Consider the following 144179-nt stretch of genomic DNA (forward strand, 5'->3'; position numbering starts at 1 on the left):
TCAACCGGCGTCGACTCGGATCCAGGCCTGGATCCTTGGGGGCCCTGCAGCCAAAGCAGACAGCGATGCCGGAGCTGGAGCTGCCGACAGTAAAGGGCGAGGACCCCCAGTCAGGCCTACAGGGCCCGACGGCCCAAAGAGGTGGGCTATGGCTGCCAGAAATTCCTGCAGCTGGGCCGGTGTCGCCGACGGACCCGGGAAGGGCGGGTAGGCCGACAGCGACACTGTAGGTTCTGCCGAATCCGTGGGGGAGGCACCACCCGCACCCTCAACCGCGAGGGGAAGTCAGTGAGCGATGATGCTTTTTTGACTTCTTGTGATGCTTTGTCCTACCTGACCCAGAGTGCGAAGACTTCGATCCCGACGAACGATGGTGATGGCTTCGCAACCGGTCCCTCGACATCCCACGGGACCGGGACATTGAACATCGGGACACGGCTTGGGGTCGTGGTCGGGCCCTAGGCAGTAGAGACACACACGCTGCGGGTCTGTCACTGACATCATACAGTGACAGTCCCCGCAAGACTTGAAGCCGGGCATCCCTACAGCACTAGGAATCGATCGACTCGAAAAGAAGAGACAAAAAGGCCTAAAAAAACTCAGTCAAAAAGTGACTGGAGGTACCGCCCTCTCCGGATCTGCGCTTGCTGGTACGGAAAAAGAATTGATGTCAGCGCGCGAGGGCAGAGTCTAAATAGCTTCCACAACGTCATCTCGGTGACCACAACGCCAATGACTAACGCAGAGCCACAAAACGCCACCTTCCATCCAGTTTGATGCCTGGGGGTAATTCTAAGGTAAGGAATCTATCACTACGTGTTTCTTTCAAATATGGCAAAACATTCCAAAACACAAAGGCATTTGGTTTGGGAAAAATAGGTCACTAAACGGAAATAAAATTCTGCCCAAAGTTAAAGACTTACAGACACATTGACTTTGAAAATTTATTTTTTGGTTGGGTAGTGTGGAAACCATTAAAATTATTTTTACTCCCCTGCATACTGTAATGAACTCACCCAGAAATAGTGTTTGGGATGGTGACAGACTTAGCGTGTGTGAGTGTGTTGTAGACGAGGTTCCTCAATTGAAAAAACGCGGTGCTTGGTAAAATGTTAAAAATGTGATAGTCAATAATGTGTACACGGGTGATAGTCTTTCCTCTTTAGTCTTTCTTTTATAGCCATTAGCAAAGCCCGCGCACGCTTCACTATTTACTTCCGGGTCACACCAGAAACAGTTCAGATTCTAATGAACACTGAACGCGAAGGAGTTACGTCCGTATGGCGGGTCTAAGCAGGTATTCTTTTCAATTTGACCGATACCACTGAGGCTATCAACTTTGCACTGATTTAAGGCATGAGCGATTGACGAGTAATTTTAAACACGCGTTTATCACATTTTACCAAGCACCGCGTCTTTTCCACTAAGGCACCTCGTCTATAAAACACACGCTAAGTCTGTCACCATCCCAAACACTATTTCTGGGTGAGTTAAGCACAACGTTACATTTTTAACATTTTACCAAGCACCGCGTTTTTTCAATTGAGGAACCTCGTCTACAACACACTCACACACGCTAAGTCTGTCACCATCCCAAACACTATTTCTGGGTGAGTTAATTACAACGTCATTTCATGAACCCCGCACAGTCATTATTTCACTCGTTGCATGGCGCAATTTATGTTTTTACAGTTTCCTTTTGTTTCGGTAATCTCGTTTACATTCTGGCGTAGAAATACTAAAGAGAACACATTTTTGTTCATAGGGAGTATCCCCTGAGGAAGGGTGGACCCCGAAATGCATTGGGATTGAAAACCCTGTGACCCGAATACCTAGGATTTACATTTGTAACCCGAGCAGCTATGGTTTCAATATGGAACAGTATTCACTGTACAAAACGACAATGAAACGTTGAATTAACATTTTGATCAGCCTACTGTGAAAATAAAACAGTTATGATTGCAGAGATACACTTGATTACGTATTATTAAAGAGTGGAATTTAACAGGAGTGCATATTGGGATAAACCTTCCATTGGAGAGGGAACTTTATTTTGTATTTTTGCCACATCCCTTCGGACAGGGGATAAGATCCCACAGCACCCAAAGCGAGTTAAAAGGATTACTATCTGATTCACAAGATAAATTCAGGAGTGCGACCGACACCTTCACCTCAACTTTGGAGAATCAACTGCTCAGGTCCATCACCCACTTGTATGAATTCGATCCAAAAGGTCCACATAGTGATAACTTACCTCTAGCGTGTCGGAAGCTCAGCTCCCAGGTTCATAAGTATTCCTGGCTATGCCAGCAGTTTGCCGTTATTTGGACTAGAATGTGTGTTAAACTCTAAAGCAGCGGATGCTGGACCTCCATGGACAAGGTGCATGGTTTGTTAAGCACAAGTCAGACAGTTTGTTTACTTGCACTCGAGTGGCAGACGGTCAGCTACCAGAACCACATGTTCAAAGATGCCCAACACACTGTTTCTATACATGGCAGCCATGGTGGAACTTTAAAATGATTCACTATGCACAATCCTATTTCAAGACGGCCACCTATTGCAGGAAGTAGTTTGAGTACACTCCCTTGTTCCTTTCTCTGCATGGCACTGGTTCTATGGCCTCCTTTTGGAGTAGTTGTTGCGCCTCTTCCCTGAGTTGAGCAAGCTCTTGACCAGAGCGTTGTCTTCTCTTTGGTTTCCTGTTTGGAGGCCTTTTCTCCAACTCTATGCAGTATCAGTGCTGTATGACCGAGTATCCATTTGTCTGAGGTTATTTTTTGCCATTGTTGAAGGTAAAGCCCCAGTCTTCCGCCTACCGGTGTTGTATGCTCGTAGGCGCTTGATTTGTGTACCCCCCTCACTGTGCTTATTTTGCGCTTCACCCCTTGGGGTATGCTGGGGTTGAGCGTCTCCTTGCGTGCAAAGTCACTTAGATGAGGGTTGGTCACCCCCTCTTCTTCTTTGGCCACGTCCGTTTCCCCTCCCGCGAAAGGACTGGCCTTGAGGCTGGTACTGCCAGTTCCGCTTCTGCTGTCCTTGTTGGCTGTGACTGTCACCCTGCTGTCCTTGCTGGAATGCTTGGTGTGACGTACCCTGCTGGTTACCTCCCCTTCCGTAGGGTCTCCGAGCTGGGGTGCCTCTTCTCATCCCTCTGAATTGCAGGGCCCCCATGTACCTTGCCGTCTCATTTTCCTTCTTCAGTTGGGAGAGCTTCTCGTCCACCGGTGCCCCGAACAACGTTTCGCCGTTGAAAGGGGTGTTTAGTATGTTGTTCTGGACCTCTTGTTTGAATCCAGAAATGCTGAGCCAGGCCTGCCTCCTTTCAGTGATCCCTATGGCCATTAGTCTGCTCGAAGTCTCAGCCCCGTCCAATGCAGTCTTAATGCATGAGTTGGCGATATTCTTCCCCTCCTCCACTAGATGGGAAGCCCTTTGTCGGTACTCTTCTGGGAGATGCTGGTACTGGTGCCTGTTCAGTAGCGCATTAGAGTTTGCCATGCGCCAGTGCATTGCGGTGTTTCTTTCAACCTTCCTTCCAGTGAGGTCCATCCTTCTGCTTTCCTTATCAGGAGGTGGTCCCGAGGTCGCGGGCACATTGGCTCTTCTCCTGGCCGTGGAGGCAATGATGGAGTCGGCAGTGACTGATCCCTTGATGTAAGGAGGATCCTGCGAGGAGTGCTTGTACTTCTTTTCCGTTGTGGGCGTGATGGACCGGCATGTTGCTGGGTCCTTAAACGCCTCCTTCCCCTGGTTCATCACGCTTTGGAGCATGGGGAGGAACTGGCTCCTAGTCTGGATGGGGAGCAGAGTCTTGAGTAAGAAATCCGCTTTCGGCTTCTCCTCGTCCAATTTCACCCCAAAAGCTGCTGCTGCGCTCTTGACGACCATGTTGTATGCCCCGATGTCGTCTGGCGGCGAAGGCCTCGAAGGATAAGTCTCCAAGGGATTTTCGGTGTCGATGTCCTGCCATTCCAGCTCCTGAGTCGTCGACGGCGCCGAGCCGTAAAACGACTGCTGATCCTCTTCTTCATCTTCTCCCTCATAGTAGGGGCCTTCTTCCTCCTCTTCCGGATCCTTCGACAGCTCTTCGGCGTCGAATTCTTCCTGTTCCTCGACGACCTCCGTCGACGGGATCGCTGGGATTTTGAATTTCTTCATTTTTTCGTCGAACTCCTTCTTCCTCTGAAGGATGCTCTCCATCTCGGCCTCGAGCCTTCTCTTTTTCTTCTCCATTTCGGAGACGTATTCGGCGTCGACCGCAGGTCTCTTCGGCGGAGCTTGCGTCGACGTGGCCTTGTCTTTCGTCGCCGAGCGCCTCACCTCGTGGGCCTGCTTCGACGAACTCTGTCTTTCTGCGGCCTTCGGCACCTGGGAGTCCTTCTCGAAGGATCCGCTGGGCCTTCTGTCCTTGGATCCACTCGCGGTCGTCGAACTTTTCGGCGCCCGTGTTCCCTTTGAGGACTTTGACTATGGTTTTCGAGAGTCACTTTCAGATTTTCGGGGCCCTTTCGGGGGTTTCGTACTCGACGTGTCTCTTACCTCGTCAGGCGTTTTCTTATCGGTCTCTGCGACCGTGAAGACATCAGGTCCTTCGGCGATGTTGTCCTCATCGTCTGTGGAGAGGCCCAGATCGTACAGCGACGGGGCCTTACCCTTGCCTTCCATGTTGAAGTTGGCTCTCCTCTGTCTTTCTCTCACCCGGAGTGTCTTCGGCGTGAATGCGGAACAGGCGTTGCAGTCCTTGCTCTCGTGGTCGATCGGCAGACAAAGGTTGCAGACCGGATGTTGGTCCTTCTGCGCGTACTTGTGGTGGCAGTTAGGGCAGAATTTAAATGGTGTCTTGTCCATTGCGCTCAGAGTTCCTGAATGCGCATTTTCCTATGGGCGTCGAAGAATTTCCAGGATCCCCTCCTTCTTCTGCATCCTGGCTGTAATTCCTTCCTCTCTGTAGTCTTCTGTAAATTCTCTTTCGATGAAACTCGCGTATTTTCCTTAGTTTAAAACTCTGGAGCTTCTCGATGACGATCCAGACTCAACGGCGGAAAAAAGAATCTGAAGATGGCGCCCCAAGGTGGGACTTCCGCAGGAAGCACGCCGACGTCACGAGGTACACCAAATGGTGGGACGTCGACGCCCACCTGGGCTACAAAAAAAAAAAAAACTACGAATCCGGACCCAACCACCAGATCGCGGAATAATGCACAGCATAGTGAATCCAGAAAGATTCACGCTGAAAAACTTTAATTTATCTTGCATATGCTTGGTGAGTTTGTGTCTCTGCATTCAGGTTTTGGCTCAAGGAGTAAACATGTACTACCAGACTTCCCAGGAAAGCGTGAGAAGATAAATAGATGGTCACCCGCATCAGGTATCAGTCTGAACCAATGAACACAAAATGGGTTTTACCAGGAAGCTGTAACAGGATCCAAGACAGCATCCCTATATGGAAGCAAGGGCTCTGCCACTTATGATGGTACCAAGATGTCAGCCAAAATGTAGAGGTCAAGGTCCGTGCCAAGGTTTCAGCTCTTTTCATACCACAGTAGTAAATGCCGAAACAGCCTCAGACACAGGACCAGGCGTAAGGGATATCCTCTTTTGGGGAAATGTTCAGGCCTCTCACATTGTTTAGGTCCAGATACAAGCCACAGTTATAGTGGTGAAGAAGGCTATCAGCCTCCGAATTATCATCTTTTAGATGGCTTAGTCCTTACAAGCCATTTGAGTCGTAGCTGAACAACTCCAATCATGGCGAATCTCGGCACCCCAGGAAGATACTTTGGCAAGAAAACACTGTAGAAGTTTGCCTTAACGTTCTCTCTTGCCATCCAGTTTCTTCGGATATCAATGGCTTTGGGAGCAGCTCTGTGGTCAGGACTTCGCTTTCCCATGGTGTGCTTTGTGGGAAGATCTGTCTGCAGGGCCTTACTTCACTGCTAATTGGGATTCCAACCACTGTGTAGATGACAAACCAGTTATTGGTCCTGACGAATTGCTGTTTGATAACTTTGTATGACAGATGAGACAAGAAGCAGGTTGACCTTTTCTTAGAGCAACCTGAGAACATTATCTCAGAGGTTCGCCATTTTTATTTTAATCTAGACAAGCAGACTTATTTATTAAAGTTGACTCGAGAGTACTCAAGTCTATTTTACTATACTACCCAACCCACTTTTGCACTTTCAACCAACATTCCTCTATACTTTATAGCCCTACACCCCCACTTCATATTACGGCTTGGGAACAAAAGATCTCCGAGAAAGAGCCCCTGTACGGCTGCCTGTCAGATACTGCAGCACTGGCCAGACGAGGGGCAAGCCCAATGATGAAGCACGACACCCAACTGGGTGTGTGAGGCCCCAGTTCCAAAACGAGTAAACCATCGTCGTACCCTGTGGACACTGGACCCACCAGCCATATATTCTCTCGGTTTACCTCCATTTGAAGGGACTGCAGAGCTTTTTGACACAACTGATATTTATGAGGGGCTCTTATGAGGGACCTACAATCGCCCTTTGTCCCTCCTCCTTTGATGGCACAATTATCACAAACACATCCAAATGTGTGGGTATAACAAGGACATCTTCTTAAGGCACAGGCGACAGGGACTAAAACCTGATACTTTTAGGGGAGATATTTTCCAAATTTGCTGTTAAAATGCTGGGGAATTTTGTGAGATACCACGAGCAAGCTCAACTGCGTTGAGGTGTTGAAAAGCAGGAATGTACATCAGTGCGCTGGTTAGTATCAAATACACTCCAGAGTCAACATGTCTAGAGGTGGAGTCGCGGCCAGGTGCCACCTTGTGGTGCAGGAAAAAGATTGCCGGGGAAAGGAATATGCTACTTACCAGTATGCATCTGTTCTTGGCATGTAGAGCTGCAGAGTTGTACACTTAGCATAGGTCGCCATCTGGTGTTGGGCCCGGATGTTTGCAGTTTGTTTTTCTTCTTGGACCGTCTTTGGAAGTCACGAGTTTGGTGACTCCTCCTTCGGTCCGTACTGCGCATGGGCTTCGGCTCCATCCTCAGATTGTTTTTCGCCAACAGGGAAATGATGGAGCGTAGTAATAACAGTGAGAAACCCATGTGTGTTGTATCTAAATAAGATGGACTGGAACGGATACAGGTAGCCGGGGAGGCGGGTGGGCGTGTACAACTCTGCAGCTCTACATGCCAAGAACAGATGCATACTGGTAAGTAGCATATTCCGTTCGAGGCATATGAGCTGCAGATTGTACACTTAGCATAGATTATATAGCAGTACCCAACCTTAGCGGCGACCACCGGTATCCGTTGCAGCTGTTTGAAAGAGTGTTTTTAGTACAGCCTGGCCCACCCTAGCTTGCTGCTGGGAGTGCACATCTACACAGTAGTGTTTTGTGAATGTGTGCGGTGTAGACCATGTGGCTGCCTTGCATATGTCATCTAAGGGTATATTCCCTAGAAAAGCCATAGAAGCCCCTAACTTTCTTGTAGAGTGGGCTTTAGGGGGAACAGATAATGTTCTCTTTGCCTTCTGATAGCAAATTTGTATGCATTTTACAATCCACCTAGCTATCCCTGATTTTGAGATGGGGTTGCCTTTATGTGGTGGAGAAAAGGAGACGAACAACTGTTTGGTCTTCCTGAAGGGTTGCGTTCTTTGTATGTAATAAAGCAACGCTCTTTTCACATCTAGTGTGTGTAAGGCCCTTTCCGCAACAGATTGGGGTTGCGAAAAGAAGACAGGTAATTCCACTGATTGATTGAGGTGGAAGGGGGTAATGACTTTGGGCAGGAACTTCGGATTAGTTCGAAGTATGACCTTGCTGTGATGCATTTGTATGTAAGGTTCCTGTATGGTGAACGCTTGTATTTCACCAACCCTTCTAAGGGAAGTGATAGCTACAAGGAAAGCTGTTTTCCAGGTGAGAAATTGTAGCTCACATTTGTGCATTGGTTCGAAGGGCGGACCCATTAGTCGTGTAAGGACCAAATTTAGATTCCATACAGGGGAGGGTGGTGCCCTGGGAGGAATTACTCGTTTAAGGCCTTCCATGAAGGCTTTAATAGCGGGCACTCTGAAGAGTGACAAATGCTGTCTGTTTTGTAGATAGGCAGCGATCGCTGCTAGGTGTAGGCGTATGGATGAATACGCCAGGTTACACCTGTGAAGATGGAGCAGATAGCATATGATGTGTTGTATGGATGCATCTAGAGGGTTGATTGTATTGTTACGGCAGTACATTACAAATCTTTTCCACTTTGCGGCATAGCATGCTCTAGTGGTAGGACGTCTGGCTTCCATGATGATGTTCATGCAATCAGGGGGAAGGTTAAGGTACCCGAATTCTAAGATTTCAGGAGCCAGATCGCCAGGTTGAGCTGAGCTGGGTCCGGGTGCCTGATTTCTCCATGGTTCTGGGTTAGGAGGCATGGGGAAAGGTGCAGTTTTTGATGTGGTACCACTGATAGTTGTAGTAGCGTGGTGTACCACGGCTGTCTGGCCCACGTCGGAGCTACCAGAATGAGTGTGAGGGAGTGCTGTTGTAGTTTCCTGACCACTAATGGAATTAGTGGGAGAGGTGGAAAGGCGTATGCAAATCTGCCTGACCAGTTCATCCATATCGCATTGCCCTTGGACAATGGGTGTGGGTATCTGGCGGCGAAGCTTGGGCATTTTTTGTTTTCGTGGGTGGCGAAGAGGTCTATTTGAGGATGCCCCCACTGTTGGAAGAATGGGTGAAGAACTTGTGGATGCAGTTCCCATTCGTGTAGTTGTTGAGTCTGTCTGCTGAGCAGATCTGCTATGGTGTTTTGTACGCCTGGAACATGTTGTGCCAGGAGAAAAATGTTTTGGGGAATTGCCCATCTCCATATGCTCTGGGCTAAGCGGGAGAGCTGGGGAGAGTGTGTCCCCCCCTGTTTCTGTATATAATACATCGCAGTCATGTTGTCTGTGCGAATGAGGACTGCTTTGCCTGAAATCTGCTTTTGGAAAGATTTTAGGGCTAGAAAGATCGCCAAAAGCTCCAGATGGTTGATGTGGAGCGTTTTTTGCTGTGGCGTCCATAGACCTTGCATTGTGAGGTGTAAGAGGTGCGCTCCCCAGCCGGAGAGCGATGCGTCCGCTGTTAGAGTCACTTGGGGAACCGGGTCCAGGAACGGCCGTCCCTTGGAAAGGTTTGTGGTGTTCCACCACTGCAGAGAGTGATGTGTGCGGCCGTCCACCAACACCAGATCCGTCAGCTGACCCTGGGCCTGGTTCCACTGTTGTGCTAGGCACTCCTGAAGTGGACGCATGTGGAGTCTTGCATGGGGCACTATGAAGATGCAAGACGCCATCATCCCTATGAGCTTCATAAACACTCTTGCTGGTAGAGAGTGTTGAGGAAGGAATATTTTGCGTAAGGCTAGAATGCTTGTGATTCTGGCTGAGTTTGGATAGGCAATACCTTTTGAGGTGTCTATGGTGGCCCCGAGATATTGCTTTGTGTGAGATGGTATGAGGTGGGACTTTTGGTAGTTCACCGTGAAGCCTAGCTGATGAAGCAGTTGGATGGTGCTGTTTGTATGTTGCACGCATTGGTGGTAGGACGCGGCTTTTATGAGCCAGTCGTCTAAGTAAGGGAAGACGTGAACATGTTGACGTCTGAGGTGTGCTGCTACTACTGCTAGGCATTTGGTAAACACCCGTGGTGCAGTGGTGACCCCGAAGGGGAGAACCTTGAATTGGTAATGTTGCCCGTCCACCACGAACCTGAGGTATTTTCTGTGAGAGGGGTGTATTGGAATGTGAAAGTACGCGTCTTTCAGATCCAGTGTTGTGAGAAAGTCTCCCTGGCAGAGGAGTGGGAGGACTTGTTGTAAGGTGACCATGTGAAAGTGGTCTGAATGTATGTAGGCATTTAGAGGCCGGAGATCCAGAATGGGTCTGAGGGTCTCGTCTTTCTTTGGGATTAAGAAATATAGGGAGTAGACCCCTAGATTTCGTTGATTGTCGGGTACCTGCTCTATAGCGTGTTTCTGGAGGAGCGAGAGTACCTCTTGTTTGAGCAGTGTGGAATGCTCTTGGGACATTGGACGGTGCCTTGGTGGGATATTGGGTGGGGTAGATGTTAGCTCGAGGCAGTACCCTGACCGAATGATTTGGGTCACCCATTTGTCCGATGTTATGGACTCCCATACGTGGATAAAATCTTGTAGTCTGCCCCCGACCGGAGTGGAATGGTCTGGGGGGAGCGAAGGGGAGTCATTGTGCGGGTGGGGTGGCAGAACGGGTATTGTTGGTTTTGCCCCTGCCCTTATTGTTGTTGCCTCTGTAACCACCTCTTTGGTTGCCCTTTGAAAAGGTATTTTGAGGAGGGGATTTGTAGGAGGTAGAGGCATTATCGGTGGAGGAGCCTCTACCTGTGCCACGAAAGGACGAGCGTCGAAAGGAACGCTTAGAGGCTTGGGTCTGGAGCGCTCCCATAGACTTCGCTGTGTCTGTATCTTTCTTCATTTTTTCGAGCGCTTCGTCTACCTTTGGGCCAAAGAGTGTTTGCTGGTCAAAGGTGTGATTAAGTATTGATGTCTGGACCTCAGGCTTGAACCCTGATATCCTGAGCCAGGCATGGCGGCGAAGCAGGACACTGGTGTTTATGGCTCTAGAAGCAGTGTCTGCTGCATCGAGGGCACACTTAATGGAGGTGTTTGTGATTAGTTTGCCCTCCTGTATCAGGTCATGAGCTTGGCGTTTGTATTTCTCTGGAAGGTGCTGCATAAGAGCCTCTAATTCATCATAGTGTGCTCTATCATATCGCGCAAGCAGTGCTTGTGTATTTGCAATGCGCCACATGTTTGCAGCCTGGTAGGCGGTGCGTTTACCAGACGCGTCCAGAAGTTTAGATTCCTTGTCTGGTGGTGGGGCATCTCCTGAGGATTGGGAGTTAGCCCGTTTTCTAGCTGTGGAGACAACTAGGGAATCTAGAGGAGCAGGGCCCTTGATGTATGCAGGGTCTGTGGGTGCCGCCTTGTACTTCTTCTCTATTCTAGGGTTTAGTACTCTGGCTCTGACAGGGTCTTTGAATACCTCTGTAGCGTGCTTGGTGACACCCTTAAGCATGGGTAAAATAGCAGTGGAACGATCTTGTAAATCAAATGTATCCAGTAGGAAGTCTTCTTCCACTGGTTCAGTGTGCATGTCCACCCCATGGTAGTGTGCTGCTCTCTGCACTAAATGGTGAAACCCTAAGGAGTCCTCTGGAGGAGACGGCCTTGATGGGTATAGGTCGTCTTGAGGTACATTGGGTACATCAGGGTTATTATAATCCTCCCATGGATCTGGGGTCCCTGGTGGAGTGGAATCCATTGGGGCGTCCCCTGGGTCATTGTCCGGGTCCCTGTCATCCGGATCTGGGGATGGGGCCGGATCGTAGTGAGGTAAAGGTGGAGGGGGTGGTGGTGGGAGGGGGGGTGGCAGTGGGGAGGGTACTCTAAGGGGAGAAGTAGCTGAGTCCCTCTTTTTGGGTGGAGGAGGAGGAGCCGGAGCCTCAAGGCGACGCTTCTTAGTAATCACAGTCAAAAGGCCAGTCTTTGGATCTCTGGACAAAGTCTTTTGTAAAGGGTCTGGTGTAAACAGAGCCAATGGCGCCGAGTCGTCTGTCGGCACCGGCGATTTCGGAACCGGAGGTTTCGATGTTCTGTGTACGCCATGCTTTTTGGAGGTCTCCGTGTGTTTCGGCGTCGAATGCTGTTTCGGCGCCGGAGCGTCGGTGCCGACCGATTTCTGTTTGTGTTTGGTCGGCGCCGAGTGTCCAGGCTTCGGCACCGGTGGTTTCGGAGTCGAGCTGGATTTTGCAGGCTTCGGTGCTGAGTGGTGTTTATCGGCACCGGGCGTCGGCTGGCTCGATCCCGAGCTGCCGTGAGACTTTGAGTGCTTCGACACCGGGCCCGAAGGTGGGGTGATCGAGGCTTTGGTTTTGGTTTTGCCCAGGCCGGCAGGCGAGGGAGTAACCGGAGTCTCTTTGGTTTTCGGTGCGGGGCTGGGAGGGGGTATTGTACTCACGGCCCGCTGTCCTGGTGTTACGTCCTCCCGGTCGGAGTCGTCGGCCTCGGAAGCGCTGACGATGTCTTCTCCCAGTTCGGTGTGTGTCTGCCCCGAAGCTTCGGCGTCGTCTCCGAAGATGTCCGGTGGAGCTGTCGAGGATGAGTGCGCCATGGTGCGTCGAGCCCTTCGATCTCGGATCGTTTTCTTCGATCGAAAAGACTTGCAGGCGGGGCAGTCTCGAGCCTCGTGTTCTGGAGAGAGGCAAAGGTTACACACCTGATGGAGGTCGGTGTGGGGAAATTTAGACCCACATTTTGGGCACTTTTTAAACGGAGTCCTTTCCATCGGCCGGGACCGGAGTCGCGGAGGGCCCGAAGGCCGGTGTCGATGTACGGGATGGAAAAAGTGCCGCTTCGAGAGATGAAGATGATGAGGAACTCGAAGAATCGAGGATTTTCCGTCGAGGCTGGAACCGTAGAAGTTCGAAGCCGGAGCACGAAGTATCACATCCGAGCCCGATGGCGGAAAAAAACAATCTGAGGATGGAGCCGAAGCCCATGCGCAGTACGGACCGAAGGAGGAGTCACCAAACTCGTGACTTCCAAAGACGGTCCAAGAAGAAAAACAAACTGCAAACATCCGGGCCCAACACCAGATGGCGACCTATGCTAAGTGTACAATCTGCAGCTCATATGCCTCGAACACATTGTTCTGAACCAATCTAAAGCTTGTCAAGCTTGGAAGAATAACTCATGGTGAGTAACCTGCAGGAAGAGGCAGCCATAAAAACTACTGGCATTGCTACTACAGTTTTGGGGCTGAATCTTGGCATGCAGTGAAGCAAAAAGGAAAGCCAGACGGGGCAGAAACATTTCAATCAACAGTGTTTGGATGGACAGAAATGTGTGGATTCAGCACAGCTTTTATGGGCAGAGTTCTGGCGTCATGATTGTGTGACAGAGGCTCTTGTGTGAGGCCAGTGTGGCAGAGGCTCTTGTGTGTGGCGACTGAATGTGGATATTCAAGTATCCTTGCACTACAGCCGAGGCTGTGCATACAGTGATGCATGATGTTATTCTTGCCATGCTTAGGGTGACTATCTAATTTGGGCTAGTTCAGCCCTCCCTGGTAACGACACATGGTTCTGCCTGCTTCCCTGGGGCTGTCTAGGGAATAGGGACATTTCACTGCCTTGCTGCACTGCAGGTGGTCTTGGAGGTTTCTTGTGTTTGCTGGGAGAAAAGTAGAAAGTTTTACAGCTTCGAAGGCAGCTCCACTGATAAAGGACTTCTTGAAAGATGCAACTGCCATATGAGGGGTCAGTCTGAATCAGAGGGTTCTCTTCCGAAAACAACTTTATTTTGATAAAATACTGATCAATTAGGCTGCCCAGTACCTCAGAGTAAAGTCAGATGAAGCAGAATGTGCGCCCCTGTATCCTCGACATTCACCATGGCAAGGGAAATCTACATTCATTACAAAACACAAAGAAAGAGGCTACAAATACAGAAGAATCAAACCAGATCGTAAGGTTTACTTCATCTCTCTAGGAAAGAAGAAAGCACTAGAAAAATATAAATTACATCATGAACAGAGAACACAAAATCCAAGTGGGAACTGTAGTATGATCAACCTCCACTCCCTACAAAGACGGTGGGCTGATGCCCTCCCCCCACACTGCAGTCCCTACACACTTCAATAAGCAAAGAAATGCATTTACAACTTATCAGCCTCCTTCTCAGGAGGAAACATTTTTTTTCTTGTTTCTTTTCCCATTTGGGTTTAGTTTATAAAAACAAAAATCACAGTTTAAAAAAAAAAAAAAAAACACAACCGCATCCTTTTCCCTGCTTAAAAAAAATAAGTTTATATTTATAGATATTCCTTCAGTGCTCTTTCATATACCACCCCCCCCCCCCCACCCACTAAAAAAATAAAACAAAGGAGAGAAATGTTAACAGTCCTGTTTGTACAAATGCAAAAAGTGTGTCCAAAACCTCTGGAGGAGCAGTTAATCACTATAAAACATCATGGGTCTCCCACAGCTGGCGCTTGTGGCTGGGGAGAGAGAGTTACACACCACACAGGCAGTGAAAAATCGAAGACATAAATCTACTCTGAAGAAGAAAAAAAACCTTAACGGAAAGGAAAATGACTCCTAAAAACAGTCCGCATCGAGGATCGATGAGATGCTGGTCATAAGATGCCCTCGGTGGGGACGATCCAGAAGCGAGAGAACACATTGCTCATAATGGCCTTCGAAGTGTGAGGTCTGAATGCTTCCATCATCACTGCTATCCTAATCTTTCTATGCCAAGACACTGGTATCTTGGTCTTCACTGGGGGGCGAGGCTTGGTTGCGCTTTGTCCCAAGATGTTCATGTCCAACAAGTACAATATACTGGCCACTTAAATGAAGAGTTCTTACGGACGGTAGGTATTGGGCAGTCATTCGGTACTACGGCGGACAGTCATGGGTTCCACCAATTCCGACGGAGCTGGATGGGGTACAGCCCAGTTGGTTCACAGATATAATTGCGTAGCACCCAAGATTGTTTCTATGCCGCCACAGACTTGCTTGCTTTGCACCACATCATACGCTTTGCCTCGAGTCACACAGCCCTTGCCAGGCTGCCATTGCAGGCCTAATACACATCACCACAGGAGTTGCTCTAAATGGTTGCAGGCATTGTCCTGGATCAAAAGCAGGCCTTCAGAAAAGAAATGCTCGTGTAAACCCTAGTCTTACTGGGCTCCTCACATCTGCCACCCAGGTTACACCTTGTAGGCAACCACACAAGGACATCCAGAAGCTCCATGAGCTCCTTGCTACAGTTCCTGCTACAGCCCAAGAGTGCCCACTCACTGTCAGAGACCACGTATGAAACGACATGTATTAAATGCTCTGTCAGGGTCTGAAAGGCCTATAGTGGCACCAAGAAGCATAACTTGATGTGAGGCGTGCTTCAAGTAGGCAACGTCTATACACGTGACTCCGTTGGGAAATAAACGCGCTTGTTCATAATCCTACAAGAGCAACACTACGGGTAATGAAGAAATAACATGATGCGTTGGATGACCCAAACATTTCACTGTGACATTACCAATTCTCTGTAGGTTGGTTAGGCTTAGCACAGTAAGCAAGTAAGGATTCTAGAAATTCTAGTGAAACACAATAAAAACTTGCAAAGATCCACAAAGACAAAATTCAAAAAGCAAAATGCCAAGGTGGTGAGCCTAGCTGACGTCATCAGTGGTTCATTCAGCAACCAATACCTTGGAGGCACACAAACAATCATGAAACCTCTGCTACTGTATAGGATACAGCCAAGCCCCTGGATGGACAGAAACAAAAACAAGTCACCTGGAAGTGCTCAAAACAATACCAAACACTTGGAAGTGCAACATGCCACCAACAAACTCCCAGAAGTATTGACACTACCATCAAACTCCTGGAAGTGCACATGCTCCCAATGTACAGATGGAAGAGCACAAGCCACCACCAAACTCCTGGAGGTGCATACACTGCAAGCAAGCTCCTTTTCTACAATATCCCTGTAGGGGTCTTGCATGGAGATCCATTGACCACCACCAAATCCCTGGAGGTGCACAAACCTCTATAATAAAGTCCAGGAGGTGTGCAACCAAAGGAGGAGAACAAGCCTCTATGAGGTGCACACGCAACCTCTAAATCCGGAGTTAAACCACAGCCAGACCGCTGAAAGTGATTAGCGATCATCAAACAAATCCTTAGCGTTGCACTAAATACCACTAAACCCCTGGAGATGGAGGAACCACAACCAAGCATATGGAAGTTCACAAACGTCAATCAACCCTCTAAAAGTTCATATCCCACAATCAAAACCCTGGAGGTGAAGAACCTCCACCCAATTTACAAGGTGTACCATTCTGTGCACGGTTGGATATGACGTAAGCTGTGTGCGCACACATGGCCATGAACCTGTTCTGGCATTCAAACTACAAAGCGGTCTCATGCCCCACATGAAGTATGCACAGAAGCAGAACAAAACCTCTCAACTTTTTTTTTCTTCCATCTCTGGGGGACATACAAGAGCAGAAAAAAAACACCATCTCTCATGCCTAGCTTATTTTCCTTCTGTGTAGGTGAATGGCTTTTAAAACTACACCCACCTACTGATCACTACACACTGGCCCTTTGGAGACCAGCCAATCACAGTATGCAGCACTATGTTCCCTGTTGTGCCAGCCTGCTCCAAGGTGCAACAGCTGGAAAATAATTAATGCCTGTATAGAAGGCCCCCCCCCCCCCCCATCCCATCCCATCTAACCGGAGGAGATGAACCTATGCTTACAAGAAGCAGGATAACCTAAACAAGATGGGGAAAGCATGGCTTCCCTTTGGACGGATATCTCACCCGCAGGAACGCCGAGAAAGGGCCACTGCCATGTTCATTCTTTGGAAAGAGAGACATGCGCTCCTCATAGTAAGGATAACTGCGAAACCTGGCCCACCAGCATCAAACCCCAATATGACATTTGTTTCTTTGTTCCAAGTGTTTTCCAAAATGAGTTTTAGTATTTTCAGAACTGTCAGGCACTCTGCTCTTTGCATCGCATCCCTTGGATAGCCGCCATGCAATCATGGTTTCAGCCCTTCAGGCAAAGCCCCAGCCGTTAATACGTTGAGCCCCAAGCCAATTTGTTGCCTGATTTGCCACCATTTCTTTTCCTCCAAGAAAGACCACTAAACCCCACACAGGTCGCACTAAAAATCCCACTCTGAATCCACCTTTTATAATCCGGGTAAGGTTTCCAGCTCATACCCTAGCCCCGGGCTGTCCCTCACATCCTGTTCACAGGCTCTTCCACATTCCAGCTGGGGCTGCTTCTCCAACCCAAGGACATGCTTTGGTGCTCTTTCCAAGCTGGCTGAGGATTTGTTTCAAGGCTGTGGGGGCTTCTCCCACAGATTGCTGATACCTCACCTTTTTGGTCTACTCTGTGTTCAGTTTTATTTCCACCTACACCAGACTACTCCTTTCCATGCTCCAAAGACAGCAAGTGAAGGCTTACTCGCAGCTACTGCCATGTGCGGATTACATCCCAAGCAGGGATACTCCAAAGAGATCGTCTCCCGCTCTATCACCACACCTTTCCACCGATGCAGAGTAACCCAGGATTTCCATTCAACCCTAATCTAAAAGAACCCCTTATTTGGACATGGCTGATCGCTCCCTCCACTCAAACTACTGTCTGGCGTCAGTGTCCAGTGACAAAGGGCATCCATCCCAACCCCAGCGACCCTTCCTGCAGCGGACCAGATGCCCCTGTAACTAAAAGGGGACATCGGTCATGCCACAGCAGGGCAATTGGGAGCCTCGAGCTATTACATGTGAATAATTACCTTGGTTCGGTCGGTCCTAATTCAGGACCAACATATGAAATCCACCCACCCCAATCAAGCCCTGCAATCCGGTGGGTGGGCAGGGAGAGGGTAAAGACTCCAAAGATGACGACGCAGTAAGGGTCAGAACAGGATGAAAACAGCAGTGTAGAAAGGTTTTGAGTCCCAAAGCAAACTGCATCCTCGGATATCCAGATTCCGGTGATGAGCAGACCTGGCTGCAATGCACAGATAGACTCAGCATCCGCCTTGACGGTACTGTGGCGAAGGGAACCGCTAGGGTCCGACTCAAGAGTTTAACACTGTAAGTTGCTCTGTGTTTCTGTAGAAAACAACCAAGTCCTTTGTGCGAAGTGGCCAGATGAATGTTCAAACTTGAAGCTAGAGAAACCAGAGGCAATAAGTGCGGAGTCCTAAGCCCCTCACAGGGATCATGAAAGGTCAACCCTTCTTGTATGGGAGGAAGCAGCAAGAAGAACGGACATGCTGGTCTATGCTTCACATCAGCAGCTTCCCGTTTCTGTGGATTTTCAGGATCTTCCCAAGACGCTGCTTTGCGGTGGCCAAACCTTTCTTGGGTCGTTTTCCTGTTAAAGACAGGCAACAAGGTTAGAAAACAGCAACAACTCAAACAAACTGCATAGGTTAGAGTCAAGTAGCCTGCTGCATTGGACCATGTTAAGGCAGAAGATGTATTGTATGCCTTTTATAAGTAGCACTGTGACCCTTGCCCCACTGCTCCAACTACCACTAGATCCACGGTCCTTCCCTGTATACCTTTGATAAGGTCGACAGCAGCAGACTCTTGAAAAGCAGGTCACGCTTGCAACAGACCGGACAAGAGGTCTCCTACTTCACCTCCCAGGTTAACATGTTTCCCTCTACCAATAGGGGTACTCAAGGTACTGCCTTCAGCTCGCTGCCCCTTTTTTACCCCCCTCACCAAGCTACCTACATTGTCGTTCGTGTCATTGGCATCTCAAACCCACAGTTTGTCAAGAACTAAATCCATCTCCTGTTCATATTTCAGTGCCTCACTTGAAGTTTCATTTACGGATGGCCTGCATGCCATTCAACAATGGACATCCAACTGAGGCGGAGCTCAACCAAGGCGGAGATCATCTACTTGCCCTGGGCAAAGACTCCCAAATCCACCAAATATCACTTCTCTTTCCCACAAAAACATTTCCCTTTCCACTGCGCCTTTTCAGTTTTGGACTCTGTAAATAGAGAGCTGTTTTGGAAGCGAGTTGTTTCTCTTTTTCCTGCACTTCAACCCCTCATTGGCTCCAGACATCGCCATGGCAATCCCAGTGGGCTACAAGATTGGCCGACAGGACTGCCTTCACAAGCCAGAAGGAGGACTAGCTATCATTTACGAAGCATCCGTCAAATTCACAACATGCACAGAGAACGCCACACCATTCATGGAACACCTGCACTTGAAACTTCAAGTCTCAGAAAACATCAAAATGAACGGAACCCTCACCTACAGACAACAAGCCACTTTTACAAACCTCATCATCAACTTCGTCGCTCCACTCATCATTGACACCAGAGCCTACATTCTCCTCGGTGACTTCAACTTCCACCTGGAATGACCACTATTCCACAGCACTCCTTGAAAGCTCGAGCAACATCGAACCCACCCAGCCCCAGAACCAACTAACACCACAGGATACATACTGCATCACACAGCTCATATAGACCGACCATTCCAGCATCCACTTCGAAATTAACACATCTTAAGTCAACACCCATACCAGGTTCAGCTTTCTAAGCTGTAGCTGGGTCAAAATCACAGAACCAGACTGGCTCAGCGCCCCGAGCACAGATCAACCTAGCCCCACAGACAACCTCGAAAAGAACAACTGGATCAAGACCTGCGTGAACTCGCTCGCAGCCAACAAGCATAGTAGATCATACAAGCTGGAATCTCGGATGTCTGGTGTACCAGCTGGCCTAACGAGACTGTAAAAAGCTAGAAAGGACATGGAGAGCAGCCCCCAAACCACCAAAAGAACTACCTACAAGGCTGCACTCAGATGCTATAAACAGCAAATACAAAACAACAAGAAAATACCACTAGTGCACTGCATCGAAAAAAGCTCCAACCCAAGGGTCAGTATGGCACCTGCACAGCTCTTCAAAAGTCAGTACTGAACCCGGGCAATCCTACCCAAGGGTCAGTATGGAACCTGCACAGCTCTTCAAAAGTCAGTACTGAACCCGGGCAATCCTACCCAAGGGTCAGTACTGAACCTGGGTATTCCTACCCAAGGGTCAGTACTGAACCCGGGTATTCCTACCCAAGGGTCAGTACTGAACCCGGGTATGCCTACCCAAGGGTCAGTACTGAACCCGGGTATTCCTACCCAAGGGTCAGTACTGAACCCGGGTATTCCTACCCAAGGGTCAGTACTGAACCCGGGTATTCCTACCCAAGGGTCAGTACTGAACCCGGGTATGCCTACCCAAGGGTCAGTACTGAACCCGGGTATTCATACCCAAGGGTCAGTACTGAACCCGGGTATTCCTACCCAAGGGTCAGTACTGAACCCGGGTATTCCTACCCAAGGGTCAGTACTGAACCCGGGTATTCCTACCCAAGGGTCAGTACTGAACCCGGGCGATCCTACCCAAGGGTCAGTACTGAACCCGGGCGATCCTACCCAAGGGTCAGTATGGCACCTGCACAGCTCTTCAAAAGTCAGTACTAAAGCCGGGCAGTCATACTCAAAGGTCAGTACTGAACATGGGCAATTCTACCCAAGGGTAGGTACTGAATCTGGGCAGTTGTGCCCAAGGATTAACATTGAACCCAGGCAGCCCTACCTAAGCATAAGTATTGAAACCTGGCATGTCATGCCTTAGGGCGAGTAATGAATCTCGCTAGTAAAGCTCAACGGTGACCTTGCAGTGGTGCATAAGGAGGAGTACTAAACTTGCACAGTGATGCTTACTGGTGACTGATAACGGGGTACAGGGTGAGATCAGTTCAGCTTGGCATTCGCCAGCCATTGCCATACTCACCCAGTGACAACTGGCTAATTTGGGAGGATGACGATGGCCGCCGATGAGTCAAAAACACACCCGGGGCCATGGGTGTTGTGCCACGGTTCACTTGTGCCATTCCAAAAATGTTCGGTCCAGCAGTGTACTCGTGATCAGCCAAACTGCCAGCAAACACCTCCTGTGGAGACTCTGGCACCACTGCTGGCAAAGGCGCGGTCTGCTCCTCTTCCTCCACCTCCTCATCCTCTTCCTCAAGCACTGTTTCAACCTCTTCCTCCACCTCCAGAAGCTTTTCAGTTTCCACGATAGCTGGCTTCTTCTGGACAAGTTTCCGCTGCTCTGATCTTTGCAGCTCCTGCGATGAAAAGCAGAGACAACAGGCACATTACACAAAGAAAGAGACACATATAAGCAGAGTATCAGCAAGTGTCACCTTCACTAGCACAATCAACCTTCAGGGCAGGATTCAAAAGCCAAAGATCCCCACTCTTCAAGTTCCCCACTGAAAGCTCAGAAAGTAGCATGAGAAGACGTGTGCTGGGTGCAACTGAATCGTTACATGAACAAACTAGGACCAGAGCTTAGGGGACAGCATCACACAGTGTTGTGTTTTACCCCTTCCCCTAAAATGAGACCAATTTCCCTTGTGGTGTCACAACAGAAGTACCTGTTGTGAAAGCTTAGCAGCTGCTGCTGCTAACCCGGTCTCCACCGAGGCCACGCGGGTCCCCTCCCGCACTGGACGTTCCTGCTTCGGAAGCGTTGGAGTCACACGGGCTTGAAACAAAAAAAAGGTCAAAAGGTTAGCAATGAGAGGCTCTGCCTACCTGGCTCTTTTAGCTACAGGAGGGGGAACCTTGCAGGCTCCACACATCAACTAGCAGGTTTGAGGCAGTGGCACGCCGTCAGGGGCAATGGCTGGCACGCCGTCAGGGGCAATGGCTGGCACGCCGTCAGGGGCAATGGCTGGCACGCCGTCAGGGGCAATGGCTGGCACGCCGTCAGGGGCAATGGCACTCACGCCGTCAGGGGCAATGGCACTCACGCCGTCAGGGGCAATGGCACTCACGCCGTCAGGGGCAATGGCACTCACGCCGTCAGGGGCAATGGCACTCACGCCGTCAGGGGCAATGGCACTCACGCCGTGAGAGGTTTCTGAGAGATGGGTAAGGGAAAAGCCCTTACCTTTAGGATTCCATGGAGCATCGTCAGTTGCCTTCTTTTTCTTTGGTCGAGATCTGAGGGCTGGGTCGTCCTCGTCTGATTCCAGGGAGGGGTAAACTGCAAAGGATTTAAAACAAGCAATTACAAGAGCCATCCACCTTCTGTGAGAGAAAGGATATCCTTAAGTACCTATATCCTGCTCACATTGTTTAGGAGGGAGGAGAGTGAGGTTTCTGCAAAACGATGGCATTTAAGACACAGTGAGGCAGATATGATAGGCAACACTGAGGCTCACTACTCACCATATTCTGCATCTCTGAAACAGGTTCCGAGAGTCTCATGCTCATCTATACTGCCTTCATCTTCATCGCTATCCATGCTGTGGTGGGCTGGCCGCTTCACCGGCCTCTTTCCAGGCCTCTCTATTACCTTCCTGCCACCAGATTTACTCTTCGTTGGTGTGCTAAGGGAGCCACTGCCACCAGCATTGCCAACCCCACTGCGTTCTTGCCCGGCGGCCCACCAGGCCTGGAGGCTCGAGGCTGCGGGAGAGGATGACGAGGACTGGAGGTTGGCCATGCACAGCATCCCCTGAATGGCCTCTTGTGTGCTGGGGGAGGCAGGAGCTTCACTAGGGGGAAAAAAGTGAAAGAGTAGTCAACTGCAGATTGGCTAGCAAACACCTGACAAATTGTAGGTATTCATAAAAAAATTCCCAAATACTCATGGGTGACACAAAGACAGTTTTGCACATCAGGTTCCAAAATCATAAAGCCCAGTTCTAGCAAATGTACGCTTGCTTGTGAACCATACAACAGTCCAAAACACCCAATTCAAGTCAGTTTCATCATCCATTTGTATAATGTGCGAAGGTCGTCAAAAGGAGGAACAAACAGCACACCCTCCACAATATCTCATGTGTTTGGTCACTTTCCAAAACCTCAGAAGAATGTTACATCACAAAGTACACGTGATATATTACACTTCCGTCTGTTAAATATTATTCTGGTTGTGGGCCAATACGCATTGTGAAATTTAGAGCCAGGCGTTAACACCCATCACAAAACCGATCGTTTGTGGGCAAAACATTGCTGGTGAGACAATGTGGGTTTGATGGATCGGTCATGAGATGGGCAGTGTCTGGTGAACACATCGTCACGGGGCTGACTGCATTCACACATGGTCGAGCAGCCTCACTAAATGCCACAGAAAGAAAGAGGTCCTACTGGTATTTCTCTCAAGAGTAACCTTCTTTTATATAATTTACGCAGACTAGAGGGATGATTGAAAAGGCGCTGTGTAGGGACTGCTGCAGCACACGGATTCTCAGTTGTTTAAAACGGACTGGGCTATTGTTGTGCAGCATCTAGGCAGAGAAGATGCATGCATCAGCCACAATTCGGTGTGGCCTTAACCAGACTTATTTGTCCAAATATAACCAGACCAACAGGGGAACAAGGAAACAAGCTGGGTTGAACATTTAGTAGTCCAACTGCCATAGCACAAACTGTAAAATACTGTAACATTACAGACACTCATTCCCATAGTGCTCCATTTCCAGCATATATGAAGGATGTACAATATCATATGGCTGTACTGGAGATGTGCGCTGTACAAGAAAGAAAGGGGGACTAGGAGGGCCCACCACCCACGTTGAGGCCCCGCCCCATCACCCACACTGAGGCCCGCCCCATCACCCACACACAGGCCCCGCCCCATCACCCACACACAGGCCCCGCCCCATCACCCACACACAGGCCCCGCCCCATCACCCACACTGAGGCCCCGCCCCATCACCCACACTGAGGCCCCGCCCCATCACCCACACTGAGGCCCCGCACCAAGTGCCCCACCCCACCACCAAGTGCCCCACCCCACCACCGAGGGCCCCGCCCCACCACTGAGGCCCCGCCCCACCACCCGCACCGAGGCCCCGCCCCACCACCCGCACTGAGGGCCCTGCCCCACCAACCGCACCGAGGTCCCTCCCCACCACCCACACCGAGGACCCACCCCATCACCCACACAGAGGACCCACCCCACCATACTCATCTAAGTCCCAATTACAAGCTGAACAAACTGGCATACTCTGCAGAGTGGGCTTTAAACACTAAATGCGCTAAACATTTTCCCAAGCAAAGATATTCAAGGATGGGTTCAGTGTTTTGGTTCAGAGTTTTTCACATGAGCAAAATAGTATTAAAAAGTCAGTTTAAAGTTTTTTGTTTTTTTTATCATCATCCATACGGATCGAAGAGCAACCAGAGGAAGCATCAAGAATCCCTGGACTTTCCAGCTCCTTGCCCTACAAGAGCTCGGAGGCCCTTCGGGGTGAGAGGCGCAGATGCTTTGGTTTATAATGCTCAGACTACACACCTGTCTAGATGAAGGTTGGTGTGAGAAAGTGCCTCTTTTGCATGGTTAGCCCCCAATTAGTGCCTGGTTTTGATGTGGTTTCAAATTTAGTGCACCGGGTTCCTGTCAACCAGGTGCCCTGTGCCAGTGCTCCTTCCCTAAAAACAAACTCCCAATTGGTACTTCTGCCCCCTGCAAGTCCCTAGTAAATGGTACCCCGGGTACCTAGGGTCTGGGAACTAAGGAGGGTCCCCTGAGACCCCATTCACTGGGCCCATGCCACTGCTTTGCAAGCCCCTATGAGTGAGAAAACGATAAAGCCGACGTGGCACACTGTCTGGGGGCCATGGCAACCAGCACTGCCTGTGGGCACAGGTAAGTTTACCCTCTGGCAGGCCTCACAGCCCTATGGAAGGGTGCACTATACCACAGGTGAGGGCCTATCTGCATGAGTAGATACGCCCCTACAATATTGGGGTACATTTTCCTAAAGTGCCAGGAAAGCCATAGAGAGTACATAGGCTGGGAACTCGACAGAGTTTCACAGCACCACAATGGCTTAACTAAATCCAGGAGTGTTTGGTACCAAACTACTCCTTACAATAAATCCCCATTGATACCAGTGTCGGATTTACTGTACCATGTACTCAGAATGCCACTCAGAGATGCCCCCTGAACACCTATCAACCCTGATGAGGTCTCTGACTGACTGTAGGCAGCCTGCCACCACCAGACATGTTTCTGGACCTCTGGATAGAGAGTCCCTGCTCTCTGAGACCAGAAACAATGCACATCCTGGGCAGGTGTCATGCCTCCACACCCAGGATGGGCCAGTGCTCGAAGAGGAAAGCTTCAAAGCCCTGCTGTCTTTGTAAGGCAACCATCAGCCTCTGCTGCTAGCAGCAGATGTCAGCCCCTGGCTTACACCGCCACTTAGGGCAGGAAAAACAGCAGGATAGATTCAAATTAATAGAAGGTGGGCCCACCTCTGCCTAACCCCACCCCTCAGGTGGGGAACGAGAGGTGAAGCACAACTTTCAGTACCGCAATTTTGAAGATGCAGAGATCCCTCCAATCCAGGCTAGGTCTAAATTTAGTATTTAGGTGTCCTCCCAGACCTAGGAATCAGATCTGTGACAAACAAGGACAAAGACCACAATCCTGCAGAGAAGCCTGAAGACAATGACTGCCTTGGCCCCAACCCTACCGGCCTGGCCCCAACCTGCAACCAGTCTTGCAGCCTGCTACCTATGAAATTCCTGGGAGGACTGCTGCCTTCCAAAAAGACTCCAATCTCCCGTGGACAGCGGACCTGTCCTGAAGAAACCTACTCCAAGGACTCTGGATGCCGGTGCAGGCACATTTCCTGCCCACTCTGCACCTGACACCCAAGGACCGAGTCAGAGTGGCTCACCTGTTCAGTGAAGTTTCCCGGGCTACCCGGACCTTATGTCCAGTGTTATTTGACATCTCCTACCCTCCACGACGGCACCTGCAGTGTAAATACAGAGGCTCCCCCTGACCACGACCGACACCAGTAAGAAGAATCCGACTTTGAAAGGCTCTCTTGCATCCGAGCCCCCGGGCCTCGGTGAGCTGAACCGATGGTGTCCCTACGACCTCATGCATCCCAACCTACCCCTGCTGTCGTTAGTCTTCCTCCTGCAACCTCTGGTGCCACGCCTGCAGCTTCTTTGCTGAAAGAAGAATCTCTATTGAAAAGCATTGGGCACCCGATGTCGAATTTGCACACTGCACTTGGCCGCCGCTGGCCCACCCCTGTGTCGCTGGTGGTGTATGTTTGGTGCTGCTCTGTGGCCCCCCTGTGCTTGACCTAACCCTCGATAAGCGTGAGTGTTTTACTTTTGAAGACACCTTGTGACCGCCTATGTACCCCTACCCAGAGCCACGATCCGGGCGGGCTCTCATGTAAACTACACCTTAATTTTGCAGGTGCAGTTTCTCCGCTCTCTATATTCCGGAGCCTGCATGCCCGATCTTCTCATGCTCCAGCCCTCGCTGCAGGGCTTTTTACGGTAATTTTGAGGACCATTGGGCTCGATAATCTGTTTTATGGTCCCCCTTAAGACACTTTACTTTAATATCGTTTCACTTGCATCGTAGGTGCCCTTCCCCTTCACAGTCCTGAGGAAGACCCCTTTGTAAGGTGGCCAATGACCTACAAGTCCCTGGGGTCGAAACGTCGACACTTCTTTTCAAGCCAGCTTGTAAACAGAGATTTTTGACTGCGTCTGAACTTGGAGCTTGGCTATCTTTGATTATGTGGACTTGTGTGTAGCAGTGGCAAAATAATATGCCCGATTTTGTCGTCTAATGCGAACCTGTTTATTTCACCAATTCCTTTGCCTGTCCATAACACCTTATCCTCGCAAAAATTCACCCATTCTTTCCAATACCCCCTTTCTTTTCCTCTGGGCACAATGTGTAGATATTCTAGATTTCTTATGCATACGTTTGTAATTGTGACGGTGTGATTAAACAACACTGTCCAGTCCCTTGATTGTTTACCTTATTTTTTCTTACGCACTACAAATATCTGTATTATATTTCCTTGCTGAAATTATGTTTACTGGGACCATTCCTTATTGTACTACATATTACCCAGGTCCCAATACCATTGGGTCTACCCTTTATGTAACATGACCTAACCCCCAAAGCTTAGCCCCTGCAACCGATCTACTAACCGGCAGGCAATGTTGCTCGAGGCACCCCGCGTCTCTATTGGAAAGCACAAGGTCGAACTCTGATTTTGACCTTTGCACTCAGCCTCCCCTGTGGTGCAGTTTTGGCACTTACCTGACCCCTAGTCCTTGCTGACTTTTGGCTCCAAAGACTGGGAGTGCAAGTTTAATACTTACCTGTTTCACCACAATATTATTTACCCCACAGGATAACATTGGATTGTTTTGAAAAGTTTTTAAGTGTTGATTTTTGAAAGTGAAAAGTATTTTTAATTAAAAACGTACTTACTTGGTTAAGAGGACCTTAGTCTTAAAATGAAACACAAAGTATATTTTTCTAAAATTGGTCTGGATCTCCGTCTCTAGTTGGGTGTCCTTTATTGATCACTGTTGTGCAATAAATGTCTTACACTCCCCTGTGTTAGTCCTAAGCCTGCTCACCCACACTGCCACTAATAAAGCACATTAGGTTTTGCATTGAACCCTGTACACTTTTGGGGAACCCCTGGACTCTGCACGGTATTACCTCCTAGTGGCATACCATATACAGAGCCAGCTACCTACAGTTCGGTAGCTGAACTGTAGGAGCTCAGGTCCCCTCTCCTCAGGGATAAGATCTGTCATCCCCGGAGGGAACTGAGCCCTAGGAACTTGGGCCTTACCTGGCAGAGCTCCTTGGTTCAGTTTGACCCTCTAGGAAAGAGCTGTGCCAAGGACAGAGGACATCCCCTACTCTTTAAAGTCTGAGACAGCTAGCTACTGATCAGGAGAAGTCAGTGCCCCCACAGCACCTACTGGGAGGAGGAGCTCCTGTATACTGAGGCCAGAGACCCCCAACCTGGTGCCACTATGAGAGGGGATAGTGCCTCAGCAATACAGAGTTCTTACTCTTATTGGCCCATGGCATCCGCCTAGCTGGGCACCTTGGGCAAAGAAAGTGTGGAGTAGGCTAGTCACCCACTTCTACTGGCCAAACATGTCCCAGAAGGTAAAGGAGTTTTGTAACTCCTGTGTTACCTGTCAAGACAGTGGCAAGGCAGGTAGCAAGCTAAAGGGCCCCTTAATTCCACTTTGTGGTTGTGGTTCACTTTGATAGGGTAGGGATCAACATTGTTGGTGCCCTTGACCCTCCAACTGCCTCAAGAAACGGATTCCTGCCATCAGGTATCCTGAAGCTATACCACTTAAAACTGTCATTGCTTCCGCAGTGGATAAGGCATTCATCAGTATCTTTACTAGAGTGGGCTTTGCTAAGGAGGTGGTGTCATACCGAGGAACCTACTTCATGTCTGGCTACCTAAAAGCCTTGTACACTGAGTGTGGGGTGACCTAAAAGTTTACCATATCACCCACGAACTAACTGTTTAGTTGAGAGATTCAACAAAACCATGAAGGGTATGGTCATGGAACTAACCTGAAAAACTCAGAAGGAGATGGGATGTCCTTTTGCCACACCTACTTTTCGCTTACAGAGAGGTAGGGGTCAGTCCTTTTGAACTTCCGTTTGGTCATCCTGTGAGGGGACCACTGCGTCTAGTTATGGAAGGCTGGGAAAGACCACTCAAAGAGATGTTGTGGACTATATACTCGGCCTAGTTTCCAGGATGGCTTAGTACATGGGTAAAGCACCCAAAAACCTTGAGGCCAGCCAAGAGCTCCAGAAGCTTTGGTCTGTAATCTAAAAGTATTCCAAAAGTAATTCCTGTTTAATTTAAACTGCTTTTGAACCAATACCAACCTGTAACGATTGCAAATTCAGCCACAACTGCCTATCCTTGTAAAGTATTGCATTTGAGAGTACATTTTACTTACCTGTGCCAAGTCCTGCTTGGTTATTGTTGGACTTTGCTCTTTTTGCAGGGTCAACCCAGAACTTTTATCCTTCCTCCTATATTTTTTCTGACCTGTTGTTTTGGTTTTTTAGGACTCTTGGCACTTTATCACTACTGATCAGTACTTCCGTGCATGTGTTCTCTATGGTAAACTTGGTAAGATTTGTCTACACCTGCTTGGCATACTTAATTTACCCATCAATCTCTTGTACAGTGGTATCTTATATACCCAGGGCCAGTAAATTAAATGCTACTGGTGGGCTCGCAGCGCTGCTTGCGCCGCCCACCAAAGTAGCCTTTCAAACCAGTCTCCGGCCTCAGCCACTGCAGGGCCTGAGGGCGCAGTTTACTGCCACTGTGACGAGGCACATAAAATGGTTGCCACGTCTGCGACTCCCCTTTTACTACATACCAGTCACCCCTAAGGTAGGCCCTTGCTAGCGCTACAGGCAGGGTGCGGTGTAGGTAAAAGTTAGGACATGTGCCTTAACTGTGTGGCATTTCCTTGTAGTGACAAACAGCCTATTTGGTTTCTCAATGCTGTGAGGCTGCCTTCTCATACGGATCCATTGGGGATTCCTCGATATGTGCTTCAGTGGTAATTCCTGATCGGAGGGGTAGCGTGATCAAGTTTGGTATGTTTAGAATAGTAGTGATAAATCCTGCTTATTGGTGAAAGCGGATTTAATATTACTATTTTAGAAATGCCACTTTTAAAAGTAGTCCTTTCTGTGTGCTATGTGTCTTTGGTCCTCTGCTAGGATGTGTATTGACTGTTTGGCCGTGGAGTGATAGGGGCTGGACATGTGCAGTGGCTCCAGATAGTCTGGATGAGTCAGTGCTAAGCTGAATAGGCCAGGTCTGCATTTGGAGTGGTGGTAGAAGTAGCACCTGGACCTGAATAGCACTGTGTCTACCTACCACAATGATGGCTCTGCCCCCTTGTGGTGTGTCTGGAGCCAGTGCTCATACTGACATTGGAGGTTGTTGTGCACTTGCAAAGTGCCCCCTAGAACTGGTTTGGATTGGGCTCAGAGGGAGCCTTGTGCCAGGGGAGAACAAAGACACTTACTAGTATAAGTATTGGGGCTGTGACCCCAGGTCTGTTGAACCTTTAGAACTTATGGGACTGAAACACTGCGTGGACTGCAGTGCCCCAGGAGGAACCGCCATTGGACTTTACTGCTGAGTGAAGGACTAACTTCTACCACAAAAGCCTTTGTGCTGGCCTGCCTGTGCCCAGCTCTACCCCTGGCAGTTCTTGGAGAGAGCGCTGCCTGCTCCCTGTTTGTGGCTTTCGGTGGGAGACAGGCTGGGCGCTTTCTTTCTGGTTGTCCTGTGCTGGGGAAGCACGTAGGGAGAGCTGTGTTTCCTTGGGAGGAGAAAGAGGCCGCCGGTGCGCTTGTCAGCGCACCTTCCAATCGGCGCGGTGGGCACTTCCTGTGTGCCTGCACCAACGGAGACTTCACTCCGTGGCGAGAGGAAGTTAGGTGGAGAAAGCCTGGTTGTGGGCGGGGCTCTCAAGAGGAAGAGGAGAGCCTTGCGTATCATCTGAGCCTGGTTGTGGGTGGGGGGACATTGCCGTTACTAAACAGGGAGGCTGGGCCCAACCGAAGTGAGCGCGAGCCTCACGGGCTCCCATCTGCCACCTTTGTGGAAAGGAAAAAGTAAGTGAGAACCCGCTGCAGGCCTCACCAGCTGGGGGAGCAGTCAGGAACTCCACCGCTGTCCGGCATTGCTGTGCGGGCGGGGTGGTTGTCAGCAAACGGATGTCAGGCTGAGGACACCTGGTTGTGGGTGGGCCAGCGGGGAGATCAAGTCGGAGCCTCGCAGACTTCATGTGCATCCCAGGAAGTAAGCGTCGAATAGTCTCGTAGCTTTTGTGCCTCGAGGCCTGGTGAGGAGCTTCCCTGCAGCAGTGGCGAGTGTCTGGGGCTCCCGCAGTTGCATAGCATGGTCGCGGGCAGCTGCAGTTGAGGCACTGTCTTTATGGAGGCCCCTGCTTGAAATTGGAGCACTGAGGTCTCGATCGGGAGGGGTAATTACTGCATTCCTGGTATTAGCTGGGCAGATGGCCCAGTAGCCTGAGAGGCCCGGAGCACCGCATAATAAGAATGCAGGGCTGGCTCCTTGTGGTTTCCGGACTTGACTTCGTGATCCCCACTCTAAGAGGAATATATGACCTGTATGGGGCTAAGGTGGGCATGAGGTGCACTGATGATCATATGTATGCATAACGTGTTTTGCTGAGTGCAATATCGCCAGTAGTTACTGGTCCCTAACTGTAATGGTCATGATAGTGGCCCAATTGGCCTTGTGATGTATGTAATGTTATGACAATTGCCCAATTGGCAAGGTGATTTATGTACTACCTGTGAAGTCATGGCAAGTGCCAGGTGGCACAGTGTGTGTGTATATATATATATATATATATATATATATATATATATATATATCAGTGAAAAAACCATAGGTTTCACACATGTTATAGTTAGCTGGAAATTTTACTGATAAAAAACCAATGAAATTCCCCCGTTATAGTTAGTGCAGGCAACTATAACTCACGCGACCGCAATCCTCTGCTGATGACATATGTGTCTTTATGAAAAAAAAAAATATTTGTAATATATGTATAGCTAAAATTTAATGGAAGAAGACATGGGCAAATAAGTGTCTAAATACAGTATTAGCATCAGCAGAAGATTGCGGTCGCGTGCGTTATAGTTGCCTGCACTAACTATAATGGGGGAATTTCATTGGTTTTTTATCAGTAAAATTTCCAGCTAACTATAACATGTGTGAAACCTATGGTTTTTTCACTGAATTTGCAAGGTTTTTTAAATGCTAATTCCTAACTATAACGTGTGTGAAACCTATGGTTTTTTCAGTGAATTTGTACGGTTTTTTAAATGCTAAGTTACTTTACGTCATTCGTGGCGTGCGCGCCCACTTAATGCAGTTCGTTCCGTGCGCGCACGGTGCGCTTAGCGCACCGTGCGCGCACAGTGAGCACGCGGTGCGCTTCGCGCACCGCGCGCCCACTTTACGCAATTAGTGCCGTACACGCACGGTGGGCACGCGGTGCGCTACGCGCACCGCGTGCCCACGTTACGCTAGATGGGCCATGTACGCACGATGCGCTTCGCGCACCGTGCGCACATGGAGGACATATGATGCGCTTCGTTGTGAAAGGTACTATTTTAATTTTTCACATCAGTTATATGCCATGCACAAATGGTGCCCATCGGGCACCATTTGCACATGGGGTGGGGAGAGTAAGGATAATTGTTTTTTTTTAAATTTATTTTTACCGTACGCGTACGGTAAGCGTAATCGGCGAAATTATCGAAAAAATTAAAATTCCGTTTTTGGCCTTGGGGGGTCTTTGAGGACTCCGTCATCATGGCTGGGTGCTTAGGAGCTGTCTAAACAGCCCCTTTACATGTTTTTGGCCTTTGTTTTTTAACCCCCTCTCAGACTGCGAGAGAGAAAATGGCGGCCGCCGCTTCCTGGTTTCGACAGATTCGAATGTTTACTAAGATCTAACAGCCAATCAGAATCGTGCTCGCGCACGGTAAGCGCACCGTAAGCTGGCTCAGATATATATATTGATTTAAAGGCTATTTTCTCAGAATCTACTGAACAGATTTACACCAAACCTACAAAAGGCACTTCCTTGACCTGTAGACTACCTCTCTGCCAAATTTCAAGGAACTCTGTTCAGCCGTTCGGGCTGTAGCTGTGTCTAAAGGTCCTATGGAAAAATGCATGGGAAAAACGCGTTTTGGGACCCCCCTTTTATCTCAGCCCCCGCTTGACGAATCCCCCCGAGACTTTCAGGGTAGGAGCGGAGCGTAGCGCCCCATTCGTTTTGAAAATTTCGCAAGGATTCGTCGACCGGCGCCAAAGTTATTCCAAATAGAATGTTGCGGTTTTCCTATGGAAACAGGGTCCTAACTATAACTACCTACTGGCGACCGCCAGTAGGTAATATATATATATATATAATTCACTGAAAAAACCATAGGTTTCACACATGTTATAGTTAGCTGGACATTTTACTGATAAAAAACCAATGAAATTCCCCCGTTATAGTTACTGTAGGCAACTATAACTCACGCGACCGTAATCCTCTGCTGATAATACTGTATTTAGACACTTATTTGCACATGTCTTCTTCCATTAAATTTTAGCTATACATATATTACAAATTTTTTCATAAAGACACATATGTCATCAGCAGAGGATTACGGTCGCGTGAGTTATAGTTGCCTACAGTAACTATAACGGGGGAATTTCATTGGTTTTTTATCAGTAAAATGTCCAGCTAACTATAACATGTGTGAAACCTATGGTTTTTTCAGTGAATTTGCAAGGTTTTTTAAATGCTAATTCCTAACTATAACGTGTGTGAAACCTATGGTTTTTTCAATGAATTTGTACGGTTTTTTAAATGCTAAGTTACTTTACGCCATTTGTGGCGTGCGCGCCCACTTAACGCAGTTCATTCCGTGCGCGCCCGGTGCGCTTCGCGCACTGCGTGCCCACGTTACGCTAGATGGGCCATGAACGCACGATGCGCTTCGCGCACCGTGCGCACATGGAGGACATATGATGAGCATCGTTGTGACAGGTAAAATATATGTTTTGTTTAGCTCTATTAAGCCATGCACAAAAGGTAGGTAGGATATATATATATATATATATATATATATATATATATATATATATATATTACCTACTGGCGGTCGCCAGTAGGTAGTTATAGTTAGGACCCTGTTTCCATAGGAAAACCTCAACATTCTATTTGGAATAACTTTGGCGCCGGTCGACGAATCCTCGCGAAATTTTCTAAATAGGTGGGGCGCTACGCTACGCTCCTACCCTGAAAGTCTCGGGGGGATTCGTCAAGCGGGGGCTGAGAAAAAAGGGGGGTCCCAAAACGCGTTTTTCCCATGCATTTTTCCATAGGACCTTTAGACACAGCTACAGCCCGAACGGCTGAACAGAGTTACTTGAAATTTGGCAGAGAGGTAGTCCTCAGGTCAAGGAAGTGCCTTTTGTAGGTCTGGTGTAAATCTGTTCAGTAGTTCCTGAGAAAATAGCATTTAAATCAATATATATATCTGTGGCAGCTTACGGTGCGCTTACCGTGCGCTTACGGTAAGCTTACCGTACGCGTACGGTGCCGAGCGCGATTCTGATTGGCTGTTAGATCTTAGTAAACATTCGAATCGGTCGAAACCAGGAAGCGGCGGCCGCCATTTTCTCTCTCGCACTCTGAGGGGGGGTGGAAAAAGAAAGGCAAAAAACATGTAAAGGGGCTGTTTAGACAGCTCCTAACCACCTAGCCTTGATTAAGTTGTCCCCAAAGAACCCCCACGGCCAAAAAGTCAATTTTATTTTTTTTGAAAAAATCGCCGATTACGCTTACCGTACGTGTAAGGTAAAAAAAATTTTTTACAAAAAAAACTATCCATACTCTCCCCACCCCGTGTGCAAATGGTGCCCAAAGTGCACCATGTGTGCATGGAATATCATACAATTGAAAAGTTAAAAGATTACCTTTCACAACGAAGCGCATAATATGTCCTCCATGTGCGCACGGTGCGCGAAGCGCATCGTGCGTACATGGCCTATCTAGCGTAACGTGGGCACGCGGTGCGCGTAGCGCACCGCGTGCCCACCGTGCGTGCACGGCATTAACTGCGTAAAGTGGGCGCGCAGTGCTTGAAGCGCACCGTGCGCGCACGGAACGAACTGCGTTAAGTGGGCGCGCACGCCACGTATGGCGTAAAGTAACTTAGCATTTAAAAAACCGTACAAATTCACTGAAAAAACCATAGGTTTCACACACGTTATAGTTAGGAATTAGCATTTAAAAAACCTTGCAAATTCACTGAAAAAACCATAGGTTTCACACATGTTATAGTTAGCTGGACATTTTACTGATAAAAAACCATTGAAATTCCCCCGTTATAGTTAGTGCAGGCAACTATAACTCACGCGACCGCAATCCTCTGCTGATGACATATGTGTCTTTATGAAAAAAAAATATTTGTAATATATGTATAGCTAAAATTTAATGGAAGAAGACATGGGCAAATAAGTGTCTAAATACAGTATTAGCATCAGCAGAGGATTGCGGTCGCGTGAGTTATAGTTGCCTGCACTAACTATAACGGGGGGATTTCAATGGTTTTTTTATCAGTAAAATGTCCAGCTAACTATAACATGTGTGAAACCTATGGTTTTTTCAGTGAATATATATATATATATATATATATATATATATATATATATATATATATATATATATATATATATATATATATATATATATATGTGATGGAGTTCGAACATGTTTTTATGGATAATACAAAGGGTATTTTTTTATAGAACCTTGTGTGGAGTCTCTTTTGTAGTGTGCCTGGTGTGTTGCTACTGTGTGTGTTGCACAAACGCTTTACACATTGCCTCTGGGATAAGCCGGACTGCTTGTGCGAGGCTACCAAAGGGATGAGCAGGGGTTATCTTCAGCGTGTAACTCCCTCGCCCTGACTAGAGTGGTGGATTCTGCCTGGCTTAGGCACATGTCCTAGCTAACCAGAAAACCCACTTATAACAGTTATAAAAATAAAACATAAGTATACCTTTTTTTATACTTACCCAATTGGTCTGGATTCAGTCAATGTCTACCATCAGTCTTGATTGAGTGAATACAATAAATGCTTAACACACCCTCTGAATAAGCCTAACTGCTCGCCCACACTACCACAAAGAGCTGTGGTGTTCACCTAATTTTGCTTCTACTATACCTCTGCGGACTCTGTGCACAATATACTTTACTTTGGTATATTTAGTATACCTCTGCGGACTCCCTGGACTGTGTGCACACTATACTTTACTTTGGTATATTTAGTATACCTCTGCGGACTCCCTGGACTCTGCGCACACTAGACTTTACTTTGGTATATTTAGTATACCTCTGCGGACTCCATGGACTCTGCGCACACTAGACTTTACTTTGGTATATTTAGTATACCTCTGCGGACTCCCTGGACTCTGCGCACACTAGACTTTACTTTGGTATGTTTAGTATACCTCTGCGGACTCCCTGGACTCTGCACACACTAGACTTTACTTTGGTATATTTAGTATACCTCTGCGGACTCCCTGGACTCTGCACACACTAGACTTTACTTTGGTATATTTAGTATACCTCTGCGGACTCCCTGGACTCTGCGCACACTAGACTTTACTTTGGTATATTTAGTATACCTCTGGGGACTCCCTGGACTCTGCGCACACTAGACTTTACTTTGGTATATTTAGTATACCTCTGCGGACTCCCTGGACTCTGCGCACACTATACTTTACTTTGGTATATTTGGTATATACAAAGCGAGCTTCCTACAGGCGCCTAATAAAAACCAATGGGGAAGGATCGAATTTGAAGAAAGGCTGCAGGCTCAGGCCAGGAGGCTGGACGAAGAAAACCCCCAGCTGCCCAAGTAAGTAGAGATGCTAGGGGACATGGGGACACTGTCATTCTGGCTCCCCAAGGCCCAGGTGCTTCGGGTGCAGTGGTGTCCTTTGGCGTCAGAAATCAGCCTACGGGGCAGTTCGCGGTCAGGGGGGAGTCTTCAAGTTGAGGCTGCAGGCGTCTAGGTGGAGTCCGGCAGGGGTCAGCCCACAGTGGACGCTTGAGCAGAAGTGCTGGGGGACCTTCGCAGGACTGGTGGGCCACTTGGACTCAGGCGATGGGCGTCAGGTACAGAGGTGGGTGCAGCGGCTGTTTCCCAGTTCCTCAGGGCAACGTTCTTAGTCTTTGGAGTTGGTTTCTTCTGGACAGGTCCACTGTACACGGACGTTTGAAGTCTTTGTTGAAGGCAGGCAGTCGTCCCAGGGCTCTGTAGGTCGCTTGTATGTGGGACGAGTCGCTCTTTATCAGCAGGGTCTTTAGAGCTGCAGACAGGCCGGTAGGGTTGGGAACAAGTCAGTTGATGTCTTCAGTCTTTGCTACTGCACGGCTCTTCTGTGTCCTCTTCATCGTAGGTCGTCGGAATCTGATTTCAAGTTCTGGGGAGCAAATTAAATACTAGATGTACGGGCTTTACAGCGGAGTAACACGTAGAGACCAGTGGATTCTTTACCTGGGGTGCCTACACCTGCTATAATCCCATCTTCTTGCAGGAGGGGGGCATAGCCCTAGCTCGGATTGGATAAGTCCCACCATTTTCAAGATGGTGGGCACTGAAAAGTGTGCTCAACTTCGCCTACAGCACCTGAGGGGTGGAGTTTAGGTTTTCCCGCTGTGTTTGAACCGGGGGAGGCCATTTGCTGCTAGCAGCAGAGGCTGGGGTCCCATTACAAAGGCTGCAGGCCTTTGAAGCTTACATCTAGTGCACTGGGCCCATCCTGGGGGAGGAGGTGTGACACTTCCGCTCAGGATGGGCTTTGTTTCTGGCCTCAGAGAGCAGAGCTCTCGACCCAGGGGTCCAGAAACATGTCTGGCGGTAGGCTGCCTAAAGCCAGTGAGAGACCACACCAGGGTTAAGCGCCCTTTGAGTACATGTTTCAATAAATCTAACGCCGGCATCAGTGCGGGATTATTGAGAGGACTTGTTTGACACCAAACACTCCTGGGTTCAGTGAAGCCATCATTGTAAGGAAGTGTCTTCTTTCTGCATGGTTGCCCCCACTTTTTGCCAAACTGCTGATGTACTTTGACTGAGTGTGTCATGGGTTCCTGCCAAACCGGTATACAGGGCCTATGTACTTTCCCTAAAACTGCATTAAGACAAAAAACAATTGGCACGCTTTGCCTACAGGTCAGTCCCTTGTAAATGGTACCACAGGTACCAAGGGGACTGTGGCCAGGGAAGACCTCTAAGGGCTGCAGCACGTACTGTGCCACCCTTAGAGGTGACAGACACATTGCAGGCTGTGTGTTTTGGTGCAGAACAAAGTGGTTCCCCCACTTTTTGCTGAACTGCTGATTTACTTTGAGTGTGCCCTGGGCTCCTGCCAATCAGGTACCCAGAGCCTATGTTCTTTCTCTAAAACTGCACTGAAGACCAAACCCAATTGGTACTCTCTGGCCACAGGTCAGCCCTTGGTAAATGGTACCACAGGTACCCAGGGCACTGTGACCAGGGAAGGACTCGAAGGCTGCAGCACTTATTGTGCCACCCTTAGAGACCCTGTATGTACATGTACATGTACACACACACACACACACAAACACACACACACACTTCACAAAGGGGAAGTTTCAAGGGCTTGCTGCCTTTGTGAGCTTCCCCAGGCCACTTGCTGCTCTCAGCAACTGGTCCACTGTTTCTGACCCCCACTTTGGGCGGGAGAACCAGCGGGAAAAACAAGAGAGGAAGAGAGGTGTGCCCACCTCTGCCAACTCCACCCCTCAGGTGGGGGATACCAGGTAAAGCACAACTTTCAGTCCCCGCCATCTTGCAGATGGGGAGACCCAGGGAAAGGCTTATGCCCCTTCCCACTGGAGGATGGCATAATAGGGGGTGTACCCCAACCCAGGGAAGGGACCCATAGGTCCCAACCTTTTACCTACCTGTAACACCCCTAATTCTAGTATTTAAGGGCACCCCTGAACCTTGCTTCCTCGAACCAGAAGAAACTACAAGGAAAAAAAAAGAACAACCGAACACCCGTCCCGAAGCCAACAAGAGGAAGACGCCCACTGACTTGGCCCCAGCCCTACCGGTCTGTCACCACCTCGATCCTGCTCCTGTGAAATCCTGGTGTGTCTTGCAGCCAGCAACCTTGAAAACACCAGAGAACCTGCTTGCCTTCAACCCCAAAGAATGGGTCTAATGTGAACACCGGATTTGGTCATTCCAACCTCTGGCTACGGCCAGACACCACGAATCCGCACCAGTCTGCACCCGTCGTCCACGGCCCAAGCTCGAGTGGGCAAACACCACGAGGAGGTCTCGCCGGCGATCTGGACCCGAAATCCGGCAGCCCCTGACCTGCCTCAAACCTACAGCAGACACCTGCAGCCTAAATTCGGAAGGTCCCCCCCCCCCCCCAACCGCGACCAGGAGCTAGTAAGAAGATTCGACCCTGAAATGCACCCCTGCACCCGACGCCCCACTGCCTTGGGTGGCCCAATCGACTGTGCCTAACTAACCCCCAACATCCCAACATACCTCTCGAAGTGGTGGTCGCACCCAGAAGACATTTGTCCATGAGCCTGCAGTGCCTTTGCAAACTGGAGGTTCCCCATTGCAAACAGGGCACCCGACGACTAAACTACACCCTGCACATGGCCGCCCTAGTGCCGCTGAGGGTGCACCTTTTGTGCTACTTTGTTTCCCTAATTGCCCTGAGCTTAAGTCCAGGAGCTTTGCTCCCACAATCAAGTGGCCTGCTCGTCAGCAGCCACCAACCGGAGGCCCTCTATCCCCCGTTGGATAACATTGGGCCTCAGCACTCTGCACCCAGCCGCCCTAGTGCAGCTAAGGGTGTCACGAGAGTGCATCCCTGACCCTGGGGGACCCCTGCGCCAACCCCCAGAACCTAAACCCGCACTACCGAATACTTACCCTAAAACCAAGAACACTATTCTCCTCCATAGAATAACATTGACTGTTTTTCTTGGATACGTTTTCAAGTGTGGAGTTTGAAAACCTAAAGTAATTATTTAAAATTGCACTAATTAACAAAAACGCTTTTACTTACCTGTTTACAGGACATGTCCCAGTGCAGTATACAGGCATACTGCACTGTGTAAGAAAACCAATCTGTAAAGTAATCTACTGGTCATTTTACTAAAACTCCTATACAAAGTATGTGTACTGTATTCTGAAAGGCTTTGCATTATCGGTGACACTGCTGTAATCAAATCAAAGTACATTTACAATTGCAATTCAAACGGTTTACGAAGTGCATTACAACTGCAAAGTATTTATAGCTGACCAGTGCCAGGTTTGCAGAAAATAAAATAAACTAAAAGAATATTTTTATACAAGAACAATTGGTCTGAAGTTCAGTCTGAGTGTGAATCTGACTGAGTGTGTACATCAAATGCTTAACACTGTCCTCTGATACTGCCTTACTGCTCGACCACACTACCACAAAGAGAGAGTGAGGTGCTATTTAACTTACCTCTGCCTACCTCTGGGGTTCCACTGGACCCTGTGCACACTATACCTCACTTTGGTATAGTATATACAGAGCCAGCTTACTACACCAACACACCCCTAAGGTTGACTACCTGATGTTAACACGAAAACTAGAATTCCACCATCCTATTTTTTAATGGAATTAGGCACCATGGGTCAGGGTTATGACCACTTCCCACAGGAAGAGGTCATATAGGGGTTGTAGTCAACCTAAACGTAAGTAGCCCATTGGCAACTACCTGTCACTCCCCTTAAAGCCCCGTAAATTGAGTATTTAGGTGGCACCCCAGATGCCAGGAATTCAGATTTGACTGATCCAGAATAAGACAAGAGCCACGAAAACGAGAACTGAAGACTGGCTGTGGGCTTTTTGTGCCAAACCCTTCCTACCTGCACCAGTCTCAACAATCGTGAAGAAACCGGCTCATCCTGCAGCTGAGCCCCTACCAAGTACTCTGGTAGACTGCCAGCCCTTCGCAATTTACCAGCAATCTTCCTTGGAGTAGAGAAGCTATTCCCCTGCACTCTGCAGGCATCAAAAAGCAAAGTTTGGTTTACCATATGGCGGCTCTCCGGTCGTACTAACGCAGCAGTCGCCCTGAAAGAGGTCTCCGTTCTCCAGAAGTTCAGCTCATTCTCCCCATCAAGTGGGAAGACGCCAGGACCAACAGGAGCCGCACAGCACCACTACCCCTTTGACCCCTTGCAGCAACCAAGGTCTGTTTAAGTCCAGACGGGACTTCAACAGCACCAAGACTGAGCAGCCGTTGAGGGACGTCAGCACCGTAGAGACCCACTTCCAGAGTGTCCCGATTTTTTCAGTCAACCGCAAGCCCAGCCGACCAAACTCCTCTGCAGCAGTGCACCCTGGCCCAGGTTACCGAGAACGGACTGTTCTGCCTTGCTCCCTGGACCCTTGTGAACCAAGCACCCCAATGGGAGTTCCCAGATTTGTCCCAAGTCACCCGGTGCAGCCGGTTTTTAGTTTGGCCCCCCCATTCTCTCCTCCGGTGTAGGGCGTAGCGCTACCAACCAGACCGGCACCTCTGCACCCGGATGCCCCAGGGCAGGTAACCAGTAACTGCTGGTGGTACTTTAGACCTTGTCCAACAGCGAAATAAGTCCTGAAAGAGACCCCCGGAAACGGTCTGTAAATACCTGTATGCAACATATGCCTTCTTTCACCATAGGTAAGCATCTCTGTGTAAAGACGCATGTAAGCCGTTCTGTGCGCCGGATGGCTGGGATCCGCCTGCTGTCACGGTGGGAGTGTGCATCATGCGGCTCCCGGACGTCCTAGCACCCACCCACAGGGGAAGCGCTGGGGCTCCCCCCATAGGCCGCCCTTTAAGGTGCCCCCACCGGGGATGGCAGGGGAAGTCCCGTCCCGTCCCCCCTCCTCCAAGTCATGTGATCGTGCAGCAGGAATGCCCACTAGACACCAGGGATCTTTTTTTTTAATTAAAAATCTGCTCAACTGTTTGCGGGGAGCTTCCCTTTTGGGGGCAATATGTTTTAGCTGTGCCTGCTACCCTAGGGGGCAGATCTCGCCATTCTTTGTTTTTTTTAAAGTGGCTTACTAGACCACCAGGGATTTATTTGTGGGGAGTGGCTCCTTGGACAAGGGGGGGTGGGGCAGCAGATCGCCATTCTTTTTTTTTTATATGGCCACTGGGGATTTTTTTTTTATGTTGGGGAGCGGCCCCTTGGACAAGGGTCACTCCCCTTTATGGGAGGATGATTGTTGCCATTTCTGCCCTCTTTGGGTGGCAGATCAACAGTATGTTTTTAGGCCCATCCGCCCCTACGGGTGGGGGGGCAGAAGCCACTAGACACCAGGGTTTTTTTTAAAATTTTGGTGTTGGGGAGTGGCCTCTTGAGCAAAGTTACATCAGATTGGTCGCACACTGCTACACCTACCAGTCGTGTTCCCCCAATGAAAAGGGTCCCTGAAGGTCAGCGTCGGCGGATACACCTATGCTCAAGAGTGCGGGCAAGTATGCGTGGCGTGTGCCATCCCTGGACACGTGTTTCGAGGTAGTTGCCTCTCGTCAGCAGGGAGTAGGAAAATGAGAGTGGGGTTGCTGTGTAAGCTGCTAAAAACATAATCAGGTCTAGTACCTCTCTTAGCGCGCAGGTGCGTAACCATGAGTCCGTCGACTCCACCGGCTCAAGGGAGCCTGAATATAAAGTTACATCAGATTGGTCGCACACTGCTACACCTACCAGTCGTGTTCCCCCAATGAAAATGGTCCCTGAAGGTCAGCGTCGGTGGATACACCTATGCTCAAGAGTGCGTGCAAGTATGCGTGGCGTGTGCCATCCCTGGACACTTGTTTCGAGGTAGTTGTTTTTAGCAGCTTACACAGCAACCCCACTCATTTTCCTACTCCCTGCTGACGAGAGGCAACTACCTCGAAAAACGTGTCCAGGGATGGCACACGCCACGCATACTTGCACGCACTCTTGAGCATAGGTGTATCCGCCGACGCTGACCTTCAGGGACCATTTTCATTGGGGGAACACGACTGGTAGGTGTAGCAGTGTGCGACCAATCTGATGTAACTTTATATTCAGGCTCCCTTGAGCCGGTGGAGTCGACGGACTCATGGTTACGCACCTGCGCGCTAAGAGAGGTACTAGACCTGATTATGTTTTTAGCAGCTTACACAGCAACCCCACTCTCATTTTCCTACTCCCTGCTGACGAGAGGCAACTACCTCGAAACACGTGTCCAGGGATGGCACACGCCACGCATACTTGCACGCACTCTTGAGCATAGGTGTATCCGCCGACGCTGACCTTCAGGGACCATTTTCATTGGGGGAACATGACTGGTAGGTGTAGCAGTGTGCGACCAATCTGATGTAACTTTATATTCAGGCTCCCTTGAGCCGGTGGAGTCGACGGACTCATGGTTACGCACCTGCGCGCTAAGAGAGGTACTAGACCTGATTATGTTTTTAGCAGCTTACACAGCAACCCCACTCTCATTTTCCTACTCCCTGCTGACGAGAGGCAACTACCTCGAAACACGTGTCCAGGGATGGCACACGCCACGCATACTTGCACGCACTCTTGAGCATAGGTGTATCCGCCGACGCTGACCTTCAGGGACCATTTTCATTGGGGGAACACGACTGGTAGGTGTAGCAGTGTGCGACCAATCTGATGTAACTTTATATTCAGGCTCCCTTGAGCCGGTGGAGTCGACGGACTCATGGTTACGCACCTGCGCGCTAAGAGAGGTACTAGACCTGATTATGTTTTTAGCAGCTTACACAGCAACCCCACTCTCATTTTCCTACTCCCTGCTGACGAGAGGCAACTACCTCGAAACACGTGTCCAGGGATGGCACACGCCACGCATACTTGCACGCACTCTTGAGCATAGGTGTATCCGCCGACGCTGACCTTCAGGGACCATTTTCATTGGGGGAACACGACTGGTAGGTGTAGCAGTGTGCGACCAATCTGATGTAACTTTATATTCAGGCTCCCTTGAGCCGGTGGAGTCGACGGACTCATGGTTACGCACCTGCGCGCTAAGAGAGGTACTAGACCCGATTATGTTTTTAGCAGCTTACACAGCAACCCCACTCTCATTTTCCTACTCCCTGCTGACGAGAGGCAACTACCTCGAAACACGTGTCCAGGGATGGCACACGCCACGCATACTTGCACGCACTCTTGAGCATAGGTGTATCCGCCGACGCTGACCTTCAGGGACCATTTTCATTGGGGGAACACGACTGGTAGGTGTAGCAGTGTGCGACCAATCTGATGTAGCCTCTTGAGCAAAGGTTGCTCCCCTTTAACGGGGGTGAATATTTTATTTATACTCTTAGGCCCACCTACCCCTTAGCTTGGCTGGTGGATTGTGCGTGGGCTGATGCATTATTTGCATATGTGATTGTAAGGTTTATTCTCCTTTTTATTCTAGTGTAAAGCTTTTGATTCTTTTTTGCGGTTTCGGCAGTGGTTGTTCTGCAGTTTTGAGTAGTTGCATTTATTTGGTAAGAAAAACATTTTTGTTAAGTTTACTCCAAAAGAGTATTATTGTCATGCATGAATGAATTTTTTTGTAAGTGGTGTCATAATGGCAGCATATTTAGTTAGTGTTTTGAGCATGAAATTCTTTGCGATGTGTTTTGCATGGTCTTATGTGTAAATTTCTTTTCTAGTGCGATATTGTTGATCCTTATTGTGTGTGCAGAGTAGGTGGTGAGTCTAGCTGCTTCTGGCAAGGGAGTGGTATAGTGTTGGAGTATATAGGTCTTTGTGATAAAGCCACATTGTGTTTATTTTACGAAGTGTTTGTTGTTGTTGACTTGTTTGACACGTTACCTTTATTAGTAAGCATTATGGCTAGCCGTAGAATGACTGCTCAGCAGGTGGTTGGTATGCTTCTTGAATCTTCCTCTGAGCAGGATTATGAGATTGACAGTGGGTCTGAGGGAGAGGAGGGAGGGGAAGATTCAGGCATGGAGTTGTCTCTCCACATGGAATCATCGGATGATTAATCTACTCTCAGCGCGGCTGAAGCTACTCTCAGCGCGGCTGAAGCTACTCTCAGCGCGGCTGAAGCTACTCTCAGCGCGGCTGAAGTGCCTGTTTTAGAGGGGGGACACTGAGGTATTGATGGTGCAGCAAGACACATCTGGATTGCAGCCTGAGGCTGCTAGGCTTCCTACTTAAGTGCTGGACTCTGGGTTGATCCAAACATGGTGCAGCCGGTGTTGCCTGACTTTAGTGGTGATGCAGGGTGTAGCGTCGATTGCAAATTTGTTTTGCCTATACAGTTTTTTCAGTTGTTCATGGATGATGTATTTTTGGCGGAGATTGTTGAGCATAATTTGTATGCTGAACAGTTTATGAGGGACAACAGTGCCAGACTTAGGCCCCGCTCTAGAGCTACCCGGTGGACTCCCACAAATCTGGATGAGATGAAGTTTTTGGGTTTGACTTGTTTAATGGGATTGATAAGGAAGCCGTTCATGGCTTCATATTGGCCTACCAGTCCCTTGATGGCAACGGCCATATTTCCTGCAGTTATGACTCGTGATCGGTATTTACTTTTGCTACGGATGCTGCATTTTGTTGATAATGCTTTGGCGTTGCCACGAGATCACCCTGACTGTTACTGTCTTTTTAAAATTCGGCCGGTTCTTGATCATTCTGTAGGTAAATTTTCAGAGATCTATACTGCAGAGAAAGAAATAGCCGCTGATGAGTCTTTGGTCCTGTTCAAGGGCCATTTGGTTTTTAGGCAGTACATTCCTAGCAAGAGGGCACATTATGGATTTAAGATGTATATGTTGTATGAGAGTAGGACAGGATAGGTCTATAATTTCCGGGTGTACACTGGTAGGGATTCCACTATTGACCCCCCTGGTTGTCCGTCCACTTTTGGTGTTTCAGAGAAAATTGTGTGTGGTTTTGCTAGAGGACTGTTTAACAGAGGCCACCATGTGTACCTTGATAACTTCTACACTGCTGTGCAATTGTTTAAGGAACTGTTCAAAGTGTATACTTTTGCTTGTGGCACAATCCGCTCTAAACGTAGAGGTTACCCAAAAGCTTGTTTGCAAAATGCTTCAGAGGGGACAGTGCAGTGCCTTGCGTAGTGATGAACTACTAGCTGTGAAATTTGTGGACAGGAGGGGTGTGTACATGCTGACTACCATTCATGATGAGTACCTCAATTGTAACTGTTTGGGGTCAGGTTGCTGATGTGCGCAAACCTGTGTGCATTGTAGACTACAATAAGCACATGGGTGGTGTCGATAGAGTAGATTAGAGGTTGGAACATTACACTGCTGTTCGTAAGGCTTACGTTTGGTATAAGAAGTTGGCCATCCAGCTCTTCAATTTAGCAACTTTCAATGCTTTTGTTATGTTCAAGGAGTGTTCTCATGCGTCAAAGATGACTTTTGTTCAGTTTCAGGAGTCTTTGATAGGCAGCCTTGTTGTTATGCAACAGGCAAGTGTTCCTAAAGTTGGAGTTGTGGAGGATGTGGCTAGATTGAAAGTTCACCACTTTCCTGATTTAATTCCTCCCACGCCCAAAAGAACCAATCCCTGTAAGAGATGTAGAGTCTGCTTGCGAAGAAGTGTGCGGAAGGAGAGTCGTATGCACTGTGCCGATTGTCCTTCTAATCCTTGGCTGTGTGCGCCCACATGTTTCAGATTGTATCACACTCCAGAGTTTGTGGGCGCAACCATGAGTCTAATAGTGTACTGCCTGGTCTGTATGGTTTTATATAGTTATTGTTCAGTTTCACGTTTGTCAATAGAATGATGTCTTTAGTTACTGCTGTTTTTGTAGTTATAGTTTTGTATCTAGTTGCAATAGGTTTGTGCTTTCTTTCTTGTTAAAAAAAAATGTAATGACTGTGTGCATGGACTGGCGCTTGGCTTGCGGTGTGCATGGACTGGCGCTTGGCTTGCGGTGTGCATGGACTGGCGCTTGACTGGCGGTGTGCGTGGACTGGCGCTTGACTGGCGGTGTGCGTGGACTGGCGCTTGACTGGCGGTGTGCGTGGACTGGCGCTTGGCTTGCGGTGTGCGTGCACTGGCGCTTGGCTTGCGGTGTGCGTGGGCTGGCGCTTGGCTGGCGGTGTGCGTGGGCTGGCGCTTGGCTGGCGGTGTGCGTGGGCTGGCGCTTGGCTGGCGGTGTGCGTGGGCTGGCGCTTGGCTGGCGGTGTGCGTGGGCTGGCGCTTGGCTGGCGGTGTGCGTGGGCTGGCGCTTGGCTGGCGGTGTGCGTGGGCTGGCGGTGTGCGTGGGCTGGCGCTTGGCTGGCGGTGTGCGTGGGCTGGCAGTGTGTGAGTAGGGACTTGCTGCTGGTCATTACACACACTGCTAGTCAAACACCACAGCAGACACTATATCAACCACCAGCCGGTGTGATTGCTGTGTCAGTGATGTGGGCGTATGAAAGTGATGGGCCCTTGAATGGCGCTGTCTGTTGATGTGAATGTTGTAATGTGCTGGGCCTGCGGCTGGTGTTGTGAATGGTCTTGTGAGTCACGTATGAAAGGTGTGTGAATGGCCTGTAAAGAGGTTGGTGCCTTGCCGTGGCTTTACAGCTCACGAGCTGGGAGTCATTGGTTCAGGTTTTTAACCTTTTAATTATTAACAGTGCATTTCCTTTTAGTGAAATCTCTGGTTAATAAAATATAAATTTTAACCCTTTCACTCAACCTCGTACCAAATCCAATCCGTATGTGTGTGCACTTGAGGAGCAGGTGGACAGGCAGTCATATTTGTCTCATTTGTTTTTCTCTGCTAAGGTGTAGTCTGTCTCTAGGGAAAATTAACCAAATTTAGATATTTCTGTAAAGTTAAAAAAAAAAAAAGTGGCATGCTGGGTGGTGTGCCTCTCATGGATACCAACACGTTTTTTTACTCACAATGCCATGCAAACCTCAAAATGTAATTATAGTCACACATTTTCCTTGCATTACTGTGTCATAATATTCTGTTGTCAGAATAACCACAATTTTCCTACCACTCAGCATCCCCCCCAGGTCGCCCGATAAAAATGGTACCTCACTCGCGTGGGTGGGTCAAGTACCCACGACAGGCAAGGGCCCAGAACCTATTGAGGCGACATCAAAATTACCCATCACAAAACAACCTGGTTTTGCAAGGGGGGTCCCCTGGGTTTTTGGCCCCGGGCTCTGCGGCCATCTTGGGAAACTACCAAACCCAAACATTTCTGAAAACTAGACACCCGGGGGAGTCAAGCGAGGTATGGCTTGCGTGGACCCCTCAATGTTTTCCTACCCAGAATCCTCAGCAAACCTCAAATGTAGCTGACAAAAATCACTTTTTCTCAAATTTCTGTGTGGGAAAGTTCTGGAATCTGGGTGTATCCACAAATTTCCTACCACCCAGCGTCCCCCCCGGGTCTCCCGATAAAAATCTACTGTTTCTAAACTCTATATTTTGTTCCAATTTCAGAAATACATGGGTGTCTTTGATACCGATTTTTCCATGTATATATTTTCCCAAATTAATTGCTATATATCCAGTACATAGTAAAAAAAACATTGCAAGACGCTGCTCAGTTATTGGCTCTGGGTTCGTCGGGTTCTTGGTGAACCTACAAGTCCTATATATCCCCACAACCAGAAAGGTCCAGTGGATGTAGGGGTACATTGCTTTCAAACAGCTGTCATAATTAGAAGAAGTTACAGGTGGAAACGTTGGCACAAATGGCTGTTTTTTTTCAACTAATTTTCAATGTTTCCTATATTCAACTGTTAGTTTCTATAAAGAAACCTTGATGGATCTACACAAATGACCCCTTGCTAAATTCAGAATTTTGTCTACTTTTCTATAACGTATAGCTTTCCAGGATCCATTATTGCTTTCATACGCATTTCTACCATTAACTGGATGAAGGTTGAAAGCACAAAAAATAACAAAAATAGGCTATGTCCCAGAAAAGTGCCAACACTGTGTAAAAAAATGTTGGTTTTCTGACAAAAGTCTGTCATTCCCTAAAAGCTGGGAAAATGGTGATTTCAGCCCCACAAACCCTTTTTTGATACCATTTGCAGGGGGAAAAAAAACAGACCCTTTCATTTGCAGCACTTTTTTTCCCATCGATATTTAAATAAGTATTTAACTGATAACGAACTTCTTGGTATAAACATATATGTAAAAATACAAGTTACTTTTCTAAATTGGTCTCGGATTTCTTAAGTGTGTGCCTCATTTATTGCCTCTGTGAGTAGAACAAATGCTTAGCACTGCCCTCTCATAAGCCTCACTGCTCGCCCACTTTACCACAAACCGAGCATTTAGTGTTATAATTTTAGCATCTGTAAAACAAAGGTTTCCTGGACTCTCTACGCAGCATGCTTTGTTTTAGTGCCCTATATAGAGTTTGTTTCCTACAACCTCTATCCAAGATCTTAACAAAAAATATATATATTTTTTTTAAAGGAAGCAGGTACTTTAGGCTACAGACTTGCATCCAATGCCAAGGCATTTGGGCATCAAGGTTTGATTTAACAACGTGATGTTTAAGGGGCTGATAAATGCATACTGAATACTCTGCTGTGTGAAAGAGCAGAAAACTAGACAATCAGGCTACAGAAACAAAGAGAACATGGAAAGTGGCTTGGAATGAAAAGCTGAAGTACAGGATTATGGGACAGGAAAATCCATAACAGAAAACTCAGAATCTCTTCTTACCCCAGTGCTGCGTAATCCGGCCCGCCCACCTGCCGGCTGGCCTTGAGCAGATCAAGGATGCCTCCAGCGCCAGAGCTGGCGCCCAGTTTCTGGCTCATCATGTTGTCCAGCTCCTCATCTGTTGTGTAGTCCTCCTGGAAGACAAGAAACAAGGAAATCCAACATAAACAAGGGGAGACACTGTGGGATCTAAGGTATGCACCAAAACCACCCACCATTTTGCCAAAAATACCCTCACTCTCACTTTACAAATTCACTGCCCCTCACCATCAGACAGCAGATATGAAACAGGAACACACAATACTAAAAGAGTCCTGGGATCCAAGGCTCATCATGTTGTCACAACACTCCTCTGCCCTCTCTTCCCTCTGCCCTCTCTTCCCGTATTCAATGTCCCTCACCCCAACGCGGCAGACCCAAAGAACGAGTTACTTACCTTCGGTAAAGTTCTTTCTAGTGGATACTCTATATAACCACAGATTTCTCACCTTGTGAATATTTCACAGGCGGCAGAACCTTACGAGCAGTATTCCTGCGTGCCATTAGGTGGCATCATGTGGTCCCAGCGCTGTATCCTTCCATTCCGGAGGTGATAGACCTGCATAAAGGCGTTACCCATGCACGATGATGTCTGCCTCTTTTGAAGACTTGTCTGCACATTCAGAAGCAGTCCATTACTAAATTGCGAAGACCAGTATTCAGATCTTTAGATTAGGACCGTTTTAGATGCAAAAAGCATCCATTCCACAGAACGGGGATCTAGGAGGGCGGCGAGGAATCTGCAGTTAAATAGAGTATCCACCAGACAGAGTTATCAAAGGCAAGTAACGTGTTCTTCTGGTGGATACTTCTAACTGCACATTTCAAACCTTGTGAATAGACACCCAAGCAGTACATTCCCATACGGGGAGTCGGTGGAATGGCTCAGACTAAAAAGCCCTGCAGGACTGAATGGCCAAGATGCCCAACCCGAGGGACCCGTCACGGCAATAAGGCTTTGTAACGTGTGCATAGATTACAGCGCAGCAGACTGACCGATAGAGGACCGGCACTCAACGTGCCAGCACAGTAGTAGCAACCCTTAATCCTTCTGGCGGCTGCTTCGCAGCAAACGTCTAGTAGATTTTAATACAGGGGACTAGCTGCCTGTAGACTGTTCTTTTCTGTATAGTCTGGCCTTTCATTGTTCCCAGCAAGCCCACAAACAGTTGATCGTCCACCTGGTGATCCCCTGCACGATCAATGCGCAAACGAATGATTCTCCTGTGGTAGAAACGATGGTCTCGCTCTCCTCCTATCCAGGGATGTGGCAGGGCAAATAAAGTCAGAAGGGTTATAAACACAGTTCCATGTCGGGGAGGCTTTTAATTTTGGCAGAAATGCAGCTCGAGAGCACCAGTTTATCTGGAAAAAATGTGGTACCAAGAGTGCCTGCAGCTCACTCACAAGCCGAGCTGACGTTATTGCGACCTTAAAAGCTGTTTTCCTTGTGAAGAGATGCATTAGGCAACTGTTGTATGAAGCTGGGTAACCCCCCCAATTTTTGCTAGATTTCAAATGCCCTTTGACTTGCGATGCTCTGGGTCCCTGACAAACAGGGTCCCAGGGCCTGTGTTCTTTGACAAAACTGTACCTTGTACCCCCAATTGGAACCTTTCTGGCCACATCAGTCCCTTCTAAAAGGTACCAAGGGCACTGTAACCAGGGTAGGCCTTTAAGGGCTGCAGCATATAAGGTGCCACCCTTAAAGATCCTGTATCTTAACACCCACACACTGCCATTGCAGGCTGCGTGTTCTGGTGCAGAGAAAAGTGAAGAGTCGACATGGCACACATACCCGTTTGCTATACCTGGAACCCACTGCCTATGGTGTAGGTAAGACACCCCTCTAGCTGAGTGCACTATACAACTTGTGAGGGTACAGTTGTATGAGCATTGTACCCCTACAGTGTCTAAGTCCACTCTAGGACATTATAAGTGCAGTAAAGCCATAAAGAGTATATGGTCTGGGAGTCTGTCACTAAGAACTCCACAGCACCATGATGGCTTTACGGAGTTCTGGGAAGTTTGGTATCAAAGTGCTCGGCATAATAAAAACACACTATTGCCAGAGTGGGATTTATTATACAATGCACTCCGAGGGCATCTTGGAGATGCCCCCTGAAAAACGACCAGACATGTTTCTGGACCCCTAGCATTGAAGCCTACGCTCCCTGAGCCCAGAAGCAAAGCCTTTCCCAGGAGGAAGTGTTCACCCCCCCCCCCCCCAGGTCAGGAAGAGCCAACCGTGGCAGGGGAGCCTCAAAGTCCTTACTGCCTTTGTAACGCAACTCCCAGCCTCTCCTGCTATCAGGAGCAGGCCACCTTCCTGTCTCCCCTCCGTTTTGGCGGGAAGACAGGCATGGAAAATTAGAAGAACCCAGAAGGTGTGCCCACCTCTGCCAACCCCACCCCTCAGGTGGGGGAGGCGAGGTAAAGCCCTCTCTTCAGTGCCTGCCGTAGATGGCAGGCACTCTCCAATCTGGGTTAGGGATTGTGCCCACTCCCCCATGTGGAGTGAGCACACCAAGGGTGTCGTCACCCTAAGGTCGAGACCCCTAAAACACCCCCTAAATACAGTATTTAGGGGGCAGCCCTGAACCAAGAAGACAGATTCCCGCTACCTAAGAAGAAGGATGAAAGAAGATGCCCAGCAGAGGAGACTGCAGCAGAGAACTGACTTGGCCTTACCCCCATCGGCCCGTCTGCAGTTTCCAGAGATCCTGCGCCAAATGTCCCCTTGTCCTGCAACCAGCGACCTCTGGAACCCTGGAAGGACTGACTGCCTTGAAGAAAGACCAGCTCTCCGGTGAACAGCAGCTCTGTTCAAAATAATCTCCAAAGAAAGACTTCGAGCCTGCTGAAGACACAGGAACTCAACACCTGGAACCACCACAGCACCCGACACCTAGGGCCCGAATCCGGGTGGCCCACCAGTCACAGCGAGGTCCCCCAGCATTCCAGAGTCCGAGTCCACCGTGGGTTGACCCCTCCAGGACTCCCAGACATCTCCTGCAAAGAGACCCACCCAACCACGAGTGGCCCAATAAGGTGAAATCCAACCTCTAAAGATACCACTGCATCCAGCTGCCCTGCGTTCTGGAGAAGAGAACCCGAGGTGCACCTACGTCCCTGACCCCTCCAACTTACCTGGACAGCTGTGGGTTCCTCCCGAAAGTCTTCCTAGACTGAGCCTGCAGCCAAAATCCAAAACCTGCAAGTCCCATTGAAAACGACAGGGCACCTGACACCAAAACAGCACCCTGTAACCGGCCGCCCCCGTGCCACTGTGGAAGCACCTTATGTGCTAAACTGGATCCCGCTGTGCCCTGAGCCGAACACCAGGAGCTTTGCTCCCACAACCTTGTGGCGTGCTCGTGAGCAGCCACCAACCCAAGGCCCCCTACCCCCTTTGGATCACATCGGGCCACAGCAATGTTATCGGTTTAACGGTAAGTACTTTGGTTTGGAAGTTGTTTTTTTCTGGGGTTGGAACAAGGCTTCCCCCAGGGTCAAGGATGAACTCTTGTTACACCCTCAGCGGCACTAAGGTGGCCGGGTGGGGAGGCCAATGTTATCCAATGGGGAATGGGGGCCTCAGATTGGTGGCTACTCACCAGCAGGCCACAAGGTTGTGGGAACAATGCTCCTGGACTTAAGCTCAGGGCATAGGGCATACCCCGGGGGCACTAGGGCGGCTGGGTGCAGGGTGCTGTTTTGGCATCAGTTGCCCTGTTTTCATTGTGGATTCTTCGGTTGTAACTAACACTGCAGGCTCGGGATGAAGGTCTTCTGGAGGCCACCACAGGTTGGAGAGGTAAGTTAGGATGTCTTGGGATGCCGGGACACCGTTGGTTGGGCCACCCAAGGCAAATGGGACATCAGGTTTACCTTACCGGATCCAATCACGGTCGGGGGGTGGGGGGTGGGGGCGGGGGAAACAGATCACAAGATCCCAGGTCAGGATCGCCGAGGAGACCTCCCTGTGGTGTTAGGCCACTCTAACTCGGCCCGTGGTGTCGGGTGCTAAGTGGTGCGAATTTGGCCGGAACCAAAGTCTGATGGTGAGCAAATCCGGTGCTTATGGGAGACAAAGTCTGGTTTAGGAAGGCAGAGCAGGTCCTCCGGGTTCTGGGGCCTGAAGCTACAGAACATGACAGAATGTTGCTGTAGCAGGTCGCGGTCAGGACATGCCAGAAGGGCTGAGGCCATGTCAGTTGGTGTCCTCCTTTTCTTCTTTCGCACAGCTTTTAGGTCCTTCTTCTGGTTTCTTCTTTTCTAAAGAGGCATGGTTCAGGGTTGCCTCTAAATACTAAATGTAGGGGTGTTACAGGTCACGACCAATGGGTCCCTTCCTTGGGGTGGGTACAGCCCCTATTCTGCCACTCTCCAGTGGGAGGGGGGCAGGAGCCTCACTGGTTGGCTAGATCCCTCCAACTTAAAGATGGCAGGTAGTTGTGCTTCGCCTCGCCTCCCCCACCTGATGAGTGGGGTTGGCAAAGGTGGGCACACCTCCCTTCCTCACTTGGTTTTCCTGACGATTCTCCTACCCAAAGTGGGGGTCAGAACCGGTGGGGGCCAGTTGCTGGAAGCAGCAAAAGGCCTGGGGAAGCTCAAAAAGGCGGCAAGCCTTTGAAGCTTCCATTTCGTGGACCCTGCCCATCCTGGGGGATGAGGCTTGGCACCTCGTCCCAGCATGTGCATTGGTTCAGGCCCCTGAGAGCAGCAGGATCTTGACCCAGGGGTCCAGAAACATGTCTGGTGGTGGCAACTGAAAGCAGCCACTCAGCCTGGACACTCGGGCCATGTGCAAATGGTGCAGAGTGGTGCTGGAGTCTGTGGGTGAACAAATCCGGTGTCCACGGGAGACAAAGTCTTTTCTTATGAAGGCAGGGCAGTTCCTCAGGGTTCTTGAGGTTGCTGGCTACAGGACTGGAGTTTCGCTTCTGCAGGTTCGAGGTGGGGACAGGCCGGTAGGGCTGCGGAAAAGTCAGTGGGCGCCATCATCTTCTTAGCTTCAGCACGGCTGTTCGGTCCTTTTCTTCTTGTGGTTTCTTGTATGAGGAAGCAAGGTTCAGGGGTGCCCCTAAATACTAGAGTTAGGGGCGTTACAGGTAGGTAAAAAGGTTGGGACCAATGGGTCCCTTTCCTGGGGTGGGTACACCCCCTATTATGCCACCCTCCAGTGGGAGGGGGCATATGCCACACCCTGGTTGGCTGGGTCCCCCCATCTGGCAGATGGGAGCACACCTCCCTTGGTTTTCTCGCCAGTTCACCCACCCAAAGTTGGGGTCAGAACCGGTGGGGACCAGTTGCTGAAAGCAGTAAAAGGCCTGGGGAAGCTCACAAAGGCGGCAAGCCTTTGAAGCTTCCCCTTCATGTACCCTGCCTATCCTGGGGGAGGAGGCTTGGCTAATGAAACCAGGAGTCAATATAGGGGTGTGGCGCTTGGCTTCACGACGCGTTTCGGGCTCTTCCCTTCTTCTTGGTGGAGCGCCATATTGCAGCTATGCACCTCTGTATGCCTTAAGTCAAATACGCCCTCCAATGGGCCAATCAGGTAAGTGGACTCACCCAGATGTATTCTGGGAATTGTAGTGCGCCTTCATTTAATGCCTCCATAATTTCGCTGCTAAAATTCTCCCCATTCAGCCCTGAATGGGCCTCACCAGAACAGCGCAGTTTGCAATCCATCCATCACGCTGCTTCCAGAGGACTCCGAGAATCCCGAGCCCCTGGCCCCCTTCAATGATGGGGTGGTGCGACTTCCCGCAGCTGGGCAGCCGCGTATAAACATCAAAAAACAGGTGTGCCCATGCACTGAAGCGCACTCAGACCAGCGTGGGTTCGAGGAAAACCTTTATTCAGGACAAAATGCTAATGAAACCAGGAGTCAATATAGGGGGGTGGCGCTTGGATTCACGACGCGTGTCGGGTTCTTCCCTTCTTCTTGGTGGAGCGCCATATTGCAGCTATGTGCCTCTGTATGCCTTAAGTCAAATACGCCCTCCAATGGGCCAATCAGGTAAGGGATTTGATGTTTATACGCGGCTGCCCAGCCGCGGGAAGTCGCACCACCACTTATGGGCCCGGGGACCCCATCCCCCGGGGCCTGGCCTCTGTTGGGGGACGTGGGGGGGGGGTCCCCAATCCCCCCACGGTCCCAGCCGGCTCCCCGCGTCCTGCGGGAGCCGGCATTGCTTTTCCACATGGGGAGCAGCTAACATGCTGCTCCCCATGTGGAAAAGCAATCAGCTTTGCTTCATTGAAGCGAGTGCAGGTTTCCCTGCTCTCGCTTCAATGAAGCAAAGCAGTTTGAAATGACAGGGCAGGAGCCGCGACGGCTCCCGCCCTGTCATTGCAAACTACAGTGTCCCAGGGATGGGTACCCCAGGACACTGCAGGAGCCGGCCCTGGGGGGTGGCGGTCCCCAGGACCTATTCAAGGCTCCAGGAGGGGGGCTGCGTGGCCCCCTCCCACACGACAAGTTGCCCCGGGGGGTGGCGGTCCCCGGGGCGCCTGAGAGACCCCCATCCCAAATAATTTCAAGCCCCAGGGGGTGGCGGTCCCCGGGGAGGGGGGGCTGAGAGCCCCCCACATATATTATCTTTGAGCCGGGGGTGGGATTATTCTGCCCCCGGGATTTGGCCCCGCCCGCGCTTATTTTTTTTTCCTTTCTCCCGGCCGAAATTCTTGCCGATTTTTTACAAAAAAAATGAATTTTTTGGCCCTGAAGGTCCTTGTGGGACCCCCTGAGCAGGCCTAGGCGGTAAGGGTGTTTCTACCCTGCCCCCTTGTCGCGTTTGTTTTATAGGTTTCTTGTGCCTCGGTTCTACCAAGGAACAAGATGGCTGTCAACACTTCCTGATCTGGAGTGTTGACAGCCAATTAGAATACAGCTCGTGCACGGCAGGGTGCGCGGATCCTCCGAGGCCATAGATATATCTATGATTTTACCTTTGATTATCTCAGCAACTATTGAACGGATTTACACCATTTAAGCAAAAGGCACGAGTCTGAACTGAGGACTACCTCTTTGCCAAATTTGGTGTAATTCCGTTCAGCAGTTCGGGCTGTAGCTGCGTCAACAGGTCCTATGGGAAAATGCATGGGGAAAACGTGTTTTGGGACCCCCCTTTTTTCTCGGCCCCCGCTTGACGAATCACCGTGAAATTTTCAGGATAGGAGCGGACCGGAGCTGGCCGAAAGTTTTGAAAATTTCGCAAAGATTTGTCAATCGGCGCCAACGTTATTCCAAATAGAATACTGCGGATTTCCTACTGGGGGGGGGGGGGGGGGGGTATGGGGGGATAGATAGATAGACAGACAGAGAAGATATATATTCTCCAAGGCTGGCACAATGAATGCTGCAGCCCTTAGAAGCCTTCTCTGGTCACAGTACCTTGGTTACCTGTGGTACCATTTACCAGGAGCTGACCTGTGGCCAGAAATGCCAATGCAGTTTTAGGGGGAAAAAACATAGGCCCTGGGCACCCGATTGTCAGGAGCCCAGGGCACACTCAGTCAAAGTACATCAGCAATTCAGCAAAAAGTCGGGGGCAACTTTGCATAAAGGGGCACTTTTCTACACTGCATGTTCAGTTTCTACCTCATCTGAGATGCTACTGGGGTCACTCCCAGTGGCGTTACTATCGGAGGGGGTAGTGATGGACTCAGAGTCCCCTTCCTCTACTACTTGGGACTACTCCTCCTCTTCCCCAGTGGGAAACGTTTGAGTTGCCAAGGCCTTGTCAGTTTCTACCAACAACTGCAGGAGACTGCCTTTTGTGGGTTTAGGGCCCAGGGCACTTTTCCTTGCTTTGCACAAATCTTAAAGTTGGGAAACTTTCAGAAGTGCATAGGGGGGCAGGTTGAGCTCCTGGCTGGTCCCTGGTGTTTCAGATATGGGTTTTTAAAGTAGTTTGGGTCTTATTAGAAATTTAAAATATGCGAAAGTAACACTAAGGCCTAACTACTTAAAAGACTTCATTTTCTAAACGGGTGGGGAGGGGGAAAGGGGGGCTTAGCCAAGGCCCCAACACTAGTTGAATAATTGTTTTTGGGGGGGGGGGGGGGGGAGATCGAAAAATCAATGAAAGTCTTGAACCTCACCGCTGCACCACCAATGTAGGAAGCCCGCTCTGTATACGATATACTGCTAGGTAGTTATACCGTGAATGAATGAAGCTCATACTCCTGCCCGGAGGAGTCTTGGGGCTAAAGAGACATGAAGGTTCAAGCTTCTGGGGTCCTCGTGATGGGCAGTGATACTCCATAAAGAAAACCTACCTCCTATTGCTGTACAAAAGCCATGTTTTCAGAGTTTATGAAAACTGATAATGATGGAGCGGTTTAAGTTCCACGGGTAGGCTACACAAAGTCCAGGGGCTCCCCAAAAGTGTACAGGGCTCAAACCCAAAGTGCTCTATCAGGGGTAGTGTGGGAGAGCAGCCTTAAGGCTTAACACAGAGAAGTGTAAGCCACTTACTGCACAACAGTGATCAATAATGGACAACTCAAGAAGGAGATCCAGACCAATTTTAGAAAAATTAGTTGTGTGTGTACTTTATTTTAAGACCAACATCTTTGCAATAAGTTAAGTATGTTTTTTTAAAATAAAAAATACTTTTCACTTTCAAAAGTAGACACTTTCTGCAATTTCTGAACAGTTCAATGTTATCCTATGGAGGAAAATAGTAATGCGGTGAACAGGTAGGTTCACACCTTACAGTACAAGTCTTCAGGACCCAAGGTCAACAAGGGGCAAGGGTTGGGTGAGTACCAAACGGGCACCACAAGCGGCACAGGAGCGGCAGAGGTCAAAATCGGAGGTCTGTCCAATGCGCTTCAACGGAGACTGGGGGTGCTCGGAGCTACACTACTTGCAGGCAGGTAAATCAGTTGCAGGAGCCAAGCTTGGGTGGTCAGGTCAAGCTCGGCGGGAGCACAAAGCAGCACCATACATACACCAACTGCACAGGGGTGTCTGGTGTAGGGTGCAAATTCAGAACGAGGTGCCCAATGCTTTTCAATGTAGATTCTGCTTTCAACCAACAGGTTGCAGGCGTCGCACTGGAGGTTGCAGGAGGGAGATCAAGGACAGCAGAGGTAAGTAGAGATGTAGGGGTTCATAGGAGCACCATAGAGTCCGCTCACCAAGGTCCAGGGGTGCCAGGTGCAGGGGTGTCTTTAGACGTCGGAGTCTTCTTAACAGAGCCGGTCGCGGTCCGAGGGAACCTCTTGATTCAGGCTGCAGGCGTTGTCGTGGAGTCCATGAGGGGTCTGCCAACGCTGGACTTTAGGTCAGGAAAGCTGGGGGACCAGTTATGGGTCAGTGGTCCACCTGCACATGGGCCAGAGGTGTCCGGTCCAGAGTAGGCAGGATTCTAGCTTGCCCCTACTAGACATGTTTCTGGACCCCCGGGTAGAGAGCCCCTACTTGCTGGGACCAGAAACCAAGCACATCCTGGGCAGAGGTATCACACCTCCTCCCTCAGGTTGGGCCCAGTGCTCAAAGGAGACTCTTCAAAGGCCTGCCGCTTGTGTAATGCGACACCCAGCCTCTGCTGCTAGCAGCAGATGGCAGCCCCTAGTTTACACCCCAATTTGGCAGGAAAACGTAGAAAAAGGCTAGGATCGGTGCCCACCTTTGCCAAGTCCACCTCTCAGGTGGAGGAGGCGAAGTTATGCACACTTTTCAGTCCCCTCCATCTTAAAGATGAGGGTACTCCTCCAATCAGCGCTAGGTATATGCCCCCTCCCACAGGAGGGTGGCATAATAGTGGGCAAAGTACACCCATGTAAGGTGCCCATTGGCCATACCTGCGACTAACCTTTGTGCTGGGTTCTTGGAGGACAGAACCGCTGTCCTCTGGAGTGCCGGTCTTTTTCATAATTTAGGTAGTCTTTCTCAGGTTTCTGGAAGTCGCTGGCTGCAGGTCAGGCGTGGTCTTCTTACAGGGTCTTGGAAGCTGGAGACAGGCGGGTACGGCTGGGGCCAATTGAGTTATCGTCTTCAAGCTTCGCTGCATGGTGTCTTCTTCGTCCTGCTTAGATTGCAGTTAACTAGTTTCAAGGTCTGGGGGAGCCACCTAAATACTACATTTAGGGGGCGTTTTAGGTTAGTCGCAGGTATGGCCAATGGGCACCTTACATGGGTGTACTTTGCCCACTATTATGCCACCCTCCTGTGGGAGGGGGCATATACCTAGCGCTGATTGGAGGAGTACCCTCATCTTTAAGATGGAGGGGACTGAAAAGTGTGCATAACTTCGCCTCCTCCACCTGAGAGGTGGACTTGGCAAAGGTGGGCACCGATCCTAGCCTTTTTCTACGTTTTCCTGCCAAATTGGGGTGTAAATTAGGGGCTGCCATCTGCTGCTAGCAGCAGAGGCTGGGTGTCGCATTACACAAGCGGCAGGCCTTTGAAGAGTCTCCTTTGAGCACTGGGCCCAACCTGAGGGAGGAGGTGTGATACCTCTGCCCAGGATGTGCTTGGTTTCTGGTCCCAGCAAGTAGGGGCTCTCTACCCGGGGGTCCAGAAACATGTCTAGTAGGGGCAAGCTGCGTAAAACCAGCCTGTGACCACACCAGGGTTGGTAAGTTTACAGGTGGGCACCTCTGAGGTGCCCTCCAAGTATATGTTACAATAAATTCCATACAGGAATCAGTGTGGTTTATTTTGAGGAGTAGTTTGGTATCAAACACCTCTGTGTTCATTGAAGCCATCATGGTGCTGTGGAACTTGAGTTGCCGAGTTTCCAGCCAATGTACTCTCTGGCTTCCCTGGCACTTACAACATTAAGGAATAGACCCCGATATTGTAGGGGCATATCTGCTCACGCAGATATGTCCACACCTGGGATATCGTGCACTCTGCCTTAGGGCTGGTAACGCCTGCTAGAGGGGTAACTTACCTATATCTTAGGCAAAGCTAGCTGGCATGGCACACAGGCAGCGTGCCATGTCGAATTTGTCATTTTGTCTGCACCAGACCATGCATGCAGCAGGGGCAGTCTGCATGGCCTAGGTGAGAGGTCCCTAGGGGACCCTCTTCAGTCCCAATGCCCTTGGTACCCAGTTACCTTTTACAAGGGACTTACAGGCGGCCTGAACGACTGATTGGGGAAAAGTTTTTAGGGAAGAAGCTCTGGCATAGGGGACCTGACTGGCAGGGACCCTGTGCATTACAATCAAAACCACAGTAATGTCCATGAAAAAAGTAGGGACTAACCAGGTCAAAAGAGGCACTTTCTCTCAAACAATGCACAAAACATTTAGAGAGGCAATACACAGCATCACGCTTGGTAGACTGAATGGCTTCGAAGTTACAAAAGTCAAAATTATAGATAAGAATAAGTTGTCATTCATCGCTCATGGCATTAAAGAATTATTCTAAAATCATATATTTTAAAGATGATTTTAGCCTGAATAAACAAAAGACCAAACACGCACATGCTCCTACCTCAACGTCAAACTCCAGTTCACCAGGCTCGCGGATGCGGTTCGGATCAGAGCATGGTTTAGCACGCGGCAGTTTTCGTGGGAACTCTGCAAAAAAAAAAGAAAAAGGACAAAGCTATCAGAAAAGGAAATGTTAGACATGCCAAACAGTACAAAAACCAACTTTGAGGTGGGATTCTGGGACATTTTGGAGTTGAAAAGAGGCTGCACACTTGGTTTTCGCTGGATGACAGGTATTTTGAAAAATCAGGCCCTCTGCAGCTGTTCTGCAACATTTATTGTTTACAGGGTAAGTTTGGGAATGGGGGACGAACCTCCTTGGTCCCTCCAAAACCCCTTCTTGTACGATTGTTTAGCAGTGCCCATTCCCAATATTCAAATAGGAATTCTCCTAATGTGTCTCATCTCCTCCCACAGAGAGTCCTTCCCCCATCAACTTCTTTGTTTTTGAAATTGGCATTTGTGAAATGTACTTGGGTACTATCTGTACAACGGCAGGAGCGCACTCTGCGGAGCGGATAGTGTCATCATTATCTATGGTATTCTTTGGCATTCAAGCAAAACAATAATCATTCTCCGGAAGTCCATCCCCAACAAACAACATTCCCTTGGGCAATTACCGCCCTTCTATATGGCAACTGTTACCGACATGTTCCTACTGTGCCATGGTGCCCTGTGCGGAGTAGTTGTGTCCGTTGTCCGCACTATCATTCGCACTTGATTATGCCCTATATGTATCTGCATAAATGTCGTAATATAAAGCTAAAGAAAACAAGTTTAAGGCATCTAAGAAACAATAGATACCAAACTAAAACTAATGAGTCTACCGGGATCCTCTGCCTGCAAGTTTGTCACCCTATTTCTTATTCTTAGGTCATGGCGAGTGGCCCATCTAGTAGTCCCGGGGCTCCAAGGGGGTGGGAGGGGAGTAAAAGAGCCCCGGGAGCAGGCGGAGCCCAGTGGATGGGAGGAAGAGAGGGACCACCCGGGACGTCCCGATGCTATTCTGAGTCTGATCTTATCCCCGCAATGGTGCCTCTCCGCCCCATCAGCTTCTTCTTGAGACTCTGGTTATTTATAGGAGACAGTGTGGCAGCTAAGGGGCACAGAATGTAGAGGACGGCATCTCCATGCCTCTCCGCCCCAGCAGCTTCTTCTTGAGACTCTGGTTATTTATAGGAGACAGTGTGGCAGCTAAGGGGCACAGAATGTAGAGGACGGCATCTCCATGCCTCTCCGCCCCAGCAGCTTCTTCTTGAGACTCTGGTTATTTATAGGAGACAGTGTGGCAGCTAAGGGGCACAGAATGTAGAGGACGGCATCTCCATGCCTCTCCGCCTCACCAGCTTCTTCTTGAGACTCTGGTTATTTATAGGAGACAATGTGGCAGCTAAGGGGCACAGAATGTAGAGGACGGCATCTCCATGCCTCTCCGCCCCATCAGCTTCTTCTTGAGACTCTGGTTATTTATAGGAGACAGTGTGGCAGCTAAGGGGCACAGAATGTAGAGGACGGCATCTCCATGGGGTGAAGTTGGATAAAAAATATTAGGTTGCAGGGAGCTGTGGAATAAGATAATGAAGGTTCCTATTAGAAAGCGATCTCTCCAGGCTCATTCTGCACAGCTCTGATCACCATGTGGGTAGCAGATTCATTCTGAACTTAGGCAAGACCAAAAAACACATCGGATAGGACAATCTACACATACTTGGAAGCTTCTTCCTTGGGGATGGGACCTTCTTCTCCTTCCGTGGCGTCTCGTCGATTTGAAGGTCCTCCTCAGAATCCAGGTCAATGCCGTCCACAAAGCAGGCGCTGTGCTGAAGGAGCTTGGCCTTGTGCAAGTGCTTGGTCTTTTGGCGTTTGGAAGAAATGAGGGTCCTCTTATTACTGAAAGCGAAAAATAAAGCAAGTGAAACTTTCCTCCCTAGGCAGCAACAACTACAGGCTCATCCCTTGCCCGCTGCACAATCCACAAAGAGTAAATGTATTTATTTGTATTTATAGAATTTATAAAGCGCTCAGTCACCAACTGGTATCTTGGTGCTAATTAAGATCACAAGAGCATGAAGGAGGTAAAAGCCCCCGACAGAGAACACAAAGTGTCAAAATGAGTGCATTAGAAGGTTAATAAAGCCTAGACTCAGAATTACTTGGGAAAGAGCGTTCCTGTGCTGCAACATATGGTTAAGGACCTTAATGAAAGAGGAAGTGACTAACATCATTGTGATACCCAGGGTCGTCCTCTGGAACAACTGGATTGCCAGAGCAGCTACGGCTAAATGCCGCAACTTAGCACACGAGGGAACCTTGGGTGCAGCAGATTTCCTGACCTACTATTGGGCTTCCCAACTAGGGTTCATCAATGACTGACGGAACAAACCCAGCCAATACGCCCAATTCATTTTCTCTTTGGCCACCAATGCAGTGATTGTGGAATGGAAGTTATCCCTCAACATGATGGCTAGTATAGTAAAGAGGCAAAAAGGAAAAGTCCATTTATTTTACACGCACACTACTAAATACTATGCATTAATTTACAAATATATACATCAGGCAGATGGAATTACCTTTGCTGACATTCTGAAATCACTTTTGAACCCTACGAGTCATATCCTACAAAATCACAGAATCTCTTTCCCCACCTACACCGGCTAGAACATCAAAATACACGGGAGGCCCCTCCTCAAATAAAGCAAACCAATTGGCTGTCAATGATCACATCAATATAGAAGGCAATCCCAGTGCCTTTGTCGAGGGGTCACCACATTAATAGACCAATAATTGCGAGAAAATGGGGTTCTGTTGCAGTATCTGCCCCCTTTTTGCCTGGCTTTTGATGCAACCTCGACTGTAGAGTACAGGGCCCCTGCTGTCCAGGTTACCAGTACCAGTGTTCTTTCCATAAAAACATGTCCACAATTGGTACTTCTGCCCCCCTGTAAGTCCCTAGTAAGTGGTATTCCAGGTATCGAGGGCCTAGAGGCTGATGAGGGTCCCCTGTGACCCCGTCACTAGGACCATGTCACTGCCCGTGCAGCTTGCTTGCCCCTATGAGGTAGAAAATGACCAAGTCGACATGGCACACTGCCTGTGTGCCATGCCAGCCAGCACTGCCCAAGAGATCAATCAATCAGGGATTTGTAAAGCACACTACTCACCCGTGAGGGTCTCAAGGCGCTGTGAGTAAGTCACCCCTCTAGTGGGCCTTCCCAGCCCTAAGGCAGGGTGCACTATATTCTAGGAGTTGGCATATCTGCATGAGCAGATGTGCCCCTACAATATTAGGGTCTATTGCTTAATAGTGCAAGTGCCTCCCGCTTTCACACGCTCCACCTGCTTCGGAAGATTTTCAAGTGGCTACCCACTGAGTCCAGGAAAATGGTCACCAATGGGCTAGTCAGCAGCAGACTCTACTATGGCAAAGAACACTATGCCAGCATCACCCAGGAACTCCTAAAGAAAGTGCAGAACATCCAGAGTGCCTCTGCCAGACTCATCCCGAACATACCCTGCCACAGCCACATCACCAGTCACCTGAGAGAGCTCCAGTGCCTCCCGATTAAACCCACACTGGCATCAGTGTGGGTGTAATGTGCTGAGAAGTTTGATACCAAAACTCAGTCTTCAGTGTAGCCATCATGGTGCTGTGGAGTTCGTGATGACGACCTCCCAGCCCCATATACTCTTTAATGGAAGCACTGGACTTACAATGCCCAGGAATGGACCTGGGTACAGGGCTCATGCACCTATATCCTTACCACTGGCATAGTGCACCCAGCTAGAGGTGTGACTGAGGTATGCCAGGGCAGTGTGTTTGAGGGCATGGCACACAGGGTTGTGTCCCATGTCGACTCTGTTTTGTTCTGCACCAAGACACTCAGCCTGCAGAGGCAGTGTGTGTGTGTCAGGGCACAGGGCCTCTAAGGGTGGCAAAAATAAGTGCTGCAGCCCAGAAGGGTCTTCTCTGGTCACAGAGCCCTGGGTAACTAGGGTACCCTTTACCAGAGGCTGACATGTGGCCAGAGATGCCAATTGGGTTTAGGCTGTTAGGCAGTTTTAGGGAAGGAACACAGGCCCTGGGCACCCGATTGGCAGGAGCCCAGGGCACACCAAGTCAAAGAGCATCAGTAGTCTGGCAACAAAAAAAACGAAAAGAGGGGGGGGGTAGGGTTTACTGCCAGCACATCCTACTTTCAAATATCTGAACCCTGTCTTTATGGGAACTAAGGCCTAGATATGGGCGACTTCATATTTAAAAGGAAGGTTTATGCCTATCAAAAGGGGTGTTTTGACATGTCAAACTTGCACCTTAAAACCAACACAAGTAGGTTACCTATGCGCAGCTCCCAGGTTGCACGTGTTCATGCCTAACCAGCCCAGTGCCCTTACCCTACCTACATTGCAGCAGGACACTGGTGGTACACACCCGCAGTCCGATTTACTATGACATTGATGGAGGTGAGACTTCTTTAGGGAGACTCGCCTACAAAGAAGGGGCAAAAACTGGGAAATCCAAAGCAAAAAAATCATGGTGTGCTAAATGGGCGGAAACCATTCGTAACAGCCCTCTAAAGGATTAAAAGTTACAAAACATTTTGCAACACCAGTTGTCGCGCAGCAGAGGCCTTTTGCAAAAGCTAACTGGTCATATTTCAGTTACTTATTGCTGTATTTGGGGTTTTTTTTAAGGGTGTGATCAGTTTCGGATTTTTTTTTAAAAAAATGTTTTTATTAAATAACTTAACAGTGCAGATCTGCATTTGTTACAACAACATCATATAGTTTTCTTTACAGTCCCTTAGTCAAATCATTTTTTTTTTTTCCGCGATACATCTATATTCTCACACCCTTACACGTCTCCGTCCGACTCACCATCATGTTCTGGGGGTGAACACATTTCTCCTCTGTGTGTGTTCCACTTTCCCCACACCCTAGCCCGTTTGCGAGGGCATCTTCGGTTTATAAAGGTGGCCTTCTCTGCTACCATGACCATATCCACATCTCTATACCACTGCGCTATTGTTGGTAGTGTTCCCACACCCCATTTCTGCGCTAGGTTCCTTTTGGCTATCGTCATGCCAGTTGTGGCCCACAGGCGGTCAGCATGGTTAAGGTCTGTCGGACCCCAGACGTTAAGCAGACAGCACTGGGGCTCGACTGGACCCCGCTTCCCGGTGGCTTCTATAATCGTGCCTATCACTTCCTCCCAGTAGGGCATACGTTTCGGGCATTCCCATAACGTGTGATAATATGTACCGACATCCCCGCAGAGGCGCAAACAATTAGGTTCAGGAGCCCTCCCCATCTTGTGTAGTACCGTCCGTGTGAAGTAGGTCCTATGTAATATTTTAAACTGCACCAGGCGTAATCTGGAGGAAATTGCCACTTCTTTAGGTGAAGCTAGTGCCTCTCGCCAATCGGGATCATCCATATCTCCCACTTCAGACTGCCAAAGTTCCCTGAGCCGGATAAGGGGGTCCGGTCGATTATTGATTTTTTTTTTATATGTCCGGGATGTCACTTTTTTTGGGAGGTGATCAATGAGCAGTCGGTCCTCTAAGGGGGAAGCCACCGGAAGCGTCGCCTCCACTGGGAGTGCTGCTTCAATGGCATGTTTGATTTGGGTGTATCGGAACCTTTCGCCTAGAGCCATGGAGTACTGTTCTTGCAGGTGAGTGAAGCTGACCACTTTCCCGTTTTGCCAAAGATCCCCCAGTCGGGAGATGCCAATTAAATCCCAACTGTGGAATCCTTTACTATTGCCAGGGTTCCTAGTTTACGTGCGTCCCATAATGGTGTATGTTTCGGGAGTATGTCAGTCCATCCCAAATGGCTGTTTACTGTGTGCCAGAAGTGGACAGTATGGGCCGCCGGGCCGATAAGGTCTCGGATTTTATGTTTATTATAGAGTGCTCTATTAAAACTGCCTTTCCCAAGAGTCAGTCTGTCAAGGTGGTAAGCTGGGTCCGAATCTGGCACGTGAAGTCATTGATTAATGACTAAATTGCGAGGCCCAGTAGTAGGCCTTGATATCCGGAAGAGCAATCCCACCATCATACCAGCTCCTCACCATTTTCGTCGCCGCCACTCTCGGCGGCCTGCCGTCCCAGAGGAGGGAGGCTATATCAGCGTTTACTGCTTTAAAATAGGAGTCTGGGACTGGATAAGGGGTATTATGCAGGGCATATAGAAATCAGGGCAAGGACATCATTTTAAAAAGAGCCGGCCTGCCCAAAAGGGAGAGCGGCAATGACTTCCAGTGTCGAATATCGCGTTTTAGTCGTTGCAGGGGGGCTTGCGTCAGGAAAGTGTCACGGTCCGAAGTAATATGTATGCCAAGGTATTTGAAAGTGTCTGTGACTATCTGGATCTCACGATACGGGGGTGAGGGTGGTGATACCTTTACTTCTCTTCACCCCTTTATCACAGTGGACCCGTTCTAGTGATCAGGGGCTCCTCCTTCACCTATGAAGTCTTCGAACCTACTCTCTTGAGGTAAGACTGAGCACACCCAACCCCCCCTCAGGTTTGGGCGCTACCTGAGCGCAATGAATATGTGCTTATTAGTGTTTTTTTGCGTTAGTTTGTTTTTTAATTCTGTTTATTAACTTTGTTCTGTTTGTTTCTTTTTACTGTCTCCTACAGTTGTGAGAGCATTAAGATCTGTAATTCAGATCTCCCCCCGAGACCAATCAACAGCAGGCAGTTAGTGACCTGTGTCACCTCTGCCCTAGAGGAACTGCTCCACTTCAGAAATGCTATATATAATAACACATCGTCCGCATACAAGGAAATGCGGTCTTCCCAGTCCTCCCTCCATTTCAACCCTCGAACCATGGGGTCCAATCGTATCCATGCCGCCAGCGGCTCTAGAACCAACGCAAACAGCAAGGGTGATAATGGGCATCCCTGCCTTGTACCTTTCCCCAAGGTGAATTCCCTCGATATGTGACCATTAGCAACTACATGCGCCACCGGATCAGTATAGAGTAGACGTACCCATGAGCAGAACTTCGGCCCGAACCCCAAATGTTGAAGGAACGCAAAGAGGAAGGCCCACTCCACCGAATCGAACGCCATCCGCGCATCCAAGGATAGGACCGCCGTGTCTTCCGGACTAGTGTGTTTCCGACTTATTATGCTTTGGAGGCGTCCAAGATTCAGGACTGTGTTCCTACCCGACATAAAGCCGGATTGGCCCGGGTGTATTAATGTGCTAAGATGGGGAGTAAGTCTGAGTGCCAGTGTTTTAGCTAAAATTTTCCCTTCGGCATTGATTCAGGAGATAGGGCGATAGGACGCGCAGTCCTCCGCTGACTTCCCAGGCTTATGAATGGCTACAATGGTTGCCAGTCTCTGGTCTCTAGGGAGTGTCCGTATTTCGCGAGTGGCTTCGAACATTTGCAGCAAGTATGGGGCTATTTTGTCCGCCATGTGCTTATATAATTCCATCGGGATTCCATTACCAGCGATGGCTTTACCGGATTGTATTTGGGAAATGGTCAGTTTGAGTTCATCAACTGTAAGGTCTGCTTCCAGAGTTTCAGCATCTTTAGATGTGAGCCGAGGCATATGAATATCATGAAGGAATGCGAGCGCTTCTTGTACAGTGGTGGCGTTTGTGGAGGTGTATACTTGCTCGTAGTGTCGTGCTAATGTGTCCACTATGTGTTGCGGGTCGGACATGAGTGCACCATCTTCAGTTCTAATCAGTGCTATCCATCTACGCGCTCGATCTTTTTTGTCGAGCCATGCCAGGAGTTTACCTGCTTTGTCTCCTGACTCATAGACCCGGTGTTGGACCGCCTGCAAACGAGAGTGAGCGGCGGCCACGAGTTGGTCTTCATAGTCTTGTGTTTTGACGCGTAGGGCATGCATTGTCTCATCTGTGGGGGAGGCTGCATGTTGGGATTCTAGGTGTTGTACCTGCTCTAAGGTTTCTATTTCGTTCCGACATTCCCGTTTGTGTCCCTCTATCAGAGGGATAGCTTGGCCTCTTAAAACTGATTTGTCGGCTTCCCACAGCGTTAGAGAAGAGGAGACTGAGGCTTCGTTTTCTAGGAAGTATTGTGTGGATGTCGTAGTTAAGGATTTCATGATCTTTGAGTTGAGGAGGAACCCTGGATAGATGGGGTATATGCGTCTGAGTAGCGCAGTGGGCACGGAGCTCTGTCTTCACCGGGGAGTGGTCAGAGATCCCTCTGGGTAAGTGTGTGGTTGTTCCTATCTTTCCTGTATCATCCATGGCTACAAATAGGTAATCTATGCGGGAAAGGCTATTATGCACCCCCGAATGAAATGTATACTGTCTCCCCTTTAGGTTTTGAAGCCTCCATGTATCCAATAAACCATGTGCCTCTAAGAAATCCGCCAGTGGGGAACTGGCGTGATGTTGCGGTCTGCTAGGTGCCCAGTCCAGAGTGACAGTCACAGTCATGTTGAAGTCTCCTCCTATTACCAAGTCTCCGTCAGGTAGGGTAAGGAGAAATTTGCCCAAATCTTGAAAGGCGGGAGAGTGCAAAGCCGGGGGGATGTAGACAGATACTATGTTATACATTCCACCCTCCCATTGCATCGATAATGCCGCAAAGCGACCTAGGTCATCCTTAAAGGTGCGGTGGACAGTGAGGGGGAATCTCTTTCGCACTAAAACCCCTACTCCCCGGGAACCCGTGGTGAATTCCGAATGGGCCACTATTTGGAACCCCCACCGGTCAAGGGCTTTGCAGGTGGAGCCCACGGGATGCGTCTCCTGGAGCAATACAACCGCCGGAGAACTACGTTTTAAATATTGGAGCACCAATCCTCGTTTTATCTTATCTCCTAGACCATTAACATTCCAGGAGATGATCGATAGTGTGGGCGTGTTGGTGTGGCAGTGGATCAGTGGACGTCATTGAGGACATCAGGTCACGTGACGTGTCCAACATCAATGGGTACGAGAAGCTCATTACTACAGTGACTATACATTAATATTCGCAGATCAGGAACAAATAAACCAGCAACCATCAAAACTTCCCCATGCAATACTTCACCCCAATCTGGTCGGAGTATCTTGATACATAGAATATGACAGTGTGCATCTATATAGGGGGTAGGCACGGGACCAGTCCCTGTAATGTCCTGCAAACTCCCTATCCATCCCTCTCCCCTGACCTGAAACAATACTCCCCCCCCCCCCCCCCCCTGCATCCCTGCCTAGTAGGTTTAGAACTACCCATCACCCCAACAGCAGAGTGCTTACAAAACCCAAAATCAAACCCATTAACTGTGGGGTCACGTGGTGCTAGCATCCAGCAGTCTCCTTTTCCCGGGCCCACAGCAGTCTCAAGGTACATTGAGGAGCATCATAGTTCTGAAAGTTCTATTGTTCAGCGGCCTCTTGTCAGCGCTACCTAGGCAGACATGGAGAGTCCCTATGTGGTCCTTCACACTAAAAATTCCAAATCTTTATCTCCACCCGTCCCACAAAATAGCAATAAGATGATGATTACCGACCAGCCAGGCCTGTAGTCCTTCATTTTCCGGCACTTGCAGTATCACTGCCAGGACTGGCAGAATGGGAGCCTCTGGATCGTGATGGCGAGCGATGACCGCCCATGCGCCTGCGTGAGGAATCTTTAGGATGGTGTACATCGGTACAGCGTTTCAACTTCTCTCTGCTGCGATGTGTGTGGACCCTCTTCCAGCCACCGCTGTGCCTCCTCCGGCGCCGTGAAAAACCAGGATTTCTCTCCGTCGATGACCTTCAACTTGGCCGCGCAGAACATCATGTACTTCAAGCCCATGTCTCAGAGTCCGTTTGACGCCTTCGAAAGAGCGTCTCTCTCGTTGCACCTTCAAGGTGAAGTCTGGAAAGAATCGGATTGTTGCATTATCATACTTAAGGTCTCCAGCTACCCTCGCAGCTTGCAGGATCGCGTCTCGGTCCCGAAAGTTCAGGATGCGCGCTATGATGGTACGCGGTGGCACCCCAGGCTTTGGCTTCGGGACCGGGGCTCTGTGCGCTCTTTCAACGGAGAATAAGGGGGAAAGTCTTTTTGGCTTTAGATGGTTTAGGATCAGATCTTCGAGGAAGAGGTCCACACTGGGTCCCTCCATTGCTTCCTGCACTCCCACTACCCGTATCTTGTTGCGACGGGCCCTTCCTTCCTGATCATCCAGACGGAGTGCCATCTCTTTATGGTGGTGGATTAATTGTTGGACTTTATCCTCCAACTTGCGTGTCGTATTCTGGAGCTCTACGACGTTCCCCTCCGTAGCTGTGACCCTGTCCGAGGTATTTCTCATGTCTGCTCTCATGACATCATCTCTATTGTGACCGTATCGATTTTGGTCTCCAGGTTAACGCCAACTGTCTGTATCGCTGCCATTGATGGAAGCAAGAAACGGTTCCTCTATGGGTGTATTTTCTTCACTTGTACCACCCGTCGCCGCAGACTGTCGGGGGACCACATATTTGTCCATCTTGTTGAGCTGGACCGTCGCTGTAGCACCTTTAAGCTTCGTCATAGCGCTCTGTAGCCACAACCCAAGCGCTATGACACCGTCAAGGGGAGTCCCACTCTATTGAGTCGTGGCAAGCGCTGTCCCGGAAGCAGGTGCGGTCGATAAAGGTCACTGGACGCCAGTCCGATGTGGTGTCACTGGACGTCAGTCCGATGTGGTCAGGCTGCAGAGGCGGTCATCCGCCAGTCCGGACTCCTCCACAGCACCGCGCGGCTTCCACTAGGTCCCACCTGGTTTCCAGTGCGCCCCCCGCAGTCGTGCCATCTGAGATCCAATTTAGAAGTCACCCTGGGGACGAAGGACCAGAATGACCCGCAGGCGGCAGATCAGTGGCCAGACTGTGCATCAGGGTTTCATTGATGGCCTCACACTGTGGTCTGCCCGGCCCGTCCGATCCATACGTGGTGGCGGGAGGCAGCTGGGGTAAGGATATAGGCCCGGAGTCTTCCTGCCACGCTGGGGGTGTACTCCTTCCCACCTGCTCAGGTGCCCACGGCTCCATTAAAGTGGCAAGTCCCCCAAGTGGCCACAGCTTCGCCCGTTGCCTTGCCCCCACCGGTATAACTTGCCTCAAATTATGCCCATTCAGTAATGCAGGCCGGCCTTGGGGGGGGGGGGGGGCGTTAAGGCCCCGGACCACGAGACTCCGCCCCTCAGCGACGTGGCCGATCTGCCGCTTTCGATTTCAGGCCTCCGCAGATATTGAAGCCGTAGCGGGAGGCAGGATCCCACAAATCGGTCCCAGACCCGCTCGGAGTCCCCTGGTGCCGCCTGCTCACCAGCAATGTCCTTGAGATGTCGGATATGTGGTCGGATTTTGCCGATCATGCCGCAGGCCTCGGCGGAGCTCCGGGACTACGCCGCCATTACAGTCGGCGCCACGCCCCCTCCTGTATTTGGTTGTTAAACTAGTACTGATTAGGGGAAATATTAGCAAGACAGTGTTACAATGAGTAAAAATCACAAAAGAAAGTAGTACCATCACAAAATGTGTTGCATTATTCGGCACAATTTGCCTTTTCTTGCCTCGTAATTTACTCAACCCTCCCGCATAATTTGGTCCTCCCCTGCCGCATAACTACAATGGCCCTGAACAAGACAATCATCAGTGCTCCACTTACCCGGCAGACTTGCCATTAGCAAGAACAAGCTTCAGCCGGCTCTCGGCCAAGCTGGGATCCAGGGCAAAGTTGTCGTCTATGCCTTCCAGGAAAGAGCTGGGGAGCTCGTACTGTAAAGAGCAGAGAAACTCTAATAAGAGGGCGCTCAAGAGTTGCATGTAACCACTACTCATCAGTAGGACTAAAAGGGAGCACAGAGGGGGTCAGAATCCAACAGTCCAGAGCAGGGGAATGTGAGAATCTGGAGCAGCAAACCAATCATCAACGCTCTTCAGAAAGTGTACTGTGGGGGGGAAACAGCGGAAGGACTATGTTACTTACCCTGTAAGCATCTGTTCGTGGCATGTAGTGATGTAGATTCACATGGTGTGCATGCTCCTGCCCTCTAGCATTGGGCCCCCAGTTGTGAAAGTTGTTTTTCTTCGAAGAAGACTTTTGAGCCACAAGACCGAGCGTCTCCTCCTCTCGATGATACTGCGCATGGACAGACTCCTTCGTTAGATTGTTTTTCCGCAGGCAGGTGAGAAAGGAGTGCAAGAAGAGTAAGAATAAGGATGTCCATGCTAAATGTAAATGCATGAGAGGAGCATGGAATGTAACTACATCAGCTACAGGCGTCCGGGGAGGCGGGAGGCCGTATCTGAATCTACAGCACTACATGCCATGGAACAGATGCTTCTAGGGTAAGTAATATAATCCGTTCATTGGAATGTGTGGCTGTAGATACACATGCTCTGCAAAGACTGTAAAGCAGTCCCTCCTTAGAAGCGGTGGCTAGCCTGTGGGAGTTGCAGTCTACACCGGCTTGGTGGCGTGCTAAAGTTATAAGAATCATGGTGAGATAGGTTTGCCTGAGTTAATGAACTAAAAATGGACCGAGAGGGAGAGGTGGAAAGGTGTAGGCAAATATCCCTGAGCAACATATCCATAGTGCGTTGGCCTTGGATAGTGGGTGTGGGTACCTGGAGGCGAACACTGGGCATTTTTCTTTTTTGACTATGGTGAACAGGTCGATCAGGGGAAACCCCAACTTTTAAAAGTAAGAAAGGAGGACTTGTGGGTGGAGTTCCCATTTGTGGGTCTGTTGGGGCGTCCTGATGAGCAGGTCTGAAAGCTTACGGTCCATCTTTGGCAGATATTCTGCCAACAGATTAATGTGATGGTAAGAGACCAGAGAGGTGTTACAGCTGAGAGGACTGTGTCCTCCCCTGTTTTTGGAGATAGTACATGGCTGTCATATTGTCCGCCTGGACTGGGACAACCTTGTGGGATAGATAAAGAAGGAAAGCTTCCAGTACGAGGAAGACCGCTTGAAGCTCCAGGTAGCGGACGTGCAGAGATCCCAAAGCCCTTGTATTGTCAAGTCTTTCAAGTGCGCACCCCAACCAGTCTCTGAACCGTCTGTTGTAAGAGTGATTTGAGGTACAAGGTCTAAGAAAGGCCCCCCTTTCAAAAGATTGTAGGAGTTCCACCATTCCAGAGAACTGTGACTGTGGCGGTCTATCAACACTAGAACCTTAAGGTGACCCTGTAATTTTGACCACTGGCGAGAAAGAGATTTCTGTAGTGGGAACATGTGTAGTCTTGCGTGGGGAACTATGGAAATGCAAGACTAAATCATTTCCAGTAGACAAAGGACAGTACGAACTGCAAATGTTTTGTTTGGCTGGAACTGAGGTAGAATTATTTGAACATTTTTATGTTTGAGCGGGATTGGGGAAAGCTAAACTCAACTGGGCTTGGAGGATTGCTCCTAAGAATGTTTGAAGTTGAAAAGGCTGAAGGGGTGATTTGGGGACATTGATGGTGAACCCTAAATTGTGGAGTAGATCCACTGTCAACGGAATGTGCTGTTGGCACTGCTGGAGAGTGCTGGCTGTGATGAGCCAATTGTCCAGGTATGGGAACACATGAACGTCTGGTTGTCGTAGATGTGCTGCGACCACTGCCAAGCACTTCATGAAAACTTGGGGTGCTGTAGTGACCCCAAACGGAAGAACTTTGAATTGGTAGTGTTTTTCTCCTTTGACAAACCTAAGGTATTAACTTTGAGCAGGATGTATGGGTATATGAAATCAAGCATCCTTAGGTCTAGTGTTGCCATTAAGTCGTCCTGTTGTACAAGTGGAACAACATCCTGTAGAGTGACCATATGAAAGTGTTCGGATAGGATCTAGTGGCTCAGAGGTTTGAGGTCCGACTGGTCTTAGTGACCCGTCCTCATTTGCAATCAGAACGTACAGACTATCCTCCTGTGCCTTGTTGTCGATGAGGGTCGGGTTCTACGGCCCCTTTGAGAAGAAGGGCTTTGATCTCTAATATGAAGAGTGTTAGGTGATCCTATGATACCCTGTGAATCTCAGGTTGGATATTGGGTGGTGTGGTGATGAGCTCCAGACATCAGCCATGTTGGATAAAGGCCAGTACCCAAAGGTCTGTGGTGATGGACTCTTAGACTGGGTGAAAAAATTGTAGCCTTCCCCCGACCGGTGTTGTGTAGGCAGCGGGAAGGACTGGGTAGTCCCTGTTATGCAGTAGATGTTGCTACGTGTGCGGCGGTACCCCTGCCCATTCCTTTATGGTTACCACCTCTGAAGGAGCCCCTGAAATAGCCATTACTGTAGATGGATTGGCCTTGTTTTTGTTGAGAAGGGGATGCATCTCTGGTGGTGGTTGTACAAACTCCCTCGAAGCCAGAGCAACGAAAGGAGCCTTTAGGTGTTGTGGGCTGTAAGGCTCCCATAGCTTCAGCAGGGTCTGTGTCCTTCATCAATTTATCTAAGGTGGAGTCTACCTGTGGGCCTAAAAGATGTTCTTTGTCAAAGGGCATGTTAAGAACTACCTGCTGGACTTCTGGCTTGAAGCCATAACATGAGCCAAGCAGGTCTCCTAAGGAGCACGCTGGTATGGATACTTCTAGCGGCTGCATCTAGGGCACAGCTAATGGAGTTATTGGTGATGGTCTGATCCTCTGCAACAATTTGTTGTCCTCGTTTACGACAGCCCTCGTGGAGATACTGTAGTAGCTCCTCCATCTCATCCCAAGGGGCCTATCGTAACGTGCTAGAAGGGCCTGGCGAACGGGCAATGCGCCAGTGATTAGCTGCCTGTGCTGCTCCTCCATTCTCCACTGCGTCGATCCGCGTACTCTCCCTTTCAGGAGGTGGCGTATCCCCAGTTGCCGGACTGTTGGCTCTTTTACAAGCAGTAGTGGCAACTATGGAGTCTGGTGGTCCCTGACTTCATGTACAGAGGGGGCCTGATGGAGACCAGTGGGTAAGGACTGGCTCTTTGAAGAGGTTATCTGCATGTCCTAACTTGCCAGGAAGCATAGGCAACAACGGCATCTTTGTGGATGGACAAGGGAGTATCAAAGAGGAAGTCTCGTTCCAAATACTTCTTGCGTAGCTCAATCCCAGGATAAATAGTTGCTTCAGCAATGGCTGGCCTGTTGGCAAAAACTCGCATCTTCAGAACGGGAGGTACAGACCGGATAAAGGTCTGGATCATTTGTCGTCATGGGATCTGTATTAATTTGAGTTTTATATACCGATAGCGAGACCCGAAGGCATCAGAGCGATTTGCAAGTTGTGTGCATAGGTTAACTCAAGCTGGGTCATGTGTGTCCCATGGGTCGGGATCCCCTTATGGCTCTCCCACTCGCCCAGTGTTTTATTTTGGTCACTAGAGGTGTAGCATCAGGTGTTGGTGGTGGCAGCGGCATAGGATCAAGATGAGTAGGACTGGTAGTTTTGTCCTGTGTTCTCTTTGTTGGGAAGAACAGGAGCGTCCAATGCATCCTCAAATGTTAAGTGCATCTTTGGTGGAGGAGAGGCCATTATTCGCCCAGTGCCTTCTTGAATTTGGGTCTTCCATTTTCAAATGTCCATTGTCGCAAGGATAGACTCGACAGGAGACATGGAAACCGAGAAATGCTTTGAGGTTTTATTTTCAGACTTTTTCCAGAACTGAGGGTTTCAAAATGGATGAATGTTTCTTGCTCTGAATGGAGATAGATGGGGGTCGGTGGCTGAGTCGGTCCCGAGGGTTGGGTGCAGACCGAAGCATGCAATCGATCCAAGGAAGGCAACACCAAGGGCATAGTCTTCGTAGAAATTTCTGAGCCGGGCCAGGGGCGGGGCATCCATAGTATTTTTTGGGGATCCGATCATGGCCAGATAGCAGGGCCATCCAGTGACCTCTAGTATTGGGAAGGGAGCATGTTTTAAGTTCTGCTTGTGTTGTGAAGCAGGGTACTCATGCGCTGCCCAGGTGGCAGGGTGTACTCCAATACCTCCTCCACGTCGGAGTCTGAGATTTCTTCTTCCTCTTCTGCAGCAGGCTCCTCGTGGGCATGCTCCTCCACCAAAATGTAAGGAGTGCCGTCTTCAGTCCGACAAAACATCTCCAAATGATGAGCCCTTGGGTCCTGGAAAGTCTTTTTGGAACAGAAAGACTTGCAGACATCGCAGACGGCCTCGCAGTGGTTGGGTGCGTGGCAGAGGTTGCACACTGGGCGTTGGATCTGTGTGAGGATATTTAGAGTGTCCTCACGGGTAATATCGAAAAAGTGTTTGTTCCATCAGGAACACATCTTCACCGACTGTGTACGCAAGATGGTAAGTCAGAGACTGGCAGCGCCACAAAGAAGGGGGAGGGGGGGTTAGGGGGGGAAATGAGTCGGTGCCCGACCTGATGAGGTTTTAAAGCGACACAGTAATGGACACGCACAATAGACACAAACTATACCGCCGAAGACTGGATAAAACCGAAGACTCGTACCGAACAGAATTAACACAGAGGAGAGGCACACACGACCAAACCAGACGCCGGAGAGAAAACAAACAAAAGGAGTCAAAGCCCTTGCGCAATATCACCGAGAGGAGGAGTCACTCTACCTCGTGACTCAACAGACTTCTTAAAAGAAAAACTTGCACAGCTCCGAACCCAACACTAGATGGCAGGAGTCTGCAGAGCATGTGCATTTACAGCCACACATGCCGTTGAACAGTAACTTCCTGAAAGTCTCTTTCCTATAGGGCCTGTGGCACAAAGCGGTACATGAGCAACTAAGGGATGAAAGTATAGCCACGGAAGAGGAGGGGTTGGGGAGGGAAGGAGGTGACTAGGGAACATCAGCATTCACCTACAGAAAAGGCACCAGAAACCAGAGTCAGATCATAAAGCGAACACGGGTTAGGGCCTGAATGACTAGGTGGCTCAGGTTCGTAACACAAAGATCAATAATGCTTTCCATCAGGGAAGAAGCAGCTGGAAACCCACAAACCTCCTTCTTCAGGGAGCCACTTTCCTTCAGGGCCTGCAGCTCGAAGGGGCTAAGGAGCTCCAGATCAAGTCTCTTGGGGATCAAAGATGTCCCCTCCCTGGACTTTCGCCCACGCTTCAACTCCTTGGACATCAAAACCTGACTCTTGCTGCTCGATGCAGCCAACAGCAACACTGGCTTGGATGGCGAGACAACACTGGTTGGCGGGCTCCTCTTAAATCCAAAGGGGCTGCCAGTCTTCCCAATGTTCTGCTGAAAGATATCCTGCAAAAAGAGAAAGCTTCAATTTGGTCATATGTTCGTCTTGCAATGCAACTATCTCCCCACTGCCGTTACCACTGATCCAGGTCTACTCCATAGCCCCCCTCTTCCGCTGTGCAAGACAGGATGCTGCACCCAAAGCCCAACCCCTCATCAGGCACAATATATCTTGCTTTGTATCAGAGCAGTCACACCCGTAGTCCAAAGAAAATGATCAGAGATTAGGTTGGGCTGAGGAGAGGATAAAAATTGTGGTTGTAGGAAACTGGCTCTGTATATACTCTCCCAAAGTAAGGTATAGCATGCACAGGGTCCAGTGGATCTACAGAGGCTCAAGTAGCCCAGACGAATGCTCTCTTTTGTGGTAGCATGGGTGTAAGGTTATCAGAGGGCAGTGCTAAGCATTTGTTGTACACAAACAAGCAAGAAATATTTAAAAACACACTCAATGACTGTATCCGGGACCAATAGTTTGTAAAAATATTACTTCTAACCGAAGATACTTTCTTGCATTAAAATAAGTTTTGCAATATCACTGGTTTTCAATGTAAAAATGTGTGCATTTTGCAATCAGCAGAATGTTATCCTATGGGAGGAAACATAATCAGCAATATGCAGGTGCGAGAAAATGGGGTTCTGTTGCAGTACCACCCCCCTCCCCTCCTTCAAACACACTTTTTGCCTGGCTTGTGAGACAGCTTTGACTGGAGGGTACTGGGACCCTGCTGTCCAGGTTGCCAGTAATAGTCCTCTTTCCCTAAAAACTGTTCCACAATTGGCCCTTCAGGCCACTGTAAGCCCCTTGAAAATGGTACCTGGGTACCTATGGCACTGGGACTGAAGGGGGTCCCCTATGCACCCCTCACCTAGGCCATGCAGACTGCCAATGCAGCACCCATGCCTGGTGCAGACAAAAGACAAAGTTGACAGGGCAAGCTGCCTGTGTGCCATGTCAACTAGCACTTCTAGCAGGCCTTACAGCCATAGGCAGGGGACAGGCGCCTTGGCGTTTGTAGCACAACCCTAAAAACTGTCGCAATTTTGATTCTACAGCTTTGTGTGCACGTTGGCATTTGCTTCAGGGTGCACAATACCACAGGAGTGGGCAGATCTGCATGAGCACATATGCCCTTCCAATATTTACACCCATTCGTAGATATTCTAAGGGCCAGTGAATTCATAGAGAGTATACAGGCTGGAAACTCGAATTACCCAACACCATGATGGCTTCTCTGAACCCAGGAGTGTCTGGTACCAAACGACCCTGCTCAATAATCCCACACTGATACCAGAGTGGAATATATTGAAACCTGTGCTCAGAGGGCACCTCAGAAGTGCCCCCTGAAAACCTACCAACCCTGGTGTGGCCGCAGACTGGCTTTAGGCAGCCTGCCACCACCAGATATGTTTCTGGACCCCTGGGTCGATAGCCTCTGCTTTCTGGGACCAGAAACAAAGCAAATCTTGGGTAATTACCCCATTGGCTACTACCCTTCACTCCACCATAACTCCGATTCACCCAACCCAAAAAGAAGGACAAGCCGCAGATCGCAAAAACTGAAGACTATCTGTGGACTTGGTGCCAAACCCTGCCTGCTTGCTTTGGTCTATACAATTGCAAATACCAGCCTCGTCCTGCAGCCGTTCATCCTCTAAAAGCATCAGAAGTGCTGCCAGCACTTCGCTACACCATCAGCATCACCCCTGAAGTGGAGGAACCACTTCTCTGCAGCTTGCAGGCACAGACCACAACGTCCGGTTAACCGTTCTGCGGACCACTGGGTTCACCGATGCAGCAGCCAACCAGGAGGAGGTCAATGTGCTCCAGAGGGTCAGATCAGTTTCCCCACCAAGTTTGGAGATGCTAGGACCCCAGGAGCCGCCCTGCACCAATACCAGGGGTACCGGACCAACTGCAGCAATCAAGGCTTGTTTAGTGTCTAGCCCGGACACCAACACCGCTAAGACTGACCTGCAGACGTGGGACTCCTGCACCAGAAAGGCCATCACTGACAGTAGCCTGCTGTCCTGTTTTGTCCCCCTCTGCAAGTCTGACTAAGAGCAGCGAGTGCCTTCGACACACAGCCTTCTGCACCAGAGCTCAACAGCACGGGGCCACGAATACAGACTGTGACCTCCTGCTCCCAAGACCCTCAAAAACTGAGCACCCTGCTGGGAGCTCCTGGACTGGTCCCAAAGTTTCTCTATGCAGCCTGTTTCATGGTGGCCCCACCTTCTTTGTCAACGGTGTAGTGCAAGGCTACCAATCCATTCAGCACCTCTGCACACACACTTCAAGGCAGGTAAATCCGTGCAAAAGTGCATTAGTGTGACATTTTTGCTTGACTGTAAAAATTGATATCTCAAAAAGTACTTAACTAATTCTGAAGATCTTGGTGTCTAAAATAATATAAAAATCCATGTAATTTTTAGGTCTCGCTGAGCCAGCGCATTCGCTGCTTTTCGAGAAATTTAGTGTGAGGGTTTTCAAAGTGCTGCCACAGGCTTTTGGTGGCCTAGCGCTTGCGTTCACGCGAGCGTGCACGCGCGAAGCCGCCATCTGTCTTTGATCGCGATCACTCACTTTCGTGGGCCGCGTCACTTTCACGGCTGCGCGGCCAATGCTTGTTGAATATGCAAGGTAATGCGTGCATGTTACGGCCCTGAAAAGTTCCAGTCACCGGTAATTTCAGAGACTGCCTATCAACATATGTCTTTGCAATGTCAGATTCTAAGTTTATTTTAGATTGCACTCTTAGGCAAAACAAACCGAGCAAGCAAATTTTGGTGGTGTCCAATGTACATCTGATTCAAACTAACCAACTTAAACACCGCAGACTGAGCCAGTAATGCGTGTACCCGCGCCTCCTTCACACAGACAGCTTAAAACGACTACAAATGTTTACGCTCTGTTAAACAAATCATAATTCTGGAGAAAGATACAGTGCCCAGCTGCACTTGATAAAAGATGATGACTATAAAAACATTAACAGACAAGTGACTCTGTGGTTACTTCGAAAATGCATGCACCTCCGTCACATACATCACACAACAGAAAGTATATTTCCAGCCATACAGGAGAGGGCCCGAGCAACAATCCGTTATTAGGGCGGTATATGGGGGTAGGAATGTGACGCGGAATGTTATGTTAGTGCAGGTGTAAATCTTTACGTGTTTGTGAAAGAAGTGGGAGCGTATTTCAATTAGCCCAATACAAACAAACCTTAAAATGCAGAATTTGGGTTACTTTGTTGACATCACGAGGCACGCAAGTTCTGCTGCTCTTTTGTTTTTAGAAAGTGGCTAGATATGGCCCGCAAAAGGAGAAGTTCATGCATAGCGGCCAAGTGGCCGCATGTCATTTGCGACAACCTGAATCAAATTCTTTTTGAGTAACGTTGCTTTACTTTCCGAGACCTGCAGTTTGACTTTCCTGTTTCACATAAATACTTTAAGATTTCAGAAAAACTCTTGGACTAGCTAAATATGTCCGATACAGACAGTTGTTCGCCATTTGCACATAAGTTATTCAACGCCCGGTGAAATATGCTTTCACATCATTCTACCGTCACTATTCTAAACGTTAACAATAACATGCATTCTATTCATTAGACCAAATAACAGTTATTGAAATCAACAACTATGAACATCGCACTTACGCTCTCGGGTGATTAGTGCGCAATACAAATTAACATAAAACTGTGTTCACTCTCTTTGCAAAGCAATGTTGTTTGAATAGTCGCTACGTCTTGCATGCTGGTCTTTTAAACTTTGAGACTCGCTGCGTGGTCCCTGCACTGTGGAATTCAACCGCTTCTTTAGTTCTAAACCACTGAAGGCCGGAAGAAAGCAGAAAATAATTGTTTGTTTACCTGGACTGACAGGAAGTGTGTTTGAGGAGTGACAAGCAGGGTTTATCCCGGTTTTGAACAGACCTTTCCTCATAGTAACTGTATGACCCCCGCCTCTGTAGAACGCACATCCTCGAGAACTGCGATTCTCATAGGTCGAGCACAAAATCTAGTCCCCGCCCTAAAACACACTTCCATGCGCGGGCTCGTGGACAGTGGCTGAGAGCTTGCCAGAACATTGGAGTATGTGGATGGGAGAGGTTACACTCCCGTTAGGAGCAGCATAGGCACCGCTGTAGCCCGGCGACTTTGGATGAGCACATGGCGGGGAGATCGGTGTCGGGGTCAGCAGGGATATTTTAAGCCCATTAAATGAGGACATGGATCCTGAATGATAGGTACAAAAAAACAATGTCTTTGGCAACTCAGTTTTACATGGACAATTATTACTGAACTTCCCTTTGCCGGCTCACGTTTTATCTAGTGCTACTGGATACACGAAAAGAACTGGACCTTTTAAAGATTTATTCTGACTTTTACGATGTGCTGGAAATTTAAAAAAAATAAAAAAATACCCCGCGATCCCATAAATTGAAGTTAAAATGGTGGCGGTCGAACCAGGAGAGTGATGCACTTGCTGGAGAGGTCTTTGTGCGATTTAGTCACAGGTTCGCTTCGTCATATAATACCACTGAGAGCTAATTTGTCTTCTGCAAATCAGTTTATAACATGTAGGCCACATAATCGTGTTTTATGTAATAGCTCTGCAGGTTACTGCTACGCTTGCCGAGACGCTTGCAAACTGTAAAGCATACATGTAGAACCTTGCTGTTTTTGGTAAATGTTTGTATTTCCAAGATTGCTAAACTTGACCACTTCGGGTAGTAATAAACACTTATTAGTAAGTTTATAAAAAAGGTTCAGGGTAATTATTATATAGACCGATATATCTGACATTCTTACAGTGCGTGAATACCTCTCACACAGATTGGAAAAGTAAACAAGCATTGGCATAGCCAATAGGTCTCGCCTTTGGGACCTTATAAGTGTTTAGTTATCCAGCACAATATCCTTGGTGCAACAACATTAACTGTTGCATGGTTAAACACTTATACGGTTCCAAAGGCTAGACCTATTGGCTATGCCAATGTTTGTTCTAAATTGATCTCAAGTTTTTTTCTTAAGTGTCAGTCTCATTTATTGCTTCTGAGTGTAAAACAAATGTTTAACACTACCCTCCGATAAGCTTAAACTGCTCGCCCACACCACCACAAGAGAGAGCATTTTGGACGATTAATTTGAGCAATATAAGCCAATAAAGGTTGTCGGAACTTTCTATATAGTGTACCGCTTGGTAGTACACTACATAAAAACCCAGCTTCCTACAAAGGATACAGAGCGTAAACGTCCTGCACTCCCTGCGAGAAAATATTTCAGATGGTAAATGGTGACACTCATACGGGAAGAAAAATGTAAGAAAATATTTCTTGTAACAGAATAATGTTTTAAAGCTGCAAGCATGGAGGTAGCAACTAACTCTTAAGAGGCAAAACGGATATGTACTCATACACTATTTATCAAACTAGCATTGTTACGTGCGGCTTACAGATGCAGGGGTCAAAGAAGAGTGCACCCCATTAGGCCAGCGGGAATTCGAACTCAATACTATAATCACATTTTCCACAGGGTTCTCAGGTGGAAAGACCAGGAGTGAATGAAGCCCGCCACAACTCCTAGTAATGACTTGTACAACTTTACACAAAGACAAAGTCACACCCAGCTACTCTGCAACACACTTAAAACTGCCCATTTACTTAGTACTGAGTGGACATGTAGGTCGTGCATGTTTCTGAATCAAAGATGCAATGTATTGATTTAAACAAAAGTGCTCAGAGAAACGCAGTGGTTTCTGGATCACATGGGCTTGTTGCTAAGCAAGCAGACATATTTACAACAACTGTTTGACATTTAGACATTTCTGAGAGCCCATTCTCATTCATGGCAGTTGCTGGTCTTTACAGAGTTCACTGTCTGGAATCAAAGGGCTCCTCTCCAGGACAGAAATGCCTTTAAGGTACTGGGTTGTTCTTTTGTCAAAGCGTCTGTTTGGCTGCTCTTTAGCAAGGAAACAAAACTGTTATTTCATGTTTTGATGCTCCACTCTGGAGTTCAAGAATTAGTAAGATGCTCAGTCAAGCATTTGATTGTTGAATATGCATAATAAATGTTTAATAACATTAACATACAAACAGTTTATTTTGCTATTCTGCTATTGATCAAATAGATGTGCAAAGGGGAGAGCTGGCCCCTAGATAAATGCAATGTGGTTTTTTTTACATATTCGGTTTAGATTGGTCATGTTGCTGGGAAGTTATGGGAAAAAGAGCAAAATACATATTCTTAAATGCACATGAGCAATGACCAGAGGTAGATCGAGGTCTTTCCAGCTCAGTGAAGGGAGAGACTCCACCTCAGAGAGGGCGCAGTTACCTTCAGAGAGGATGCAATTCCTTCTCCAGGGACACCGGTGTAAAGCAAAAGCTGCAGAGGAGGTTTAATAAAACAAATACAGATTGCACGCCCACATGCCAAGGATCTGAACCTTGGCATGATGGTCTATCCATGAGTTGCTGTGCCTCGGCCTCCCCACTCTGAGCCCCTGCTGCTCACCCATCCACTCCACAGCTGAGTCCATATGCACAGGTCACTTACTTCCACCAGGCGGATTTCCTTGGCGAGGTCCTTGATGAGCTGCATGGTTGTAATCGTCTCCGGGATCTCTTCCTCATGGTCCGCTATTGCCTGGGAACGCAGCAGACATTACGGTTAGCACCACTTTCAACTAGGAACATTGGACACTCTGAATTATGGGGCTTGTGAGCCCCTGTGATGGGAAGATTTATCTAAACCCCTGTACAAGCGTTCAGGAGGCATGTGTAGGAGCAGAAGTAACACTCAGCAGGACTGTGAACAAGGCATGTGTAGGAGCAGAGATAGATAACACTCAGCACAACTGTGAATGAGGCACGTGTAGGAGCGTACATAACACTCAGCAGGACTGTGAACGAGGCGGTGCAGACGAAAGACGCAAGAACACCTCACCTCCACCCTCATCTGCACTCCTCCCCCTACCACCATGGACACCAACCCAGCAGCAAACAACCTTCAACAATGGATCACCAACTGTGCCAACAATCTTGTCCCCTCCAGAACTCCACCAGACGACAACGCCAAAGCCAGCTAGTTCATCACAGACATCTGAGAATACAAGCGCTCTTGCCGACGACTGGAGAAACCATGGAAAAACTGAAAAACCCTGGAAGCACGCTCCGCATACAAGGCTGCAACCACCAACTCATCAAATCACCTAAGAGAAAATTTGTCCAAGACAAAATCCTCTCCAACACCCACAACTCCAAAGAACTCTTCGCCATCATACAATTCACCAAACCAAACATGGAAACTACTGACGTGCCTCCCTCCCAAGACCTCTGCAAAAAACTCAGCTCCTTCTTCCACCACAAGATCAAGATGCTCTACAACAACTTTGACGACCAAGACCACGGCACTGACACAAAACCCCCCTCCAGCTACGCCATCCAGCCGACCCTCCTCACTTGGAGACCTCTCACAACACAAAACACCGCACAGACTGTGAAAACCATCCACTCCCGAGCACCCACTGAACCCTGCCCACCGCAAATCTTCCACAGGAGCACCATCGCACTGAACTACAACGAACGATCAACTGTTCCCTCGAGACAGCCACATTCCCCGATGACTGGAAACATGTCGAAGTCAAACCACTCCTCAAGAAGCCCTCCGCGGACCCAACAGACCTCAAGAACTTCAGGCCAATCTTTCTTCTCCCCTTCGCCGGCAAATTCACCAGGAAAGTAAACACCCGGCTAGCGCTTTTAATAGAAAACCAACAACATCCTCGACTGCTCTCAGTCTGGATTCCGCAGCAACCACAGCACAGAGACTGCCCTCCAAGCTGCCCTTAACGACAACCGCACCCTCCTCGACCAAGGCCACACTGCAGCACTCATCCTCCTAGAGCTGTCAGCAGCCTTCAACACAGTCTCCCACTGCACACTAGCCACCAGACTCCACAACACCAGTATCCGGGGAACTGGATTTGATCTTTCCTGTTAGGCGGAACACAAAGAATAACACTTCCGCCCTTCATCTCAGAGCCTACGGCGATCAGATGCGAAGTACCCAAAGGATCCTCCCACAGCCCCATGCTCTTCAACATCTACATGGCTCAGCTTGCAACCATCGATAGAAAACAAGGAGTCAACAGTGTCATACGCCGGCGACAACACACCAAGGAACCAGACATCCCCAAGCACAGCTTCCATGATGAAGGACATCGTATCCTGGATGAGCAGCAGCTGCATGAAGCTCATCTCGGAGAAAACAGAAGTCCTCAACCTCGTATCCACCCCCTCCGCATGGGACAACACCTTGAGGCCCCCCGTCCTCGGAAGCCCACCCACCTCTATGGATCACACTCGAAACCTCAGCATCATACTCTACTTCTCACTCACCATAAACCGCCAGATCAACGCTGTGTCCTTCACATGCTTCAACACCCTCCGCAAGACCTTCAAACGGATTGCCCCCAAATCCAGGAAGACCGTCACCCACACGCTCATCCCCAGCAGACTGGACTACGGAAACACGCTCTACGCCGGAATCAACAAAACTCTGCTCCACAAACTCCAGACCATCCAGAATACCACAGCTAGACTCGTCCTCAACATCCCACGACATGACCACATCACCCAACACCTCTGGCTCCCTGTCGAAAAAAGAATAACCTTCAAACTGCCCACCCACGCCTACAAAGCCCTCCACTACACCAGACCCCAATGAAAGACTCTCCTTCCACACCCCCCAAGAGAAACCTCCACTCTGCCAACCTAGCCCTAGCCACTGTCCCCCGCATCCAAAGGACCAGAGCTGGTGGCAGATCGCTCTCCTACATCACGGCCAAGACCTGGAACAAACCCCCCCCCCCCCCCCCTGCATCAGAGGAAACCTGACACTGCACCTTTTCAGAAAGGATCTCAAGACCTTCGGATGACCACAGAGCTGCTCAAAACCCACACTCCCCAGCGCCTTGAGACCCTCATGAGTGAGTAGAGCACTTTATAAATCCCTGATTCACTGACTCAGCAGGACTGTGAACGAGGCACGGAGATCACATTAAAATGCTGGGTATGTGAACAGCTCCCAGGGGAGCATGCACTGTAAATCCTATGTGTATGCATGTGACGGCAACGTTACTCAGGAGAACTTCACAACAGCCACTGCAGTATCAGGATTATAATAGAACATGAAAAACTAAGCCACAGGCATGATATCTAAAAAGTCCATGTGCACATAAATGGGGAATGTTCAGAAGCATTCCTCTCATCAGTCAAGGCTGCAGATACACGGACGCATCTGTAGACGGACGCCTGAGGAGCCCTTGAAAGGGCACGATCCCCTCGTCTGGTCAAGGCTCTAGTGACATCTGTTAGGTTGCAATTGGGCCTCCTGGTTTAATGATATTTACCATTACATTTCCGTCGATATTTATCCATTTTTATTTTGTGTTTAGTGTATAAATTAACCCACATAGGGCATATTTCCACAATCATGTAACTGATAAAAATATACTCAAATTTCAATGTCCGAGGCTTCAGCTGCTTCTGTCACAATAGTCATCTGAAACCATGGGCTTTGCAGAACAATATAAACCGCTTTAAACTTGCACGCATCTAAGCTTCATGAAGAAATAGTTTCCCTTTCTTAAAATCCCCTGTCCATCCTCTCACCTGCTGACCCGCCACGCATCAGACAGTAGTACTAACAACAAAATAAGAGAAATGCCTTTATTGTTCCATATTTAAAAATAGAGGAAGGAAACCATTGATTTTTGTAATGTATTTATCTGTAAGGAAAATAAGTTAAAATGGGAATATGGGAGCCCTGGTTAAAATATATGTAGAGGGCGCTGCTGCCCAAGACACAGGGTATCCTGTCACTAGAACACAATTATTGGTACATGCCATCAAAACAATGAAGAAAGGAAAGCAGGTCTTTTAGAAGCACGGAATTCTAGCTTTTTCTTGGAGAAGTGGGAAGCTGCTCTCTTGCCGGATGTATTCGTAGTTAAATACACCTCTGTGAACAGCACTATCCACGCCCTGGTTCTAAAGATGCAAGAGCTGCAGAAGAAAAAGACCACTCCGATGAGGCGATACGGTTTCTTCCAGCCCTGGCTCTATAGACAAGGGTGCGCTTGTCGATCTACGCACCTAACATATGTGAAAAGCCATCAGGCAGCTGTAGGAGAGTAGGATCTGCACTTATGTTGCCCCCACTTTTTTCCTGATGTATACACTGGTTTCTGGCTATAGTCTGGCTGGGTCCCTGCTAATCAGGGCCCCAGTCTCTCTGTTCTCTCTAAACGACTTGGTGTGCATATTAGATGCACTAGTGATTGGATACTGTGGTACCTCATGAGCCCCTAGTATATGGTACCTAGGGCATTGGTACTTCACAGGCCTACCAGGGGCTGAAGCATGTATTATGCCACCCCTGGGAAGCAGACTAAATCTGACACCACAGGCCTGCTACTGCAGCGTGTGTGAGGTAGTGTTAGCACTCCTCACTGAGATACAGGTTCCTATATCTCACCATACACACACATATAAACCTATCAGCCACCCCTATTGCAGGCCCTATCAATCCTGAGGGCAGGGTGCATGGTTAACAATGTGAGGGGGTGCCTCTGCAGGGCCCCTCTGCAGCTACCAGTCTATTCTCTATGGCTGTTTGTGGATGCAGTTAAACCATATACTCTTAAGAGCATTAAAATGCTAACTTTGGAATGACTGCATCAAAACAGGTCGTGTTTGGTGTCAAACAACTTGGAATCATACCCCCCACATCAGTCCATGATGTGGGAGCATGATCCCACCCTTCTAGAGGAGACGACATGTAAAATGATAGAAATCCTATAGAGCCCTGGCATCACAAAATGGATGCCACCAGCACAGACACTGGGCTGCCCTCCTGCTGCTGACTGAAACTCGCAGTGGAGGAAGCCCAACAAAAGGCATCCTGTCACAGGGAGGTGTCACCACCCTCCAGACAGGATTTAGTGTATTGGGTGCACTCCTAGAGTGCTTTGAAGTCCTGCACTGGGGGAGCAGTAGGCTCCTCTGTGCATATGCCAGCTCAAACCGGTTCAGGGGCTACCTGTCCCTGCTCTGGCGCGAAACTGGACAAAGGGAAGTGGGTGTAACCACCCCCTCCCCTGACCCTCCTAGAGGAGTGATCATAGAGCTCCTCCCCTATCTTCACTATAAGATAGCAAGCATTGCCCTTACAAATCAGATAACCCTGGACGACGCTCTACAAAGAAGAATCCTGGCCCTTCGACATTCCACTACCTTTGGAAGACAGAAGAATCTCCCTTGGAGTCAAGGAGTGACTCCCCTGCTTGGCAGGCACCAAAACTCTTAAAATCGGTTGCAAACTTTCCCGCTCCCGCCGGAGTCCGAAGTCCCTGCAACCCCAGAAGCAGATTTCCTGACCTCTCGGCGGCCATTTTGAGTCCCCAGCGAAGCTGTGGCGTCTGGACCCCACGAGTGACGAGGAACAGCAATACCCGGGGACCGTGCACTACTGTTGAGTCAAACCCTAAACAACGTTCTACGAACTTGTGCTTTGGACCATTTGAGGCCCAAGCCCCCAGCAGGTCTTGCACCAAAAATCAGCAGCCTACCCCGTCCCGAGTGACCATGGGCTCCTGTGAAGCACTTCCTGTGGCGGAGTCTTCGCGATCACTTGCCTGTTGGCTAGTGGGTCCCCCGAAGACTTTAACGACTCAAAGGGCTCTCCTGGTTGCTCCGGGCCTGCCCTCACTTACCCTCGCTGGGTGAGTTCATCAGACCTTGCTGGTCTGCACCATCGACTTTCTTCAGTCTACACGAGACTTGCATTTGCCAAGGCTTGTTGGCTCCAATCGGTTGCCGACACCGCCATCAGCCACAGACGTCGTGGGACACTCCAAATCCAGCTGCTGGTCATCGTCGATCTCTCCTGGACCTCGTGAGCAAAGCGTCAAAACACCATCAACAACCTGAAACGACGCGACATCTGTGGTCATCCATCTTGCTGGCCACCGGTCACTGGCAAGTGACTTTGAACACTGTCCCCTCAATTTTCAGGTCTCATCCATCTTGAATCCACCGGACACTTCTTCAGACGACACAAGCAGCAAGTCTTCCTTGGTTTCCATAGAAAACAGCGACGTGACCCGACACCAAAAGACACCTATGCACCCGGCTTCCCTGGGTGAAGTAACTCGTGCACTCCGGTGCCCAAGTGTGTGTTGGCTCTCAAAATACTTACCTTGTAAGTGGCTTGCTTGTAGTCTTCCTAGAAGTACCCTAGAACTGTAAAAATCTAACCGCGACTTGCACCATTATAACCAATAGGAAACCCGTGGCTGTGTTCATACACTGCACGCGTCTCCCGTGGGCCTGTTACTTACCTGCTAACACTGCAGTAGTGAAGCCCCAGTGATTCCCCAGGCCCTAGGCCCTGTTATTTTGCAAGTCGACATCCTTATACCACTCTTAGTATATGGTCTGGTACGCCCCTAGGGCTCCAGCCATATTTGTGCTTAATTTATTGTGAAACGTCGACATTTGAATGTGTACCTGGTTTCTAATCTCATAAAGAGATTAGTAGAGTGTGTCTCTAGTAATAAATACATATATATTTGACATATATATATACACACCTGTGTGGTGTCCTTTCATGTGGTAATTCAAGAGATTATAAGGTAAAACTAGCTGCTTTACATTCCTCTGAGACTTAGCCTGAAGGCTGCTCTCCACAGCTACCACTGGGATAGCTTTCTTTAAAAGGTTGTCTTAAACCTATCTACCATAAGAGTCGAATTGGACTGGTGCAAGGTGGCCACTATAACTAGTGACCAGCATATGCCAGGCCAACTTCTCACAGCAGCACTCACCTCTTTCTTAGTCCAGGCTCTGAAGGCCATGTTTAGAGCCTTTGCTCCGTGCACAAGGTATGAAGCTGGATGTCTCCGGTTCTCCCGCAAGCCTAGAAAATGGAGAGTAGTGAGATGAAGGACATGCCACAACAGAATAATTAAAGGGGGAGAAGGGGAGACAAGCGAGGAACATTTGTATTCGTGCAGTCTTGCATTCACAGGAGAAGTGTGCCATCACATATATGTGTTCACAACTGAGGCAATAGGAAACTGTTGGCAAACTCAGAGTAAGAAACACTTTGTATTAAGATCAGAATGTGGCTTGTTTTTCTTTGTTTTACTGGTCAATAACTACCCTTTTGGTTTAAGACATCTTCGAAAGGTATAGGTCAGGAAATATGGTCCAACTATACACTTAGACACCCAATGAGAGCAACAGAAATGCAGGAAACTCACAATCTAATAAGGTTTCGTACACTGGAGCTTTCCCACAGCTAGAATAATAAGAGGAGTGAATAGAATATTTCCTGGCCAACTATGGGTCTACAGCTTCACTAACTGACAACAATCTTGTGGTGTAGTGTGTACGGATAATAACCAACTGCTCCTAGGTGGCAGTACGAGGTGCCACAATCATATTCCATCACACTGTTGGTGCGGAAGTGCAGAGCAGGGCAGTCCACGACCCTGGTTCTGCGAAGGTGCAGACCAGGGCAGTCCACGATGCTGCAGAGGATCAGACCAGGGCAGCCCACGACACTGCTGCCGGGAAGGTTCTCCATCATAATCTTCATGATCATTCAACAGTAACCAGAACAAGGAAGGCTCAAAGGGAGAAAGGGGACACCAGACACAGACAGGTGACTAGGAACTACGGTTCTGCTACGGAGTATGCATAACTTTACCCTGAAGTGAGGAGTAAAGTTAATTTCTTCACTGCATGCAAAACTAGCCAAGTACTGAGATACTATCTGGCAACAAACCAGCTTCAAGTACGTAGCAGCAGCAGGTAGAGCAACACTACATTGGCAGATACATATGCGTTTCTAGGGGGCTGTTCGCGCCACATCACTGACCCCACCTTATAAAAATTAATTAAAAAAAAAAGTCAACAAAAATTAATAAATCACTATTGCCTTTCCTTCTTTTGCAAACCACATCAGTAAGGGAAATAGATACTCCGCTTTTGTGGGGTATAACTGACCATCCTGGGAGCTCAGCTCTAGACCACTTAAGACTCCAAAACACAGATGTTAAGGCCGAAAAGTGGCTTTTTTGACACAACTCTTTCTAGAGAACTTTTGTCAAGAACAGGAAATGGTCATATAGAGGGGTAGCAACTACCCTACACTCCTCTAACACCCCAGAATACAGCATTTAGGGGAGTCCCAGGAACCTGAGAAGCAGATCCTGAGGACCTATGAAAAAGAAAACAAAGAGCAGCAGACGACTGAAGAGAGCAACGGACTTGGCTCGAGCACTGCTGTCCCGTCGTTCTTGGTCAACCCTGTGCCAAAGACAACTCGTCCTGCAGCAGAGCGCTTCCAAACCTTGGGAGGACTGCTTGCCTTCAGTAAAGACCAAGACCTCCAGGAGAACAGCGGAACAGCTACCTGCATCAAAAAGCAGAACTTCCAGAGAGAAGACCCAGACCTCCAGGAGAACAGCGGAACTGCTACCTGCATCAAAAAGCAGAACTTCCAGAGAGAAGACCCAGACCTCCAGGAGAACAGCGGAACCGCTACCTGCATCAAAAAGCGGAACTTTCCGAGAGAAGACCAAGACCTCCAGGAGAACAGCGGAGCTGCTATCTGCATCAAAAAGCGGAACTTCCAGAGACAAGACCAAGACCTCCAGGAGAACAGCGGAACCGCTACCTGCATCAAAAAGCGAAACTTCAAGAGAGAAGTCCAAGACCTCCAGGAGAACAGCGGAAATGCTACCTGCATCAAAAAGCGGAACTTCCAGAGAGAAGACCAAGACCTCCAGGAGAACAGTGGAACCGCTACCTGCATCAAAAAGTGGAACTTCCAGAGAGAAGACCAAGACCTCCAGGAGAACAGCGGAACTGCTACCTGCATCAAAAAGCGGAACTTCAAGAGAGAAGACGGAGGCCTCCGGAACCACCAAAATCGGACACCCGAAGCTCCCACTGCACCGATCGACTCCGGCCCAAGTTGAAGTGGGCTATCGGTGCCAACAAGGTTCTTCAGCCCTCTAGAGCTAGAATCCATCGTGGTTTCACCCCTCCTGGACTCCCCGAGGTCACCTGCAGACTCTCTGCATGCAGGCCCCCTCAAGCACGACTGCTCTGGTAAGGAAAACCCGAAAGCCTAAGGACACCACTGCAACACAACACAAAGGTGTCCCACCGTACCAGAGTATCGAAAGACTAGAACGCCCCTGTAAGGTCACCCCCACGGGCTGCATAGCCAGAGCACGCAGCTACTTTTTACAGTAACTGATTCCCATTCAAACGCATTGGGCTCCCAACGCTCATCTGCCCCACGCACCCAGCCGCCCTCGTGCCGCTGATGGTACTGTTCGAGCTGCCTTAGACTTTACCCATCACTCACCTCAACTCCCGGAGATTGGTCCTGTAAGTCGATGTACTGCAACTGTTTGCAGAACTTCCATAGGATAAAATTGCAGGATTCAGAAATTGCAACGTGTCCACTTTTCAAAGTGAAAAGAATTTACATTTAAAACGTACTTACCCGAAGGATTTTCCTCGAATACCTAAATATACATCGATATACTTGCTATTTGAGTCAGGCTGTCATTGAATTATCATTGTTTGCATTTGTGAATGTCCTGCACTCCTCTGTTAAGCCGAAGGCTGCCCAACCACACCCCCCCTAATAGGGCACTTTGGGATTGCAGAGCAAGCCCCTGTTCACTCATAAGGAAACCCCTGGACTCTTTACAAAGTATATCCACGTATTGATATATCACATAAAGAGCCAGCTTTCTACACATATGCATTAACGTACCAATCAACACAGTGGTTTACTTTGCGACACAGGGTTCTGAATTACATTTTTAATGCGAGTAGTTTTTTATGGCAGCGTAGTTGTGCACTGCTGAAGCAATTCTTAGTTTGATTCTGTTTTTCCTTTGCACAGATCTACCTAAACATTCTATTGTGCAGGTTTACGTTGGAAGGTGCTACGAGGGAACGAAGACTCGCTCCTGTTCAAGCAGCAACAATAGTGTTACTTGCCATGTCCCTTGGTCGTGCAGCCTGCCACAATACCTGCAAAATGGCAAAGTGTTAGCAACTACATGTGTAATAAAGAGCTACTGCCAACTGATTGTTTACAAAGGTTTGGCCTGCTTTTGATTACGAATTGAAAATGTGTGTGTAGGAAGCTGGCTCTGTATATGGTATGCCACTAGGTGGTTATACTGTGCGCTGAGTCAAGGGGTTCCCCTAAAGTGTAAAGGGCTCAATATAAAACCCAAAGTGCTCTATTAGTGGTAGTGTAGGTGAGCAGCCTTAGGCCCAACACAGAGGGGTTTAATCAATTTTGAGATTTTGCTGGGAACCCCCTTCCAGTGCAAGCAATGTATTTTTTTATGTTTTATTGTCTTCTGTGAAAAATGGAACACACAGGAAGGCTCAAACCCACTGAGATGAGTTACCTGACATCTAAGATTAACATAAACCTAGGACAAATATTTCATAGTCAACATGATGCACTGGTTCTCTACAAGTGGCATCTCTGCCCCACTTAGTGGCTGGGGGTTAACAGCAGCAAAGTCAGCAACTTTGAAAGTGAACCACGAACACCCTAGATTTCAGCCCCAAGAACAAAAATTGACTATCATCCTATGCTACATGCTTTTATGGTCGTATCTCTGGGTAGGAAGGGGTTAGGAGTTCAGTTCTATTCCTTCGGACTCAAGAGCTGGATACAAATGCTATGTGAAGGCTTTGGTTGCAGAGTCATGGCTGGCAAGTATGAGCCATGCGCACTCCTCCTCCCCAATCTGAGATTCAGGACAGCCCTTTTGTGGCTTTTCACAATTAGCTCATCAGAGGGATCATTCACTGGCCATGAACGGCTAGCAAAAGAAAGGCTCTATGGCACACAAACAAATTTCACCCAAGAAACATTAGTGCAACTAATTCCAGTGCAGAAGCTTGTAACAGGTGAATACTAAGAAAGACATGCAAGGAAAAAGAGACAGACGCAGAAAGAGATCCCACCTCTGAAAGTGTCCAGTAAGTGCTTGCCCACATACCAACAGATGGTCTCAAAATTGGGGAATTTGAAGAGCTCAGCTGTATGCAGTCTCTTCTCAATCTCGTAGGCTCTGCAGGACAGAAGGAGAAAAGCAGATCAGACGCCAATACAAAGACAAGCAGCACATACGGAGTCGGTGGAGCTTGTATGGACAAGAGACTTGGGGACACAAGCAGTGGTGATGGGCACATGATCCTGGGCAATAAAGGACAGGAGAAGAAACACACAACTTCACAGAACACAAATAGATTACTAGGCAGTCCAAAAGTCTCCCCTTTGTTTGATTTCCAAGAATACAACAGACTATCATCCTACATTCACAATCAGAACTTTACACCTCAGAAGGAGGTGAGAGGTCAGCAATAATACCCTTCCGCTCTCTTTGTAGCGTCCTAGCCAAAGCCGGCGACATGGCAGTATCCATGAATGTGGGCAGCTTTCAGAAACCTCGACCCTCACAATACTCACTTAAGTTGCATGTCGATGTTGAGGCTGTGCAGAAAGTTGCCACCGAAAGCCAGACACTCTACCGGTGTTAGCACAGCATGAATCCAACCTAAAAATCAATCAGGGAAGAATTATTCCTGCATGAAGATATCTGGAGCAGACATCAAAAAAGGTGCGAGCCACATGTTTCCTCAAAAAACAAAAAAGTCTCAGCTTTTCTAATGAGCAGATTTCCTGCACAGAATAAAGCGTCCTTTTCAGGAAGCCTCCCTCACTTTTACACGAGCCGGTGAATCTTGAGAGACGGGGGTCTAGGGAGGAGGGGGCAATCCTCCTCTGAGGTTTCTCGGTTATTGGGTCTAGGGGCTCTAAGCGAATGGATGGCTCCCCATATAAGTGAGATCTTGAGCGTCTTTATCTCTCCCGGAAATCTTTTGAAGTGGATGTTGTTCCCTTGGTCTGGAGATCAGAATAAAGACTAGAAAAGTGACACACTTCCCAAAATACATTCTTAGAAATACAACCTGTAGAAGCTGCTGGAGCTCCGAAGCAGCGATCAGCGGAACCCACGCGGCTTCACGAGTTCCATAGTTCCACCACCCCCGTAGTTTCACCATCAACAAACATGCCTCAGACCACATACTCGTAGGTTTGAAGCGCATCTGGCACTGCTTTCTACCCTGATCCCAAGTTTCCAGCAGCACAAAGCGCAGCTCACACACCTGTAGGGATAAAGAGCGTCTGCCCCTGCTTCACAGAGCACTTGTAGCACTTGTCCACCTGATCACCGAAGAACATCTCATTCTGGTTGGAGGAGCTGCTCCAACATTCAAACAGGGCCAGGTTGGCTGCTGTGGGACGGATAAGGTAAAAGATCTTCTCGCCCTGAAACAGAGAAAGGGATACCAAAGATCAGGACCGAGACAGATGTTCACCTCAGACAACCCTCAAAGATTAAAATACATTGCAGCAGCTACCTTTAGTACGTGGTACCAGACGGAGGTCCCCCCAAAGTCAATGTGGAAGTCTGTGTAGCTGTCCTTCACTCCCATGAGGCAGTACTTCTGCACATTTGGCCTCTCAAACACAGACTCCTCAGGCCAAAGGTTCTCCACCCAAGAGAGTTTCCGAACAATCTTCGGGGTTTCCACCAGATTGGTCAGTCTGCAGGATATCGAGCGATCAAGAAAGAAAGGTGCAAAGGAGAAAATGACATTCGTCTATTACCTTAACAATCAAAGGAGCAGCACCAAGAGACTGTTTCTGGAGCGAGTAGTACACAAATAAAGACAATCACTTAAACAAGCCAAAGCAACATCAATTCCAAGAATGGCTCCGTATTCAAAATCCCACACAAACCAACCAGCCAACCTGCCTCCAACCTGAAGGGCCCAACAGTCCCACTCCATTCCAACTCACTCCACTGCATGAAGGGAGCCGGGAGAGGCAATACCTGGTTTCGGAGAACTCCAAGCTGATGACGTTCAGCACTTTCTCTCTGTTGGGGCTGTTGTAATACTTAACAAAGTCACCCAGCTTCATCTTGCAGTCTGCCTGCCGTGTCACATCAATCACGTCGATCTCTCGGTCCGATCCTGTGAAGCATAACGTGAAGGACAAACCAACCAATGAGATGTAGTAAGACCAGTGAGACATTAGCATGAGACTACATAGATGGGACATGGAAGTGATGCAGATATTCTGATCAAGACCCTGCATAGAAACTGCACCAACAGAAACCAGAACACAGCTTGGGCCACTTGATTCACATCTTTGTATCTAATGGTTAATGCCGATGATAGACCAACTTTTAAAGTTCGACAACAGGGAAGGGCTCTCCTTTGCTACCTCATCCATCCACACCATGCTGCCTTTAGAACATTGTATGACAATTATGGGCTTGTTTCCAATATTTTGCAACAGGGCAACATGGTTGTCGATTGCTTTATAATGTTTCATTGCCTGACCACGTTTTTCTCCATCTCCATAAGTCCTTCGCTTTGCACCCCGTGGATGCTGGGTTGTGGAGAGCGGCAGAACATTATAAATGCTAAGGACCGTTTCAAAGCACAAACCACGATTGGCTCTTGGCCAGTTGCTATAAGAGTTCCTCCTATGGAACCTTTTCCAACCTAAACGTAAAGACAAACATACTGGCCAGAGTCCTTTCAAACTGGCCGTAGGAGATCCAAACACTGATTCACACTGATCCATCTGGGCTTGTGCTACTGAGGTCAACCAGGCACAATCCCCGATCCCTCCAGGACTGTTTGGCCTCTGCACACAATGAAATGAAATGAAAAGTGGATTTATAAAGCGCAAATTGCTGCCCTAAGGCGTCCAAGCGCTACTTGAAGAGTGAGGTGGGGGCGACCGAAACGATTCAAGGAAATTAATTTTGGGAGGTGAAGAGAAAGGTCTTTAAATGTTTTCGAAATGAGGAAAGGTTGGGATTGGATCTGAGTTGAGGGGGCAAGAGGTTCTACAGCTTGGCGACATTATATGAAAACATCCTGCCGCCGGCCCGTGTTCTCCTAATTCTGGGTACTGTTGCTAGAAAGGCCTGGCTGGAGCGGAGGTGTTTTCTAGGATGGTAATGAGTAATAAGGTTTCGGCAAATTGCCGGTCCTTTGTCCCAGAAGGCCTGATGGGCAATGCACAGTGCTTTAAAGGAGATTCTTTGACGGACCGGAAGCCAATGCAGGCTCCTCAGTCCGGGTTTAGCTGATAATTTCCGTGGCAGCTGTAATAATGTGCGAGCGGCACAGCTTTGAACGGTCTGCAGCTTATGGAGGGTATAGTCAGGGGTACCAAGGTATAAGGAGTTGCCAAAGTCCAGTCGAGACTGAATCAGACCCTGTACAGCGACTTGCTTGGCCTCCATGGGTAATAGTGGGAGTACTTTTCTAAGTATCCTAAGTAGGCCAAAACAGGTCGCAGACAACTTCGTAGCCTGTGTGTTGAACGTTAGGGCTTTGTCCAGCCATATTCCCAGACTTTTTATATTATCCTTGGATGCCGGTGGAGTGCCAAGGCAGGGGGGCCAAAGAGAGTCGAAAGATGTTGGGGCGACAGGCCCCAGAAGCATCAGCTCCGTTTTGTCCCCGTTAAGTTTAAGGAAGGATCTCGTCATCCATACTTTCACATCCTCCAGACAATCCCTTAGTCCCCTTTGCAAGGAGCCGCTATTCTCCTGTGCCAGGGATACCACTAGCTGAGTATCGTCCGCGTAGGAATCTATCTTAATACCAAATGGGCGGACGACCTCAGCCAGTGGTCGCATATAGATGTTGAATAATGCAGGGCTTAGCGATGAGCCCTGAGGGACCCCACAGCTCAGAGGTTTACTGGAGGAAACGATGTCTCCCTCGAAAACCTGAAAAGATCTATTACTTAAGAAGGATCTAAACCAGCATAAAGCCTTGCCCGAAATTCCTATTTCAGAGAAGCGGCAGAGAAGCACATCATGGCTAACAGTGTCAAAAGCTGCGCTTAGATCAAGGAGAATCACTGCCACTGACCCTCCTTGATCCAAGATCCTTCTGGTTTCTTCGGTTACCGCCAGTAAGGCGGTCTCCGTCCCATGTTTTGGTCGGAAACCTGTTTGGGTGATGTCCAGCAGCTGGTTGGACTCCAGAAAAGCCGTCAGGTGGCTATTGATGTGCTTCTCCAAGATCTTGCTTATCCAGGGGAGCAGGGAGATGGGGCGATAATTACTAAGATCGCCAGGGTCCAGATTGTTTTTTTTTAGCAAGGCACGGACCATGGCCTGCTTCCAAGTTGCTGGGACTATGCCGGCAAGGATGGAAGCGTTGAGGAGATTCTTGATGGTAGGGAGAACCGCCTGAATAACCGAAATCATAGCCTTTGGGGGGGCAGGGTCACAAGGTGATCCGGATTTCACTTGCCGTGCTAAAGACTCCAAAGAGTCCTGTTCCAACATAGGGAAACATTCCAAGGTGGCCATGGATTGAGGAGAAAATTCCGCATAACAGGGCCATGTCTGAGAAACCAGATGAGAGTCAGTGGCCGAAAAGGAAGAATATATTTGGAGAACATTTTGGTGAAAAAAGGCTGCCAGGTTGTTACAATGAGTTAGCGTTTTACAAGGTAGCGTGGACGGCGGAGGAGGTTTAGTGAGACTCTTTACTACTTGAAAGATTTCCTTGGGTTTAGATTTAGCCCGCAAAATTTGAGTGGAAAAATAAGTTGCTTCGGCGAGTTTAACCTCATTTTTATAGGCTCTAATTGCCTTTCTGTAAAGAGCTTTGTCACTTGAGAGAAAAAGTCGAGTCGCCAGCGTCTTTCCAATTTCCTGCAATGCCTCTTTTTTTTCCTAAGTTCCTCAGAGAACCATGGGGCGGATTTTTGTAGACGTTGTGGTGATTTTTTGAAGGGGGAGAATAATCTCAAGAGAATGAGAGATCCACTCTTCACACTCCTGATTGGCTAGGTTAGGATCCATGTTGAGGGGAGGGCGTGAGCTGGCAAGGCTGTTGGACCAGGATTCTGCAGAGAGTTTCGACCAGTTTCTAAAATTCTTCTCGCAGTGAATTAAGCGGGGAGGTGTATAGGTAGACCATAGAAGAGGGACAATAAAGTGATCCGTCCATGGAAGAGCAATGGGGTGTCCAGCCTTAAGATCAGAACAATTGCTGAACACAGGGTCTAATAAACGGCCCTTAGAACGAGTGGCAGAGTCAACCAGCTGCTCCAGTTGTAACTCGTTAGCGATATGGCCATGGGCGGCATCGATATGGAAATTGAGGTCGCCCAACACTGTATAGTTCGAAAATGTTGTAACATCTTCAGCTAGAATCGAGGGCAAGACCTTGTGAAACTGCCTAGAGGGGCCTGGGGGTCTATAGACCAGGGTGCCTGAGAAGCAGGTATTAGGGGAGAAGTTAATACTAAAAGCAAGGCTTTCGCAGTCGGGAATAGAGCTGGCCATACTTCGACAGGGATATTGTTCTTTATATACAATTGCCAGGCCGCCTCCTCTCCCATCCGATCGATCCTTTCATAGAATCTGAAAACCCGAGGGTAAGGCAGATACGATATCTGGGTCAGAGTCTGGCGTCAGCCAAGTTTCTGTTAGGAAGGTTACGTCGGGCCTGTGTTCTTCCAACATCAGATTAAATTCGGTCTTGTGCTTAGGTACAGATCTACAGTTTAAAAGCAGCACATTAAAATCCTGTTTATTGGAAGGAGACAGAGTACTATGGAACACATGTTTGCACAAAGGACAGACCTCAGGGAGATCTAATGCATTAAAAAGGTGCAGACAGTCTGTTTTCCTGATATCGCGCAGATTTAATAGATCATCTGCGCTATAGAGCCTTGTTTGGTAAGGCCGGGGGACAGGGGATATGGCCCCTGGTCCCGAACGGTCGCAGACAGGCGCAGACGGGCTTGCCTTCAGCGCGCTAGCGGCGCGCCCGCTGCGCGCGCTCGCGCTGGCATGCGAACTTATAGTCCTGGTCCTCAGATAGACTAGAGCGCTGTCCGCTCTCCACCCCACCCAAGATGTCCGCCACAGTCACCCCGCTAGTCCTCCTACACCGCAACTCACCGAAGCGGCGAGGATCCGGACAGCGGTGTTAAGGCAGGGGTGAGACCAGGGGGGATGCGGTCCCAATGTGCGCGTGATTGGTAGTCCGAGTAAGCAGGTAATAGTACACAATAATGATTAAAAGAGCAATTTTAAAATTTAACAAAACCTCCCGGCTTCCGCCTCAGGAGAACTTCAAGTCTCCTGACTTCTGTCAATCCTCCTGTGAAGCGATCATAGCATGCTAAAAAGGTATTGGACTTACAAATAGCTATTTAGGATGACAGTCCTGGGGGGGGAAGCTGGGTGCTTAGGGCCAGGAAACCCCTGGATTTCACTGTTATATCCTCTGTGTTCCTGTTGGAATGTGACACAAGGCATGATGCCATCTCGCCCATTTGTGTTTTTTTAATTGTGGTGCTTGAGAAGGGCCACTCTCTACAAGCTGCATTAGTTCTCCTATGTGATGCAAAATACCACGTCCTGGATACTAAGTGCCAGATCAAGAGGATATCTACTAGACAGAACCAGCACTTACAAGGTTCTGTCACTTGGCAAAAGTGAGGTCTAACCTGTATAACCATGCGGAGCTCCTTACCCACATAGTACTCCACATCCGAGACAGTGAAGGAGGCATCAGGCAGGGTCATGCCTAGACCATCTTTCTTCACCACAAGGATAGGGACGCTGAAGCTATTCTCCTCCAGGTACTCCACAGTCAGCTGCACCCCAGACGGTTTAAGAATCACCTCGTCTGCACTGGACACAAAAATATCTTGCGTTACCCACCAGATCATGCAGGAAAACAAAAGTGGCACACCTCCTAGGTGAACAAGGAAGCTGTGGTAGGTTACCTGGGAAATGTCCGACCTCGCAGCTCCTTGATGAAGAGTTGGGTGCCGGTCTGAACTGGCTTGGCCACCTCCTTGACCACTTGTGGATCCTGCACTTTCTGACCACCACGACGTTTTTTCACTGATCCCAGAGTAGGAGAGAAAGAAAAGGGGGAACATTTTGAAGAACAAGAAAGAAAATCTAAATAAAAATGTGTTGTAGGAATCAACAACTAACTTCCACATCCATGCATCAAGCATACAGGCATGATCTGTTGGAAGATTGCCATCAGCTGATCTAAAGATCATACTTTCTTGGTAGATAGTTTCTCAAATAACTGGAAACTCATAAAAGAAGTAAAATAGGATTACAGCCTCGATAGCTCCCACCCACAGGCAAACATTTCCAGAACTCAGACCTCTGCGGCCTCATATATCAGGATGAACTTCTCTAACAAAGAGTTTGCCAGTTTACCACTGACAGGGATCAACAGTAAATATTTCATATCAAACATTATACCCCGATGTGAGAAGAGAAATACGAATACTTATGCTGGTGGTGAGCAAACTAGAGGCTGGCAGATACTTACTAACAGACGGTCCATGTGCGATCTCGCAGTTTGGACAGTGGTACAGGTCTATGTCAGTTGCCTTCTCCTCCTCTACCCCGACACAGCTACAGGAAAAACAAAGTATTCATGAAGGATATCTGGTAAACCACTATCACACCCCTTCCTCCTCACCCCAACTCCAGCCCACTCGCCGTGCAGTCCCCATTGGACGGAGTGAGAGGGTAACCTGGCCATGTGAGGGGGCACTGCACAACCCTGAGGAGTCCTGAGCGCGGTTGGTCACTTTACCCGCTAATGCTTAGAAAAAAGCCCAAGTCCAGCTGACGTGAACCCAGCAGTCAGAACTCCAAGGACAAAAGGGACAGTTTGGCATGATCAGGAGTGCAGTGAACGCTTCAACAAGTGTGAAAAGCTAAACAGGTTTATGAAATCTGTTCAGCTCAAAAGGACTCTCCATAATGGAGAAAGAGCGGAAGGAATGGACAAGCAATGTTCTTCTCTGCAGTTGTGGTCTGGCTCCCCTTAAGCATGCACCTCTGAGCCAATAATCTGCTCTAAAACATTACTCTCATTTACTCACAAGTCTGTCTTGTCCCAGCAAAACCTTTCTGTCAACATTAAAACAAACAAGAGTACCTTTTTGGGGAAAAAGCATATACATATGCGCCAAATATTCTCGATCAACCTGCAATGCAAACTCCTTCGGGGGGGGGGGGGGGCGTTTGGATGCCTAAGGACCACAGACCTGCTATGGGGTAGAGAGGAGGTGAGCGTTTCACTCTGCTGGATTTCAAATATACGCTCACAACGAGAGAGTTTGGAGCCCAGCTATTATAAGTACCTATTGTAAAGGATGCATGTGTGAATTAAACCACATATTCCTAGCGCTGAATACGTCAACAGAACACTTGATACCGGGTTCAAGTCTCAAAAGAGGTCACCCGTCTACCGCAGTGTAGTAACCATCCTGCTTTGGAAGAATTCCATTTGGGCCGCGAGTTCTAGAAGGAATATCTAACATGGGCTTCCACCAGTGGACACAAACAGCCCACTTCGACATGTTGCATTTACTGCGGCAAATAATTCCATATCTCAAAATACTAGACTTGAAGAGAACATCGGAAGGTCTACAAAACCTTGTGCTGATTTCATGCGACTGGCCTATATCTTCCACCAAGAACTAAACAGAAATGAGCTTCCCACTGCCTCCTGCTTACTCTCACACACAACGGTAAGTCATCAGATCTCTTTCGGCTGTTCCCTACGTCCCGGGCGTAATTTAAGGCTTCCTCATCCTGCCGTCAGCTGTATGGTTTACGCCAAGTTATGAACATTTAGATGCTTACCTCCCGGCACCTTATTTTACACATTAGCTTCAGAAACTATACTCCGTTCTGCAGAACTCCACAAAACACTTAAATTAAAGGAAAAAGAAAATGTGGCCATGGAGTGATCTCATACTTCTGCTTTGGGACACACTGGACGTTTGCACCGGCTACCCCCAAATGCTATTTTTCAAATGACACAGCCCAACTTACAGAGCAGGAACTAATAACGTGTGCCTGGCTTGACATAAGGCAGGCCGCCAGCCATCACAGCAACGTATGACACATGGATATCAAATGCACTGTGAATGGGTCCGGCGTAGGAGCCCCTTTGTAAGGAGGCTGGCGAGTCTCATTTACCTCCCCTGGGAGGAGGCCCTGGCTCAGGAATACAGATTACTTCTTCAGAGAAGCTTTTGCTGCTTAACTAGTAGTCAGACGGGAGGGGATCCTTGACCTCTGGAAGAACATGGAGATGAAGTACGAGTTACATCCCTTCTCTTTCGCACTATTGTGCTTGTTGCACACTCTGGTTCCACTGTCCACTAGGAGAGGCATTTCATTTATTATCCAGGAGGAGGCATCTTTTCTGGAACAAGAAATGGCATGCGAGCCACAGGTTGCTTCAGAGGTATGCTTCTAAAGCATTATGGCATGTCCCGTTCCCCTGTTGGAGAATTAGGAGATCGACAAACATCTGCATGAGACTCTTTTGAACGAAAGCCAAGTATCTAACCTAGTAATGAAGGATTCACAGGCTCCGTAGGGTACATGACCTTCTCTAGTAGAATGCATTCAATCTTGAAGCACAGGGTACTGAAACATAGGGGTTCCTGCATCCTGAATTTGAGTTATCACACTCGAAGTTTGCGTTTTAACTTATCATTCGGGCAATCTTTGAGGGTGAAAAGGAATTGGGTCTGAGGGTTACATTTCTTTAAAGAGTAACACCATAATCCCCAAACTACTAGATAGGAGGTGTAAAAAATGGTGTTATTCGTTGTGCAGGCCAGCACAAGTAATCGGTTCAATCAATTCAGAGGGTGAAGCTGCTTTGATTTTTCCTTTAAAATATATATACAAAAAAATCTGCATCATCATCATAAGTGCCCTTGGTCAGTTTCATAGTGACTGGTAATTCTTTACAGTTATCGACTGGATTGGCCCAATAGGAGTTTTTGTGTGCATTATCCATTCTAGGAAATATGCTGGTTTATTTTTTCGCTTTACAGTCGCTTTTATTTTTTTTTAAGTTTGGAATTCTCTTGCCATTTATCATTGTTTAGCAGAAGCAAGAGCGGACTTTCCAAATACGGAGGAAGGAACGTCTTTCATTTCAACCAGTCAGTTCTACTAATGTATAATCTGAAGCTTTATGTGCATTTTCTTTGACAAGCGTATCTTTCCTAAGTTTCCTTAAAACGTGTGAAGACCTTCTCTGGGCTACATAATTGGAGTGAACAGACCTGGAGAGAGCATTTTAGGGAGCCATAATTAAGTATATTTTTCCAATCAACACTGTTGATTAATGTTGGCCAATACGAGCGGTCCTAGAATCCCTTGGACGGACAGACAGACGCCTCTCTTCAGATGTATTCCATGATACTCTTCTATAACAATACTATGGGACTGAGTCAGTGCTGCCTGTGTATCCTGAGACGCAGAGGCTAAGGGCAAATCGAGATGATGAAAATAAGTGGCTTTTCGCTCAACAGACGACAGAAATGATAAATCTGACATTTCAAAACAGATGTGTATTTTCACGACATTACCAAAATGTGTTGGTTGGTTTACATCACATGAGTCTTTGATCCACCTCCTTCATGTTCATCAAATAACTATATTTCTACTTAGGTTTTTCCTTTGAGAGTAAAAGTTGAGGAGGAATTGAAGCTCTTGTAGCCTTGGTCTGCATTATACTTGTATACCAACGTATAAGGTAAGGTACGGATAAACCGTTGCTCATCTTCACAGAACACGGCAAATCCAAGAAAGTTCTAACCCCAGATTGATTAAATCAACGGGAGCGCCGCATCTTCCTAGTTAGGCCACTGATTCCACTCACAGTGCCGAGCTTTATCACCAACTCCTCGCTCCACTGTATGCCCGAACATCCCCTTGACCCAGGGATGTGGAATTCCTACAGCCAGACGCTCAGGACACATTGTTTGGGGTCAAGGGGAACAAGTTATGTGTATTTTGTCCTTGGGACAAGTAGGCCCAACCCCCTGCAGCACAAACCCTTTGGCTGCCAGTTTGAGGTACCACAAGAAGGCTTAGGGAAGGGCACGGTCTGCAGTTAAGGCAATACTTGTGTCTACAGGTTAATGTTGGTCAAGCTTGTATTTATGGTTCATGGATTGAAAGCCTTTATCATTAGGGTGAGCGCTCCAAGTAAATGTTGTACGCTCCGACTGCACTACTGACAGTGGTTCCAGTATAAAATGTGTAAACACGTTTTCAAAGTTTAGCAATATGAGGCTATGTATAATGATCCCAGAATGCTCTTTATTAGGTGCAAATATTGGCAGCAGCTTGAAGGCAAGTTTTAGGATTTGCTTTCAAAATAAAATGTTCATAACAAAGGAAAGCAGAAAAAAAACATTTAGCTAAGCTACTGTAACATTTCAGGTACCATTTATTTGCAGCATCATTTAGTAAAATGTGTTGATGCATGCTAGTTGTTCCCAAAAATACCCATAATGGAAAATCAGTGTAACCGTTTCAATAAGATTATGGGAAGCATAAAAATAAACAAGAATTGGCAAAGCCAGTAGGGCTGAAATTGGTGGTCAGCTTTTTAGTTTTGTCAATGTGACAATTGTTTTGGCATGGTTTTTGTGAAACTTTATTGGAGTGGGTGCTGCCGGGCCCTCACCATTATAACAAACATTGGCAAAATCAAAAATTATTTTTGGTCTCAAAAAGCACACACTTCCACAATAGTTACTGGCAGTGAACAAAACTACTCTGTGTGCCAATATGCTCCTTGTGAAAAAGCAGAATGCTGTCACTCATAGTGAAGCCCGCCGATACAGAGAGAGAGAGAGAATTTGAATAAACACAAAAGGTTATGGTTAATGCCAGACCAAATTAGGGGCCCAATTATTAAAGAAAGTCTCAAAAGTGCATCCATGGTCTGTGTCCTTGCATTAAGACCAACTATACAGCTTTCGAAGAATTTACAGAATTACGGCAATAAACAGTACTCCTAGTAAATATTTGTGAACTGCATTTTAGCATGAGCAAATTTGCATGTGTAGATTTGTTCGTGCGAAAATCTAAGTCTGTGCAAATTCACTTTCCCTCCAACCACTTTTTTCCCCCAACTCTGGAAGAAGGTTTAAATCTGCCATTGTCAGGAGTAAATTTCCAACATTTCTAAGTATGGGAAAAGATTAGATAAGAGTTGTTGAAAATCCTTAAACTATGCAAGTTGGTAAGTTTGTACAGACTCAAAAGGGCATTCTAACCCTGGAACTGTTGCTTACCACTACCTTCAGCCCCAGTATGTAGATCTGCAGAAACGTGGCAACATAAGGGGATTGCTAGTATTCAAACACTACTATGGTATGAGCCCTGGCATAATCAGAGAGGCTTCAGCTCTTATATAATGAGATTGCTGCCATAATGTGTCGCCGCATTACATAGCACCAAGGGGACAAGTGCATTTTGTTACAGGAAAAAAAAAATCGCTTTATGAAGCAACCTGCCCCATGGACAAGTAGATATTTTATTACAATTCCACACATTTGTCTTGACCCCTCACTGACAAGAGAGCGGGGCCAGAAGTAAGAGCCGGAGAAGAGAATGTCACTCCTAAGCTGAGAATAGAGCAAAGATTGGGCTGGCGAAATTTACCACTGACGATATTCAATTCAGAGGTGTTATTCACTGTATGCTAAATAAGAATTTGCCAGATCCCCAACCTATGGTAACATTGAAGCCTTTACTAAATACAATTATTATACTGAATACCTTTTGAATTCTAGCAGAATCCCCACTTCCCTGCTCAGCGTCCCAGTGGTGTAACCCAGGGATCTGCAGCGGAGACCATCAGTCAGGTTGGCGAACCCTAAAGAACAGCTGCTCCGTGTACTTGGAGGTCATCTGCCGTTTTAACTTGAGCTGGACACCAAAGCTACATTTATAATATTTCCAGTCCACATCCTGAAGTCTCCCGGAGCCCATACCAGCATTCACTCCATTCTCTTGTCCTGTGGTCATCGCTACGCTCAACTTGTGACCGAACAGCGCATAATGGCACGCCACACCAGGAGCACCCAACAGGCACTCATGTCGCCGCTGTAGCCTGCGCCTTCCTTTGGAACCTCTACCCGACTCAATCAACTGAGGAAGCATCCAGCACCCTTCAGCAGGAGTGATCAGAGTGAGCTGCAGTTCAGGCAGCACAGGCAAAATAGATCATGGAGGTGGAAAGGAGAGAAGTCATGAGCACACCTACCACTTGCACGGTCTACTGACCAAGTGAAGTAAGATGATAAACACACAAGGAGTAGAGCTTCCTACTGCATGTGTGTCACCGCCACATAAACAGGTGTGATCTCTCCCACTGCATGACTAGATCCTGCTGAGCAGTATTTAGTTTACATATAAACTTCAGGGGTGTTTAGTTTCTACCAAGTAACCCAATCTTATGTCAGCTGTGGTCACTGCTTCCCATGATGCAAGCTTCATTCCTTCTAAGGATCTCTCGCGCAAGTCTTCAATCTGGCATGGACACAGCCACCTCATGGAAAGGACAACTGAAAGGGGTCACGAAAATCAGGTGGAACTTGATGTGAATCCTAGACACCTGACTTACGAGGTCAGGTTTAAAAAAAGCACATAAAACATTCACACTGATGACGAAAGTACGTACCAAGGAAAAGGAAAAACACGAACAATACTGTTAACCAGAAGGACAGAGAAGGGACATTATTTAATCCTGACAAGATTCATTTTGCAAGGCATGGATTGTCGCACAGAGGCTAGAACGCCAGAGGGCTTGAAGGAACGCTCAGCCCACTCACCTGCCATGAAACCAGTCCTGGCAGGCATCGCACTCGATCATGAAGCGGGTGACATCGTAGGGCAGGCGGCAGAGGCAGTACACGGGCACCGATGCCATGCTGGTGGCGGGTGGGCGGCGCTGTCCAGGAGACTTGTCTACCCAGAGTGAGCCTCATACGACAGACGGGTGCTGGGCATGAGTGCAGAGAGAGGTCTTCCAGATCACACCAACAGCAGGAGCGCTGGGGCAGAGCCCAGCATGGCCCTCCAGCCCCCAGGGTCTGTCATCAACCAGGCAGTGGGAGAGGGTCACAGTGCGGTTCTTCTCTAAAGCTGACAGTCCGCAACAAGGTCCAACCGAGCCGAGCACCTGTGGCAACAACTGATTATGACAATTGGCTGCAACCTGACCAAGGCTGATCAGCAGAGGAGATAGTCATTCCACCAAGGCCTCGACACCTCTTGCTTCGGTTTAATTCTGCTGGTGACTGGGTGAGCTAACATGCATGGAGTAATCCGACTACAAACTAGTCAACTACAAGATATGGGCTGGGTTAACAGGCAACAGACCAACTAGGCAGGATTTCTGCTGTCAGTCGGTGATGTACATTATTAAAGTCTGATCGAGAACAGGTATTGGAAAGGCGATGGTTCACCCACGTTCAACTTCTCAACTGCTAAACTGGGTGACTGCTAAGCAATAAACCACAAAACAGAACATACAATGGGCAAAATAGATTGGCTGGTGACTTGACTAACTGTGCAGCCCTTCTGTTGGTTGGCCAGGGCCTCGTGATTGACATGCATAAGTTCTTTAGCTTGTTCTTGAAGTACTGGGAGGTGACTTCTGGTTCGTCTAGTCAATAGGTATAAGGCGCAGAATGCAACTGGTAGAAGGGTACAGGGCTCTTACTACTTTGTGCGGATGGTACCCCCGGCTGGCTGCTCATCAGCCAGGGTCCTTATGCCTCATAATGCAGCTACAGTCATCGGCAGCCTCGAGGAGACTAACTACTTAGTTGTTGGTGACCAGTCACTTTCCTGCCAGCATGAATGTCAGACGAGGGATGTTCGTAAATCAGTCAAGAATAACAGGGGATTATCCCCTTGGTTGGTCCTGGTGACAGGTGAGTTTCTAGCAGGGCAGTCAATAGCGGATTATGGCTCGCTGGCACGCAGGGTGGCTCAGAATTGTTTATCCACCCGACTGCTGCGTGGGATTAACCCTTTGTTGCTGGTGCTTTAGGCTCGACTGTCTCGTGCTCATCCGTAGAATGTATCTGAACAGGTGATGGTCAGGGAGATCCCAGGCTCCTGCAGACAGCTCGGCCTCAGCTAGGCATTAACGACCAGTAACTGACCGGTGATGTTTACAGTGAGGGGTTGGCCCCTGCAGACAGCTCGGCTCCGTGCTGGGCATTAACGACCAGTAACTGACCGGTGATGTTCAAGGATGGCCTGACCCCCCTGGACACTGCAGACAGCTCGTTTCCCTACTAGGCATTAACGACCAATAACTGGCCGGTGATGTCCAATGACAGGTCGAACCACTACAGACAGCTCGGCTCCGTGCTAGGCATTAAAGACCAGTAACTGACCGGTGATGTTTACTAGGAGTGCTGAACCCCTGGCTCCTGCAGACAGCTCGGCATACCCGACCGCTGATTGCTCAGCCGAGGGCTAGGAAGGCATGTCGCCCTGGGCCACGAACGGCGAGCAGGGGCTGCAGGGGGGGCTTCGCCGCTCTCAGGCTGCAGGTGCCCGGGTCTCCTCCGGGGGCACCCCCGGTCTGCTGCCCTGTCCAGGTGGGGGCCTGGAGAGCCTCGGTAGACTGCCCCTCTCCCGGGCAGTGCTGCAGGCTGGTGTCCGTCCCTCCCCGGGCTCAGGCTCCGTGCCCCGGGCCTCGGCCTCTCCTGTCTCCGCTGCGCAGCACGGGAACAATAAAGCTGGGTGAAGAGGCCCCGGAACTTACGGCGGAAGTGACGCACAGACCGGAAGTGGACCCGACGGAGGGGGCGGAAGTGGGACAGCTGAGAGACGGAAGAAAACAGAGGCCCGACCTGCGGAGTTCTGATGAAAGGCTGGACCGCTGACCTCCCACTGCGCGTGCGGCGCAAGCCGCCATGATGGGTGAGGCAAAGACCCTCCCTTAAGGCGCACAGGGCGGTTTACAAACGGCAGAAGGTATGAATGACAACGAAGAGACATGACAGGCGGCCCCCTCGCGAGGTGCAGCGCTCCCCCCCGCAATTCACTGTAAAACACAGCGGTGCCAAGCAGGGAACACAGAAGAACGGAACCATGACACATAGAAAAGGGGCATCTGACACTAAAGGCGGCGAGACCCCCAGGGCAGCCACGTGCCACCCAGAGCCGGCCTTGGGCGCCCTGGGGCTGGGCGGAGAGACGAGGCGCCCTGGGGCTGGGCGTGGGCGGGGAGACGTGGCGCCCTGGGGCTGGGCGGAGAGACGAGGCGCCCTGGGACTGTGTAATGTTGATTGGTTCCCCCAGTGAAGAGATGCAGTCAGGATGAGGTTCCAACCTTCTTTTATTAATTATATAGTTAACACACAAGACAGCGCTTGGCAAACTGCTCCGATCGCTCTAATCCGCCTCGCGCGTCTCGCGCATGCGCAGTAGCGTCCAGTATGGCCGCTACACGCATTTGCGTGCCTACGTAGTGCGCGTCCACTAGACCGCGACACTACATATCTCCTCCTTTTATACCACACAAAACTAATTACATAACTGTGAGTGTTATTCCAGTTCATAGTCTTTAAACTTGGATGGTCTCACCACCGCTCGACCAACTCGGGTGCATCTTACTGGGGTAGTGTGTCCTTCTCGACCCCCTTCTACGACTGGGCTCCCCCTTCTTCCTTCTTGGGTACCTTTTCCTTCTCTGTCTCCATTCTCGCCCGCTTCCCTGGTCCTTTCCTCCGTTGTTGGTCCTTCTCGTACTTTCCTCTCGCTGTTAAGGTCTTCAGGAACACTCTCTTCATTCTCTCCATTAGGAGTTTCTATTTAATTTCTCGTTTCCTCTGGCGATGTCGTTCCTTCCTTGTCATTGGGGGGCCACTGTAGGATTTTGTTGCATTTGGCCATACGGTCCTGGGACCACACATTTCCATCGCTTAGCAACGCCGCTTGGTCATACACCTCTTCCACTCTTAGGGGTGGGGATTATTTGCTGTCTCCCTTTCTTTTGAGTACTGCCAACTTTACTCTAACCCACTCCCCTTTTTCTAAGGCTGTCTCTTTCACGTTTTTTCTGCGGTTGTAATGTTCTGTATATATCCTCTGTACTTTCTCCAGGTTGTGTTGCACCACTGCTGGAGACCATTTGCTCGTGATTGTCTTCTCCTTCCATGCAACATTGTCTTTGGTGAAGGGTTGCCTTCCTCGTAGAATTTGAAACGGGCTGTCCCCCGTGCTAGTGGGGGTGATGCGGTAGGCCCATACCGTGCTTTGTACTTCCTTTTCCCAGTCTTTGCCCCTGGAGATGGCTGCCTGTATGGAGCCCATTATCACCCTGTTGAAGCGTTCTACTTGACCGTTGCTGGCAGGGTGATATACCGATGTGTGTTTGAGTAGAATGCCATTCCTCTCTGCAAATCTGGTCCATTTGTCCGAAGTAAATTGGGGTCCGTTGTCACTAATTATGGCTCGGGGGATGCCTTCCCTGAGGAATACCGTTGTGAGAAATCGGAGTATTGTGTCAGTGTCCATTTCTTCTTGAATGTGTACCTCTGGCCACTTTGAGTATTTGTCCACTATAACACATATGTACTTGGGGATTCCCTGGTTGTCAAGTACTGGCCCCAAGATGTCCACTGCCACTTCTTCCCAGGGATTACTGGGGTTCGTGAACCTTACTAGAGCGGGTCTCATTGGTTTCAAGATTTTGTCAGCTCCTTGGCATTGCACACAGTCTCTTACATGTCTCTCCACCTGTAGATCCATTCCTGGCCACCAATACGTTTCTTTGGTTCTTGCTTTAGTCTTCACGATTCCCAGGTGCCCATCATGTATTATTGTCAAAAGATATGGTATTACATTCGCTGGTGGGACCACTCTGTTTCCTCGGTACACAAACACTCCATCATTTCCCACCGACAACTCGTCCCTGACCTCGTAGAATTGTCGAAGTTGAGGCGCCTGTTGTTTCCTATCAGGCGACCCTTGGACTATGCATTTCTTGATTTCTTCCAGGTCTCTATCTGCTTCATACGTGTCCCTCCATTCTCGTCTGCTTATTACCCGTTCCGGATCTTCTGTCAAGGCTACCATCACATCATCTTCTTCTGTGCCGTTGGTGGCACTTTCCATTGCGGATGCTCTGCTGAGATAATCTGCTATCTTGTTTCTTGAGCCTGGGATGTATTCCACATCATAACGATATTCCAAGAGTTTCAGCGTCATTTTCGCTATTCGGGGTGTCGCGCTGGCATGTCCGCTGGACGTTAGTACTTTCACTAATCGTTTGTGGTCCGTTTTCAGTAGGAATCTCGTGCCCCACAGGAACAACATCTCTTTCTCGATCACGCTGAACTTTTGTTCTGAATTCGTTAGTGACCTGGAAGCGATGCTGATCGTCTCCTTCATGCCGTCTTGTCTCTCTTGCATGAGCACTGCTCCTAACCCTTTTTCGCTGGCGTCCGTCATCAATATAGATTTTCCTAGGGGATCGTACCCTTGTAGCGGGATAGCCTGGCTGATTTCTCTTTTAACCGTGTCAAACTCTTTCTGTGTGTCTTCCGTCCATGCAAAAGCTGTTTTCTCCCTCGTGAGCTGCCTCATGTGGTGCGTTTTCGTGGCAAAGTGCTGGACGAACTTACTGTAGTATTCCGCCATCCCTAGGAAGGATCTGACTTCTTCCTTGGTGGTGGGCGGAGGAGCATCGCAGATGGCTGTCACGTTCGCTTTTGTTGGTGTTATTCCCTTTTCTCCGATTTCATGCCCCAGGTAGGTGACTGATGACATGCCAAAATGGCACTTCTCCCACTCCGCTGTTAGTCCGTTTTCCTCCAGGATCCTAAGTACCACATCCAGCTTCTCGTCGTGGTCTTCTTGTTCCTTCCCCATCACTAGGATGTCATCCTGGAAGTATTGTACTCCCTCTATGTCTCTGAACAGACAGGCCATTAGCTTTTGAAAAACTGCTGCTGCTGATGCCAGCCCAAAGGGCATGCGGCAGAACTGATAGCACCCAAATGGTGTTATGAATGACGTCAGTTTCTTACTCGTGGGGTGCAGGACTACCTGGTGATACGTCGACTTTAGATCGATGGTGGAGAACCATTTCACTCCTTTTGTTCGTGCCAGCATTTCCTCTATGCGTGGTAGCGGGAACTTCTCCACCACAATACATTTATTGAGTTCTCTGAGATCCACACATAAGCGCACCTTGCCCGTCGGTTTCATGGCCACCACCAATGGTGCCAACCATTCCGCGCTGTCGATGGGTTCAATAATTCCTTCTTCCTCCAGTCGGTGTAGCTCCTGTTGCACTGCCTCTCTCACTGCGATCGGTATGTTTCTCACTTTGTGTGTCACAGGGTGGGCATTCTCCTTGAGCACAATTTTGTGGGTAAATTTTCCCAATTTCCCTATCTTGTCACCAAATATTTTCGGGTATTCGCTTCGCAGTCCCATTGCCTTAGACCATTTTCCTTCCAACGTTACTAACACTTGGGTGTCTCCTCCCGGATTCAGTTGCATTCCCAATTCTCCTTGGTCCATCCACCCTAGGACCGAGGGTCCTTTCTCTGCAACGTACAATTTGCACTGGGCGCTGCGTTCTTTGAATTGAAAGAGAAGTCTTCGGAATCCTACCATTGGGATAGGTTCCCCCGTGTATGTGACCGGTCGTATGTCGGGAGGTTCCAGATGTGGGCCTACTTTAGGTTCAAATTTCGCATTCCACACTGATCTTTGGACGATCGTGTATGGGGACCCCGAATCCACTACTATAGTGATTTCCACTCCTCCGATGTGAATGTCGCACTGGGGTTTGCGAGACCTTCTGCCGTCAATGCCTAGCACCTGGTCTTCCACGCAAAGGACGTCGTCGTCTTCCTCTTGACCCTCTTCTTCCTCTCCTGGGTCTTGTGCCACGTATTTCACTGCGCGCTGTTTCCACTTCCTTCGACACACCTTCTCATAGTGACCTACCAGGCCGCAGAACGCGCACTTTGCTCTGAAGGCGGGACATCGTTTGTCATGTGCTGCATGGTTCGGGCTCCCACACCTGTAGCACTTCGATGTTTCTTCTTTGTCTTGTTTCCACGTTTGTCCTGGTTTTCCTTTCCCTTTGTGCGTTCCCTTGTTTTCTCCTTGCGCCGGTTTTCCTCTTCCATATTGGTCGGCGTCCTCCACCTTGTTTATCGTGGGTCTCGGGACTTGCTCTCTCTTCGCTGCGTCTGCGCAGCGCTTGGTTAGTTCTGCCCTTTTTACGATGGCTATCACGTCTTTTAGCGTCACTTCTCCACTTGCCCACAATTTATCCTGCACCGTCTTGCTTGTTGTGTGCATTACTATTTGGTCCTTTATAAATTCGTCGTGTAGAGCTCCAAATTTACACGTTATCACTAGCTTCCTTAGTGCTGCGACGTAGTCGTCTATCGTTTCCCCCGCTTCTTGTTTCCTCTGCTGGAAATTGTAGCGGTTGATAGATGTGCATACTGCGGGGCGATAGTGGTTGTCTAAGTCTTCGATGGCGTGTTTGAACACATCATCGTCTGCTGCTGGTCGGGTGACCGGTGTTAAGTTTTGGAATACTCGTATGCCTTCTGGTCCCAGATTATGTAAGAGTATCCTCTTCCTCCAGCTGCTGGAAAACGCCTCTTCATTCTCGTCTTCCAATGCTTCGAGGTAATTTTTGAAATATTCTCTCCAGTCCTCCCATTTCATTTGAGGCTCCCCTGGCCTTGGTAGGAACGGGACTGGTGTCGTTAGTGCTGACGCCTGTGCGCACATTTTGGCTCGCTCCCTGTTCTCTCCTGCCTGTTTTCTAGGACTGCCTGGCGCTTCCGTCCCTTCTCCTCTTCTTCGGGTCGTCCGGGCCTCTTCGGTGCCTTCTGCGCTGTTCCTCCCTGATTCCGCTAGGGCCTCCTCTATGTCTTGCTCCGGTCTGCTTGCTTACGCTTCCTCGCGACTGGTCGGCATCCTTGCTTTCCTCGTGCCTCCCTCTGGCTTCCGTCTGCCACTGCCGCGCTCTCTCGTGGTGTCCTGGTGTCTCTTCTGTGACTTCCTGGTGTACCTGCTACAGTAGGGCGTCGTCCCCTCTCCTGCTGGTGGGGGGTCTCTCCTCCTCTGGGTGTACTTCAGGGTCGATTCATCCCACCATCGTCGCCACTGTAATGTTGATTGGTTCCCCCAGTGAAGAGATGCAGTCAGGATGAGGTTCCAACCTTCTTTAATTATATAGTTAACACACAAGAGAGCGCCGGGCAAACTGCTCCGATCGCTCTAATCCGCTCTAATCTGCGCAGTAGCGTCCAATATGGCCGCTACATGCATTTGCGTGCCTACGTAGTGCGCGTCCACTAGACCGCGACACTACAAACTGGATGGAGAGACGAGGCGCCCTGGGGCTGGGTGGAGAGACGAGGCGCCCTGGGGCTGGGCGGAGAGACGAGGCGCCCTGGAGCTGGGCGTGGGTGGAGAGACGTGGCGCCCTGGGGCTGGGCGGAGAGACGTGGCGCCCTGGGGCTGGGCGGAGAAACATGGCGCCCTGGGGCTGGGCGGAGAGATGAGGCGCCCTGGGGCTGGGTGGAGAGACGAGGCGTCCTGGGGCTGGGCGTGGGTGGAGAGACGTGGTGCCCTGGGGCTGGGCGGAGAGACGAGGCGCCCTGGGGATGGGCGTGGGCGGAGACACAAGGCACCCTGGGCCTGGGCGGAGGAACATGGCGCCCTGGGGCTGGGCATGGGTGGAGAGACATGGCGCCCTGGGGCTGGGCAGAGAGACATGGCGCCCTGGGGCTGGGCGTGGGCAGAGAGGCGAGGCACGTGGGCGGAGAGAAGAGGCATCCTGGGGCTGGGTGTGGGCGGAGAGACGAGGCGCCCTGGGGCTGGGTGTGGGTGGAGAGACGAGGCTCCCTGGGACTGGGCGGAGAGACGAGGCGCCCTGGGGCTGGGCGTGGGCAGAGAGACAAGGCGCCCTGGGGCTGGGTGGAGAGACGAGGCGCCTTGGGGCTGGGCGGAGAGACGAGGCGCCTTGGGGCTGGGTGTGGGCAGAGAGACATGGCTCCCTGGGGCTGGGCGGAGAGAAGAGGTGCCCTAGGGCTGGGCGTGGGCGGAGAGACGAGGTGCCCTGGGGCTGGGCGGAGAGACGAGGCGCCCTGGGGCAGGGTGAGAGACATGGCGCACTGGGACTGGGCGTGGGCGGAGAGACGAGGCGCCCTGGGGCTGGGCGGAGAGACGAGGCGCCCTGTGACTGGGCGTGAGCAGAGAGATGAGGCGCCCTGGGGCTGGGCGTGGAAACGAGGCGCCCTGGGGCAGGGCGGAGAGACATGGCGCCCTGGGGCTGGGCGTGGGCGGAGAGACGAGGCGCCCTGGGCTGGGTGAAGAGACGAGGCGCCCTGGGGCTGGGCGAAGAGAGACATGGCGCCCTGGGGCTGGGCGTGGGCGGAGAGACGTGGCGCCCTTGGGCTGGGCGTGGGCGGAGAGACATGGCGCCCTGGGGCTGGGCGGAGAGACCTGGCACCCTGGGGCTGGGCGTGGGCAGAGAGACGTGGCGCCCTGGGTCTGGGCGTGGGCGGAGAGACGAGGCGCCGTGGGGCTGGGCGGAGAGACGAGGCACCCTGGGACTGGGCGTGAGCGGAGAGATGAGGCGCCCTGGGGCTGGGCGTGGAGACGAGGCACCCTGGGGCAGGGCGGAGAGACATGGCACCCTGGGGTGGGCGTGGGCAGAGAGACGTGGCGCCCTGGGTCTGGGCGTGGGCGGAGAGACGAGGCGCCGTGGGGCTGGGCGGAGAGACGAGGCGCCCTGGGACTGGGCGTGAGCAGAGAGATGAGGCGCCCTGGGGCTGGGCGTGGAGACGAGGCGCCCTGGGGCAGGGCGGAGAGACATGGCGCCCTGGGGCTGGGCATGGGCGGAGAGACGAGGCGCCCTGCGGCTGGGTGTGGGCGGAGAGACGAGGCGCCCTGGGGCTGAGCGGAGAGACATCGCACCCTGGGGCTGGGCATGGGCAGAGAGACGTGGCGCCCTGGGTCTGGGCGTGGGCGGAGAGACGTAGCGCCCTGGGGCTGGGCATGGGCGGAGAGACAAGGCGCCCTGGGGCTGGGTGTGGGCGGAGAGACGAGGCACCCTGGGGCTGGGCGGGGAGACATGGAGCCCTGGGGCTGGGCGTGGGCGGAGAGACGTGGCGCCCTGGAGCTGGGCGTGGGCGGAGAGACGAGGCGTCCTGGGGCTGGGCAGAGAGACATGGCGCCCTGGGGCTGGGCGTGGGCGGAGAGACATGGCGCCCTGGGGCTGGGCAGAGAGATGAGGCGCCCTGGGGCTGGGCGTGGGCGGAGAGACGAGGCGCCCTGGGGCTGGGCGGAGAGACATGGCGCCCTGGTGCTGGACGAAGAGACGAGGCGCCCTGGGTTTAGGCGTGGGCGGAAAGACATGGCGCCCTGGGGCTGGGCGTGGGCGGAGAGACGAGGCGTCCTGGCTGATGGTCGTGGGTTCAATGAGGCTGCAGGGGCCCTTCTGTGTTCACTGGTCAGTCCCTGGATGAGCGGGGCCGGCCCCTGAAGACAAACACCCCCGGGGCTCCCCCAGCTCTCCTGAAACACCGAGGGGTCCTAGGCCTGGCTGATGGCAGTGGGTTCAATGAGACTGCAGGGGCCTTCTGTGTTCACTGGTCAGTCCCTGGATGAGCAGGGCCCGGCCCCTGAATATAAACACCCCCGGGCCTCCCCCAGCTCTTCTAAAGCACCGAGGGGTCCTAGGCCTGGCTGATGGTAGTTGGTTCAATGAGGCTGCAGGGGCCCTTCTGTGTTCACTGGTCAGTCCCTGGATGAGCGGGGCCCGGCCCCTGAATACAAACACCTTGACCTCCCCCAGGTCTCCTGAAGCACCGAGGGCCCTGGGCCTGGCTGATGGTAGTGGGTTCAATGAGGCTGCAGGGGCCCTTCTGTGTTCACTGGTCAGGACCGGGAGGAGCAGGGCCCGGCCCCTGAATATAAACACCCCTGGGCTTTCCCCAGCTCTCCTGAAGCACCGAGGGGTCCTAGGCCTGGCTGATGGTAGTGGGTTCAATGAGGCTGCAGGGGCCCTTCTGTGTTCACTGGTCAGTCCCTGGATGAGCGGGGCCCAGCCCCTGAATATAAACACCCCTGGGCTTCCCCCAGCTCTCCTGAAGCACCGAGGGGTCCTAGGCCTGACTGATGGTAGTGGGTTCAATGAGGCTGCGGGGCCCTTCTGTGTTCACTGGTCAGTCCCTGGATGAGCGGGGCCCGGCTCCTGAATACAAACACCCTGACCTCCCCCAGGTCTCCTGAAGCACCGAGGGCCCAGGGCCTGGCTGATGGTAGTGGGTTCAATGAGGCTGCAGGGGCCCTTCTGTGTTCACTGGTCAGTACCTGGATGAGCGGGGCCCGGCCCCTGAAGACAAACACCCCCGGGCCTCCCCCAGCTTCCCTGAAGCACCGAGGGCCCTGGGCCTGGCTGATGGTAGTGGGTTCAATGAGGCTGCAAGGGCCCTTCTGTGGTCACTGGTCAGTCCCTGGATGAGCAAGGCCCGGCCCCTGAATATAAACACCCCCGGGCCTCCCCCCAGCTCCTGAAGCACCGAGGGGTCCTAGGCCTGGCTGATGGTAGTGGGTTCAATGAGGCTCAAGGGGCCCTTCTGTGTTCACTGGTCAGTCTCTGGATGAGTGGGGCCTGGCCCCTGAAGACAAACACCCCCGGGCTTCCCCCCAGCTCCTGAAGCACCGAGGGCCCTGGGCCTGGCTGATGGTAGTGGGTTCAATGAGGCTGCAGGGGCCCTTCTGTGTTCACTGGTCAGTCCCTGGATGAGCATGTCCCGGCCCCTGAATATAAACACCCCTGGGCCTCCCCCAGCTCCTGAAGCACAGAGGGCCCTGGGCCTGGCTGATGGTAGTGGGTTCAATGAGGCTGCAGGGGCCCTTCTTTGTTCACTGGTCAGTCCCTGGATGAGCGGGGTCTGGCCCCTGAATACAAACACCCTGACCTCCCCCAGCTCTCTTGAAGCACCGAGGGCCCTGGGCCTGGCTGATGGTAGTGGGCTCAATGAGGCTGCAGGGGCCCTTCTGTGGTCACTGATCAGGACCCGGAGGAGCAGGGCCCGACCCCTGAAGACAAACAACCCCGGGCCTCCCCCAGCTCCTGAAGCACAGAGGCCCCTGGGCCTGGCTGATGGTAGTGGGTTCGATGAGGCTGCAGGGGCCCTTCTGTGGTCACTGATCAGGACCCGGAGGAGCAGGGCCTGGCCCCTGAAGACAAACACCCCAGGGCCTCCCCCAGCTCCTGAAGCACAGAGGCCCCTGGGCCTGGCTGATGGTAGTGGGTTCAATGAGGCTGCAGGGGCCCTTCTGTGGTCACTGGTCATGACCCGGAGGAGCAGGGCCCGGCCCCTGAAGACAAACACCCCCGGGCCTCCCCCAGCTCCAGAGGCACAGAGGGCCCTGGGCCTGGCTGATGGTAGTGGGTTCAATGAGGCTGCGGGGCCCTTCTGTGTTCACTGGTCAGTCCCTGGATGAGCAGGGCCTGGCCCCTGAAGATAAACACCCCCGGGCCTCCCTCAGCTCCTGAAACACAGAGGGCCCTGGGCCTGGCTGATGGTAGTGGGTTCAATGAGGCTGCAGGGGCCCTTCTATGTTCACTGGTCAGTTCCTGTGTGGTTCCGTGAATTCTGAACCCGTTCAATTAAGGTCGTCATATCCTGATGATCTTGGTATCAGCGAACCGCGAATGACAAGTGCGGTATGCATGAGCATTTTCATAATTCTACACCAAGATTTTGACTGTGTATTGGACGATCTAGTCTGTACCCTTGGGATTCATTTTGTGCACATCCGCCATTTTGTGGTTGCCCTCACCTAGGCAAATGATTAAGAAATAAATGGGAAGCAAGCCTCCAGGGACACATACCCCTTAGCTTGAGTGCGTGTTGACTTCTATTTGACCTGAGTCAACTGACCCTGTTGCCCGAGGCCAAAACTTGTTAAGCCAGGCCCTTGTTAAGCAGCTGGTCAGATAGTGATCAAAGAACAGGACATTATTGACCCTATGGTACACGCACACACCCTCTATCTTGCCTCTCATCTGTTTCTGCTCTTTCCCTTTTATGGCCTTATGGGCTAATTATTGATTTGGGTTAAGGTCTTTTATGACGGGTTCGTCCAGCCTGTTCGAGCAAGAATGCTGGATTTTTTACCCTGTCATTGATGATGGGCTGGTTAACTGAAAGTGGGTTTGTCGTTATCTGATGCCTCTGTAAATGTCATCCTCTGATTGGTCAAACCTGTAAGTAATTGATGCTAGCCAGGAACGTGGTTTTTGACATAAAAGACGATGCTCCACTCCTTTTGGTTGAGCAGTCTCCTGAGAACATACACCGTGTTGTACTTCTAGGATCTCTGTTACTGGCTGCAGCTAATAAATATGATCTCTGATGTCACCAGAAGAATCCCGTGTCTCTGTACTCTAAGACAGGTGAACCCGAAGACTGAGGGCGTGTCCCCTGCGCCGCTGGGATTAAATGCCCGGTTCTTCAGTTGGCGCCCAACTCGGGGCGACTTCAGCGGTACCGGTCCAAGCCTGAAGATCGTGAGGAGCTTCGTGTGAAAATTCTGGAGGGAGGCCTACCACTTCATCGACCCCTGTATGTCGTTGTGGTCCGAAAGTCTTTGCTGCGAAGTTCCCCGCATTCTGACGGCTACGAGGGACTGCTGCCCTGACTGTCGCCCTGTCTTGGAGCCCTTTGATGATTTGTGAAGCGAGACGATAGACGGGTCTTCTGGCGACGTCATCGATATTTCAATTAAGTATGAGTGGAGCGTCTCCCAGTTTGATTTGGTATCCTTCGGGATCGCTTTGATTTGGTATCCTTCGGGATCGCTTTGATTTGGTATCCTTCGGGATCGCGTTGATTTGGTACCTGCAGGCCCCAAAGCCGAGGGACTCGTGTATTCACGAGGCTATCGTTTCTGATACTCCCTTGAAGTTTGAAGCTAGACTAGTGAGCGAAGATGCCTGGTCTTAGCAGACTTGGAAAGATATTTTGTTATGGTTGTAAAAAGGATTCCCGATTGGAGGACTCGTGTCCGGTGCCTCCGATCGGAACTCAGACCTATGAGCTCTATTTGAAACACGGCGTGGGCCCCATCACGTATAATGAGGTATGGATTAGGTATACTAGGAAAGATGGTGTCCTAAAGTGGCCCCAATATGGTAGCTACGACACGGAAATTTTAGATAATTTAGAAGTCAGACTCTTCAAAAAGAAAGCCCGGCCGGCAATGTTCGACTCCTTCCGCCTTTGGCGAAAGGAATCTAAACAAAAGGAAATTAAGTTAGCGAAACAAAATAAACGTGCACAAGGTATGTCGATGGTGCAGGCTGCAATACAGTTTAGGGATAATGAGGAAGAGCAGGAAAGCGAACAGATGCTTAGGCAACGTAAATTAGCGGTAGACAAATGTTATCCAGTTTTGCCACCTCAACAGCAAGAAGAAAAGGAAGATCTTGTGAAAGATCCTTTAATGTCGCAACTATTAAGTTCGCCACCCCCTTATGCTCAGAGTGCTACCGCACCTCCGCAACTTGGAGTTGCGCAACCTCCGGTTGTTTTACTTCCAGCGGTTCCTCACAGCCAGCTCTCCCTTTGCTGGCTACTACTATTGCTTCGGCGCAGCCTTCTCAAGGGCCGCCGTCTTTGCTACCTCCTTCGTCTACTACCTCTATACCTGTGTTGTCTGTCTCTTCTGTCACTATTCCGACATCGGTTCCTTCTCATTCCGCTTTGTCCTCTGTTCTTTTGTCACCTTCTCCTTCTGCCCGACGGAGAATGACTGATGCGGTTGCTAGTTTTTTCTCTCCTCTAATGGGTTCATTAGGTATGTCTCCTGTTGTAGAGCGTAAGCAATCGCGTAGTCAATTGCCTGGTCCTGATGAACGGACAGTGCTGGATCACTTGGCACGTAAATGGGTTAACTATCCTTCACACTATGATCTGGAGAGGTTTACGAATGTTTTCCATCAATGGGAAGCACCGACCCAAAGATATGTATTTGATGTGATGTGTTCTTTCCTCCGTGAACAGTGGGAAGATAGGGAGGTAGGGCGGGCTCCGCCTGACTTGTTCTGTGTGCAGTCCGAGTTCGCAAAAGGAACTATAGTGGGTCTCGATGTAAAAAGAGCAGTCGCGACATTGTTGTCATTTAGGAGCGATTTTCCTTCTAAGTCATTATTTGAGCCTGATTCTTCAGTGAGGAGAAAGGCACGTCAATATCCGATGCGTGAGGTTTCTCCCGTTTGGAGACCTGGTGATGCGAATGCTAATCCACCTGTTCTGGCACATTTCTAGCGCGTTTGGGTACATGTTCCATGGAAGCGTGCCGAAGTACTAGCTCTAAAGCAGACTCTGCCTGATCCACGTAAAAATCCTGCGGGGTTTTATAAGGAGCTATCTCAAACTGCGAGTTCCTGTATTATGAATTTGGCTGATATAGATATGTTATTTGGGAATGTTGTTACACAGCCTATATGGAGTAAGATCCGTCATACGGATCATGTGCAGGAATTAGGTGATACATGGAATAATCTTAGAACTACAGATGAAAGACAAATAGGTGGTGCTAAACCAGAAAATGTGATTGCTGATCTCCCTGGTAGAATTATTGATTATATGAAGACTTTTGATGCCTGCTACACGTGTGAATTGGGACAAATTGTCTGCATGCAACCAGAAGAAAGACGAAACTGTGTCCGACTTTTTCACTAGATTTGAAGAGACATTTGTAGACCACAGTGGTCAAGACATGAGTACAGAAGGTGGTCAAAGGTTGTTCGTTGACAAGTTTGTGCATAATTTGCTTCCCGAGTTGTGCAATAGGTTGAAGGATTCTGAAAGTGCTTGGGCTGTTTCTTCATCAGCGCAGATATTGGCTACTGCCCAGTACTATGAGAATAGACATAAAGATGAGATAGAGAAAGCGGACAAAAAGACTAAGGAATTGAAGACTAAGGTTCTTCTGCAGCAAGCATACCCGCCCGCAATACCCAGCGTGATTATCAGCAACCACAACACTATCAGAGAAGCTTGCAAATGCTCGAGTCTTCTCAACCACGTTTCCCTGTAGGCCCCAATCAGTGTGCGTATTGCAAAGAAGAAGGTCACTTCAAGAATAATTGCCTGAGATTATTACAGCGCACGAATGGTGTTTCTGTTATGAGAGGTCGAGGTGTTCAACAAGCTCCGCGAGCTCGAGGACGTGGTGTGTCTCAGATTGCGCGTTCCTTCCCTCCGCAGAATTCGATGAATTTTTTTCGATCAACAGAATGGTGCGTCTGGTAGGACGGCTCAGTATTATGCGGACGATTATTACGTTGAAGGAGAGAGGATGGAAGGTAATGATTGCTAGGACAGCCACAGACAAAGAAAGGGAGTTGTTTCAGTTCCAGTAGATCAGAGTGGACCTTATGTTGAAGTGATTGCATCAGGGGTGTCTGAACCTTTTCTGTTGGATACTGGTGCTGCGAAAAGTTCTATCATGCACACCAAACTCCCTGGCGCACCTTTGTCTGGCTTAACGAATGTTTCAGTAGGTTTTTCTGGCGCCCCGGTTAGCAATCCGATTTCTAGTCCTTTGTCTCTTTCTGTCGGACCTTGTGATTTCGAAGCACCCCTCATTCTGACGACAGGTTGTGGTGAGAACTTGTTGGGCTTGGACTTGTTGAAGAGATTGTTTGCAACGCTTTATTGTTCTCCTTCAGGAGTACAGCTTACATTGGGAAAGAGAGTGATCGCTCCGTTGTATTTGTCCAAAGACCGACTTCCAGCTGAATTGTCTTCTCTTCCTGATTCTCTTTGGGCTACTGGTCCTAATGATGTGGGTCTTTTGGAGATTCCACCATATGTTGTGACATTGAAGGCGAATGCTAGATTACCACGCATTCCACAGTATCGTATCTCAAGTGATGGTGAAAAAGCACTTTTGGCGATCATCTCTGATCTGATTGAGAAAGGTGTGATTGAGGAAACGAGAGGTAATGTGTGCAATAGCCCGGTTTTGCCGGTTCTGAAACGAACTGATTTTTCTCAGCCTCCTGTATATAGGTTTGTGATCGATCTTCGCGAGGTGAATAAGATCGTTGTTCCACAATTCCCTGTTGTGCCTGATATCACCGCTCTACTGACTTTGACTCCGGCTACAGCCACGTGGTTTTCGGTGATTGATTTGAAGAATGCTTTCTTCAGCATCCCGATTGCTGCAGAGAGTAGAGATATTTTTGGCTTCTCTTTAGGAGGCCGAAGCTTCAGGTTTAAAAGCGCTCCTCAAGGCTATCGTGAGAGTCCATCGATCTATAGTCAATCTTTAAAGACGCAACTTGATTTGTTGGTTTTACCCAATGGCGATGCCCTTATTCAGTATGTTGACGATCTTTTAGTCGCCGCAGAAAATGAAGAGACTTGTAGAGAGGCTACTGTGTCGTTGTTACGTCACTTGTCTGAATTCCATCATAAAGTTTCTCTGTCGAAGTTGCAGTATTGCCGACAAGAAGTTACCTACTTAGGTCACCTCTTATCGAAGGAGGGAAGAAGATTGACCCCAGAGAAAATCCAAGCGATTGCGAAAATTAGTGTGCCTACGACACAGAGAGGATTGCGTGCATTTCTAGGTATTACATCGTACTGTAGACAGTGGATTGCTAATTTTTCATTGCTTGCAAAACCTTTGATAGCTCTTACTGTTAAGGATACCCCGAATCCTATTCCCTGGACTGACGAATGTCAGAAGAGTTTTTCAGAATTGCGTGACGCCCTGTGTTCAGCTCCTGTGTTGGGTACCCCCGATTACAGTAAACATTTCACATTGTATGTCCACGAGAGAGAGGGATGTGCATTGTCAGTTTTGACTCAACAGTTTGGCGATAGGCAACGTCCATGTGCTTATTTTTCGTCGACTTTAGATCCGGTAGCTAGAGCGTTGCCGAGTTGCTTGAGAGCCACAGCGGCAGCGGCTGTTTCAATCCGACAGTCTGCTGGTTTGGTGATGAACAATACACTGACTGTGATGGTTCCACATGCAGTGGATACCTTGTTGAACCGTACCAAGACACAGCACTTAACTAGTGCTCGGTTGTCAGGTTACGAATTGACCTTGTTAGCAAGTCATGTACATATAAAAAGATGCAACACGTTGAATCCAGCCACGTTGTTGCCGATTTCAACTGAAACAAATGATACAGAACAGCATGATTGTTTCCTCAGGACTGAGGAAGAAACAAAAGGGAGGATAGACCTTAGGGACACTCCCCTTGCAGAATGTGATGGTACTCTATGGGTTGATGGTTCGTGTTTTAAACTTCCGAACGGTGATACGACTGCGGCATATGCGGTTACGACTTTGCATACGATTGTTGAAGCTGCTCGTATCCCACACAACTCCGCACAAGCGGCAGAATTGATTGCATTGACAAGAGCATGTGTGTTGTCGAAAGGGAAAAGAGTGACTGTGTACACTGACAGCCAGTATGCGTTCAGTGTTGCTTTTAGCTTTGGACGATTGTGGAGAGAACGTGGGTTTCTGACTTCGCATGGGACCAAGATCCAACATGGTCGATTGGTGATTGAACTTCTTGAATCTCTTACTTTGCCGTTGCAAGTTGCGATCGTGAAATGCAGTGCGCATAAGAAAGTCACGGACGATGTTGGTCGTGGTAATGCGTTTGCAGATGAAGTCGCGAAAGAGACTGCGAGAGATGTGATGAGTCGAATGTATGTAGCGGGTCCAGCGAGATGGATTCCAGACAGGAATATGTGTGAAGATACAATTGAGAGTGTGAAATCTATCCAAGCTGAAGCCACAGAGAAAGAGTTGAATGAATGGAGAGACAGCAAGGGTAAATTGGATTCGAATGGTTGTTGGGTTGAGTTGTCAGAGCATCAGCGATGGTTGTTGCCTGACGCGTATGTACTTCCAGTGGTTACCATGGCACATGGGATGGCTCATATTAGTGTGAAAGGGATTTGTAAGTCATTGGCCCCAGTATGGCAAAATGCTGGCATTCCTAAGTGTAAAGAGAATTTGGTCAAGAACTGTATGGTTTGTTTGATGTACAATCCTGGTAAAGGAACTCCAACTCCAGCTGGTCATTTTGCTCCCCCCACGTATCCGTTTGAGGCTTTGCAGCTAGATTTCATCCACATGGAGAGGTGCAACAACCTGAAGTATGTCTTAGTGGTTGTTTGCTCTTTTTCTAGATGGGTGGAAGCCTACCCTCTGAAGGACAACACTGCCTTGTCCACAGCTAAAGCCCTTATTAAGGATTTTTTCCCTAGGTTTGGTTTGCCGAGAGTGGTCTGGAGTGACAATGGGAGTGAATTTGTGGGTCAAGTGATGAAGAGAGTGTGTGATGGGTTGGGTATCCGGCAGAAGTTCCACGCTGCCAATCATCCCCAGTCAGCTGGTCTAGTTGAGTGCTACAATGGCACGTTAAAATTGAAATTGGCCAAAATTCAAGCGAGCTCTGGTCTACAATGGCCTGATGCTTTGCCGTTAGCCCTTCTGTCCACAAGAATGACTGTGCATTCGCGAATGGGTCTGAGTCCTTATGAGGTTGTGTTCGGTCGCCCGGCAAATATTTGGGGAGTGCCGCGGCCTACAAAATTTAGTGAGATAGAACACCCTGTATTGCTTGACTACCTGTACGAATTGACGGCTAAATTGCGTGTTCTGCATCAACAGGTTCATGATACTTTGCCACAGGTTTCTGAAGATCCAGGGCACACCATTGAACCTGGCACGTGGGTGCTCGTGAAAAACTTTCAGCGAACCCGGAACGAGCAGCCCCGCTGGATAGGACCGTATCTGGTGTTATTGTCCACCCGTTCTGCGGTACGAGTGCACGGTAAAAAGAACTGGATTCACGGCGTACATTGTAAGAGGGTCCCTTTGCCTCTGCCGTACGACCGGTGGGTCCAAAGAGGACTTCCTGATTCTGAGACTGAGACCGTGCCTCGTTTTCTGCCTTTTAGCGATGCCCGTTTGATTGGAACAAACATTGAGCCAGAGAGCGACAAACTTCTCCAAGAAGTTGTACCTCCATCAAATCATTTGAACACTTTTGAACCTGAGTTACTCTTCCGAGAACAGACATTGCCTGGTAAAGAGCGCTATAACTTGCGACCGAGAGTCGTGGGACGAATAACAAACTGAGTCCCTTCTTTGCTATTCTTTTATGGTTGGCTCCCCTCCGAGAAACTTTTTTTGATTTTTGTTTTTCGAACCACCATCCGGGTTCAGCTGTAGGGTCGCGGTGCCAAGTCCTTGGAGTGCAAGCCGAAGACGTTAGGTCGACGGTTCTGGTTGGTCTCAGGGCGTTCCCTGGACCGACAGGCGCATTCCTTAGCACAGAACACCCATCCGCCGCGAGCAGCACGATTAGAGGATGGAGTTTTTCGAGATGGAGAGACCTACTGAAAGAATGAGCTTCAAGAGCAAAATGTGTATAATAATGAGTAGAAAACGTTTTTTAATATTATGTCTGTTTATACTGTTAAGTTTAATAATGTTTTTAATTGGATATGTGACATTCTCTTTTCAAGCGACATTCATGCCCACTACACAACCTATGCCTCCTCCTACTGTTTCTTCGCATTCTTTTCACCCTCTGCCTGAACATGAGTCCATTAGGAGAATGGAATTCACTAATAATTCCTTTGTTCAGCTTCTGCACCAACACCAGCTAGTAGTGAACACAACTAATTGTTGGGTGTGTGGCCTCATCCCCCATACTGCCGAGAAAGGTATTCCTTACCTGGTCCTGCCATTTAGCTACAATGGTTCTGTGTGGGCATACAGAACAATGTTCATTTATGCCCGTGAAGTTAACCCCCTACGTTCTCTGAAAGATAGCCCGAAGAATAGTGCTCTGGTCAAGGGAATAGTCGACATGATTAGAGGAATGAGCTCTTATGAGGCTATCCCGAGAGATGAGACACAAGCGTATATTGGATGGAACGTCACTGGATATGGAGTTAGTCTGAGTGGGAACCAGCGAGCGAAGAGATCCTCCCCGATCTGGATAGTACCCCATCGGGGTCATTACTGTCTGCAAGGAAATGGCAAGAATCCTAGAGCTCAGCTAGGGAAGAGTGTTTGCACTGAGACATATGTTTTTGCGTCCCAGACTTCCCCATCGTTTTTAGCAGCTAAGGGTACCTACTTCATTTGCCATGACAGAGCATATACATGGTTGCCCCCTGATTTCTCGGGCACATGTTTTGTCTCGTTCTTGTTGCCTCCTACATTTACAGCTGCGGCAGATTACCACAAAACGAGGGTCGTTAGAGGTGTCTTCAGTAAGGAAGATACCGCAGGACAAGAATTGGGAGATTCTGTGAAGGGTTTTCTGCCGTTTTGGGGACCTATGGTTAACAGCAGGAACATACGGCAATTGATGAGAGTGGTTGAGTCCACCATAGTCGAAACTGCCAGCGCCCTTAGTAACTTGACTGCTGAGCTCCAGTCGGATCGCCTTCTGACTCTTCAGAACAGAGTTGCGTTGGATGTCATACTTGCAGATAGAGGGGGGGTCTGTAAATTGATCCAATCAAGCTGTTGTGTTTTCATCCCAGATAACGCTCCGACAGTTTTCCAAGCCATCTCCAAGTTACATAAGATCTCCGAGTCCATACATGTGGACAAAGGAGATTGGTCGTTTATGGAATGGTTCTGGGGATTGTTATCCACTTGGGGATGGAAGATCCTGATGGTCATTGGGATGGTATTAGCTACCCTCTTCCTGTTCTGTCTTTGTGTACAGTGTGCTCCCGTAATATGTGGCCTTTTTGCTACCTCGTGTTCGAGGAGACCTGTCCAGAGAGAGTTACTAAGTACCAGGATGATGTTACAGCAACATCTCAATGATCTGATGAACATAGACCTGGATTCAGATTGACGTGAGTTTAGGTTATTGCCTATGTAAGGGCAAAAGGTGGGTCTGTGGTTCCGTGAATTCTGAAGGTCGTCATATCCTGATGATCTTGGTATCAGCGAACCGCGAATGACAAGTGCGGTATGCATGAGCATTTTCATCATTCTACACCAAGATTTTGACTGTGTATTGGATGATCTAGTCGGTACCCTTGGGATTCATTTTGTGCACATCCGCCATTTTGTGGTTGCCCTCAACTAGGCAAATGATTAAGAAATGACTGGCCAAGCGAGCCTCTAGGGACGCATACCCCTTAGCTTGAGTGCGTGTTGACTTCTATTTGACCTGAGTCAACTGACCCTGTTGCCCGAGGCCAAAACTTGTTAAGCCAGGCCCTTGTTAAGCAGCTGGTCAGATAGTGATCAAAGAACAGGACATTATTGACCCTATGGTACACGCACACACCCCTCTATCTTGCCTCTCATCTGTTTCTGCTCTTTCCCTTTTATGGCCTTATGGGCTAATTATTGATTTGGGTTAAGGTCTTTTATGACGGGTTCGTCCAGCCTGTTCGAGCAAGAATGCTGGATTTTTTACCCTGTCATTGATGATGGGCTGGTTAACTGAAAGTGGGTTTGTCGTTATCTGATGCCTCTGTAAATGTCATCCTCTGATTGGTCAAACCTGTAAGTAATTGATGCTAGCCAGGAACGTGGTTTTTGACATAAAAGACGATGCTCCACTCCTTTTGGTTGAGCAGTCTCCTGAGAACATACACCGTGTTGTACTTCTAGGATCTCTGTTACTGGCTGCAGCTAATAAATATGATCTCTGATGTCACCAGAAGAATCCCGTGTCTCTGTACTCTAAGACAGGTGAACCCGAAGACTGAGGGCGTGTCCCCTGCGCCGCTGGGATTAAATGCCCGGTTCTTCACCTGGATGAGCAGGGCCCGGCCCCTGAAGACAAACACCCCCGGGCCTCCCCCAGCTCTCCTGAAGCACAGAGGGCCCGGGGCCTGGCTGATGGTAGCGGATAAATGAGGCAGCAGGGGCCCTTCTGTGTTCACTGGTCAGTCCCTGGATGAGCAGGGCCTGGCCCCTGAAGACGCACACCCCCGGGCCTCCCCCAGCTCTTCTGAAGCACCGAGGGCTGAGCTTCCTCAGTAGATGATGGATTCGTTGATGTGTGCCATGGGGTCGGAGGGGGAAGAGAGGGCAAGGATGGAGGCTAATGGGGTGTTAAAAGCATCGCCCTCCAGACAGAAACAAACAGGCAGGGACTCAGACAAAGCTGGAGGAAGACGAGAAGGGCGATGTTATTGGCATAACCTTAATGCACACAGCTCCATGCACCACTCAGAATACTGGCAACCTGGGCCTGGGCCCAGCTTACCCATGCTAAAGGCCGGCTCTGATGCGAACCCTCCTGATTCAGGTGGGAGACTACCGATTTCAAGGCCAGTTTCCCACCTCCCAAATCCTTCCCGCATGTAGGAGAGTAGGATCTGCACTTATGTTGCCCCCACTTTATTTCTGATGTATACACTGGTTTCTGGCTATAGTCTGGCTGGGTCCCTGCTAATCAGGGCCCCAGCCTCTCTGTTCTCTCTAAACAACTTGGAGTGCATACTAGATGCACTAGTGATTGGATACTGTGTCACCTTATGAGCCCCTTGTATATGGTACCCTAGGTACCAAGGGCATAGGTACTTCACAGGCCTACCAGGGGCTGAAGCATGTATTATGCCACCCCTGGGAAGCAGACTAAATCTGACACCACAGGCCTGCTACCGCAGCCTGGGTGAGGTAGTGTTAGCACTCCTCACTGAGGTATAGGTTCCTATATCTCACCATACACACACATATAAACCTATCAGTCACCCCTAAGGCAGGCCCTATCAATCCTGAGGGCAGGGTGCTTGGTTTACAATGTGAGGGGGTGCTTCTGCATGAGCAGGACCCCTGTGCAGCTGGCAGAGTCTATTCTCTGTGGCTGTTTGTGGATGCGGTTAAACCATACACTCTTAAGTGTATTATAAATGCTAACTTTGGAATGACTGCATCAAAACATGTCGTGTTTGGTGTCAAACAACTTGGAATCATACCCCCACATCAGTCCATGATGTGGGAGTATGATCCCACCCTTCTAGAGGGGACGACATGTACCTACTGTGGTAACACAGTAGAAATCTGAAAGAGCCCTGGCATCACAAAATGGATGCCACCAGCACAGACACTGGGCTGCCCTCCTGCTGCTGACTGAAACTCGCAGTGGAGGAGGCCCAACAATAGGCATCCTGTCACAGGGAGGTTTCACCACCTTCCAGACAGGATTTAGTGTATTGGGGCTGGGTGGGTGCACTCCTAAAGTGCTTTGAAGTCCTGCACTGGGGGAGCAGTAGGCTCCTCTGTGCATATGCCAGCTCAAACCGGTTCAGGGGCTACCTGTCCCTGCTCTGGCGCGAAACTGGACAAAGGGAAGTGGGTGTAACCACCCCCTACCCTGACCCTCCCAGAGGAGTGGTTATAAAGCTAATCCCTCCCTTTCTTTTAGTATAAGATAGGGAACCCTTGCCATTGCAAACTAGATATCCCTGGACGACGCTTTACAAGAAGAATCCTGGCCCTTCGACGTTCCACTACCTTTGGAAGACGGAAGAATCTCCCATGGAGTCAAGGAGTGACTCCCCTGCTTGGCAGGCACCAAAAACTCTAATCAATGGTCGCAAACTTTCCTGCTCCCGCCGGAGTCCGAAGTCCCTGCAGCCCCGGAAGTGGATTTCCTGACCTCTCGACGGCCATTGTGAGTCCCCAGCAAAGCTGAGGCGAGTCGACCCCACGAGTGACGAGGAACTGCAATACCTGGGTACCATGCACTGTTGTCAAGTGCAACCCCTTCACGACGTTCTACAAACTTGTGCTTTTGACCATTTGTGGCCTAAGCCTCCAGCAGGTTGTGCACCGCAAATCAGAGGCCTACTCCGTCCCGAGTGACCGTGGGCTCCTGTGAAGCATTTCCTCACAAGGCGTCTTCGCGATCCCTTGCCCGCTGGCTTGTGGGTCCCCTGAAGACTTTCTGATCGAACCAAAGGGCTCCCCTGGTTGCTCCAGGCCTGCCCTCACTTACCCTTGCTGGGTAAGTCCCTCAGACCTTGCTGGTCTGCACCGCTGACATTATTCACTTTCCACGAGACTTGCTGTTGCCAAGGCTTGTTGGCTCCAATCCAGTTGCCGACACCTCAGTAAGCTGCAGACGTTGTGGGACACTCCGAATCCAGCTGCTGGTCATCGTCGATGCTTCCTGGTCCTCGTGAGCGAAGAGTCACAACACCCTTGATCACCTGAAATCACCGGACATCCGTGGGCATCCATCTTCCTGGCCCCGGATCACTGGCAAGTGACTGTGAACACTGTCCCTTCTGCTTTCAGGTCATCTTCATCTTGAATCCAGCCTTGGATTCCACCGGACACTTCTTCAGTCTTCGCAAGCAGCAAATCTTCTTTGGCTTCCATAGAAAACAGCGACGCGACCCGACACCAAAACACACCTATTCACCCGGCTTCCCTGGGTGAGGTAACTCGTGCACTCCGGTGCCCTAGTGTGTGTTGGCCCTCCAATTACTTACCTTGTAAGTGGCTTGCTTGTAGACTTCCTCGAAGTACCCTAAAACTTTAAAAATCCAACCACGACTTGCTCCATTGAAATCAATAAGGAACCCGCGGCTGTGTTCTCACACTGCACGCGTCTCCCGTGGGTCTTTTACTTACCTGCTTTTACTGCATTAGTGAAACCCCAGCGATTCTACAGGCCCTAGGCCTTGTCCCTCTGCAAGTCGACTTTCATAAACCTCTTTTTTGGTACATGGCCTGGTACGCCCCTAGGGCCCCAGCCATATTTGTGCTTAACTTATTGTAAAACGTTGATATTTGAATGTGTTCCTGACTTCTAATCTCATAAAGAGATTAGTAGAGTGTGTCTAGAAATAAATACATATATATTTGATATATATACCTGTGTGGTGTCCTTTCATTTGGTCATTCAAGAGATTATAAGGTAAAACAAGCTGCTTTACATTCCTCAGAGACTTAGCCTGAAGGCTGCTCTCCACAGCTACCACTAGGATAGCTTTCTTTAAAAGGTTGTCTTAAACCTACTACCATAAGAGTCGAATTGGACTGGTGCAAGGTGGCCACTTCAACTAGTGACCAGCAGATGCCAGGCCAACTTCTCACACCGCAAAAATCTGATTCCACGGCAGACTTCAGCCGACAGGGCCTGGTCTTGTGTGACTCGGTATATGCACTTCCACGTGCCTGCTCCTGCAGGCCAGCGCGCAACATATTTTGCATGCTCTCTTTGCCTGCCATAGCACTTTCTCTGTGCTCCTGACAGGTTGGGAAAAATGTATGTTTGTATTCCACTTATCCGATCCTGCAGCCGCACACTTGTCACCCTAAGTGGAAAGGGTATGCCCAGACGTGGGTCCCGTGCTATCTATGCCACTGGATTCAAGAAAGCCTGGCTGATGAGGGATGATAACCCAAAACCAGTTTTCCAGTCCATGGAGGACCTGGCCTGACAGTTCGGGGTGCACTGTTTCCATGGGGAGCAGGGTCAAGAAGGATTTTCAATGTCTGGGTCCGAAGCGGAATGGCAATGCCAGCAAACAAATGATGAAATTAACCAGATCTGTGACTGAGAGATGAATGTTTGATTTGTTCAGCATTCCGTCCATCATCTGTTCTTTTTGCATTAGTCACTCTATCATCCCCAGATGTGGGTTGCATGCTCTCCATGTCACCGGATTCAAGTTAGCCTGGTCGATGAGGGCTGATACCCTGAAACTGGTCCCAGGATGCTTGTTTGTGGTCCAGGGAGAACCTGGCTTGGCAGTTCGGGCTGGACTGTTTCCATGGGGGGTACGGTCAAGACTGATTTGCATATGGCTGGGTCCAAACGGGGGGGATGGGCGAAAAGACGATGGATTTAATCCAGATCTGTGACTGGGGGTGAATGTTTGCATTGTTCATCTGTTCTTTTTGCTTTCAGCATGAGTAGCAGCACCTGGTGGATGGCTGTGTCAAACGCCGCAGAGAGGTTGAGGAACTGCTCATGTCTAGGATGCAGAGGGCGTAATCCACAATCTGCAGAATGGCAGTCTTATTGCTGTGGCCCTGACGGAATACGGATTGAAGGGAGTCAAGGAGATTGTTGTCCTGGATGTGGGAGGAGAGTTGGGAGGCCACACAACTTTCAATCACCTTGCCTAAGGAAGCAGGGTGGAAATAGGGTAGAAGTTGTTGAAGTCGTCAGGGCCCAGAGAGGAGTAATTTGATCCCGTTTATAGGCAGTTTGGGAACAACTAATAGGGTCGAGGAGGACTGCCTGGACAGGACTGCATGCTGCAGGATCTCTTGGCCTTGGAAGAAGTAGGTGCATAACTGGGACACCAGAGCGCATGGTCGAGACCTGCTGTATGGGGGTCCTGGCATAACAGACGGGTGCGCGCACCTTGGGAGAGTGAGGCCAGGTTTGGGGGGCCTTGCAATTGCAATCCTACCATGTGGTTGGGAAGGGGATTTCGGAGGGCAATACAGGGAGGTTGCTTTCTTGGTGAAACACCTAGGGGCGGTGAAGGGGAGGGGGGATAAAATGACTCCAGACGAGACCCTAGTAGTGTCTAAATGCTAAATCAATGATTAGCACTGCGGATGAAATGCCAATGGAATTGTTCTCATTTTGACAGGCTAATGTGGTTGTCCAGCCCGATCTTGTGCCTTGTTATTGTAGAACGATTCATTACAAAATTAAAGATTTGAAAACAAAACCTTTGCCAAGGGCCTTCCGCTGTGCATGAAAGCATCACCAGGTTTTTAGTAACTTTTCATCCGCTTCAGAAATAATTTTTTTTGTTAAGATCTGTAGATTATGCAGATAGATGGAGTACCAGGCAAATGCATTGAATCCATAACTATGCGAAAAACACAGCAGCCTCAGACTTGCCTAAGTCCAGTGGCCCTGTTCATACCTCAGTAAGGAGCGCGGAAGCACATTAGCCGACACGTGGCACACTACACCATGGGGGAGTGCTTGGCTGGATTTCCAATTTTCCAACGTGCCCATTGGTTTTGTTTCTGCAGCTGCTGTATTTCAGTGACTAATCATGCGATGTTCAAGGGGCAAAATGGACTATGTTGTGACAGAAGGGTTGCCACCTAGCCCCTTTGTCACTGGCATGACCAGTAGTGTACCCCTGTTCTACTGCCCAGTTTGAAGAGTTCTGATCGTTATCTGCAAGTATAACAACGAATCACCCACAAGGCTGGCGTTGAGAATTCACATCCAGTCTTCAGTACAGACCACAGACCTTCTGTCATGGACACATGCTACATTCCCATGTACCTCTTCACTTCAGCGGTGCTACTTACTGGACCGACAGATGGGATATGCACTCTGACATGGCTATATCTGATACCATGATCTGTAACCAGCATGATGTTTATTACCCATGATATCTGATACATATGTACTGTATTATACAATGAAATGCATATAAAAAGATTTTTCAAAAAACACTGACAAAATTCCACTTATTAACTGTAATTTTCTTTTTTACCAATATCTGAATAGTGCAAATCTTACTGTGCAATTTTACTATTAAACGTCTCATTTGTACTTTTTTTTTTAACTTGTCTTTTTATTGTCCTTTTTTAACCAAGGTCCACAATGACACAGCGTTAAGCCTACAACCCAGTTAGGGCCGGCCGCGTTGCAGTCAAGGCTCTTCAGGAGGATTATATGGAAGCAGTATAAAACAATTTAAAACCCAGCATGTCGCCTACAACCCTTGTGGGGCGGGCCGCATATCAAAACACATGGCGATATAGAGGCGTTCTATGAAGCGTCTGGAACCTTTGCAATGCAAAAACAAAAACAACAAGAACACGGGCAAGGGGGCCCATCAAAGGCTGATAGAGGAGACTAGATAGAGGAAAGCCAGACAGAAAGAGGGGAAAGAAGAGAAGAGCAGGGCATTCACAGTCGTGGCCAGGCAGACGGACGGGGATGTGTACGCAACAACGCAGAACATTAGACGTGCTTGCCTTGGGGCTGATCATAGGGGGCGTCCCTGATGACTGACCTGCTCATGTGAGGAGTCTACTGGGATCTGACGGAAGTAGCGCATCTTCGAAAAGGCGTAGCGCTCTAAGCTTGGAGGGTAAGTAACGCACATGTTCTGTTTTACAGAGGTACTGGACTAGGGGCCGCCAAACAGCAGTAAAGCGTGTGTCACGTGATTGTAATCACGCTGTAAAAATTTCCATAGTTAGCACATGCCATAAACGCGCGTACCAAGCCGCTATTGGGGGAGAGTCCATTTTTTTCCAGTACAATGCTATAGTCTGTTTGGCCGCCCCTAGCATATGGAGTGCTATACTCCAATCGCTGCGGGTAAGGGCTTTCAGACTGACAGGCTTAAGGCCCAAAAGGATTACGGTGGTGGAGTCAGGCAGTGGAAACCCCAGCACCCCCTTGATATGGCTAAGTACTTCCTTCCAGAACAGGGTCAGGAGCGGACACACCCACCAGATGTGCATGAAATCTCCAGGAGCCTTCAGGCATCTCCAACACGACGAGGACACGTTAGGGAACATTTTGTGCAGGCGAGTAGGCGTATAATACCATTGTGTCATGATTTTATAAGCATTTTCCCTCTGCGGGACACTGCGATAAACCCCAGGGATATCTCGCCAGAGACGGCGCCACTGCGCTGGGGTGCTTTCCGTGGTTGAGAGTGCCTGCCAATGGCGCTGGTAAGGGTGCGGAGATAAGACCGGGGGATGTTGTAAAATCTGGTATGTGCGAGAGATTAGGCCCCTTGACTCTTCAAAGGAACGAACCAGCCGTTCAAACGTGGTGAATGGACGGGTAGCGGCCCTGTGCATTTCTGGGGAGGACACCCAGTGCCGCAGCTGCGCGTACTGTAAACCCGCAGTCATCGGGAGTCCAAAGTCCTCCCGGCAAACGTCTTAAGTATTCCCCCTTCATACAGATCACCAATCACCCTACATCCCCCCTGTAACCAATTAGCAAAGGCTGGCGGATGAAGGGCCGGGGGAAAGGCTGGGTTGCCCGAAATAGGAGTGTGGGGGGAGGGAAATGTCATTAAACCTTTACGTACTGCAATCGTGTCCCATATATCCAAAACCGTTTTGGTAGGGACTGCTATATAGGCACTCCGCGAGCGTGCCGTGCGAGAATGCCAGGCAAGGTCCCAGACGGAACGTCCAGTTACCACACCTTTTCGCTCTTGACAGCTATCCATTCCGACACAAAGCGGAGATGCGAGGCCCAATAATAGTCCAAGAGATTAGAGCACTCGAGGCCCCCTCTGTCGCGCTGCGACATGAGGGTCCTGTGGGAGAATCGTGGCCGGCGTCTGCCTCAGATAAAGCGAATGATATCGCGTTGGAGACCCCGAATTTGATGCTGCGGTATGGGGGTGGGGAGGCATTGAAATAAATATAAGATTTTAGGAAGTATTGACATTTTTACGGCATTAAGCCTACTCAACCAAGAGACCGTGAGGTTTTTCCAACCCCGCAGATCTTCCAGAACAGTCCTCCGGCACTCTCGCCAGTTTACCTGGGTCCATGTGTCTAAGGTGGGGGTCAGTTGGAGGCCAAGATATCGAATATGCTCCATGGCCCATTGGTAAGGAGCAAGCGTTTTCAGGACCGGCACCTCTTCTGGCGGAATCGTGAGATTCAGAGCCCAGGATTTGCCATGGTTAATTTTGAGGCCCGAGATGGGCTCAAAAGACGGCAGTAGGGTATGGAGCGTCGGAAGAGACGTATGCCGGCGCGACAAAGTAAGGATAAGATAATCCGCGAAGAGTGACACCTTGTTTTGCCGGCCCCCAAGGGAGATCCCATGTATGTCCGGGTGCTGCCTAATCATCTCCGCTAAGGGCTCTACCACCAGGGCAAACAGCATAGGTGACAAGGGACAGCCCTGTCCTGTACCTCTAGAGATTGAGAAGGGATCTGTAAGCTGCCCATTAACTCGAACCCGAGCTTGCGGGGAAAGATAAGGGGCCATGATCATAGAGATCATATTCCCACCCAGTCCGACTTTTTGTAGTACCGCTCGAAGAAAGCCGCAATCCACTCGATCGAACGCCTTCTCCGCGTCCAGCGAGAGAAGGCAGCCTGGTATATTCCAGTGCTTGGCTTTCCCCACCAGGTGCGCGATTCGACGCACATTATCCGCCCCTTGTCTTCTGCGGATGAAGCCAACTTGTTCCGGTTCCACAAGCCCGGGCATGTGGGGATCCAAGCGTCTAGCGAGCATTTTGGTGTAGATTTTAAGATCCGTATTCAGCAAACCTATGGGCCGGTAAGACGCACACGGCGTGGGGTCCTTGACCGGTTTAGGGATAAGAGCTATCTCTGCCATACCCATAGAGGACGATGGCCCCTCCGCACCCGAGAAGGAGTTATACAACCGCAAGAGATGTTGCTGGAGCTGCAGCAGAAACATATGATAAAAAGCCAATGGCAAGCCATCTGGCTCCGGCGTCTTCCTGAGAGGCAGATCCTTCAGCGCCGCCCGCAATTCCTCCGCCGCGAGAGGGTCTTCTAATTGTTGGGCATGTTGTGGGTGAATTGGCGTCCAGGGACATTGTGCTAGGAAATCATCTATGTCGGCTGGCGAGGGGTTGTCCACCCTATAGAGGGCAGCGTAGTAGGCCCTAAAGGCCTCACATTTAGCTCGTTCCGTGGTAGCCCAGACCCCATCCGGCATTTGGATGTTCGCTATGTGGGCCTTCGCCGCACGGGCCCGTAGGCGCTGCGCCAATACCCTGCCCACTTTATCTCCCCCCTCGAAATACCGTTGTTTTAGCGTTAGCAGGGACTGCTCTGCCTTATTAGTACGTATCGTGTGGAGTTGGCCCCGGAGGTTAGCAAGCCGTCGTCGATTCGCGACCGAGAAATGACCCTGATCTTGTTGCTCTAGCGCCTTTATGTCCTTGGAAAGGTTGTCCTCCAGGCGGCGTGCCTCCCGGGCACGTGCAATCGCTAAGGATGTGATGTGGCCGCGGATGGTGTGAGAAAGTGGCTCTGTAGATACTGTTCCCAAATAGGTACAGTGTGTGCAGAGTCCACAGTCCCCAGAGGCTTGGCAGAGGCTAAAGTTAGATATAACCTTACTCTCTAAAGTGGTAGCTTGGTCGAGCAGTAAGGCAGTATCAGAGGACAGTGTAAAGCATTTGTTGCACACACTCAGCCAGCAAATGGTCTCACACACTCAATAACTGAACTCTAGGCCAATGGTTTATATATAAAAAAATATATGCTTGTTTTATTTTAGAACCAACAATTGGAATTAAAATATACTTTCTCAGAATGAGATGCTTTATATAAATACTTTTGCAATACGCAATTGACTTTTGTAAACAGTTACAAGTGGTTGCAATAGGCAACACTATTTTAAACACAATAATGCATTGAGTTCAATGGAAGTTTCAAGTTATTTGCCACAGATTACTTTTAGGATTACTTTCGAATTCCAGGACTGGATCCTAGATTCAGTCCTGGGTCAGTACTTAGAATCAAGTGATGAAAGTCGACTTAATTACTGTGATGATTTTTAAACAATATTTAGCTATTTTAAAAGTTGACACTTAGAAAATATTTCATAGAAAACAGTCAATGATTCCCTATGGAAGAAAATTCAAGTTGCAGGTATAGTATGTTCTCGTTACTTTTGTAATCCAGTACTGGGTACCTAGACTCAGTACTGGGACCTTTATCCAAAACAGGTAAGCAATTACGTTTTCAGAAGTTATACAATTTTTAAAGAATATTTAAAGTTTTCAGAAATTGACGCTTTTAGAAGAAATTCCACAGAAAAACAGTCAATGATTTCCTATGAGAGAAAATTAGGTTACTGGTAAGTACAGTTGTAAGTATTTTTCAGAGTCAGTGCTGGGCACCAAGATCCAGCACTGGGAGCTCACCTAAGAGTAGGTGAGTATTTTCGTTTTCGTTACTCGGCTGATTTTTGGTGAATATTTTAAGATTTGAAAAGTCCACACTGAGAAGAAATTTCAGGAAAAAGCCAGTCAATGTTACCCTACGAAGAAAATTGAGTTATCGGTTTAAAGGTAAGTACTCGACTGGCAGAGATGAGGTTCTGGGCATAGACTCAAGGGTCCCCCAGGGTCAGGTAGGTACAGTTGGTTCACCCCAGCGGCACTAGGGCGGCCGGGTGCAGAGAGAGTTAGGCCCAATGTTATCCTATGAGGGATAGGGGGGCCTTGGTTGGTGGCTGCTGACTAGCAAGCCACGTGGCTGTGGGAGCTGGGCTCCTGGTCACTTACTCAGGGCAAGTGGGAAGTAGATAGGTGTAGAGGTTGCACTGCCAGGGCCACTCGGGCGGCTGGGTGCAGGGTGCTTTTGAGCCTTCGGGGGCTCAATTGATTTAAATGAGAAATCTCCAGTTTAGAAAAAGACTGCAAGCTCGGGGACGAGGATTCTTCAGGTGCCACCACCACTTTGAGAGGTAAGTTGGGTAGTTGGAGGATAGGTAGGTACCCCGGAATTGGGCACAGGGGGCCGCGGGGCGCCGGGTGCAGGGGTGCCTTTTGGTGTCGGGAAATCTTACCCTCTGTTGATCGCGATTGGGGGGGCACCTTGTTCTGAGGCTGCAGGCTTCTTCAGGAGTGTCGAGGGAGGTCCTTGGGTGCCGGACTTGGGGTCACAGTTGCCGTGGGGTCGTCCTCGTGGTCTTTGTTCACTCCGGCACAGGCCAGGCTTGGCTGGTGCAGAGTGTGCTGGGTTTGCGGTTCCGGGCTGCTGCCAGGGATTAGAAGTAGATTTTGAGTAGAGCCTCTACTCATGGGAGTCCCAGGGGCTTAGAGTCAAAAGGTAGCCAGGTCCTCCGGAGTTTGTGAGGTTGCTGGCCACAAGAGATGCCGGTTTGGAGCAGGAGCAGGTTCGAGGGTCGACAGGCCGGTAGGGCTGGGGCCAAAGCAGTTTGTGTCTTCCTCTTCTTAGCAGCTGCAGGGCAGGTCTTTTTTCTTCTAGCTCTTCTTCGGATTTTGGAATCTGGAATCTGGGGAAGGAAGGTTCAGGGTGCCCCTAAATACTAGATTTAGGGGCGTTACAGGTAGGTGAAGGGCAGGGGCCAATGGTCCCTGTCCTCGGGTGGGTACACCCCCTATCCTGCCTCTCTCCTGTGGGAGAGGGGCAGTAGCCTAGTCCTGATTGGTTAGGGCTTCGCATCTTCAAGATGGTGAGAGCCCGGGGATGTGCTTCACCTCGCCTCCCCCACCTGAGGGGTGGGGTTGGCAGGCTGGCACATCCCCTGTCCTTATTTGGGGTTTCCGGCCAAGCTTCCCGCCAGAGTGGGGGGTTGCAGTGGCCTGGGGAAGCTCACAGAGGCGGCATGCCTTTGAAGCCCAGGATGTGCATTGTTGCAGGCCCAGGAGAGCAGGGGCTCTCCTACCCAGGGGTCCAGCAACATGTCTGCTGTGTGGCAGCCTAGGCAGCCTCAGAACAGACGTGGATTGTGGGTTAGGTTTCAGGGGGCCTCTCTAAGATGCCCTCTGTGGTGCTTGGTACATTAAATCCCACACTGGCATCAGTGTGGATTTAATGTGCTGAGCAGTTTGATACCAAACTTCTCAGGCTTCAGTTCTGCCATTATGGTGCTGTGGAGTTCGTGTTTGACAAGCTCCCAGCACCATGTACTCTTAAATGGCAGCACTGCACTTACAGGGCCCAGGAATGGACCTGGGTACTGTAGGGGCACAGGTCTCCTGCCTCTGTGCCCATGCCACTGGCATAGGGCACCCAGCTAGAGGGGTGGCTGATGTATGCCAGGGCAGTGTAGTTTGTGGGCATGGCACACAGGGATGTGTGCCATGTCGACTCTCTGTTTTGTCCTGTACCCAGATACTCAGTCTGCCAGGGCAGTGTGTGTGGGTGTTAGGGTACAGGGCCTCTAAGGGTGGCACAACGAGTGCTGCAGCCCTTAGAGGCCTTCCCTGGTCACTAGACCCTGGGTACCTAGGGTACCATTTACCAGGGGCTGACATGTGGCCAGGGTTTGCCAATTTGGGTTTGTTTTGTTTTAGGGAAGGAACATAGGCCCTGGGCACCTGATTGGCAGAAGTCCAGGGCACACTCAGTCAAAGTACATTCAGCATTTCAGCAAAAAGTGGGGCATACCATGCAAGAAAGATGGCACTTTCTCACAGATGGTAGCCTTAAACGCATCCCACACCACTGGAAAAGGAGTTTCAGGAAGATCATTGTTTACAAAATAGGAGTCAATGGCAGACCGTATGTTCTCCACATCTGCCGGGTCGCGCAGGATGTGCAACGGCAGTCGCCACCGCCGAGAGTGGACAGGAGAGGCGGCCGGGTCCTGCAGTAGTAGCTCCACATGGGCGTGATCGGATATCGATATGTCGGACATAGATGCCCCCACCGTGTCCCGCACGGCATCATGTGAGATTAATAAATAATCAATACGCGAGTACGAACGGTGAACGTGGGAGTAGTACGAGTAATCCCGCACCTCAGGAGAATGATATCGCCAGACATCCAGCAAACCAAGATCCGTTATCTGTTTTCGTAGCGCGGAGGACATGGCTCCCTCCCCATTGGAGGAGGCCTCGCTACGGTCCATCTCAGGGTCCCACACAAGGTTAAAATCTCCCCCCAAAATTAAGGAGGGCTCGCCATGTGGCACATGTTCCCGCATCAGTGCTCGGAGGTGAGAATCTTGCATCTGGTTCGGTGCATAAACATTGCACAGTGTAAGTGGGCGTCCCCCCACCCGCACCTCCGCCTTATGAAGCGTCCATCCGGACTGCGGTAAACCTTAGAGTGCCCCTGCCTGATTCCAGGCCTACAGAGAATAGCCACCCCGGCTGTTTTGGTATCCACCGAGGCCCAGAACTGGAGGGGATAACTAGGGTGTGCCATACGGGGAGTATCTATACGCAGCAGGTGGGTTTCTTGCAGAAAAAGAATGTTTGGGCTATGCTGTCGCAAATAGCACCACACCTGCTGTCGCTTGTTGGGGGAATTAAGGCCCTTAACATTAAGGGTTAGTATCTTTAATGGGCCAGGAACAGTCATGGGGAAATCAAATTCCAAGTTAGTCCATCATGCCACCGAAGAAAGTGCTTCTGGGCGGTAGGGAGGAAACACAGGAGCGCGCCGACTCTAACACCAAGTGCGCATTGTGATAGCGTAAGTAACCGCCCGCCATACCTAGCGCCTGCAGAAAAGAAGAAGGAGAGATACAGAGAAGTAGGAGGGCAGAAAGTGAGAGGAGATGAATCCAACGTCGGCCAACCGGGCCACATTTCCCTGTTCCAATCGCCGGCCAGCCTACACCCAAGGGTTTGGACAAGCCTAGAGAAGTCACTCTCCCAGGAACAAAGGGGGGTACGCCATCCACCGGTCTCAAAGTCAACCAAGGAGAGGGCTCTGGCTTTAGCCACCCCGCACACAAAAGGAAAAAATAGGATGAGGAGCTGGGGAATTGCAAGACCCCCCCCCCCATAGACCAAGCTCAACTAGGAAGCACTAGGCCATAAGGAACAGTGATAATCGAGAATAGCTCCAGGAGCCACCACAGCCACT

General features: G+C 49.4%; 1 protein-coding gene across 1 annotated transcript; it reads right to left on the reverse strand.

The window, feature by feature from the left end:
* Window positions 1-13529: 13529 nt before the first annotated feature.
* On the reverse strand, window positions 13530-110367 carry PHF8 (PHD finger protein 8). Its single transcript, XM_085629859.1, has 21 exons — window positions 108416-110367; window positions 102076-102161; window positions 101507-101627; window positions 101251-101411; window positions 96555-96696; window positions 96079-96265; window positions 95824-95986; window positions 95123-95210; window positions 94618-94724; window positions 90423-90514; window positions 84089-84178; window positions 77265-77528; window positions 71978-72087; window positions 62053-62234; window positions 60346-60431; window positions 48843-48976; window positions 21883-22211; window positions 21602-21697; window positions 21084-21193; window positions 20435-20771; window positions 13530-17988 (listed from the first exon to the last, which is right to left on the reverse strand). The coding sequence occupies exons 1-21, from the start codon at window positions 108511-108513 to the stop codon at window positions 17900-17902; spliced, it is 3072 nt and encodes a 1023-aa protein (XP_085485985.1). The 5' UTR covers window positions 108514-110367; the 3' UTR covers window positions 13530-17899.
* Window positions 110368-144179: the final 33812 nt, after the last annotated feature.

The sequence above is a fragment of the Triturus cristatus genome, chromosome 10 (genome assembly GCF_964204655.1).
Source record: "Triturus cristatus chromosome 10, aTriCri1.1, whole genome shotgun sequence".
Classification (NCBI taxonomy): domain Eukaryota; kingdom Metazoa; phylum Chordata; class Amphibia; order Caudata; family Salamandridae; genus Triturus; species Triturus cristatus.

What these genes read in the sequence shown, in the direction of transcription:
- PHF8 (XM_085629859.1), bottom strand. Translation starts at nt 108,513, where the DNA reads ATGGCATCGGTGCCCGTGTACTGCCTCTGCCGCCTGCCCTACGATGTC. An exon ending in GGATGTGGAGTACTATGTGG is followed by an intron (nt 96,697 to 101,250) that starts GTAAGGAGCTCC and finishes TATGCTTCACAG; the next exon opens with GATCGGACCGAGAGATCGAC. An exon ending in AATTAGCCAGTTGTCACTGG is followed by an intron (nt 17,989 to 20,434) that starts GTGAGTATGGCA and finishes TGTCTTTAACAG; the next exon opens with GAAAACGACCCAAGAAAGGT.